This window comes from Pseudonaja textilis, chromosome 7 (assembly GCF_049901715.1).
Source record: "Pseudonaja textilis isolate UNSWEBS1 chromosome 7, rPseTex1.2, whole genome shotgun sequence".
NCBI lineage: Eukaryota > Metazoa > Chordata > Lepidosauria > Squamata > Elapidae > Pseudonaja > Pseudonaja textilis.
In genome coordinates, this window is record NC_141996.1 from 14,903,650 (window position 1) to 15,047,828 (window position 144,179).

Here is a 144,179-nt window from a genome sequence, read left to right on the forward strand (position 1 = left end):
ATTTCTCTACCTTTGCACTTCCTTTATAACTAATGGGAGCGGCAATAACCTCCCAGCCTTACTCCTGAGTCACCCCTTTTGTTTCAGCTGTTCTTGCCTTCTAGCAGCACTGCGCACATGCTCACTGGGAACAGACTCCCCTTGTTCCTCTGCCTCACTGCTGCCAGATTCTGGAGCTTCCAGAGTCAGCACCCCACCTCCAGATGGTCCTGGCCCCATCTCTGCATCAGATGCAGGATCCTCATCCAAGTCCTCCCCAGACTCTCAGACTGGTCCCTGTTCTTCCCCACTGTCCGATTCTGCTGCCGTCTCCACAGGCTGCTGGCGAACCACAACACCACGGACTGGAGGTTGGGGCCCCTGCTTTAGAGGTTGAAACATTCTCCATATTTGGAAGTTTTCTATTTACAACAATATAAACACAACTTATAGGACAGTACTTCACTGTTTCGGTGTTACTGACAGACATCCCTATGGGACTTGTTCTCAATGGATGATGTGCTTTTTCCCTGTACAAATGCATCGAGCAGTGTTTCTTCACTGTGGTAGCTTTAAGATAGGCGTGTGCATTTCAATCCTCGCAATTCCCCAGACAGCATGTTTGCTGGGAGTTGAAGTCCACATATTTTGAAGCTGCCAAAGTAAAGAAACACTGCTGCACAGAGCTTTCATCAGAGCGAAATGAAAGAAATCGAGTTAAGAATGGTGGGGAAAAAACATCCTTGGTTACAAAATCCCAAAAGGGAACATAAGAAAACAGAACAGGTTTTTCTCAAATCAAAGCTTAAATACTTGATAAGAAAGTTATGGACCTTCTTAATGCATAAGGCCCCTTTCTCCCCTTAAAGTGGTCTAGCATTCAGAGAAACCAAATGAATCGAAAGTCTGCTTCTCTCCTAAAACAAGGGCGGACAGACAGGCAGGGTTGTCCTCCTGCAGGAAGAAAACAAAATTCCTTTCTCATCAAAATGTCACACTAGTTTGCATATGCAAAGCTCATAGCAGAGGCCCCAAAGACATTCCAAGGGGAATGTTAAGCGCATGGTTGCTTACATTGCTAAATCGTTAAGTTTCCAAAACACAAAGTACGTTTTCAACAGAGGATCCAGTTTATTGTAAAGGGAACATTGAAGGAAGGCTACAAAGGAAATGCTGAAGTATGGGGAAGTTAAATAGAAAAAAGCAGTAATTTATCCAATTCAGAGCTGGGTCACCTTTCTTGGCCTCTGGGCATATCCTCAAATTAATATGACTGTGGAGCTTATCAGACAAAGGCTGGCATTACGGTAACATCATCAAAGCCATCGCTTCAGACTTCTGCTCCTGTTTTGGGCTTTGGGAAAGGTTAAAGAGTAACTTTTGTTTCTTAAATCAAGCGTTTCCCAACCTTGGCAATTTTAAAATGTGTGGATTTCCAACTTCAGGAATTCCCCAACATTCCCCAAATCATTCCAAAAGCCTCCAAAAAGGGGAAAAAATGCTATTACTCTCATCTTTGAAAGGTCACCCTCAGGGCAGAAAGGTTGAATTGAACCAATGACAAACCATCACATTGTGGTTTATTTTGGTTTACTTCAGTGTGTGCTTTGTAAACAACAGCAAAAGCACTTAGACTTATATACCCAGGGGTGGGCTTCAAAAATTGTAGCAAAGGGTTCTCTGCCTGGTTGCTGGTGGCCGTGGCATGGTGGCCGTGGCCTAGTCATCATCCTGCACCAAACCCACCCTTGGCTCAGGAAGCTTTCCTCGGGCCTCAGGAAAATGGCCTCCCTGGGCTCCAGAGGCCGGACTTCCGGGAGGCCCATTTTTCGCCTTCCCCAAACCTCCGTGCGAGCCCTGCACTTAACCTGCATCCAAAACGGGCCACGTGGGGACTCGTGAGAGGGGCAGGGTGAGCCAGGAGTGGGATTTTGGGGTTCTCCGAACTGCAGAATCTTAGCGAGGGGCATTCCCAAACCTCTGCAAACCCCCAGCAGCCCAACCTCTTTAAGCAGTTTAATGTCAGCATATTGCCCCCAACAATCTGGGTCCTCATTTTACCAACCTCGGAAGGATGATTTATGGCTGAGCATGTGTGTGCATGAAGTAAGTTTTGGTTACTGAAAATACCAGTAAGGAAAACCATGATTTACTGTGATGACAACTGAATAGAGTTAGAAAATTAAATGACTTTTCCCCCCACAAACAACACAAATTTTAACAAGTATTTTATTTATTTATAAGTCATATTTACATAGCCACCCATCTCCCAATCAAGTGATTCTGGATGGCGTACAGTATGTTTCTTAAAGAAAAGCTGCCTTATGGATTTTTTTTTGGGGGGGGAGCATGCTAGTTATTATAATATAACCTTCTGCATTTTAGAGTTAAGTTTCACAAGATAGGTTTCCTTTTGATATTTTCTTCTTAATTACTGTATACCAACCTTTAATTATATAAACTATAGCTGTTTTACAAAGAAGGGTGAAGCTAACACAACCTTCCCTCCCCAAAAATACAACACCAGGTTGTAACAATACTCCAACATTTATTCTGCCATGTAAGATAAGGTATCTCTCTAAAAATCAGCCACATATTCTCTCCTTACTACACATGCTTGACCTTCATATGAAAACCAAAGTGTCTGACTGCTGAGCTCAACTTTGGCACACTTTTTCAAATGCTATGTTATTTATAATTTGCAGATATTTTATCTAGTGAAAATATCTAGAAATAAAACTGCACTGCAGCAAAGGTTTACTAAACAAAGCCAGACAAAGAAATAGCCAGCAGTGTGATTTTATTCTTTAATAGGTTAAGTTGCATAAAAAAGTTCCATTGAACTACACAAGAAAGGGATATTGTAATATATACGTAATCAATTTCCACCTAGAACAGTCTGAAACACTATGAAAAACCCACTGTGACTAAAATACTTATTCATTCATTGTCATAACATTCCAGGAAGTGAGAGAATCGTGAATGTACTTTTTATTGTCATTTATAGAAACACATGCAATCAGATACCTGATGAGGAAGACTATGCCTTGTTGAAGACCATGGTAAGAGATCAAAGCTTCATTAAAAATAAGCTATAAGCTAATAAGCTAAATCAAGAACCTTGGTAGCCTTATTCTCAAAAGATTCCTGTTAGCAAGTCTGTCATGCAGCTGATTGGCTGTGCCATATGACACATACAGGAAACAATTCAAGGACTGGAATTCCCCTTTTAAAATGTGCTTATGCAAAATGGAACTATTTCTACCGGGATTCCCCTGGACAGAAAGCCCCTAATGTTCTTGAACTCTCTGTACCTAAATCAAATTGAACTTTTCGTTTCAAAGTCTTAACTCTACAAAACCAGATTTAAAATGAATGGTGTTTACACAGAAATAAACACCAATACTGATTTTATGCATGACTAGTGGTAGTTTTCCCATCTTATGATAACCCTAAGATAGTAAAAAAAAAATTTTCCTTTTAATTTACTCTGGGGCATTTTGTCCAAAATGAAAGCTTGCTTTGACCTGGAATTCCCTAGAGGAAAAAAAATTCATGTTTACTTATTTCAAAATAATCCTATCAACTCATTAAGCAGCCATATGCTAATCTTTCAGCTCGACTCCTACTGAAATGATGAATGTAATACTGCCAGCTATCCATCTATGTGCTTTTGAGCACTGAGAAAAATCACCAGGATACAATTACTATTTTCCTAACCATCCACCTCATGCCAATAAGCATTTAAGTCCTACTAGTGGCCCACACAGAGATCAGGTTTCAGTTATTTAAGGCATGCTTGTAAGTATAGATGGGATACATACATACACACACAGCTGACACCAACCATGTTTAACCCTTGGAAAAACTGAAGTTAAGGAGGACCACCTCCCCTTAATACAGTGCCCCAAATGTGGCAAAATTCATAGTAGTACCTTAAAACTTTGGCTTGAATGACTTATATATAGTAACTCAAGCCAGAACAATAAGGAATTCAGCAATGCAGAACGTTTGGAGCCACACCACATTTTGACCCAATTTCTGAATCTAAGCATGTCTAGGCAGAGCAAGGTAAAAAAAGAGAGGACCAATGTGTAAATGCCATTGTGTGGGACTTCAAACTGAAGCTGGTAGTATACAGAGCCCAGATCAAGAGGAAGCTAAGGCGGTGGTAGAAAACAGCTCTGAAATAATTGCTCCAGAATGACCCATCATTCTATGAGAAGGAAGCTGGTATCTCCTTAGGGTCACTGGACACATTATGAGGCACAGTGAGTGCAGAACTGCAGGCTATTTCTGCTGACTGCTAGAAATTTGGCAGTTCTAATCTCACCAGGCTCAAGGTTGAATTCATCCTTCCAAGAAGGGTAAAATGAGGACCCAGATTGTTGGGGGCAATAGATGGACTCTGTAAACACTGTAAGCGGGTATATAAGTCTTAAGTGCCATTGCTATTATAGTCTGCTGCTCTCTTGGGTCCAAATCAAGAGGTCAAGCTGTGAAGTCACTCCAGCAGAAAGTATTCAAACACTGGCCCACCGAATTGAGCTCGAGAGCATTGCAACCTACCAAAATCCGTTTTGCAATGCATGCCTTTAGATTTTCTCATTCCAACGTTTAAGACACATGCAAAACGTGGGCAATGGGACGAATTCCCTCCTGCCTATTTCCAAAAAAAAGCTGGTTATTTCCCCATCCCCACCACCTCTAAGTCTCGATGCCATCCATGGCTTATCTGTCCATGGGCACACTGCCTGCCCCACAGTCCTGCAGCCTGAAATCGGTGGTCCTCGACGGTGGGTCTCTTAGCAGAATTGATGATGATGATGATGATGATGATGATGATAAGAGAATGGAAAGCGAAGTCCCTCCAGGACTCGGAGACGTCACGGTTCTTACTCCCGCCCCCAGCATACTAAGGAGATTCGTGTTTTTTCCCCATCTCGGTTCAGAAATTACTCTTTTCGAAGTTCCCACGACCCACGGGACTCTTTCCAAAAAGTCAACTAAAAAAAAAAAAAAACTCTGCAAAGAGGTACGCTCGGAGGTCATCCTATTAGGAAAATTCTGGATTCATTTGCAATTCAGATCAGGCTCCTTTTCCCGAACCTGCGGGAATTGGAATTACTTGAAAAATAAACCACAACGCCACAAATGAAGCCACCCCGCCCTGCCAGCGCAGTCGGCGCATGCGCACCCAGAAGAAGCCACACGTCCTCTGTTATGCACCGTCAGGCCGTCACGGAACTTAAAAGGCTCCTCCTTCTGTTCTTTCCCTTCCAATGGGACACGCGGCGGAGCCGTGTTTCGAGCTTCCGTTTTTCTTGGCCCGCCCCCCCAAACCGGGGGCGGAGCTTCGACTCAACGGCTTAATGGTTTGAAGTCCTTCCTGATACTCCTCTTCCCCCGCCCCCCCTCCCCACCACGTCCCACTTCGCTACGCTATATATAAAAAGTTTGCGCTCGCCCTTCGCTTGAAGACTAACCGTCGGCTGCGGCGGTAAGTGGGGGCGGCGCACGCGTGGGGCGGCGTGGGAGGGGTTTGCTGGGGCGGTGTCTCTGGAAACGTCTCGCGAGGGAGGGGGCGGGGCCCTGGGATATTGGGGTGTTCTTTGTGTATATTTAGTGTACATTTATAGTGTATATGTGTGTATATGTATGTATGTATATATGTATATATATATGTCATCCGTTGCTACAACTTTAAAAGCACAACTATAATGACGTGGGTATATAATACCCGAACAAAGCTGAATACCATACATATATGTATATGTATATACATATACATACATACACACACACACACACACACACACACACACACACACACACACATATATATGTTAAGTTTTCACGGGTACTTGTATGATATTCAGCTTTGTTCTGGTATTTCGGGAATGCTGACTCACAGACAAACACAATAACAGAAGCCTATGATGGCAGGTGAGATTCTGCCGAAACGTTGCTACAACTTTAAAAGCACAACTACAATGACATGGGAAAATACCCGAACAAAGCTGAATGCCATACATGTAAGTACCCACGAAAACTTAAGAAAATATATAGATAGAGATAGAGATAGAGATAGAGATAGAGATACACATACATACATATACACACACACACACATACATATATGTACACACACACACACACAAACATACACACACATATACACATGACACATCTGGAAATGTCTCAGGAGGGGGTGGGGGGGCTGAGATTGGGGTGCTCTATATCTTTAGTGTATATCTAGTGTATATATATGTGTGTGTGTGTGTGTGTGTATATAATACACAGACACACACGAGACATCTGGAAACTGCGAGGGAGGGGGCGAGATATTGGAGTGCTCTGCATGTGTGTGTGTGTGTGTGTGTGAGAGAGAGAGAGAGTATTTCTATAGTGTATATCTATAATGTGTTGGAAGAATTATCCTTCTGGGTCCAGTTCCAAGTGGGGAAAAAGACACTAGAAACATGGAGGCTGTTTGGAAAGATGGTTTAATGGTAAACAGGACCACATGCCTTGGAGCTCTTGGGCAAAGAAAAGAGAAGAGATGCCGAGAGTCCCTTGGTTGGGATTTGAATTGGAGTTTGTATTCTGATTGGTTGCTAGACTCCCATGGGGCCATGCAGGGGCAACTCTGTGGGCTGTCGTGAGTCCCAGGCTTGGTTGAGCCTTGCTGGATTATGATGTAATGAAAGGGATTTGGGATTCCTATTATGGGCCTGCCTGAAGGAGGTAGATCATTGTTAGGTAAGATAGATTGTTCCAGGCCTTAATAACAAAGGTGGGGTGGGGGGCTGAATTTCTGCCTCTCTGAATTTCTACTTCTCTTTTAAGTCTGCCTTTTTAGTGTATCCTAAAATATTTCGTTTTTCTAGGAGAGGGGGTGGGTTATAACTTCCAACAAGTGTATACATATATATATAGTGTGTACACACATATATACATATTGTGTGTGCGTATTCCAACTTGCTGATTAGCCATTTTCTGGTTGCATATAAAGCCTTGAGCTTTAACTGAGTAAGAGTTGTATAAGTGCAGCTGCTTAATAAGCACAAGTTGTGAACCCCGCCTCTGAGACTTGGGGCTCCCTCTGCTTTTGAGGTGGGGCCTTGCTGATCCCCCTATGCTAAGTGAGGTTGGAGCATTTGAGCATTGGGAAAGAAGACCACCAGGAAATCTCAAGACTACATCCTGAAGAAGACAATTGTTGTTCTTTCGCTCCCCAGCCCCCAAATAAGAGGGGTGCATCTGTGCCTGGGTAGCATAGAATGGCAGCTTTCATCAGTATATCCAGTGTTAACAATCCTAAAAAAGCTGCACTCTACCACATCTGGAGGATTATATGTTTTAAGATAAGCACTTAGACTTGTATACCATTTTTCAGTGCTTTACAACCCTCTAAGCTGTTTACAGAGTCAGCCTATTGCCCCTGACAATTTGGGTCCTCATAATGAATACTGGATGTGAAGATAATTGTAGTGAATTGACCAAAACCAATCTAATGATTTCTAGTTGCATCAGGTTGGGTCTTCCACAGTTCCCAGATGCCTGGGAATAGATTATTAGGGGTATACTCTGATACATTTGGAGAGGTTCATGTTGGAATGTTGTCTAAGGATGTTGAAGTCTGTGTATCTTTCTAGAAACAAGTCTGTCCTTACTGATAAGCTTCTTAGGAGCTTTCAGGGTTTCCCTGAATACAATTTCAAAATGTTTTTTATGAAGTTGGCTATAATTATTAGGACAAGGATATAGCATATATTTTTCTATAAAGATAGAAAAGTGAGATTCAAATGTCATCTTCAGAGATAGGATATCCTGATCCTTTAGAAGATGAAATTTCTGATAATGAATAACCAGTGGGTAATTTTCAGTGCCCAGAGTTACTGGATTTAGATGGGTATAGGAATTAAATAAAATTGATTAAAGATGCAGAAACATTACTGCTTTTGATCATGTATTTTGATCATGATCATGTAAGACTACTACTGTAATTTTAACAAAAAATCGGCTGGATATGATTATGATATAGCAAATAGCTTCACTTGATGGTAATCTGTCTCTTTTTATACAATCACACTAGTCCTACTGATCTGCTCAGTTAAGATTTCTATAATTATATTTGTTTCCTAGCAATCACTCCACACATAATATTGATAGAGTATTGGTAGCTTAGGGTTGAAATGAAGGAGTCCTTTGTGCTCTCTGAATTTGGTTGTTTTCTTCCAGATGTTTCATTACCCAAACTGGGTAACACCATTACTGTTACCTGGTTGGATAATGAAAAGTCTGCAAGAAACCAACCAAGCTCAGAAAGCACAAAGGATCCCTAATTACAACAAGTTTCCTCATAAGTTATTCTCTGTGCTTTTGATATTCATCTGATCGCCAGATGGATTTGTTATAATACAAATCTAATAATAGCTACTCTTCATCCTCTGCTTTCCATTGAGTATCTTGTTAAGTTTATATTAGATCAGGGGTCTTCAGACTTGACAGCTTTAAGACTTGTGGACTTCAACTCCCAGAATTCCTCCTCCAGTCATGTTAGCCCAGGAATTCTGGGAGTTGAAGTCCATAAGTCTTAAACTTGCCAAGTTTGAAGACCCTTGTATTAGACCATTACAGTTGTATACAATCTTAATTATGATTACTCACTGTCTATTAAAGAGGTAAGAGCTTGACAGAAGGTAGATCCATTCTTCATTTTCCAGTTCCAGTCTTTAATGTAGGACATAAGTAACACAACAAAGGTTACTTAATAGGTTTTCCATTTGTAAGTCTCTATACTTCTAAATGTTTTGCACTGCCAGTTCACCCTGAATTGCCAGTTTCTGTGTTGGGTTACACCTATTCTGGATCTTTATTATAATTATTTGTTGACAGTTGGCATAAAAGTTTAATAAATTATTAACTCCCCTGAACCTCATTTACTTTTGTATCCTAAAGTATATTTACCATTTTGGTTTGGCTTCACTCTATGAAACCATTCCTTTCCACCTCTTCTCTAAATAAGATATGCATATTCATTATTGCTTTTATAATTAGACAAAAGGGATCAAACACACGTGTGTTGTGTGCCAAATTAAAGCGATTCTTGCCATTACAGAGATCAAAAATTGGATTAGTCTAAACAGATTTCTGCAATTTCTTTTTGAGAAGTCAAGAATAGCCCATCTGATTCTAGATCTAAGTGTTTTTGACTGCAGTTCTATCAACTGGTATTAGCCACACTGACTGCCACAAAGGTGTACCAGTAGATGTTTAGAAAGCACTAGTTCAGGACTGGGCAACTATGACAACGGTAGACTCAGTAAATGTGGGAGTTGAAGTCCCACAGGTCTTGAAGTTGGCATAGTTGCCCATCCCTGCCCTAGATGATCTGACCCTGAGGTAGATCTTTTTTAGTTTACTATAGCAACTTTAAGGAGGCTGAAAATCCAGGGTTATTTTTGTAACATGGACAAAAACAGAAGACAGCTGTTGCCTTCAAGTGATACCTAAAATGCACAGTTGAGTTAAAATTATCTAGAGGAAATTGTAAGTATAAGTTTAAGATACTAAAAAGTGTTCAGAGCTATGTAGTCAACCTGAGTTTTAGAAGTTGAAGTTTGAAGATTTAAATTTGCAAAGTTTGAGTAACTCATCTGTACATTGATGATTTAATATAGATACAATAGGATTTTCTGCACTTCTAGTCTTTTGTGACTGATGATTCACAAGTTTTAAATTTTTAATCTAAACATGTTATAACCATGGAATAAAGCTTAAACTTTATTTCTAATATATGCATTATTTATAGCACTTTACATGCAAAGTTAATTGTTTAAAGGAGCTTATGTATTCTTCTTTTCATGCAGGTTTCAGTAACCCGAAAAAACATATTTTTCATTTTTTTTTGTAAAAATTTCTCCTTGTGAATACCATATTGCATTATGGCTGCTTAAGCCCTTTGAAAGGACTAGAGTCTGAAGTTTGGGAGATAATTTTGTGCATACATATTTAAATTGGTTTTTGCCAATATGCAGAACAGCTGCATCCACTTGTCAAACATCTGCAATGATATTTTGGTTAATAAATTTAAACTGCTGTTTTGGGTTCAACATCTCCATAAACTTATTAAATTCAGTAATCCTTTAATAATAATAATGCAGCCTGACTGAAAATTCACTACAGTCTTAAATGAGAATGTAAAAAAGGCAACAATCCAAGCCTGTTAAGAGCTTTTGGTGACCAAATTCAAATTTTACTGATATGTGTCAGGATAAAATTTTGAAGAATCTTTTGTGACGTATTCCTGAGTGAAATGGTATATTGATAAGAAAAAACGGTTCCTTATTGTAAGGAGAGGTATTCAAAGATATGCATTTGATTTAAGTTGGCTTTTCTGTAGTACCATACAGATACTCCCTCTTAGAACCATTATTTTGACCTTGCTCTTTCACAAATAAAAGTTTAAAAAATATTCCATTATTTTATTTGGAAAGAATTGAGATGCCCCATTTATACAGACTTATAATTAAAGCCTTAATTCTTTCTTCAAACTTCCTTTATTTTAAATATGCTCCTCCCTCAATTTAGTAAGACTTACATAATTATAGAAGAAAAAGGAACTATCATATTTTAAATAAGTCGATTGTGAACTGGGAACAAATTACCCTATCAAAAAGGAACTACTAAAGTGAAGTAATAAAAAAGATAAGCATTGCATGTAATGTTAACTTTCAGGTTTTTATTTTATGATGGCCTGGAAGTTGATAAGAATTGCACAAAATTATCTCCCAAACTTCAGACTCGTCCTTTGCTCCTCTCCTGTTTTATCTTCAACATGAATGTTATTGGCTCATTTCTGCCGAAACTGAAGAATGATGCAGAAGTGACAGAACTGAAGTATGACTTATCGTGTGAACTCTACAGGATGTCTACATATTCTACTTTTCCACCGAATGTGCCAATATCTGAAAGGAGTCTTGCTCGAGCTGGTTTCTATTACACTGGTGTGAAAGACAAAGTGAAATGTTACAATTGTGGCTTAATGTTGGATAACTGGAAAAAAGGTGACAGTGCCCTGGAGAAGCATAAACAACTCTACCCCAGTTGCAGTTTTGTTCAGAGTCTGACTTCAGTGACTAGCCTTGGATCCTCATTTCGTTCTGCCTTTTCACCTCCAGCTATCTCTGGACTTCACTTTTCACATTCTTCAATGCAAGCCTTAAGTTTGGGTCAAGTTGGGTATTACAGTGGAAGCTTTTCCAGTTTTCCTCATAATCTAGTTACATCTGGAGCAGTGGAAGATCTGTCGCATTTGAGACCAAAGGCTTTCAACCCTATGATGAGCACAGAAGAAAGCAGATTACTCACTTTCAAGACATGGCCCTTGACATTTTTGTCCCCATCTTCTTTAGCCAAAGCCGGGTTTTATTATGTAGGACCTTCAGACAAGGTGGCTTGTTTTGCCTGTGGTGGTCAGTTGAGTAATTGGGAACCAGAGGACAATGCTATATCAGAACATCAAAGGCATTTCCCAAACTGTCCTTTTGTGGAACAAATTCAGAACAGTTCAAGTTTGGCTGGCTTTAATTTGGGCATGCAAAGCTACGTAGGCCGTTTCAGAACCTTCAAAAATTGGCCAGTTACAGTTCCGGTTCACCCACAGCAACTGGCAGATGCTGGCTTCTATTACGTGGGTAAGCACCTGTTCTTTCATGTTTTGGATTTAATCCGATTTTTCAACAGTTGAAATTTAGTGTTTGTCTTTCTGTCTGATTACTTCATGAAATGTTTGTTGTTAAGGTCGCAGTGATGATGTCAAATGCTTCTGTTGCGACGGTGGACTCAGGTGTTGGGAGACCGGGGATGATCCATGGGTGGAGCATGCTAAATGGTTTCCAAGGTATCCTTCATTTTTTTTTAATGTAATAAAAAAAGAGGTTATTGTAATACTTTTGTCCTATTGAAAGTAGAACTGTTTCTCTGAAAAGGTTTCCTCAGTGAGATCTATTTTAACGTTACCATGAAGGTACATGGAAAGCTTCTGTATTAATATGAAGCACCTTCACCATGTATGCTTTTATTACTCCCTTAGCTTGAAAATGATTTGTGAGGGAACATTGCTATTCAAGAAAGGAATCTAAAATTTTGGGAGAACACATGGAATTATTAGCTGTCATAACTTGTGTAGAATTAAACTTTAAAACTGCTCAGAATTATCTGAAAATGGCTTGAAAAGAATTGTATTTTTCTGGAGATACTGAGTATCTTTAAAACAGTTGTGCCTTTATCCATTGAGATCTGACTGCATATTATTCAACCAGTCACCTAGATAGAGCTGCCATATATTGCTGGAGAAAAATGTATGGTTGCTTTACTCATTTGAGAAGAGGTTGTTCGTACACAAATTTTTGCACAACCATAATGAAAACATGCTTTGGGAGAAATTTTGCCTGCTTGCCTGGAGCATATTCTTAGCTGCTGTGAAAAGCAAGATATTGAATATTGATTCAAGAATGAAAGCATTCTTACTGTAGCTATTTTGAAAGCTATTTTCAAAAGTTATGTTGGGTTAAGTTAAACAATACTTATATTTTTAAAGAACACTAGATGCTGAAGTATTTAACAAAGCTGTTTTACCTAAGTTCTAATCATGTATTGTAGTGATTGGGTTGCATTCTGAACAACTGATGTTAGATATTTTTTAAAAAAATAATCCAGAGAATGGCCAAAAAACTTTAGGAATGAATAAAATTTTGGCTCACCATTCTAAGGCTCTGGGCCAAACAGCTCTTAAGATAGGGCTTATACAAAATTTCAGTTCTTGATTTCTAATACATTGCATCTAATAAAGATTCCATTTGTAGTGAAGATGTTTGGCAGTAATAATTTTGGGATTATTTTGAGATGTAATAAACAGGATATAAACTGAATATAAAATAAAGACTATATATTTAACTGCCATCTCCCTCATAGAGGAGATTAATTAGTTTTGGTTCTCTCTGTTGATTGGATAATATTTTTCACATCTAAATTCCATTTTTGACAGCTTGACTATATTTAATGCTTCAGTGTATTGTCCTGGGTAGGTTTTAATAAATAGATTTTTGGCCCACTAAACAGATCACAATGTCTAATAAATATTCTTAGAAGAGCAGATATCCTCCTGCATATTAAAACTTAAGCTTGGTATACTTTTCTTCTAGTTGTGAATACCTGATTTATAGGAAGGGTCAAGAGTTTGTCCATCAAGTTCAAGCAAGGTATCCTCATCTTCTTCAACAGGTATGCAAGTACTGTTGCATTTTCAGTAATAGCATGATGTGCTTTTTCTTTTGCAGCATAGTATGCACATTTGTTGAGAGAATTAACCCGTTTTCAAAATTGTATTTGAACTTTATCTGTTCAATACTTTGAGGTAGGAGTGAAGGTTTAGACTTATAGCCCCTTTACTTATATTGTCTCTGGCAAGGACATCACACTGTGGTTTTGTAAAATAACAGTGCAATGCATTTATTTCAGGCTTTGACCAAGACCACAGAGGGTGTGAAATAAAGCATTATAATGTGAAAACCATCTGCTCCTAGACTGTTTTGATAGAGTTAAAAGATTGATGATAGAATTAAAAGATGATAAGAGTTAAAAGATTGAGTGATAAAGGCTATAAATATGCTGCCAAATCACAGCCTGTAAAAAAGTTATATAAAATTGGATAAATAACAGGCATGAGCTGTGTTGGCTGTTGTGGACAGGCAGTACAAGTAGCATTTGACTTGCAATTGGTTGCTTAGCAACTGTTTGAAGTTGTGATGGACCTTCCCAGGGTTATTACAATCCAGATTCAAAATTCTGGTGGATTCCTCCCACCCCCAGTCACATGATTGTACTTTGAGTGGTTGGCAACTCCTCTGCATTTACAGCTATTTGCAGCATCCTGTGGTCACATGACTGATTTATGGGTTTGTGGGGTTTTTTGCTGGAAACTGGTGTTTGTTTCTGGCTTCAGCAAAAAATGCCCATGGTGGACAATGATTCACTTAAAGTCCTCTGTGATTCACATAACAGCTGCAGTTGAAAAGATCTTAAAATCAGGTGCAGTCGCATGGTAACCTGCTTAATGACTAGCATGACATGACCATAATTCAGAGTTTAGTTATGATCATAACTATCTGTACCAGATTAATTTTGCACATTATTACACAAACGGCAACATTGTTTATAATGAGCGAGGATCAAGTACAATGTAGCATGGCATTTTAATCAAAGTACGTGCAGATATTTAGGGTGAAGATCGGGTGGGATTCATTTTTTTAACAACCGGTTCTGTGGGCATGGCTTAGTTGGTAGGCATGGCTTGGTGGTAATGTGACCAGCTGGGTGTGGCCAACTCAACATCACTCACATCAACTTTAAATGGTCACTCCACACAAGCAAAGTACCAACAAAGGAGGGGAAAAGAACTCCAGAGAAGTTCCTGAGACAGGAAGTCTAGTCCTGCCAAGAATGTAAAAAGGGTTAACAGAGAGGCAGTTTCTATAAGCAACACCAGAATTTTCCCTTCCTGCCTTCCTTACAGGATTAGGCCAATAATTTCTTCTAACAACCGGTTCTCCGAATTGCTTAGAATGTTAACAACCAGTTCTAGTGAATAGGTGCAAACCTGTAGAATCCCACCCCTGGTGAAGATTCACCAGTTCCTCCACTTAGTGGCACCCAGATAATTTGGGTCTACCACCTGTGGACAGTTCTCAAATGTTGCAGCTTCAATCTATCCGTGGAATTGTATTGAGAAAGATTGGCTAAATGTATTACTGTTAGCAAACTCTTTGTGAACAATGGATCTTTTCAAAAAGCAAACATTTCCCTCTAAAAATTTGTTATTTTCTGTGTGTTTCTGTTGTAGTTGTTATCCACTGCAGATATACCTGTAGATGAAAATACAGAAGTACCAAGTAAGTTTTTTTATTTGTTTGTTTTGTGCCTTTGGGGGTTAGAGTTGACTCTTGGTGATTACCTGTATAAGGTCCCTAGAGGTTTTCAGATAGTTTTCCATTGCCTCCTTCCTAAAGCTAAGAAAGAATGACTGACCCAGGGTTACACAGCTGGTTTTGTGGCCAAGGCAGGACTATAATGTCATATCTCCTGATTTTCTAGTCCACTCCTTGTAACAACAACGCCAAACTGGCTCATCAGAATTTTGATAGCATTTATAAAATTGGCATGAGAATGTAACACTAGGATGTTAACACATTTATCCTTGGTGGTCTGTAGCAGTTCGATTTTGTTATTCTTACTAACTTAGAAAGATACTTTGTTGTGGTTTTTAAGTCAAACATCCTGAAGCTGACCATTCAAATTTAAACTTAAACCAGAAACATACAATTTTGCAATAAAATCAAGTTGCACTATAAAACAAAAGTGAAAATGAACCTGTTTTAGCTGCTTGTTTAAAATCTCCATAGAGATCCAGAGCTTTTAATATCATCAAAGCCCTCTGGTGGTGAATATGATTATATTTTTTTTTCTAAATTACCATATCTATACTATCTGTTGAGGCTAAGTTTAAACCTAAAAGCAATTGGTATAATTCAGTAGTATATATAAAGCCTGAATTATGACTTTTCCAAGCAGTAGGACTAATGATGCTGACATGAATCTGCAAGAGAATAGGGAATAGCAAACTAAATTGACTCAGGGTATGGCATCTTCATATACTCACATTCTATATTTGAAGAATGTAGCTGGAGCATATGCCTTTTTTTTAGGAAACAGATCTTGGTTTTGCAGTATCTTAGATGTGAGATCCAGCACAGAAGTGATTCTTTTTCATTTGTCTGATGTTTAATTATTTTGAACCCAGTAAGATAGTGATATTTCAAGAAATAATGCTAGAATGTTTTTCTCTGAATAGTTATTCGTTTTGAACCTGGTGAAAATACTTCAGAAGATGCTGTCATAATGAAAACACCCATGGTTGAAGCTGTTTTGGAGATGGGATTCAGCAGAAAACTGGTCAAACAAACCATTCAGAGTAAAATCTTAACAACAGGAGAGAATTACAAAACAGTAAATGATCTTGTGTCTGACCTTATTAGTGCAGAAGATGAGAAGAAAGAGGAGGAAAAGGAGGATCCATCAGAAAAAATGACATCGGGTATATAAAAGTTTCATTGCTTCAGTTTGATGAATTCTGCTGCCTGAGTCAAATACCCCTTTATTCATCTTGGATGGGGCATTTTCAAAATCTAATGAACTCTGATAACTAGAGAGACCACAGCATTTTCATTCAAAGTTATTCACACTAGCCACAAATATTGGAGAGCCAGAGTAGATAGAAGACCCTCAAAATAGATTAAGCCAATTTTTTAGATCTAGAAAGAATGCAGAGAAGAGCAACAAAGATGATTAAGGGACTGGAGGTTAAAATATATGAAGAATGGTTGCAGGAACTGGATATGTCTAGTCTGATGAAAAGAAGGACTAGGGGTGACATGATAGCAGGGTTCCAATATCTCAGGGGTTGCCACAGAGAAGAAGGAGTCAAGCTATTCTCCAAAGCACCTGAGGGCAGGACAAGAAGTGATGATGGGTGGAAACTAATCAAGGAGAGAAGCAACTTAGAACTAAGGAGAAATTTCCTGACAGAACAATTAATCAGTGGGACAACTTGCCTCCAGAAGTTATAAATGCTCCCAAAACTGGAAGTTATAAATAAAACACTGGATAACAATTTGTCTGAAATGGAGTAGGGTTTCTTGCCTAAGCAGTGGGTTAGACTAAAAGACCTCCAAAGTCCCTTCCAGTAGTAGTATTCTATTCTAAATATTTAGATGAGCCTCAATGGAGATCAGGTCAGATTCCAAACTTTGCAGTGTGAATGCATCGTGGAGCATACGTAACAAGTTTTCTGAAGAATTTGATTTGCGTTATTTTCAAAGGGAACCTGTTACTATATTTACAAACCTTCATGCCATAACTAAAGTAGCTCAAGACTTTGTCCTGTAAGTCTTAATAGCTGCCTGGACATGTTTGTTACCATTGTGACTCATCAAAGTAGCATTTGTAAAACTTTCTACCTATATTCTGTCTGTTCTTTTTCCAAGATGTTAGGGCAGAGGGAAAAAAACACATAGAACTTTTAAAGGGCTTAGCCTGAATAATATAGATGCTGTCAGTTTTCTAACACATATGTGTATAGTAGAACCTCTTGACAACACAGTTGCTGTAGTTTTGTGATGATTGAATACAAGGCAGTTTCTCATATAACAAAGGGCAAAATAACTTCTCGTGCCAACTTAGGGTGTTACAAGAATGGCTGTATTGTTTACGTACATTGGAGCCAAAATAGACTTATTAGCTAATGGGAGAGGGTGGTGAAACTCTGCAGCTGACAAAACATGCAGTAATTAATTTGTATTATATATTTTTTTAAATAACTAGTACTGTCCAGTAGCTGGATATATTTATATAATATATCAATTCATGTCAATTGTATATGTCAGTTTCACCAGCATACTAAATGCTATGCTATTATGCTAATTTATGTGCCATTGTAGGATTCATATTTTTAAAGTAAATTGGAGTTTAAATTTAAAAACAGTGTTAAAAAGTTCCTTTCAACAAAGGTGGTAGATCTGTTGGATTTTGTGAATCTGGAAAACTATGGTTTTATGAGGTTAAAAAAAATAAATACTGCATTATATTCATGATATAATGAATTCATGATTCATTGTGCTCTTCCTCTGGATAAGTTCAGAACCTGGGAAATGTCCATTCTTCTGCTAAAAGCTGCTAATAAAAAGGTTTCTCTGTGTCATATTTTCATTTATTATATTTTAGATCTGGCCTTAATCAGAAAGAATCGAATGGCATTGTTTCAGCATTTGACATGTACGCTCCCTATCCTGGAAAGTTTATTAAGTTCCAAAGTAATAAGTGACCAGGAATATCAAGTTATTAAACAAAAAACCCAGACATCTTTGCAAGCTAGAGAACTGATTGATACCATCTTGGTGAAAGGAAATTCTGCAGCAGATATATTCAGAAATTGTTTGCAGGAGTGTGATCCTGCATTATACAAGGATTTGTTTGGTGAGTTTCTTAGATAAATGCTTTGAATTGTCATTTTCTTGAGGAGTGGTAACTTTGGTCAAGTGTAATGGATTTATTAATTTTTATAGGTAAGAGTTGCAAACAGTTTTATTCCTCTTAAATGAAACAGATAATGCAGAAGAAATTCTGTTGATTAGACTTCCCAAAAGTAATTCGCTGTTATGCTAATAATTGTTAAGCGGGGGTGGGGGTGGGGGTTAGAGTTTATCTGCATTCTAATGAATCTGAGGTAATTTGTTCCTTGATCTAACAATATTTAACTTACTTTCTTTAGTGGAGAAGAATATGACATACATTCCAACAGAAGATGTTTCAGGTAAACAATTTACTTAAGTAGACATGAGTGGCATTTGGAATATAAGGATTGCAGTGTTTTGTTTTTTTAAAAAAAAAACAGGTTATGATGAAATAGCTCATAATAGGAGTTACAAATGTTTATAAAATTGAGCTGGGTTAATATTTTGAGTATTTCAAAATTTAGTTTGATAAGAAGGATGCACATGGACTGGGATTCTTCCTTTCTTCAGTAGAGTGTCTCAACATAAGTTGGTGATAGGATCCAATCTGGGTCAGTGACATATTCTGGTGAGAGAGTAGTTCTCTGAGGATGGGCTCCAGCACGAGTCCAAATGCTCAGAAGACAAAAGCTCTGGTCCCGGGGAACGACCCAGATCGGATCTGGCAACATTATCCTGGCACATGTATATTTGCCTTCATTCATACATTTGATTGGATTTAGGAAGGGTTGCAAATGCAGGGAAGTGAGGAATGCCTTTCTTCTTTATTAAAATAAAAAGCATAGTTCAAAATGTTATTTTTGTATAGATAATAAAGAGTCTTTAATTGCAGGTTTACCTATGGAAGAACAACTGAGACGGTTGCAAGAGGAGAGAACTTGCAAAGTCTGCATGGACAAGGAAGTGTCCATTGTCTTCATCCCCTGTGGCCATTTGGTTGTTTGCAAGGAATGTGCCCCTTCCCTTAGGAAATGCCCTATATGCAGAGGAACCATCAAGGGTACAGTGCGGACATTTCTTTCGTGAAGACGACCAACTATGCTATTTCTTTTTCCAAGGAAACATTTTCATGCTTCCTGAACGACACTAAGCTAATTCACAACATCTTGATGCTTCAAGTATCTGCAAAATACAATCTAAGCTGCAGCTCAATGTTCTGATGAAGGACACAAAGTTGATGGTTTTTGAGGTCAATGATCTCTCAAGTGACTCTGTTTGGGGATCTGGATAAGCTGACACTTTTTAGGACATAATTTCATAATGGCTTGGAGTGACATAAAGTGAATGATGATTTGTGTGTTAATGTTTGCTATTGTTAAGTAAAAGAAGCCGTTGAGCCATGGTGGTGCAGTAGTTAGAATGCAGTACTGCAGGCTACTTCTGCTGACTGCTGGCTGACTGCAGTTTGGCAGTTCAGTTCTCACCAGACTCAAGGTTGACTCAGCCTTCCATCCTTCCGAGGTCGGTAAAATGAGGACCCAAATTGTTGGGGGCAATAGGCTGACTCTAAACTACTTAGAGCTGTAAAGCACTGTAAAGTGGTATCTAAATCTTAAGTGCTATTGCTATTTATGCTTTGAAAACTCTGGAAAGATTGCTTGGTGTAAGTTGTTGACTAGTTGAAAATATTTTATTTACAATAAATAAAACTTGGTTGTGGTTGAAACAAACATTCTGGGTCTGTTGTATCTCTATTGTAAAATAATTGAGTACGGAGGTAATTATTGTCATAATTCTTAAGCATTCTTGAAATAGCGTTAAATACCTTTGTGAAATTAAGCTATGTTGCCAAATATTACGCAGAACGTTTTTTAAACTTGATTTGCAAATTTTTATTATGTTCAGTAGATTTACAGGTAGTCCTCGATTTATGACTACAATTGAGCCCAACATTTCAGTTGCTAAGTGAGACATTTGTTAAGTGAATTTTGCCCCAATTTATGACCTTTCTTGCCACAGTTGTTAAGTGAACCACTGTAGTTGTTAAGTGAGTAGTAACATGTTAAGTGAATCTGGCCTCTCCACTGACTTTGCTTGACAAAGATTGCAAAAGGTGATCACATGATCCCAGGGTACTGCAACCGTCATAAATATGAGGCGGTTGCCAAGCATTTGAATTTTGATCACATGATCACAGGGATGCTGCAATGGTCGTAAGTGTGAAAAATTGTCATAAATCACTTTTTTCAATGCCATTGTAACTTCAAACGATCACTACATTAACTGTTGTAAGTCAAGGACTACCTGTGCACAAATGTAATCAGCAAATTAGGAAATACTCCTAAAAATTGTTCTTTGCCAGCCTTTTTAACCATCCATGCCTGAAGAAGAGATTGTTCTTTAGAGCAGCTGAATTTCAAGAATTCCTGCCTCCCTACATACCTATTTCTTGGTTCATATATTTAATAGTGCAACTTCAGATATTCAGTTTGGGCAGTTTGTATTATGCTTCTTATTGCATATATTTTCCCTTTATTCACACTATAAAGAATTAATATTGGGGTCCTGGTCCTTCATATTAAAAATAAGGTGGGCAAGTAATAAATTTAAATAAAAATTAATTTATGTCACTATTCTGCATGAAATTCCATTCTGAATGCTTTGTAAACCCTTATAACCTAATGGGGAAATTATAAACATTAGTTTATAACCAATTTTTCGTTAATTGAATTGCCATGGGATTTTTATTTAGAAAGTCAAAGCTCAGGATGAGCTGAGATTGGTGAAGAGGCCAAGAACATTCCAAAGTTTCATTTATGCCCCAAATAATCGTTTTTCAAAAAATCCTCTTCAGTGAATGTGCCAAAAATGTAACAGGTATCAAAAATAAAGGCAGAATTTCTCAACTATTTGCTTCTGGGTTCCCTGAATACATATGTATATTCTACTAGATCGGGTGGGGGGGTTTGATCTCAGGTGGGCCGGGGTGGGTGTGGCCAGAGTGGGCGTGGCCAGCTCAACATCACTTGTGTTGGCGTCTGTGGCAGCCCTAGAGCTCTGCCAGTGAAAACAGGCTCCCGAGCTCTGCTTTCAGATGTGACGGCCTTCTGCAATCCTCTGCCAGTAGAAACGGGCTCCTGGGCCCTGTTTTCAGATGCGATGGCCACCTGCAATCCTCTGCCAGTGAAAACCACCTGCAGTCCTCCCAAGCTCCATTTTCGCTGGAGAGGCACCGCGGACCAGTTCTTCGCTGTTTCGCTTGGGCGGTCCTGCGGCCAGATCTAAGCACCCCATGAACCAGATCAGGGTCTCGTGCCTTGAGTTTGACATCCCATACTAGATAGTTGTGATGAACTGGCTGAGTGAACAGAATTGTATTTCAGCTAAAAAGAAGCATCAAGGAATATTTGCTGATTTTGAAAGAAGTCTCAAGACCCAGATGATTGGCCTCCAAGGCTGAAGGTCCTTGCTGATGATCTAGTTGAACCCATATTCTGAGCCCCTATTCAAGGCTGAAGATCCTAGCTGATCAGATCCAGTTGAGCCCAAAGACTGGTTTGGGTAAGAAGTTGCTGGTTACTTTTTACCGGTCTACCATCGAGAGCATTTTGGCATACTGTGTAACAGTAATAGATAATACAAATAAGTACTACCCCGATAAGTAGTAGTAGTAGTAGTAGACGTAATGGTGTGGTATGCTGGATGCTCTGCAGTGGATAAGGAGAGAGTTATAAACACAGCACAAAAAATCATGGGTTGCTCTCTTCTTTGGAAGATATTGCGAAGACCAGACTCCTCCCTAGAACATGAGAAATCTCCACAGACCGTTCTCATCCTGCACATTCATATTTAGATCTGTTACCATCAGGGTGTCAGCTCCTATGGGAGGTCGCTGAAACTGGTTTAATAAAACACTTCACTCACTCTGCCTCTCAGTGCTGTTTATATTTCCCGTTCACCTCCCCATTAATTAGCTTACATCCGCCCTTAGCAAAACACCCAACATCCATCCACAGCAATCTCGCGCGCCACCCCCCAACCCCCCAAACAACATCTCCCTGAGTGTCGCCCCTCCACCCCGATCCATCTGACATCCCCCATGTGGAATGCTGACCAGCTGAAACCTGAATCATTTCCCGGCTGGCAAAAGAGAAGAGTGGGAGGCGTTGTGCTTAGGGCTTTGCAAAATGCCAAACAACTGATCAGGCATTTTCCCAGCCGGTTGCACCGAAGTAAGGAGGGGCGGTTGCACCTGGCTTCATCAGCTGTCATTCACATCGATTCGGGACCTTCAAGATAGGCAGTTCTCCCCCAACCACAGCAACATGTCGGGTTTCATTCCAATAGCAGTGTTGTTGAAGCTTGACACATGTGGCCCCCTCTACCATGTGACTCTCTAAAACAAAAAATAGGCAACAATTATCTTGTATATACAATTTCCCCCTCCCCGCCCACTTTCGTGGGGTATTTCCTATGGAACCGCTGCCGCAACTGGGGAGCGGACATATCTGTACACGGTATCCATGCTGCATCTGATAGTGGATACCCCTTCCAGCTAACTAGATATTGCAGGACACCCCGTCATTGACGTGAATCAAGTATCTTGTCAATTTCATAATGATCATCATGTACTGGTCCCAGCAGAATCACTCTCGGTTCTTGTCTGGCCATATTAGCCGGTTTTAATAGAGCAACGTGGAATATGGGGTGAATTCATTTAAAACGGGACAGCAGTTGAAGCTTCACTGTTACCGGATTTATGATTCATAATATTTGAAATGGTCCAATAAATTTTGGTCCTAATTTCTTCTTATTTAAACCCAGGTGTATGTATTTTGTGGATAAATAAACCCAATCTCCAATATTATATGGCTTTTGGTTTGATCGTTTCTTATTGCTTTGGATTCATTATGCTTCCTGGGCTTTTTTTTAATGCGATTTGCATTGATTCCCATTGTTTTGTTATATTGGTTGCCCATGTAGTGGTATTGGGAGTTTCTTGTGTCTGTGCAGCTTGCGGCCATTCCGGTATGGGTGTAAATTCTACCCGCTTAACTATTTGAAAAGGAGAATAACTGGTGCTACTATAAACCGTGTTGTTGTATGCGACTTCAGAGTATGGCAGTAAAGTTGTCCAATTACTTTGTTGATAATCAACATAACATTGGAGATATTGTTTGATGGCCGCGTTTGCTCGTTCGGCTGCACCATTGGTAGCCGGATGGTAGGCTGTACTTAACCCTTGCATCGATCCAATCGCATCAAGGAATTCACGCCAAAATTTGGATATAAACTGCACTCCTGTATCAGTTATAATCCGTTTGGGTACTCCATGTAATCGATATATTTGTTGCATGAATAATTGTTCTAGTTTTTTAGCCAATGGTATTCCTTTACACACTATAAAATGTGCCTGTTTCTAAAATAAATCGATAACAGTCCATATAACTGTGTACCCGTTATTTTCTGGTAAATCCACTATGAAATTCATTGTGATTTCTTGCCATGGTTTCGTTGGTTCCAATACAGACTGCAATAGACCCGTTGGTTTCCCTATTTTAGTTTTTATTCATCATGCAAGTTGGACAGGACTTCACATATGCTTCAATAACTGACTGCATGCCTGGCCACCAAAACTGTCGTTTTGCTAAATGTAAGGATTTCAGGAATCCATAGTGTCCTGCCTGCTTAACATCATGACATCTTTTCAGTACCACTGATCTCAATACATTTGGTACATAAATTTTGTTCTCACACCAGGCTATACCATCTTTCATTTTGATTTATGTTATGTGCCAACCAATCATCTTCTGCTAACAATACAGGCAGATTTGACTCTAGTATAATGGCTTTAGTTCCCGCAACTCAATCAATTATCGGTATAACCAGTTGGATTGTATCCTCGCGTTGGCTACGATACTGTGGAAGTCGGGATAAAGCATCCACCATAAAATTTTTCCCTGCTGGGACATGTTTCAATGTGAATCTAAACCTCTTAAAAAATAAAGTTCAACGAACCTGTTTTGGCAATAAACAACATGGATTTTGGAGGGCTTCCAAATTTTTATGGTCAGTTCACACCTTGAATGATTTTGGACTGCCCTCCAACAAATGTCTCCAGGTCAATAATGACCAACGAACCGCAAAAGCTTCCTCCCATATCACCCAATTACATTCAGTTGGGCTGAACTTACAAGAGTGTATGCACACGGGTGTAAAACCCCATCTGTACCCCTTTGCAGTAGCACCACTCCTCCTGCTACGTCACTGGCATCTGCCTGGATTACAAAAGGTAACTCAATATCTGGATGTTTTAATACTAGTTCCTTCGCAAATAATTCTTTTAAGTTGTTGAATGCCTGTTGACATACCTTTGTCCATGGCAGCTTAGTATTTACCTTTGTATCTTTAATTCCTAAAGGTTCTGTCTTTAATAAATCTGTCAGCAGTACAGCAACATCAGCAAAACAGGGAATGAACTGCCAATAAAAAATTGCAAACCCCAAGAAACTCTGTAGCTGTTTTCTAGTGGTTGGGGCTTGCCACTTTAACATGGTATCCACCTTCTTTGGGTCTATCTCAATACCTTGTTCAGAAATACGGTAACCAAGGTAATCCAGTTGTTTGGTATGAAACTCGCATTTTGAGAGCTTCATGTAAAGTTGAGCATCTAACAGTTTTTGAGCACCTGTCTGACTAATTGGATATGTTCTTGTTCAGACTTTGAATAAATTAAAATGTTGTCCAAATAAACCAAAACTCCTCTATGTAAATGTTCATACAACACGTCATTTATCAGCTGCATAAATACAGCTGGAGCCCCCTATGGACAATTAAAAGTCATCTTCCATTCATCTCCTTCCCTAATTCATACTCAATAATACGCTTCTCATAGATCAAGTTTTGTAAATATGCGACCTTGTGCTAAGGTGGTAAGTAAGTCTTTCATTAATGGCAATGGATATAATGGTTCTGCACATATGGCATTTAACCCTCGATAGTCTACACATAAACGTAAGCTGCCATCTTTTTTTTCATGGAATAACACAGGCACTGCCACATGTGATCTACTTGGAGTGATGAAACCCCTTTTTAATTTTTTTTTGATATATTTTTTTCATTTCTTCTAATTCTTTGTGGGTCATGGAGTACATTCGAGGCTTAGGTAAAGGTGCGCCTGGGATCAACTTGATGGCACAGTCTGTTAAGCGGTATGGTGGTAAACAATCAGTGCCATCTTCTTCAAACATCTTGGCCAAATCTTTATATTCATAAGGGTAGGGGTGTACAGTTGATAATTCCTTTATCAATGCATGTTCAGGAGCCCACTGTGCTCTATGATGACTAGGTGGATGAGGACCAATTGCTAGTGTTAATTTCCGATACCCTCCTTCCCATTTTATAGTTGGCTCCCACTTATCAAGCCAAGCTAAACCCAAGATTACTGCTTCACTCATATGAGGAACCACCACAAAAGAAATCCACTCCCAGTGTTCACCCATCACCATTTTAAGATATTCAGTTCACCTAATATGGACCCATCCACCTGTTCAAATTTAATGGGTACATCCAATTTGATGATGTTTAAACTTAGTTTGTCCACCACCCCTTTAGTTATCAAACATCTCGTGCACCCAGAATCAATTAGTGCCCTCACCTCGATTCCTTCTTCAGTCCACTTATTCCATAGAAAAACAGGCAAGATAAAAGGATGGATTGGTTTACTCACCATCAGATCATCGGGTATCCCACCTTCCAAATCACAGTCGGCTGGAACCGTGGTCGGTATACTGGAACTGTTATCCTCATCATGGTCCTCTGGTGATTTGCTTCGAACCCCCCTCACTTTCTCCTGTCCATGCCAATCGTTCCTGGTTGATCTGGTTCGGGCACTTTCTAGACCAACCTGAGGTATTCTAGTGTCAAAGGGGGTATAGGGCATGCTACAGCTCTATGCTCTGGTTTATTACATCAGAAACATTTCATTATTCCTCTACCACTTGGATTAATTGCCCCTTTAGTCTGGGGTTTTGTTACTGGAGCCATAGTTTTACGTGTTTGGACATCACTTTCAAGTTTAGGTTTCAAGCGTTGGAGTCCATCATCTAATTCTATTGACAACTGATAACATTCGGTGAGCCTAACATGCGAGCCCCTGTACAGACAGGCTTGATGCAACTTAGGGCCCAGACCTTCTTGAAATAGATGTATCAATAGACTTTTGGGTAATAATGGAAGTTTGCTAATCACTCTTCGAAATTCATTGACATATTCTCTGGCCGTTCTTCCTTTCTGTTTTATGGCCAGAAGATCTTCTTCGGCTCAATTATCAGCCGTTGTATCCTTGAATCTAGTTCATAAGGCGGCCAAAAATTGCCCTATATCTCCTAACTTCTCTGCCCTGTTACGAAACAAATTAGCTGCCCATTTGTATGCCTCCCCCACCAATACTCCAGTGATTGCAATGATCATTGACCAAGTGGAAGGATAACATTGATCATATAAGTCAAAATGATTCGATACCTGATGCAGAAATACAGTTACTTTTTGTGTAGACCCATCAAAAGTAGCAGTCAGGGGAGGTGGTCCCCATCTTCCTGGGGCCTGCCCTCCCCAATGAGGCCCATACTCCATCTCTCGTCTTTCTATAGAGCCAGATCTTATGGAATAACTTTTGGATCCCACACTCGTCTCATCTAATCCTCTAGTACGTAAATCTGACTGTTCCAAGCTTCTTCCTACATCAGATTCCTTGAATCCCATTGATTTTGGTGTGCCCAAAGAACTACTATCAGGAGTTAAGGCTTGTTTACGCCTCAAAGAGCCTCTATCCATGGGTCTTCGCAATGTCCTCTGTCTGAACTGCTGATGTAAAAGTCCCAACGTGTCACTAGGTGGAACCATCCACTGGCTGTCTTCTGCTCCAAGCCACTTTTTCACTTTCCAGTTCAATGTTCATTCCGTTTGGGGCAGCCCTTTTGGAGCGTAACTCTGTTCACTCAAACGCACTGTTGGCCGCACGGATGGCTGTGCTGCTGGTGGAACATCCTCTGTCTTCTCCCCTATATCCTCACGGTCCTGTCTCCGCTCACCCCTCTCTTCAACTGCCTCTCAAACCTCTTCCTCCAAAAAATCAGAGTCTTTACCTTCTGCCATGATGATCCACCAATGGAGAGTCAGTGCTGGCTTTCAGTCAGCTCCTACGGGAGGTCACTGAAACTGGTTTAATAAAACACTTCACTCACAGTCTTGATGTAGCAATATGTGTTTATTTTGGCTTCCTCCATCAGTAGCAACAAACAGAAAGTCCGAGTAAAGCCAGCGCTGAGACCGTCTGCCTCTCAGTGCTGTTTATATTTCCCATTCACCCCCCCCCCCATTAATTAGCTAACATCCGCCCTTAGCAAAACACCCAACATCCATCCACAGCAATCTCGCGCACCACCACCCAAACCCCCAAAGAACATCTTTCCCCTCCCCGAGTGTTGCCCCTCCACCCCGATCCATTTGACACCCCCCATGTGGAATGCTGACCAGCTGAAACAACATCCCGAAGCATTCCCGGCTGGCAAAAGAGAAGAGTGGGAGGCGTTGTGCTCAGAGTTTTGCAAAACGCCAAACTACTGATTAGGCATTTTCCCAGCCGGTTACACCGAAGTGGGGAGGGGCAGTTGTACCTGGCTTCATCAGTTGTCATCGACATCGACTCAGGACCTTCAAGGTAGGCAGCTCTCCCCCAACCACAGCGACGTGTCGGGCTTCATTCCGTCAGCAGCGTTGTTGAACCCCGACACAGGGGCTTAAAATGAGAACTAATAGATTGAGGAACAGTTTCTTTTCCAAGGCAGTAATTGTCTTGAATCAAACAGTGCATTTGTGATTTTTTATTATTATTATTATTATTATTATTATTATTATTATTATTATTATTACAATTTGAATTTTTAAAACTCTGTAGTGTGATTGTGACGTGGTGTTTGGGGCACTGTGCTGGAGTAGCTTTCAAATTTCATTGTATTTGTGGAATGCAATGACAATAAAAGTATTCTATTCTATAAAGGTATTTTATATTCATACTTTTGAAAAATACTGGCAAAGGATTAGAGGAAATGGCCCTTCCTTTGGGCCAGTCACCCATTGAATGTTCTTGTTAGTAATATATACAATGAACTGAGATTTCCGTGTAAGATAACATGAGAGGGAAGATAGGATATAAATCTCAACAATCATGTTTCAAGGACTTAAAGGAAAGTTTGACAGGAAGGTCAAGGTTTTTTGAACTAGCAGCATGGGCAGTAGTGCATAGTGGGATGTGGGTTGAGGGAAAAAAAACCCAAGTATTGGGGGGCAAATCCCTTCCAGCTGACATTGTTGTAGTTCCTGTTTGATGTGGAATTTGTGACTGTGCGCTGTAGAATATTTTCCCCAGACTATCAAAAGATTAGAAAAGCAAATGTGGCAAAAAAATTATTAATAATCTTGCTTATATTTAACCATCCTCTGAGGAGTTCAGTCTTGTGGCCAGGACAGAAATGGGTAAAACTCAAAGTGAAACTCAAGTTTAATTTAGATGAAATATAACTAATGATGTTCTCTGAATGCCAAAAATCCCAGTGGGTTCATACATGGCCTTCCAGATGGGGTAAACATACATGAATCCCAACAGGTAGCTTCCAACTTCCAGGACCAAAAGGTTTTGTTGCTGTGTGTGACTTAGGAGATGGGGTAGAATGATTTCATATGTAGCCGAGTGTTTTCCTGTCTTATAGTTTCAGTTGGATAGGAGACAAGGACTTTCTTCTAGCGAAGGCAGTCACCCTTGGTGCAGTATTCAAATAAGACATGACACAATGTATGGGTTTGATGTGTTGCTTACTTTAATTAACTTGCCCCCACACCCTCAAAACCGAGAAATTCTGTCTCTCCATTGTAGCTTCAACCCATATGGATTTAAAATGTGCACAGCAGAGAATGTTCTCCTAACATCTCACCGTCATTTTTTGCATTGCAAATATTGTCAGCTTGGAAACGGTTCCCTCATTCTGTCTTACACAAGTACTGTTCCAGCCTCTTCAGCACAGAAATCTCTCACAAGTTGTCACTATGCACATAACCCATCCCTGAATAAAGTTGTTTTTCCTTAGGAACTTTATTCAGAATGGAGTACAAGTGATCTTCAACTTGCAACCACAACTGATCCCAAAACTTACGTTATTGAGACATTTCTTGAGTTTTGTCCCATTTTGCGACCTTTCTTGCCTCAGTTGTTAAGTGAATCACTGCAGTTGATAACTCTCAGCTGCCTCTAGTCTCTTGGTCTCCCATCTGGAAAAAGCAGCCAGGACTTAGTTTGGAGTAATCTTTGCTTTATTCCAGCAACCAAAACAATGCAACAGCGAGTAAGGATATTTCCAAATAAAGCCAGTGCTGAGCCACTGCCACTCAGTGCTTTAAATACCCTCGTTCTGCCCCTCCCACTCATCCAAGTTGCCTAACATCTGGTCCTTCATTATACTAACATCTGCCTATCTGCAGCTCCCTTCGCCCATGTGCTTACAATCCTTCCTTATTATCCCGTGATTGTGCCCAGATTACCCACCACCATGGCCATTCTTCTCTGAACATCAGCCACTGCTTGTCTCTCCTTCAGTCCTGGATTCAGTAACTGCCACCCATTCCCAGCCTGCTGCCATTTCCCTGTCGCCTCCTGATGACATCATCCTCGTCTCTCCATAGGGGCGGCGACGAGGTAAATAGCAGTTCCTCTCGTTGTTGAGCTCCGGCGCATGTTGCAGCATGTCCGGAGCCTGACAATAACTTAGTAACCTGGTTGTGAAGTGAATCTGGTTTCCCTATTGATTTTGCTTGTCAGAAGGTCGCAAAAGAAGATCACATGACCTCAGGACACTGCAAGTGTCATAAATGAGTCAGTTGCCAAGCGTTTGAATTCTGATCACATGACCACGGGGATACTGCAAAGGACATGACTGAAAAACGGTCATGAGCAGGGGTGGGATTCAAATTTTGTAACAACCGGTTCTGTGGGCATGGCTAGGTGGGTGTGGCCATGTGACTAGGTGGGTGTGGCTCCCCTTTTTCTGGCACCAGCCCCCTCCTTTTTTTTTGCCTTCCTGGGCCTCAGAATGTTGCATTCCTTGACAGAAGCCATTGAGAGCCTCTTTGAGAATCAAATCAACCAGATGGGGAATTGCACATAGCACATTTATGCTTTAAGTGCCCAAGGCCTGATCGATGTCAAATTTGTTTCATTTCAGAAATACACTCTAGATGTTGGACAGCACGGAGTAATTAGTTTATCATTGATGCTTGCTACATAGCACACACAATTGCCAAAGTTATTAAATAATGATCGGTGCAAATGTTCTGGATGTTTATTCCTTAATCAGTTTCTCTATGAAAGTGTAAACACAAGACAATGAGTAATTACACAATTATTTGCATTTAACAGATAAGTCACACAGCCTCATGACCTAACTCATATGACCTGGTGAATTTTTGACATGGGGACCTCAAATAAACAGATCTCACTAGATGAAGGGGTGTTAAACTCGCATTGTCATGGTGCCATCGCATGACTTCCCCCCCTTCGCTAAACTGGGCGTGGGTGTGGCCAATGCGTGACAGTTTGATAGCCCTGCACTAGATGAACCTCAAATGAATGATTTCAGAATGCCTTCAAATTGGAAGAAATTGGCCTTCCTTTCCAAGAAAAAATCTGAAGACACCAATTATATATGAATCTTCTTCAGAACAGTCTTATTCATCTATCATGTTTTCAAATGTTTCTTATGTTTAAACAAAAAACATAACAAAAGCCCTCCACCTCAAAAGCGTCAAATTAGTTTTTGCACTCCTATCTGTTGTATTTCTTTTTTTGGAACCACAAAATAAAATAAAAAAATCTTTGCCCAGCAATGTCTGATTTGTTTTCCTGAATGAAAAAAAACTGGAGAGTAAAACGAAAAGATTCAGGTTCCAACACTTGAAGTCGTATTCTGTTGTGAACTTATCATCTCCAATCTTCTGTAGAAAAGAGGTAAGAAGCAACAATGCTTACTTTAAAGGTTTTTAAAAGAGAGTGATTAAAACCAGATATAATTTCAATCCCTTGAAATGCTTTATTGAAGATACTCTGAATATGCAAAGCCCTTATGGAGTTCTCCAGATTTGCAGATCATTGTATAATCATTGTCAAAAGAGACAAAACAGTCATTATCAGATCAGATAATATTTTCCCAGAGAGAAAGTGTTCCTAAAAGCAGGAGTAACAGGCGTGGATGTTTGTCTTCTGTCTTTTTGGCACAGACTTTAAATAATGGCATCATGTTCATCACTGGAGGACAAAGAAAAGAAAAGGAACTATGTTATACACTTCACTGGGAGCTACAGAATTGTTGATTTGTTAATGAGATTAACAAACAGGCAAAGCTTTCTGGACTATCTTTTGAGCTGGGGAAAAAAAAAATCTTTAGACCTTCACAAACAAGCCGGGTTCTACTATCAAAACATGTAATTCCTCATAACAAATCTGTTGGTGAGGATTTCATTCTCTGGTGCCCCCCAACACATGATCAATGGGACAAAATATTAGACTGTGCAAACCACTGTATTTGATGGTGCTTGTTCCTAAATTTAAGCACAAAAATGTCCGTGAAATACAACGAGGAATGAACTTGGTGATTTGAAAGAACACACACAGGTCTCATTTAGCAACTACATTGCTTAACAACTTCAGAGTTATATTTGCTTATTTATGTCCCACCTTTATTATTTTTATTCTAGGCAGCAAACATATCTAACACACCTTCCTCCTCCTGTTTTCCCCACAGCAACCACCTGTGAGTGGGCCGGGCTGAGAGAGAATGACTAGTCCAAAACCATGGCTATCCCAAAATCATGGTTTCCGTGGCTAGGACTGGACTTGCACTCCAATCTCCTGCTTTCTAGCCTGGTGTTTTAATCACTTGAGCAGGGGGTGTGAAACTCACGGTTGGTGGGCCGGATGTGTCACGTGCTGGCCATGCTCACCCCCTTTTAGGGAAGGGGGAAATAGTCCTGATACGTCATGTGATGACATGATGATGTGCGTTTGACACACCTGCACTAGAGCAAACTGATGATGAAAGGTGGTGAAAAAATAACTCTGCAATCAATCCTTGCATTTATGAGTTTCATAGTCCTTTCAAGCAAAGAAAAGCTGAAGGAAGTTCCTAAGCAGTCATGATTTTACTTAGTGACTGCCTCACTCAACAACCAAGATGCCAATCCTAATTGTGCTCAGTAAATGAGGAGTACCTGTAATATATGCTCTCTAATATGAGCCATGGTGGTGCAGTGGTTAGAGTGCAGTACTGCAGGCTATTTCTGTTGCCTGCCGGCTGCCTGCAATTTGGCAGTTCAAATCTCACCAGGCTCAAAGTTGACTCAGCCTTCCATCCTTCCGAGGGTAAAATGAGGAGCCAGATTGTTGGGAGCAATATGCTGATTCTGTAAACAGCTTAGAGTGGGCTGTAAAGCACTGTGAAGCGGTATATAAGTCTAAGTTGCTATTGCTATTATGCATGTATGCTTTGTCCATTAATTCCAATGGGATGCAATTAAATATACAAGTAGAAGTTGAGGTGGGGGAAATTATTTCAATAGTAAAAACGATGAAGGTGGAGATGAGTATCTGGGCAAGGAACAAGCACCTTGTGGTTTCTTTACTAATACAGCTTACTATAACTGAAAAGAGAATCTCCTGAAGTTAAAAATAATTGAACTGTAAAGTTGTCCTGCATTTGGCAGTACATTCTTCCCATGAATAGGAATCTTCAATTATGTCAGATGATGGGAATGGCCTTGGGAAACAGGAAGAAAAGCCACAGAGTGGACAACTGCTATGTAAAGGTTATCTCAACCTATAGAAGGGAAGCCCGTCCATATGTGTGTGTGTGTGTGTGTGTGTGTGTGTGTGTGTGTGTTAAGCAGAGCAAATGGCTGAGCAAATACAAACATACTTTTCAACTAGACAGCTATTTGAAGTTACAACTGTCAAAACATCTTAGGGAGATATTTATGCAAGTGAGGTTCGAACAGCTCAACACAATGGTCAGATATAGGAGATTCCATTCTATACAGTGGAACTTAGGGTCACAACCGTAATCCGTTCAAGGAAACAAGACTGACTGCGTATGTGCAGACAAAAAAAATATGGCACAGTAGGGGAAATCACCATAGCTGTATTTGATCAGGACCCGAGGATCTGTTCCTGACCAGAAGCAACAATTTTCTGAAATTTTTGGTCGTCACCCGATTTGGTCGTGAACCCGAGGTTCCACTGTACCCTACAATGGACGCCTCTGCATTTGCGGAGTGACAGAGGTAGAAGGCCTGGCTCATATCCTATTTGATTGTTGACTGTATAAAAGGGTGAGGGACAGGTTCCTTGGTCTATATACCAAATGAATGACCCATTGGGATCTCCATATCAAAACAACTTACCTTATGTGCAGCCAGAATCTGGAAATAACATTTAACACAGCACAGTACTTAAGCAAAATGGTTCGGCTGAGATCAGCATATATGGAACTGATTGGGGTAGATTGTAGGGGTGATCCTAAAATATAATTTGATCATATTTTATTTATCTATATATTATATTATTGTATTTTATTCCATTTTCATTTTAAATTGTATTTTATTCCAATTCCATTTTATATCGTATTTTATTCCAATTCCATTTTAAATTATTTTTATTAGATTTTACTAATAATTTGGGTCTGGAACTCTGCAGTTTGATATGACCCCAGGGCTAATCAATAAAGTGAAGTGAAGTGATAAGGATTTCAGAAGGGAGACAGACACCCTAGCTTTCTGGAGATTAAAAGGAAAAGAGGTGAGAGTTACTTTCAGTCTTACGAGATTTTGTTAATGGAACCTTACAATAAAGATTTTGCTTGGGCTTCCTGTCTGGACAACCACCAAGAGCCAGCACTATCTGGGAACCACAACCACCACAAAGCAAAAATAGTGTCTGATCTTACTGGAAAGAAAGAAAATACCTCCTTTTTTTACTGGATGATTAAAAATAAACCAAAGCAGTTTGGTGAGCAAAATTCTGGAATTAGAGTTGGGTGACAAGGCAAGCATAAAATGAAAGAGTGCAGCTTCCTTCAAACAAAGAAAAAGTTATTCTATCTTAGGATCAGCTATGTGCTCCAGTATATGGCCCCATAGTTTTGTGAACAACAGCTGGAGGCAAGAGAGTTTGCTTTCTGCCGTAACAGAAAAAGGTAGGGTCCAACCAGGGGCTGAAATGGTTCAACAGACAGGATGTTGCAGAGCTCCTGGCCTCTGCTCATGTTGAGCCCACGAAAGGAAGTAATCACCAAGTAAACAAAAGAACTCTCATTGTTGGAAAGGGTTGCAAAGGGTTTAGTACTATGACATTTCCTCTTGGGCAAGAGAGGCTAGTCTCGCCTTACAGAGGAATAAAAACTTAAAAGGGCTAAGATGAAAGGAACCAGACAAATTACTAACACCCCGTTCTTAAATATTGCTATTTCATTAGGATGATGAGCCCAATCTTAGAGTTCACTGAGTCTATTTGATCGCCACAATGTAAAAAAGATGTTGAGACTCTAGAAAGAGTGTAGAGAAGAGCAACAAAGATGATCAAAGGACTTGAGTTAAAACATATAAAGAATAGTTGCTGGAATTGAGTATGTCTAGTTTGATGAAAAGAAAGATAAGGGAGTGACATGATAGCAGAGTTCCAATATCTCAGGGGCTGCCGCAAAGAAGAAAGGGAGTCACCTTATTCTCCAAAGCACCTGATGGCAGGACAAGAAGCAATGGGTGGAAACTAATCAAGGAGAGAAGCAACCTTAAACTTAAGGAGAAATTTCCTGAGTGCTTGAAATAATTAATCAATAGAATGACTTGATTCCAGAAATTATGAATGCTCCAACACTAGAAGTTTTTAAGAATAAACTGGTTAACTATTTGTCTGAAATGGTATAGGGTTTCCTGTCTAAGCAGGGGGTTGGACTAGAAGACCCCCAAGGTCCCAACTTTGTTATCCTATCCTATCCTATCCTATCCTATCCTAATTATTATTAGAGGGGAAATCAAGATTCCATGCAGTTAGCAGCAGGGTGTAATATTGTGCCTGAGTTTGCATTAAAATGTTGGAGAAGTATACCTGGATGAGAATGGCAGAATATACATTATTTTGGTAACCATCTGACCTGCAAAAAAGAGTAGAAGAACTCCTTCTATCAGGTGAGACCATTGATCAATTTAGTTTAAGATTTGGCTCAGTCTTCAGCATTATTTATCTGCCGACTTCAAGCAATTCAATCAATGAGTTTTATGGTTGAATGATGCTGACAGCCTGTATTTGAGAAGGGTTCTGGTTTCTTGGTCTGCTCTATCTTGTTGGGCTAACATAGGGGTCCTCAAACTTGGCAACTTTAAGACATGTGGACTTCAACTCCCAGAATAGCTGGCTGGAGAATTCTGGGAGTTGAAGCCCACAAGTCTTAAAGTTGTCAAGTTTGGAGTCCTCTGGGTTAACATGTCTGAACTTATAGCCTCCATCATCCTACCATTGGTTTCATTATTATATTAGAAAAACATGGATGACAGTCCTGCCAACTCTGTATTGTGTCATATTCTCTAGTGCTGATTACATTCTTCCTCAAGCAGATTACATTGTTCCTCAAAGCTTGTCCAGTATTACTGTGTTTCTCACAAAATAAGGCCAGGCCTTATTTTTTTTTTGAGCCCCTAAAAAATGGCTAGGATGTCTTTTGGGGGGTGAATTAATTCCCCACCCCCACCCCGCAGTATCCAACAACAGCGTCTGAGTCGCTCCCGCTTTCCCCCCGTCCCAGTAACAACAGGAAAAAAAAGATTTTGAGGTACCTGGGAGCGCCGCACGCTGTGTTTTGGTTTAATCTTGAGCGGCTGGATGGGCATGAGAAGAGTCGAGCGAGCGTCTCTGCTGCTGCTACCTTTGATGCTCCAGCCTCGGGCTCTGCAAGTTTGTAAAAGTTCCGGTGCGCAGCCCGTTCCTGCATTCCAAGCGCTCAGGCCGAGCTGCAGCTGTCCCTCTCTCGCCAGCGACATCTGCAATAAGAGCGGCAGCAGCGGCGGGAACCATGGAAGCATTTTAGCTGCTTCTCAGGTGGGGGAGCCGCCTCCGTAACTTCCACAATTCCTGCTGCTGCTGCCGCTGTTATTGGAGACGGTGCTGGTGAGAGAGGGACAGCTGCAGCTCAGCTGGGTGCTTGGAATGCAGGAACGAGCTGTGCACCGGGACTTTTCCAAACTTGCAGAGCCCAAGGCTGGAGCACCAAGGATAGCAGCAGCAGAGACACTCGCTCGGCTCTTCTCACACCCACCCAGTCACTCGGGATTAAACCAAAAGGCAGCGCACAGCGCTCCCAGGTACCTCAAAAGGTTTCTTTTTCCTGTTGTTATGGTGACGGGGGGAAAGCGGGAGCAACTCAGATGCTGTTGCTGGAGATGGTGCTGGCGAGAGAGGCGCCAGCACCGGTGGGAACCGTGGAAGCTACGGAGGCCTGAGAAGCGGCTGAAATGCTGCTGGACATCCACGCCGACGATGCCCGCCTGCTGACCCGGTTAAGGGAGGGGTAAGGGAGCCGTCCGTGCTCCACCATGGGGTTAGGAGCGGCTGATGGTGAGGCATAGCTGCCCGTGGGGCACTCCTAATGGCAAGTTCCCCCCCACCTTCCCCCCAATTTTGCATGTTTTAAACTAGGCCTAAATTTGGGGGGAGGGGCTTAATTTCATTTTATGCCTAGAAAACATGCTGGGTCTTCCTATGGGGGGGGGGCGTATTGTTAGAGAAACACGGTATACCTAGAGAAAGATCAAAAGTATTCAATCCAACGTACATAGTTCGATACTGAACACCTCTTTTTGTGTGGTAGAATCTGCATCCAATATAGCCAAGAGCGAGAAGTCCCAGAGTCAACACAATGCCACCAATGAAGCTGCCAGCGCTGAACCCCGATGGGTTGCCTCGAATTGCTGAAACTTCTGTAATGGTTTAAAAAAAAAAAAAGAAGATGACAAAAATGTTCATACACTTTGGCTGAAGTATTAATTTTTCATTTTTTTTTCTAAGTGTGCATATTGGATAGCTCTTGCTTGCCAGTTCTAGTTTTTTTCATTCTCATCATGTTTTACCATATTTCTTTTTAAGGACAGGTAGCTGACATTGGCTGATCTTGAAAAACTAAGTAGGTTGGCTATGGTTACTACTTACTTGGTCAGGAGTTTACCAGGAAATACATTCTGTGGAAGAGAGTAGGAAGCTTAAAAAGAAAAGAAAAAACCCCCAACCAACTTCCTGGAAGAAACTACTGACAAATGCTTCTGAAATGTTACCAAGAAAACTGTATCTATGGAAGAACCAGATGAGCTCAAAATAATCTTTATTCTACTTTAGAAGTGGTGACTTATCCTTTAACACAGGGCTCTCTAAACTTGGCAATTTTAAGACTTGTGGACTTGAATTCTGGGAGTTGAAGTCCACCAGTCTTAAAGTTACCAAGTTTGGCGACCACTGCTTTAACAGTCAAATAAAATGAATTCTGTTGGGTTGTAGGAACCTATCTCAAGAGTCTATTCTTTACCATAGCTCAGACCGAGTTGGATTTCTCTTGGCTGACTTTTACAGCAGGAGTGGACAATTGAGAACCTCTTTTCAGTAGCCCTAGAGCACCTTCACCCCACTGCTAAAGACTTGGGAGTCATCATTTCCGATGATTCTAAAATGGGAATAACAACTGTGTGAATGCTCTAGAATATTCAGTAAGAATCAGCCAGCTCCAAAAAAAAAAAAAAAAAAGCAGAAAACAGAAATGCTTGCTTGGTCTTGCCTATGTTGCTCTTTTGTTCATCCCGTCCTATACACCAGTCGGAAGATATTTATGTTAACATGTTTTGGAGGATAATTCCTATCATGTCATATGTCAGTGGAATCATTGGGAAATTCTTCCTAATTTGAAGTAAAAATCCTTTCCTTGTAATTGGAGCCGACTGGCTTTAATTATTTGGAGGATGTCACGCTACCTCTTAACCTTGTGCTCTCCATTCTACATGGGTTCACCTTAAATGTTCCCACAAAGAAATTTGATCTCTGGGCTTCACTCCATCTATGTTGTTCCCTTCTGAACATATATTGTCAGCTTTCCCGCTCCACATGCCTGAATTTTGTATCTTCCAGTGGTTTTGGACTTCAACTGCCTTTAAGCCAGTGGTGGGATGCTGCCGGTTTAACAACCGATTCGATGAGCATGTGTTTGCCTAAGGTCCTTGTGCGCAGTGCTGAAAATGGAGCATTTAAGAGCTCAGCTGCTTACCTTCCAAATCAGCAACAGTAAGTAGAACAGCGTGTGTGTGTGTGAAATCAGCTGAGATGCGCAACTGAGATGAGCTACAAATCAGGAAATAAAGGACAGGATAAGGCGGGGCTACCGGTTCAGTGAACCAGTCCAAACTGGCAGCATCCCAACACTGCATTAAGCCATGACAGCATAGCCAAAGGTAAGAGTTAATGGCTGTCATACTCCAAGACATATGAAAAACACCACATTGCTTAACCCTGTTCTATGAACATGTAATCCAACTTGCAGTCAAAAGCTATTAGAAAAGGGCTTCCTTTTTATTAATGGTGTCCTTTGTAGAATCTGCTTTTGGGAGGGACAGGATAGGTTTGTTCCTTTCTGAAGTTCAGGTAACAAACTTTCTTAGTTAGGTAACCTTCTATGTCTTTGCTATATTTCGGAACTGTAATTGTTAAAGAACAGTTTTATTCCTGGGAAGTAGCTGGACTGTCCTCTATTGGATGCTGGCTTAGAATTCTGGGACTTTTCATCCCAATACTTCTGAAGTACATCTGGTTGGAAAAGTTACAGCATTTTGTTTGTTTACAACATAGTTTCTCTTCAGTTGATGTTAAAGCCGTACGTGAGAAACAAAGCAAATGCTCATGAATGTAATAAATTACCCATAATATTCTGATTTTTCAGAGTAATCTAAGAAGAGATGTGCTCACTTCGATAAATTCAGACAAAGTTTTTTAAAAGCAAAGACAATAATGATGAATTGAATGAAGTGAGCTGCAGATGCTATCTAGACAACAATCAAGTAGGAAATGAAATGTGGGTACGTACCTGTGACCAAAGCAGATGATGGCTTAGTTACAGGAACTGCAGTGGTCTTGTGTGTCCCAGATTCAGTTGGTGAATGCTTTGTACTGGCAGGTTGTATAGGTTTATCTGTTTTGGAGGCAATGGTAGATTGTGCAGCAGGGATGGTCTTGTTGGTGATTGCTGGGATCTTAGAAGTCACTTCAGGATGAGCCGTGGTTTTCACTGATTTTTGGGTGGTATTGGTAATGGTCACGGTCTTTGCTGGTTTAGAAAGACATGTAAGCTTTGTAAAATAATGCTTGTATTACAGGATAGATTTATTAATATATTAAAAGGTATTGTAACAAAGATGTGTGTTTCTTATCATTTTTGGAACACAGAGACATTATAAGAAACTGCCAGTCCAGCCATTTTGGAGATGTTCTTAGAGTAGGGGTGTCAATCTCAAGGATCTGAGGGTTGGATCTGGCCCATGAGGTGCTTAGATTTGATCTGTGGGACCGCCCTGGAAACAGCAAAGGATTGGTCTGCGGTGCCTCTGCCAGCAAAAATGGAGCTTGTGTCCCCCAAACTCCATTTTGCTGGGAGAAGGCTGCAGGAGGCCATTGCAGTCAAAAACAGGGCCCAGGCGCATCGCATGTAGCCTACCTGGACTCCGTTTTCGCTGGCAGAGGGCTAGCAAAACAAACTAAAAACAAAACAAAAAAGGAGAAATGTTTCCTCTTTTGCATTTGAGCATCAAGAAGGGACAGGAAAGGAGATAGGGAAAAAGGAAAAACAAAGAAAAAGGAGAAAAGATGGGAAGAGAGCAAGGAAGGAAAAAGAAGGAAGGAAGGTTATAATGAGAGTGAGTGAGGGTCTGAGGGAAGTTCTGCCTTAGCACTTGGCCACCACAGGTGATGTCAAGCTGGCCACGCCAACACTGGCCATGCCCCCCAAGGTCAAACACAACCCTGATGTGGCCCTCAATGAAATCGAGTTTGACATCCCTGTCCTAGAGTTTTCCAGAAGTAAAAATGTTGAAAGAGGGAATGCAGAGGTGGTATTCAGCAGGTTCTGACCAGTTCTGGAGAATCGGTAGTAGAAATTTTGAGTAGTTCGGAGAACCGGCAAATACCACCTCTGACTGGCCCCACCCCCATCTGTTCTTGGCCTCCCGAGTCCCAGCTGATTGGCTGGGTCTTCTTTTGTTGCCCTACACAGGAGAATGGAGCTGAAAAGCAGGTTAGTGGAGTGGGGAGGGAATGGGGATTTTGCAGTAACCTTCCCCGAGGAGTGGGGAGGGAATGGAGATTTTACAATATCCTTCCCCTGCCACGCCCATCAAGTCATGCGCACAAAACCAGTAGTAAACCATTTTGAATCCCACCACTGAGGGAATGGTATACACTATTCTGGAGAAGTAATGGTCACTGCTCAAATGGCCAGATCTTTAAGATTCCAAAGAAATCGAGAATGTTCTTTCATTATGATTAGAATAATAGGTTTTGAACTTCTCTAAGCCAGAAAATGAGAGGTAATTTGGTGCAGTGGGTTGAGACACCAGGCTAAAAACCAGGGGACTGGGAGTTCTAGTCACACCTCGGGCACAACAGCAGCTGGATGACCTTGAGCCAATCTATTTTCTCTCAGCCTAACAAAGAGGCAATGGCAAAACTACTTCTGAAAAACCTTGCCAACAAAACCACATGGACTTGTCCAGGCAGTTTCTTAATTGGACATGTCTGAACAGAAGGGGGAAAAACTCCATAACATTCAACTTTAATTAAATAGCAACAGCACTAATAAGGATAATGTAGCTTAAATACATCTTACCTTACCCAACAACAAATTACTTTGCTACGAAGATGAGATGTTACTCATTCCTTGATGTGGCTGGTTTATTCTATACTTTTACTTCCCTAGCAATGAATAGCCAAATTCTTTCTGATACAAATCATCAGGCCAGTTCGTAGCCTAGTCATGAGAAAATACCCTTTCTTCCAGAACTTGTGAAACTACATTCCATTATTTCTTTTCATCTTGACAAACCAAGCATGCTATGGAGATGAGAGATACACAAGTTCCTTCCTATTCAATTTTTACTGCAGTTACATTTTCACCATTGAGGGGACAGATAGCATTCACCAGGGCACGACACACCAAAAAATACACAATTCCTCAACCATATACGGTATTTTGGAGAACAGAAAGGAAATATGAGCTACTACTACATCCTGAATGGGAAACTGTGTCGTGTATTTCATTTACGAACTGATTTATTGATTGATATTTTTCCTATTCAACTGATTTCTACGCGGATTAATTTATTGATTTTTATATCCTTGTATGATTTGATTGCTTATTGTACTCTATGACTATCATTAAGTGTCGTACCTTATGATTCTCGACTCTTGACCAATGTATCTTTTCTTTTATGTATACTGAGAGTATTTACACCAAGGCAAGTTCCTTGTGTGTTCAATCACACTTGGCCAATAAAGAATTCTATTCTATTCTATTCTATTCTATTCTATTCTATTCTATTCTATTCTATTCTATTCTATTCTATTCTATTCTATTGGGAAATTCCTGGAATTTGGAATTTTAAAATCTCTTTAGGATAGCCTTTGACTTATGACAATTGAGCCCAAAATTTGCAATTAAGTGCATTTTGATTCATTTTATGATCTATCTTGCCACAGTTGTTAATTGAATCACTGAAGATGTTAAATTAGTAACATGGAAAAAGCGATCGCATGACCATGGGACACTGGAATCATCGTAAATATGAATCAGTTGCCAAAGATCCGAATTTTGATCATGTGATTATGGGGATGTTGCAATGGTCGTAAATGTGAAAAATGGTCATAAGTCACATTTTCAGTACCGTTGTAACTTTGAATGGTCACTAAATAAATGGTTGTAAATTGAGGACTGCCTGTAATCCATTTTTTCTTTCTGCTTCCATGATTAATTACCATCAAAGGCTGCATTTAACTTTAAAAAAACATTTAAACATTATCCACCCTAAATTGACTGCAGAAAATTGCTATATACCAAGTTAAATGCAGTTTACCAGCAATATTAGAGTGGGACAAATCAGATATATATTCTTTTATTGCTATTCCTCATTTAGTGACTCAAATATTGAGGAACTAGTACTCCAGCTATATCCTATGTTATGGCTTCAAAATGGTCAGTGGCTTTGCAGAGTTGTGTGTTTCTGAATTCTGTCATCTAACAGCAGAGCAACACAATAAATTTATTATTTATTATTAGCTGTGGTGGTGCGGTGGTTAAAATGCAATATTGCAGGCTACTTCTGCTGACTGCCAGTTGTTTGCCAGTTTGATTCTTATCAGCTCAAGGTTGACTCAGCCTTCCATCCTTCTGAGGTCAGTAAAATGAGGACCCAGATTGTTAGGGGTAATATGCTGACTCTAATTCTGCTTAGAGAAGGCAGTAAAGCACTGTAAAGCACCCTGAAGCAGTATATATGTCTAAGTGCTATTGCTATTACACTTTAGAAATGTTGAATCCTAAAGACCAAGACAAATAAAGGCTCTACTAGGTTGGATTATCCATTTCATTTATTTTCACTTGAATCAATTATCCAGCCTCCCTACCCCCACTCACTAAGCAATTTTAGGTAGCTAACAACAGTTTTAAAACAATAATAACAAAAAAGAAACCCCTACTAATATCCCAAAAGGAAATGGATGAAATAATAAACATATGGTAATAAAACAAACTTTGTCAGGGACCAGATCTATGACGCCTCCTCTACAGCACAGTGATGATATTCTACCGGTTCAGCCCAGTTCGGGTGAACCGGTTGTAAAAAATGCTACAGTTTGGTGGAACTGGTAGTAAAAAACCAGCTTTCGGTTCAGCTGAACCGGTATTCCCCCCAATGATCAGTTGTTCCAACAATCAGCTGTGTTGGGATCCCCTTGCTGTCTTACTGCTTCGCCCAGGAGGCTTCCCCAAGGCCCAGGAGACAAAAAGGGGCACGCAGGGGTGTGTGTGTGTGTGTGTGTGCTGTGCAGCCACCTGCACTCCATTTTTTTTGCTGTCCTGGCCTCAGGAAAGCCTCCTGGAAGCAAAAAGGCCCCTCCCAGGAGGTTTCTCTGAGGCCCAGAAGGCCAAAAAACATAACCTGTGTGAGTGTGTGCTGCGCAACATTCTCCATGCTCCATTTTTTGCTGTCCTGGCCTCAGGAAAGCCTCCTGGGAGCAAAAATACCCACCCAGGAGGCTTCCCTAAGGCCCAAGATGTCAAAAAACGGAGTGCGGGGGCGGTTGCTGTACCAAAAAAAAAGAACTCATGCCTACCCAGTCACATAGCCGAGCCCACCTAGCCACGCCCACAGACCTGGTAGTAAAAATATTTGCATCTCACCCCGCTACAGCAGGTTCGTCATCTCTTTTCCTGATTCCTATATCAATTTCAAGGTCTTCTAAGTGGTCAGTGGGACTGACTTAAACATTCAAATTTGGAGTTAGTTCTTCTAAACTAAAATACGTGAAAACCCTCTACCATTCTAAATATTATTTTCTCTTTTCTGTTCTCTTTAGACTTGTACTTTAACATGGCCCAATGTCCTTGTATGACTGATCGTATTGTTCTTTTTCTTTTGCCCTTTTGAATAGAACTGATCATAAGCGGGTCTCTATAGGATGACTGAGTGATTCCTGTGTAAGGATGTTGAGTCAGGACTTTGCTTCCCTAGAATAATTTGTACTTTTTAATATGCAGAATTGAAATAAGTCAACAAAAAGTGACGGGCAAACAAGGCCCATTCGTGAACGCTCCTGGTCAAAGGACTCAGAAGCTCATTTCTCTTCAGAATGGAAGAGAAAACATTTTGTTGCAGATGCAGTAAGAACAAAAACAAAACACTTCATGATTGGGAAGAAAAAGGAAATTTGTGCTTTCGAGTGAAGGATGCCTGCCTGGAAAAGTCTCTGCCGTTTTCTTGACAAACATTTCAAAAGTGGCTCCAGAGGTGGTATTCAGCAGGTTCTGACCAGTTCTGGAGAACCGGTAGCGGAAATTTTGAGTAGTTCGGAGGACCAGCAAATACCACCTCTGACTGGCCCCGCCCCCATCAATTTCTGCCTCCCGAGTCCCAGCTGATTGGTTGGGCGTTCTTTTTGTTGTCCTGCACAGGAGAACGGAGCTGGAAAGCAGGCTAGTGGAGTGGAGAGGATATGGAGATTTTACAGTATCCTTCCCCTGCCATGCCCACCAAGCCACACCTACAGGACCAGTAGTAAAAAAATTTAAATCCCACACTGAGTGGCTCACTTCGTTCTTTATTTCTAGGAATGAGAAGGACTGGCTGAAACTCACCTAGGTGGTTTTGTGCCCCAGGTGGAATCAGTACTCTGAGTTTTGTGGGGTTTTAGCTTGATGCTTTACCCTTTACACCAAACTGGCTCTCACACCTAGGTTGAAATTCCTATTAAATTGCAAAGCAAATTGGACAATGCTGAGCCAGTTGCTACCACTCAGACTAGAGTGGCACCCACTGAGATCTTGGGACAAAAAAAACGGGTAGGAGGGAATGAACCTTCTTGGACAGGAAAGGCAGCATGTGTTATGTGCCAATTGAAAATAAATAGCTCTTATTCCTTAACGAGTCAGAGCACTGACAGGCAGGCCCAGGATAAGCTGTGGAATATCTGTAACATCTTCTGCAGGAGAGTCTATGAGCCATCCAGAAACCCAATGAAAAAAAAAAAGGAATACAAATATTTATATCCAGTCACCATGATATTGCAGTTCATGTTTTGGTTTATAGCTGCTATAGAACAGAAGGGATAAAACCGTCTGTATCATTTTGGCTTGCAAATCCAGAGGTGTGTTTTCAAAAGGAAGCAGAAGGCCTCTCTGTAGAAAGTCAACACATTGGAAACGAGTGGCCCAACCCAGGCTCAGCTTTTCATCTCTGTCATGTTTAATTATAATCACAAGGTTGGAGATAATGTAGACCAAGGGTGTCAAACTTGATTTCATTGAAGGTTGCATCAGGACTGTGTTTGACCTCGGGGGGGCAGGGTGGGTGTGGCCAGCTCGACATCACTCATGTCGGGAGTGCCTGTGGTGGCCCGAGTGCTCTGCCAGCAAAAACGGGCTCCCGAGCTTGTTTTCAGCTGCAATGGCCTCCTGCTCCAGGGGAAACGGATCTTGGGAGGGCTGCACGCAATCCTCCCAAGCTCCATTTTTACTGACAGGGGCAATGTGGGCTGATCCTTTTCTATTTCCAGGATGGCCCTGCAGGCCAGATCTAAGCACCGTGAGCCGCATCTGGCCCCCAGGCCTTGAGTTTGACACCCCTGTTGTAGACCAAGGGGTACCCAACCTGTGGGCCACAGCCCACTACTGGGCTGTGGCCTATTGGCCACTGGGCCACATGAATATCTGATCAGTGCATATGTACACACATGCATCGCGGGCGCTCATGACCCCATTTGTGTGAGCACTAGTAGATCCACTCGCATGAGTGTCGCAGCCCCACTAGCACAAGTGTCATTACGGGCGCTCACAGTCCCACTCATGTGAGCTTTGTCGTGGGTGCTCACGGCCCCTCTCGCATGAGCCCTCACAACCCACTTGCGCAAGCAATGGGTGTCCACACTGTGCACATGTACCTGCCCCTCCCACAAAACCATCCCCTCTTTTCTCCCTCCCCCCACTCTGGGGCGCCAACCTGGAAAGTTTGGAGAACTCTTGAGATAGATGATTTACAACTCCAAGAAGGGCAAATCCATCACTCTTTTAAGTAACGGCTTCAGTATCAAACTTTCTTTCCCCGCAGAATTTAAATTTAAATTATCATTAAATAAAATCTCTCTCCCCCTTCCCCCACCAATTCAAGAGCAGACCCTTTTCAGAATTCTGCAAGCATTTTGCATGTACATCTAGGCATGGCTGACACGGGACAATTCACAAAACAGCTGATCCGTAGCCAGAAATGATAGGAAATAAATGAGAAATTTTCTTCATGCAAATAATTGGTTCTGAGTGTCTTTTCTTCAATACCTTTTATGCATGAAGTATTCAACCACCGTTTTCTTTCATGAATTATATTTTAATTTGAAATTTGAAAAAAAAAGCACCAATGCTTAGGTCGGAATTGTTATTTGCATCAGGGAAAAGAGGGGCGGGACAAAACATTTCACTCATTTGCAGAACCACTCTGGGGATTTTGCAGCAGCCTTAATAAAACGGAAGTTGTGGAGAATGGTTTTATCTTTAGCACATTGCAAAGAAATCAGCTATGGTTTCAAAGATTAAACTGAAACTTCCTGAAACGATCCTAAACGCGACTGTTTATCTTGTCATTTGACAGTCAATGTCCCCCTGCCTCAAATATCATGTAAAGACAACATTAATCATGGGCAAAAGGATCAGGACATTTGCTTGGTGAAATACTTACCTCATGACATGATCTTTTTGAGGAGCATGTATGAAATACAGGAACAGGTACAATAAATGTGCAGATCACTTTTTGAAATGTTGGTAAACAAGGTATGATGCCACTTGTTTTTCCTTTTATAGCATGTGATTTTTGAAAATAAGCCAATCACCTTATTTTTTTGCCTACTACTACATTATAGAACTAGCTGAACTTAACATTTTCATCACTTTTACTATAAATACAAGGTCCTATTTTTGATTAGGGTGACTGAAAGTGATTTGGAGAAGCTGGTGGAGATTCTCCTCTCCTGCCCTCCCCCATAATACACAGATTCCATCTGAAGTATGGAAGAAACAGAAACTGAAGGGCAACTCTTAGACAGAATGGAAACAGAAACATCTGATGGTTAATGACAGATTAATGGGGTGGGGCGGGAATAGGATTTTGCAGTAACCTTCTCCTGGAGTGGGGAGGGAATGGGGATTTTACAGTATCTTTCCTGCCACGCTCACCAAACAACACCATGCCCAACAAGCCATGCCCACAGAACTGGTAGTAATTTTTTTTTTAATCCAACCGCTGCCCAGGTGGCTTTCATACCTAATGTAGGACTAAAATCATAGTCTCTCTCTATACTATTCTTAGCCTAGTTCCTTAACTATTAATCCAAGTACATTTAACATTCTCTCTCTCTCTCATTCTGAATTGGTGTAGGCCAGTGGTGGCTAGCCTTTTCGGGCTCCTGTGCCAAAAATTGTGTGCGCCCTTGCATGCTCGCGCTCGTGTGCCAGCACCCAGAAGGCAATGCTCCCCCCCACGCCCCCTACGCATCCGCACGCAATCCCCACCCACCCACCCCCGCTGCCCCCTTATCTGCACTGCGCCTCACAGCTGATTTTTGGCCAGTTTGAGGCTTCAGGAAGGCTTCTCCAAGCTTTTCAGACCGAAAATTAGGCCCATTTTATCAATTCCAGTATTTCCGGAAAAACAGGAAGTGATGAAATGGGCCTAGTTTTCAACCTAAAAAGCCTGCAGAAACCTTCCTGAAGCCTCTGGGAGGCCAAAAAAGGCCTCAAACCAGCCAAAAATCAACTGTGAGGCATGTGCATGTGCAGTGAGGTAAGTTTGCCTGCACTCGTTTGCTAGCATAAATTGCTCTATGTGTCACTCGTGGCATGTGTGCCACAGGTTCACCATCACGGGTGTAGACAAAAAGTTAGGAAGCTATAATAAAGTCCTATTTTCTTCATCCGAGCCCAATATTTACTTGCTAAACAACACAGTTGTTCAATGAGGTTTGCTCCATTTTACATTTTTGCCACAGTTGCTAAGTGCGTCATTGCGGTTGTTAGTAACTCAGTTGTTAAGTGAATCTGGCTCTCCCCATTGACTTCGCTTGTCAGAAGGCCACAAAAAAACACAAAAAAACAACCATGACCCCAGGACACTGCAACTGTCATAAATATGAACCGGTTGCCAAGCATCCGAATTTTGATCATACGACCATGGAGATGCTGCAACGGTCATAAGTGTGAAAAAAGGTGATAAGTCACTTTTTTTCACTTCCGTTATAGCTTTGAACGGCATCTACAGGGAAGATCTATGCTTGCTATGCTGCCCTTTCATGGCTCTTATAAATACTTATTTGGAGGAACATGATTGTTACTTGACAGATAGGTCTAATTACGCCTGCAGAAAACAAGAACAATTTCTCTCAAATGCCATCATTTTGCTCCAGGAAATAAAAGCCAGAAAAGAACAGAAAGTGCCTGTATTAAGTTACAAGTCCAGGCTTTTGTCTCTTTCTCTGATAGCTTGTAAGCAAACCTCCATCCAAGGCAGGTAACAAGAGCAACCTGTACCTCCAGTTCTGTACCTTGCGTACAGATCCTAGCAAGTATACAATAGTCAAGCATGATTACAGTGTCACTGGTAGCATTAGGACTTTGCAACTTCTTCCCTTAAAGGTGTAGCACTACCCAGAGCAGAGGTTCTCAACCTTGATGACTTTAACACATGTGGACTTCAACTCCCAGCTTCCCCCACTGCTTGGGGCAATTCTGAAAGTTGAAGCCTACCCATCTTAAAAGTTTCTGAGATCAAGAAATGTGCTTCTAGTAATTAGTACTCAACTCCCATTATTCTTTTCCAGGAATTATTCTCCACTCTGAAAGAACAGTAATCAGTCACAGGATTCCCTTTCTCTTAGCTCTTGAAAGCCAGTGCAATAAATCCCCTTGGTTGACAGGGATTTGCCCATACATCTAAGATAAAAACCACAGATTTGATCTCATTCAATTGAAAAAAAAAAGACAAGAGAGAACATAATATTCTGTTACATGATCTGTCCTAAAGAAGAAGAAGAAAAAAATGAAATTGCCCTGAAATGGTGGCGGCTCTAACACAACTGTTTCCAAACTTGGCAACTTCAAGACTTGTGGACTTCAACTCCCTGAGCCAGCCATTGCTGGCTAGGGAATTCTGGGAATCGAAGTCCACAAGTCGTAAAGTTGCCAAGTTTGGAGACCCCTACTCTAGCATCTCTTTTCCAGGAGTGATTATTCATAACATATTTTATAGAATTTAAATACGTTTTGAAGTGGGTTGAAGGACAAAGAGATGAAAGTAGAAGGAAGTTTACCTGTTGTTGAAGAATTACTTATTGATGATGAGCTTAAATGGGCAGCAGTGGTATTGGTGTCAGTTCCCTGTATGGACCCTGAAATAAAACAGATACATATCAATGTAATATTTGCAATATTTACAAACCTAGGTTCCCATATTTGTAATACTTTTAGCTATCCAAAATCTACATTTGTTCCAGTGGTGGTATTCTACCGGTATGGCCCGGTTCTACCAAGCCGGTAGTGCCAACGAACAGTGGAGACCAAACTGGTTCTTTCCTACGCTCTGCTGTTGGGCCCACCTGGGCTCCCATACTAACTTTTATTCCCTGCTTTTGAAGTGCAGCTGCTTTATGCGGCACATTCAGTGGCTGACATGCCGCATGTCAGCCACTGAAGTGACAGGGAGAGTGCAGGATTGCAGGAGGCGAGTCGGAACGCCTCTGCGCCTGCGCAAAGTGCGCCCAAGCCACGCCCACCGAACCGGTCAGGGGTGGGATCCGACAGGGTTAACTACCGGTTCGATGATTTACGAGGTTTGGTGATTTATGATGTGCTTCCTTGCACGCTGCGCGCGCGCCTGTAAATCGTCATCAGCACGCTGTGTGCAGAGAAGCAGCTTTTGAAACAGCCTTCTTTTCCTGCTTTTTTAACTGCAGCTGTGCCTTGCACGGCAGCTGAAGTTGAAAAAATCAGGAAAGAAAGGTCAGGTAAGAGCCCGGGTGGGCAGGTGGGCAAAAACACCAGCAGACATAGAACTGGTTCTATGTCTGCTGCTCTTCAGAGCTACTGATTCTACAGAGATGGACAGAACCGGTAGAAACCCACCCCTGGAACAGGTGGTAAAATTTTTTGCAACGCACCACTGATTTGTTCAAAAAAAGATAACAATTTATTATTATACAACACTCTTACACAACTGCAGCTGCAGTTGACATCTTCCTGAAGATGTTTTCCCTGGATTCAGTAGTATCAGACAACCATTGTCCTGTCTCCAATCTTTGCTTTTTGTAAGCAATAACTAGAGAGTACCCCACGTAAGTGGATTATTTGAATCGTTTTCAATGGAACAGATATCATCCTTGTTATCTGGCTGATTATGAATGTCCTGTATTAGTTACCAGTAGGTTTTGGGGTAGAAATTAAAATATTGGTTTTAATTTATAAAATAGGACTGACTTCTTCAACTAGAATTGACCAATATGATACACATGTAATGATAACAATTACTTCCTACTCTGAAATCAGAGGTCTGGAGATGTTCTTCTGTCATGGCCTCCATGAGGAATAGCTCTCCCCTGGAAATTAGTGTTGACCTAAACCTGTTGAGCAAGCGGTAAGAAAATAAAATAGAAATAACCTACTTTCTAAATTTGTTAGACAGTATCTAACTAGTTTATATATTGATAATAATATTTAGATAATAGGGTTGTTCATTTCATATTTTTGGGCTGCATTTTTTGAATTTTTTATTGATTTTATTATTGTATTCACAATGCTATAATGTACCTATTGTAAATGTTTTATGGTTTTATGCCGCACAGAGTGAAAGGACTACAGTGAAAAAAATCTAATCAATAAATATGAGAATGACGAAGAGAATTCTCTCAAATGAAAAAAAAAAGTGCAGGTTGACCTAAAATATTTTGCACCCTGTTGAATGCTACATATATATTTGAAAGTTTTCAAACCCCTCAAGGGGCATCCTTTCATATCCCCTCTAGAGTGAAAAAAATAGCATAAATGACAATTATTTCAAAAAATCCTCACTCTACTATGGAATATATAGTCAGAAACCACCCACTTCTTTTCTTTAACTGTTAAGAGATTCCTGGGTAAAAATGGAAGAGAAGCCAAAGAGAGAAAGGGTGGAGAGAGATTTTTTGAATGCAATATATATTACCAGAGACACCTGGAAAAGGGTGGTTAGAAATTAAGCTTAATTTCTATGTAGCCTAAAGCAGTGAGACATTAATAGGTTGCTATGTTTCCAGAATAATGTTTCAGAATTAAGAAGTATGTGTATATGAGGCAAGATGGAAAAAAAACCTTCTTAGTCTATGTAGAATGAGGAATTTAAGAACCTAATTTTTTTTAAAAAACCCAATAAACACTGGAAGCAATGAATAAAACTCTATAGAAGAGCAGAGAACAAGCCAAATCCAACTTAGCTAATGATTCTGTTGCAGTTTTCTGACTGCTTACTGGTGGTCCTCAACATACGGCCGTAATGGAACTTGCCCAATATGGGTCATACATTGGATCAATCCAATTTTACGACCTGCTTTGCAGTGATCACTAAATGAATGCCACGATTGTTAAGCGAATCCATTGCTCACCATGGCGTGGTTTTGCAGACAACAGAAAGTAACTTGCAGTTAAAATGGTTGCTAAACAACTTATCATAAATTGAGGACCATCTGTACTAGTGAAGTTGGTGTATTTGCTGCCTTAAAGTGCATCCCCTTGTAGAAAGTTAGCACCATCCCTCCTAGAAGAATGAAATGTTTTAGGAAAGATTAAAAAAGGCAGAATATTATATTTCCCCTACAAGAGAAATAGAAGTCTTAAGGGAAACATAAATTCAGAGACATGACCCTCCAGGACATTATAGGACAGTGGTGGCTAACCTTTTTGGGCTCCTGCGCCAAAAATTGTGCGCACGGTTGCATGCTTGCACTTGTGTGCCAGCACCCAGAAGGCAATGCGTGCCCCCCATGCCCCCTACGCATCCGCACGCAATCCCCACCTCCGCCTCCCCTTACCTGCACTGTGCCTCACAGCTGATTTTCACCAGTTTGAGGCCTTTTTCAGCCTCCCAAAGGCTTGAGGAAGGCTTCTGCAGGCGGAAAACTAGACCCGTTTTGTCACTTCTGGAATTTTCGGAAAAACAGGAAGTGACGAAACAGGGCTAGTTTTCAGAAGCCTGCAGAAGCCTTCCTGAAGCCTCTGGGGGGGCCGAAAAAGGCCTCAAACCAGCCGAAAGTCAACTGTGAGGCACGCACATGCCCATTGAGGTAAGTTTGCCTGCAGCTTGCGTGCCGGTACAAATGGCTCTGTGTGCCACCTGTGGCACGCGTGCCATAGGTTCACCATCATGTTTATAGGATTATCTAGCAGCAGGGCTCACTCCATGACAAAATCACCTGGGGACATTGAATCACCAGGCTTCAACCAAACTTGATTCAGACAAACATGACCCCACATGAGAATCTGACTACATCCAATAGAATACATTTCTGTCACAGGAACAGGAAGCTCAAAGGCAAGGCCCAAGAGAAGGTATAAATAACCCTCATTCTCCATTCCATGTGGTCAACTGCCCAGGACCTCAACCTGTTCATCAATACACCGTCTTTCCAATCAGCCTCCATGTTTCCAGTATCTTTCTCCCCGCTTGGAACTGAAAACCAGATGGACATTTCTTCCAACAACCTCCTTTTTGTATATTACCCTTTAAATATTTGTTGTATTCTTTAATTCAGTGTTTCTCAACCGTGGCCACTTTACAGTGTCTGGACTTTGACTCCCAGAATTCGATAGTCAGCAGCACGCTGTAGTTGCAGAAATCTTCAGCTACAGGGAGCACAGTGGTTCAAATGTTGTGATTAATGTTTATTTTAAACAATGCTAGCCGACAAGCCTCTCTTGTCACTGCGAATCTCTACATTTTCCCCATGGCTGATATAAAAGCATGGGCTTCTCTCACACATGCATGTTCTAAAAAGCTGCAAGGCAGAATTGTTAGTGATGGTGAGAACTTAGGTTGTTATTTAAAATCATTTTCAACAAAAGTCTGCATATCATGAGTGCAATTTTGGAAATCTACCAAGAGATTTGTGGTTCAGATACAACGATCAAACCAATGAACCTTAATTTACTAGACCAAATACAACCTTGTGTCTAGTCTCTGTTGAGTTTTTAAACCACGATTTCTGCTGTTGTTTGAACTAGAAATTACTCCCAAACTATAATCCATTTCCTTCAGATCTATGAGGTACACCAGATCAAGAAACCCATGCCACAGGAAGACTATATCTCATTTAAACTGAGATAGGCTATAGTAACGAATCTTGAAACTCTGTTTGTGTTTTATCTTCCTTTTTTTCTTATATTCCAATTAAGTCAGGGTAGAGCCAGCTTGATGCCTGATACCATCGCTTTTCCCAAAGTTTAATAATGTTTCTGCCTTCATTGTTTTTGAATATTCCCTTCACATGTCGTCTTATACAGATACAGATTAAGAGAGTTGAAAGGGACCTTGTAGGTCATCTAGTCCAACCCCCAACCACCCAAGCAGGAGACCCTATACCATTTCTGACAAATGGCAGCCCAATCCCTTCTTGAAAGCCTCCATTGATGAAGCTCCCACAACTTCCAAAGGAAAACTGTTCCATCTAGTTGATTGTTCTCCTCACTGTCACTCTTGTTCTCACTCTTGATGGCTCTCTACTATTATATAGTTCAGATACTGTCCAAAATGAAGTCTGTAAATTGTTGTTATGACTTTGGACTATCGTAAATTTTCGCAAGCCCAATTGTGCAATTGGAAATATTAATTGTGCAAACACATTGCCCAACGGGAGAGGGAAGTGAGACAGCAAAAAACAATTTTAAAAAACCCCACAGCTTCTGGAATCTTCTACACAGAAACCCCTCTAATATCTGCCATCAACTATCACATTTCAATATTTAAGGTGACAGAAGAGAACAATCTTAACTGCCTGATGTTTCCACCCAATATTTGACATGTGATTTTCAGCATGGCACTCGAAGGAGAGATGCAATCCTCGGACCACAACAGATTGTGTGTTTGCATCCTACAATCTATATAAATAAAAGCAAAATACCACTCACGCATCATCACCATCATCTCCAGAACCGTAAAGCCTACAAACTTGAAATTTGGCACGTATGTTTCTCTTGGCTTCTAGATGCTCACTAAGAAAGGATTTTTTTGAAATTACCATCAGAGCATTAGCATTTTGTATATTATTATTAACACGTTCTGATGCTAAGGAGTTCTACTCCCCGTCCCCACCTGAAAAGAAATCTCTTCCAAATGCAAAACGCAAGCAGAGGAGTTTTAGTTTCATAGAAGCAACCAGCTTTAGTACAGAACAGTTGAGCTAAGCCATGCTCAGGCTCCTTGTTGTCTCCTTCTTGCTCACACAGCAAATACTGCTTCAGTTTCCAAACAGCCCTCAACTTTCTCACACGTTGACAGGACACTAGCCAGATGAATACCGATGGATGCTGGTAGGCAGAGGTACAATTTTTTCCCCTTATTTTCCTCCCCAAAAACTAAGCCCGACCACAGTTTCGTAGCGAAGCACGGGTATCGAGCTAGTATTTTCCTAAAGCAAAAGACAGTCTGCCCATTCTGTGAGTTAATTTCCATTAGGCTCAGCTGATCAGGTCGTCTGTATGGAAAGAACAACAACGCAACATTCATCTAGTTTGTGTCAATGGCAGTTATATAATTTAAATATCAAATTGCAAGAGTAAGAGAGAAACTTCCTTGCCAGATAGTAAAAAGAGAGGTTCCTTCTTTTTTCTTAAAGAAACACTGGCTTAGTTCATGTTTATTTTGTGCCATCCTATATAAGTCTACTCAAGATGCTGGTCCCAAGGCATAAGCAACTACCAGCTTCAAGAACTGTATATTTATAATGATGTTACCAACCAATTTATAACGATGCTACCAACCACTATGGAGTTCAATATTTCCATTGCTAAATGAGACAGTTGTTAAGTGAGTTTTGCCCCATTTTACAAACTTGCTTGCCATGGTCGTTAAGTGAATCACTCCACTCGTTAAATCAGTAACATGGCTGTAAATGAGGCTTCCCCACTGGACTGAAAGAAGGTTACAAAAGGTGATCACATGACTGCAGGAAACAGCGACTGTCATAAACCTGAGCCAGTTGTCAAGCGTTCTGACTTTTGATCGCATGATCATGGGGATGTTGCAACGGTCGTAAGAGTGAAAAATAGTCGCAAGTTACTTTTCTTAGTGCTGCTCTAACACTGGATGGTCACTAAACGAATTGTTGTAAGTCAATACCTGTATAAAGTCTTTGTTAAAATACAACAATCCACTTCTTGAAGATTTATGTCAGGGATGTCAACCTCGATTTCATTTTGCATCAGCGTTGTATTTGACGTTGGTGTGTGTGTGTGTGTGGCCAGGGGGGTATGGCCAGCTCAACATCACTCGTGTCGGGGGCACCTGTTATGGCCTGGGCGGGCGAGATCTGTTTTTGGCTATGATGGATTCCTGCCATGATGACCCCCCCGCCACAAGCTCCGTTTGCACTGGTGGAGGGCTACAGGAGGCTATCAAGGCTCAATTTTCACTAGCAGAGGCACCGTGGATCGGTCCTCCCCAGTTTCCAGAGTGGCCCCATCGGCCAGATCTAAGCAACCCATGGGCTGGATCTGGCCCACAGGCTTTGAGTTATACCCCTCTTTGAGTTACACCCTCCTTGCTCTTTTTCCAGAATATTAAAAATAGTACTTTTTCCCATCAGGTTGAGGGTCATCAAAAAAGCAAAACGAATCTTTTTTACTCTTATTGTCTTCATTTATCATTTCATACATGCTACTTTCCTTTTGGGCTTTATTCTGCCTTGAATGATCCCACCTGGCCAACAGGCAGATAGCAAGTATGGTTAGTCCTTGACTTATGATTTCAGTGGAGCCTGCCCATTGCCATCCTAAGTTAGGATGTTGTAAGCAGATAACTGACCCGATCTTAATTACCTTTTTATGGTAATCATTAAGTGATCACAGTGATAGTTAAGCAAACTCATTGTTTGCTACGGGGTACTTTTGCCAAAAAAACCCAGAGTAAATGGCAAAAACAATGTAAATCATGGTTCCACGGCCGCAGGATTCTGCAAACAGGTATATATACGGGCCAGTAGCCGAGCCCCCAAAATGCTAAGCAACAAGTTGTAAGTCGAAGACTACCTGTATCACTAATTAAATGCATAATATTATGGAATAAATTGGACAATATGCTAATATTATAGAGGTCTGACAAAACCCATTGTTCATTATACTGTGTATAGCAGTTATCCTAGTTAATCAGAGATCATGAACCTATTATCATTGAAGGTAAAGGAAATTCACAAGGTCAGTTCTGTTTACTAAATAGGAAAACTTTGCCTTTAAAAAACGAACTCTTGGGGTAGGAGGAAACTACCAAAATATATCCTTTATAATGCTCTGGAACAGAGGTGTCAAACTCGATTTCACTGAGGGCCGCATAGGGTTGTGTTTGACCTTGGGGGGTGACCGTGTCCAAGTTGGGCGTGTTCAGTTCAACATCACTCGTGTTCGGGGTGCCTGTGGTGGCTTGAGAGCTCTGCCAGCAAAAACAGGCTCCGTTTTCAGTTGGGACAGCCTCCTGCAGGGCTCTGCCAGCGAGAACGGGTGCACTCACCGACCTCCATTTTCACTGGCAGAGGTACTGTAGGCCGGTCCTTCAGTTTCCAGGGTGGCCCCGTGGGCCAGATCTAAGCACCCCACAGGCCCCATCCGGCCTGCGGGCCTTGAGTTTGACACTCCTGTTCTAGAACAATTTCTCTCAACCTTGGCAACTTTAAGATGGCTGGACTTCAACTCCCAGAATTCCCCAGCCCACCTAGGGAATTCTGGGAGTTGAAGTCCAGTCATCTTAAAGTTGCCAGGGTGGAAAAACACTGCACTAGAGTGATCAATGTGCATATGATGCATTATACAAAACCATCTCCTAAACCAGCTTGAGCTCAATAGGACTTACTACTGAGAAACTAGGCACCTCGTTGCCCAAACTCACTTTTTCAAGTTATATTTTCTTTCATCTTAAAAATGAGACTGCTCTTGGAAGAAATCTGCCTGTGTGACTTTCTGCATTGCCTTGCCTGTCATGAATGCTCTGTTAAGGTAAAGGTTCCCCTCACACATACCTGCTAGTCATTCCCAACTCTAGGGGGCGGTGCTCATCTCTGTTACAAAGCTGAAGAGTCAGCGCTATCTGAAGACATCTCCATGGTCATGTAGTCGGCATGACTAAACGCTGAAGGCGCACGGAACGCTGTTCCCTTCCCATCAAAGTGGTCCCTATTTTTCTACTTGCATTTTTTACATGCTTTCAAACTGCAGAACCTGGGACAAGCAGTGGGAGCTCACCCCATTACGTGGCGCTAGGGACTCGAACCGCTGAACTGCTGACCTTTCTGATTAACAAGCTCAGCGTCTTAGCCACTGAGCCACCACGCCCCCATACTCTTTTAAAGATGTGTTAATAACAATCTTTTAAAGTATTGGTCAAGTTATTCTGGGACTGGATTCAGCTCACAGACATTTAGTTTGTTTATTTATTAAATTTATATGCTGCGGCTTCAGAAATTGTGTTGAAATGACTTGCTTTTTCACTTGGAGCCTTCAGCCAAAGTTCTTTGATTTGCAGCCCATTTGAGATCCTGTAAAGAATGGCTCGGGACCTGTACACAAGAGCAGTAAAAACTCTAAACCATTCTCCCACCTCTCTGATTCATGCCTTTCAAATGACAATGGTTCCCTTTCAAACATTTGTGGCAAACTCATCAAATTAACCACAAGGATGCTTGCCAATATGTCCACTCAACACACATAACAAGAATTGTGACTTCCCGCCTGCTTTTCCCAAACTGTTATCATGAATGTCAGCTTGACCAGGGGACTCCAAACTTGGCAACTTTAAGACTTGTGGACTTCAACTCCCAGAATTTACCAACCAGCATTCCTCAGCATGGCAGGCTGAGGAATTCTGGGAGTTGAAGTCTCCAAATCTTAAAGCTGCCAAGTTTGGAGACACCTGAGTTTGACCATGCTGTTGATAAGGCCTGGTTCATGCTTCTGATCCTTTGCTGCCCTCTAAGACTTCCTTCCTTCCTTCTTTTCATAGGAGAAATTCAGCAACTACCCAGAAGCTTAAAAAAAATAACCAAAGAAGCTGACAAGGAGCATCAGAATCAATCAATCCTCCCTCCCTCCCTTTCTTCATGCTTTCCTTTCTCCTCCTTCCTTGCTTTCTTTCCTTCCATGTTTTTTTTTTCTTCCTTCCTTCCTTCCTTCCTTCCTTCCTTCCTTTCTTCCATGCATGCTTTCTTTCCTTTCCTCCCTCCCACCCTTCCCCAATCCTCCCCCCTTTTATTGTCTAATGTCCATTTGGAGAAAATACACTAAGTATCAGAGAGAACAGGATATATTTGTTTGTATATATGCCACCATGTTTACTTCATACTGTCACAGATAAGTACAGCTTCTGGCTTGCTTGCAGGATATGCTTCCCACTGTGCAAAAAAGTTTGTTCAAATTTGAGCACGGCTGATTGGATTAGCAGCCAGGCTTAAGATTTGTCGCCTTACTTGGAAGAAGCAAGTTGTCTAGCAATTGATGAGACTGGCTTCCTTATCTGTGTTTTGACTCAATATGGCAAGCTCTGTTCATGGCTTGCTTTGGATTTTAGGAAAGAGTGCCCTCCACTGCCGTCTTAGAAAAGGCAAAATATTGCTGTGTGTTCTAATGCCTTTCAAATTATGCTGCAGTAATTATGAGGCATAAACCCTGTTACCAAACAAACAGTGCAAATACCCTAGCATTTGAAAAAATGATCATGAAGAGTACAGCATTGCTGAACTATGAGCATTTACAAGAGAAAATGAGAGTTTCAGAACAAAATTAGGTTATCGGTACAATGAGAAAACAGAACAGTCTCTTTTGATAAATGGAGCTTGAAAGAAAAATTTACAATGTGGTAGGTACATTTTTTCCCCCTGCTCCAATCAACCAACCATATATCCCTCCTTCCTGTTCCATCCCCCATTCCTACCTTTCTTTCCAGGTTTTTTTTTTCAAACAAGCCATCATCATCAATCCTAGGTCAATATTCATGAAATCCACAAGTCTTCAAACTTGGCAACTTTAAGACTTGTGGACTTCAACTCCCAGAATTCTCCAGCCAGAAGTTCGGAGACCCCGGAAATTGTAATCCCTGGATGCCTCCTCAGTCAGCCTTTGCCCCCAACCCCACCTTATAACTTTTGCAAACTTCAGGACACTTCGACCTAGAGTTTTTTCATGCTTGGCAACTTGAAGATGTGAAGATTTCAAACTCCCAGCAACTTCAGCCTGCTGGCTGGGGAATTGTGGGAGTTGAAGTTCCCATACCTTCAAATTGCCAAGTTTGAATTCAAAACGCTAGGGATAAAATTTTGCATTTTGTTTCTTTTTTCTTCTGTTATTACTTTAAAAAGCAGTAAATAAAAAGTTGTGGGAAAAATAGGTTTAAACGAAGGACAGACAATCCGATGGGTTCTGCCTTCCCTTTAAATAAAAAAGAAACCATCTGTCCATAACATGCCTTACACCTATCCATGGTTCTAACATTTATTTTAGTTAGATCTCATTTTAAACCAGGAATTCAAAGCAATAGACACCGAAGGGAAGAGCGGGGGTGGAGTGGGGGGTGGGGGTGGCTTGTTAACCGCACAACAAAACCCCGATAGGGCGACAGGCTGAGAGCGAGTAGATGGCCTCAAGTCGCCTACCGAGCTTCCGTGGTTCAGGCTGGACTGGCTTTCGGATCACCCCAGACCGGATCCCAACACCTTCCCCTTCCACCAGCCTGTATCCAGAAAGAGGAGAACCGCTGGCCTCTTTTCCAGCGCAGGCATGTTTGGACTCGGAATTGAAAGTAGTTTTGGGCTACGTCCGCGGAGGAGCGAAGGGCTCGCCAGCCACACGGCTCTCCCAGCCTCCGAAAACAACAACAACTTCAACAACCCGCTTTGAATCCGACGATCCCACCCCTCTCTGTTTCCCCAAAACCTGGCGGCGGAAGGGGAGGTGGGGGGGGGTGGGTGCGGGAAACTTTGGGGAGCACCGTCCTCGGAGAGCCACGAGTTCGGAGAAACGTGGGAGGAGGAGAAAGTCGAAGAGAGAAAGTGGGTTTTTTTTTTTTTTGCGGGGTGGTGGCGGCGGTAAGAACCGCTTGTCGCTTACTTCCCAGGGATGGGGTGGGGTGGGGGGTATTATTTCCCGGGATCACCTACCCGAAAGGCAGAAGGGGGCAAGGAGCACCAGCCACGGCAGCAACCTCGGGTTCATGGTGGCCTCGATGGGGAATTAAGGGGGGAGGGAAGAAAACAAACAAACAAAAAAGTTCTTCTCAACAGCTGGAATCCGGAGCCAAGCCGTTTAGCGCCAGCGAAGACCTAGACACGGGTTTGACTCCCCAACGCGCGCACCACTTCCCCTCCAAGGCGCGGCTGCTCCGGTTAGGACCCCGGGGCGAGCTTCCCACGTGGTGCAAGCAGAGGAGGCGGGACGGCACGGCAGGTCCCGTTTTGGGCAAAGGCGGCGGCGGGGGGAGGTGGAGGGGAGGCTGTAGGTTTTGCAAAATGCAAAATTCTGCGGGGTTAGGAAGCCCTCCTTCCCCACCCACCCCCTCGACTGCCCCCCCGCCCCCCGGCTGGGCTGGCTAGGTTTCCTTTGCTTCCTCCCCCCCCCCTTTTTTTGCAGGGGAGACCCTCTCTCCCCTCCCCCCTCTTCCCCGTCGCGCTGGATCCTTGGCATCCTGAAGTGGGTGCCCCAATCCACCAGCCATTTCCCCGAAGGCTGGGCAAGCCTCCACGTACAAAAAAACAAAAACAAAAAAAACCAAGCCTGCTCCAGCACCCTCGATCCTTTTTGGCTGGCGGGGAGGCGCGTCTGGCAAGCGGTGTCTGGGCATGTTTTCACTTGTCCCCCAAAACAAGCCCCGGACTTCCCTTTTCGTTTTCCGACCCCTGCGCGTGTGTGCTGTGGGGTCAGAATAGCGAAGAGTTGGAAGGCACCTTGGAGGTCTTCTAGTCCAGCCCCACCCCCGCTTGCTCAAGCAGGAGAACCCTATGCCGTTTCAAGCAAAAGGCTTCAAATCCAGCAAGGATCCCATTTTGAAGCGGAGATTCTTCTCTTTCCCTGAACGTCTATGGAGATTCTCAAGTCATCCAGGTCATGGTTGACCCAAAGCAGCGGTGGGGATTCCATTTTTTTTGCTACCGGTTCTGTGGGCGTGGCTTGGTGGGGCGTGGCAGGGGAAGGAGCCTGCAAAATCCCCATTCCCTCCCCACCCCACTAACCTGCTTTCCAGCTCCGTTCTCCTGTGCAGGGCAACAAAAGAAGATCCAGCTGATCATCTGGGACTCAGGAGACGAGAATAGATGGGGGCAGGGCCAGTCACAGGTGGTATTTGCCGGTTCTCCGAAATACTCAAAATTTCCGCTACCAGTTCTGCAGAACCGGTCAGAACCTGCTGAATACCACCTCTGACCCGAAGGTGCTTTTTCAGGAGGCAGCTGGACTTTCTTGTTTTTTTCTGTTGAAGGTTCATATCATTATGAAGAAGCAAAAAGTTGTGATTTGATGCCAATGCCTTATTTTACTGCAGCAGAGAGAGTTGAAAGTTCATGTTTCTTTTTCTTTTTTTCTTCCCCCTCATTTTCCTCCCTACTGCTTTTCTATTTACTTTTGTATTTTATAATCTATATAAAAAAGCAAAATACCAGTTATGCATCATCACAAAACCTCCAGAACCATAAAGCCTACAAACTTGAAATTTGGCACGTATGTTCCTCTTGGCTTCTAGGTGCTCACTAAGAAAGGATTTTTCAAAATTACCATCAGAGCATTAATATTTTGTATATTATTATTAACACACTCTGATGCCAAGGAGTTCTAATCCTCCTCCCCACCTGAAAAGAAATCTCTTCCAAATGTAAAACACAAGCAGAGGAGTTTCAGTTTCAGTTTCAGTTTTACTTTAACAGCACCAAGCAGCTTTAGTACAGAACAGTTGAGCTAAGCCACGCCCAGGCTCCTTCTTGCTCACACAGCAAATACTGTTTCAGTTTCCAAACAGCCCTGAACTCTCACACACTGACTGGACGCTAGCCAGATGAATACTGATGGATGCTGGTACACAGAGGTACAATTTTTTCTCCTTATTTTCCTCCCCCAAAACTAAGCCCGATCACATAGTTTCGTAGTGAAGCACGGGTATAGAGCTAGTATTTTATAACTCAATAAAAATGTTAAACTGGAAGTAGTTTCGCTTCACATCCAAAAAGCTTCTTCAGCTCTGATTGGATGGTGGATCCTTCCATTCCCCACAGAGCTGAAGAAGTTTCTTGGATGAGAAGCAAAATGTCTTCAAAGAAAATATAACAAAAGTCCAGTTGCCTCCTGAAAAAGCACCGTTGGGACTTCTCTGCTTTCTCTTTTTTTTACTTTTTCACTTTTTAAAAACCCTACAGTGATTGAACAGTGTGGCTTGTTTCTACTGTTTACCCTTATGCCTAATTCTAACCCACGATGTGTTGAATCGTGTCTTCTAGGTTCCTAGGACACACAGAAACTCAAATTAACCACGTGGGCTGGATTCCCACCACGTGGTAGGCAAGGGATAAGCAATTGTGTTCTGACCCAAACCTGGTTCCAAGAAAGCAAAGACAAGACAAAGGCAGCAGTATAACCTTTTTATGTTTCAGCTAAGAATCCTGTTTCTTCACAGATAAAAGGCTGCTTCCAGCTAATTAGCTCCAACAAGAAAGAGCCTTGCCCAGTTTTTGCAAGTCTGCCAAAACAGAACAGATAAGAAATAGTTTACAACACAAGAGTCTTCAAATACCAACTGTAACGTCCATGAGGCTGAGTTCAGAATGTGTTTGCCTTCTGCAAAGTATGTTCGTTGACAGCTGGCTTTTATCTTCTTGAAGGAGGGGCTATTATCTTGCAGTCTTACTCCCGAGTCTCCTGTGCTGTTGTAACTGTTCTTTCCTCCGAGAAATCCTCCGAGTACGTGCACGTGCACTTGGCACAGGCTCCTCGGGAATCTCCTCATCACTGCTGCCAGCCCCCACAATCTCTGAAGGCAGGAGTCCAGGGGTGGGATTCTACCAGTTTGCACCTATTCACTAGAACTGGTTGTTAACATTCTAAGCAGTTCAGAGAACTGGTTGTAAGAAGAAATTACTGGCCTAATCCTATAAGGAAGGCAGGAAGGAAACATTCTGGTGTTGCTTACCGAAACTGCCTCTCCATTAACCTTTATTACATTCTTGGCAGGACTAGACTTCCTGTCTCAGGAACTTCTCTGGAGTTTTTTTCCCCTCCTTTGCTGGTACTTTGCTTGTGTGGAGTGACCTTTCAAAGTTACAATGGCACTGAAAAAAGTGACTTATGACCATTTTTCACACTTACGACTATTGCAGCATCCCCACAGTCATGAGAGGCCCAGGTGAGGAGATGCGTGCCTCGATGTGAGCCAATAACATGACCATCAAGCCATGTCCACCCAGTCACATGACCACCAAGCCACGCCTACCACCTGAGCCACGCTCACAGAACGAATTGTTAAAAAATTTGAATCCCACCTCTGCAGCAGTCCACTCCCTAATGGTCCTGGCCCCTCATCTTTGTCCTTGCTCTCCTCAGCCATCTGCACCTGCTGCCGGCTAACACATTCTGGGATTCCCGCATACTATGAGCTACAACTTTGCTTCACCCCAGCCAGTAGAGTGAAGGGGGAAAACTACCCCAGACTCATTGGACAACGGAGACCAACACAATCTGTTTGAGCCAAGTTTATTGATCTGACACAGGTCCATTTAGTGACCATTTAAAGTTACAACATCATTGAAAAAACTTAGGAGCATTTTTCACATTTGCAACCATTGCAGCATCCCCGTGCATCAAAATTCAGAGAGGCTTGGCAACTGACTCATATTTATGACCATTGCAGTGTCCTGAGGTCATGTGATTATCTTTTGCAACCTTCTGACAAGCAAAGTCAATGGGGAAGCCAGATTCACTTAACAACCAGGTTACTAGTTTTAACAACTGCAGTGATTCCCTTAACAAATGTGGCGAGAAAGGTTGTAAAATGGGACAAAACTTGTTTAACTGTCTCACTTTAGCAACATAAATGTTGGGCTCAGTTTTGGTCATACAGTGAGGACTACCTAGTTTTCTTTTTCTTACAGAAAAGGCAGAATGACTCCCATTCAAACCCATGACCAAAACAACCCAAGTATGCTTAGCCTTTGATTTGTGTGCTCAGCAAGCCTTGAGTAGCAGTCATGACCCTAGAAGGGATCTTACAGAAAAGGCAGAATGACTCCCATTCAAACCCATGACCAAAACAACCCAAGTATGCTTAGCCTCTGATTTGTGTGCTCAGCAAGCCTTGAGTAGCAGTCATGACCCTAGAAGGGATCAACATCTCCAGGACATAAGCCCTGAGTTTGCAGTTTCAACCTCTTAGAAAGCTATTTATATGTCATATGATCAAAGAGCCAGTATGGTTTTAGTGTTTAAAGAAAGGGTCTAGCTTACCCATGGGCTTCATCCCTAAAGCAGCAGCCTCCCAAGTTCTCCGATGTTCAAGGCAGGCACCTTAAGCCAGGGGGGTCTTCAAACTTGGCAACTTGAAGACGTGTGGACTTCAACTCCCAGAATTCCTGAGCTAACGGTACTGGAGGAGGAATTCTGGGAGTTGAAGTCCACACGTCTTCAAGTTGTCAAAGCTTTAGGGATGAAGCCCATGGGTTACCTAGAGCCAGTCATTCTCTCTCGGTCCTAGAAATCCAGCCAAAAGACCTTGCAGGACTGGTCCAGGCAGTTATTAGGAATTAACACTGATCCCAAGGCACGCCCTACCTCCCAAAAAGGTACCAATACCCAGTGGTGGGATTCAATTTTTTTTATTACCGGTTCTGTAGGCGGGGCTTGGTGGACGTGGCAGGGGAAGGATATCCTGTAAAATCTCCATTCCCTCCCCACCCCACTAACCTGCTTTCCAGCTCCATTCTCCTGTGTAGGGCAACAAAAGAAGACCCAGCCAATCAGCTGAGACTCAGGAGGCAGAGAATAGATGGGGGTGGGGCCAGTCAGAGGTGGTATTCTGAACTGCTCAAAATTTCCACTACTGGTTCTCCTGCTGAATAACCACCTCTGCTGATACCTCTCTGCAGCCATTTTGTTCGGCCAAACTTTCTAAATTAATTATTTATTAATAAAATAATTTATTAAATATTTTCTCCTTCAATAGCCATCAATGAAAAAAAAATAGGATTTGTGGTCAGCGAATCTGGGTGCTCTTGATTCCTTAATCTTTCACAAAGTTGAACTATGTGGTTTGTGTCTCATGGACACAAAGTCCCCGAGGAACGACCTCTTGTTCCCTTGGCCTCTGGTAGAAAACAGGGAAATGACATTAAGGGAGCTATGTGGTCTTTAACTGTGGACAAATATACTTTCCCCAAATGGTGAGCATTGTCTTCGGAACATGTTATTAGAAAAAAGTTTGGGAATCAAAAGAAGGTGTTGAGAGTAAGTTTGGAGGATCCAACTTCATCCTCAAGCATGGAAATGTACTCAAGGAAAGGTCTCTCTCTGGTTGTATCTGTTGCCCTGTTATATCTGTCAGGAGATGCATGCTCTGAGTCCTGTCAATCAAGGAGTGTCATCTATCTGAACCCAGGAAGAAAGCTTTTTTTGTCATGGCATCTACTCTCTGGAACATGAATCCTCTGGAGATCAGAATTGCCCCAAACCTGCTGACCTTCCATAAGGCCTTGAAGATCTGGGTTGTTGTCTACCTTGGGGTCCTTAAGAGCCTATTTTATGGATATATTAATTAGCGTGAGTTGTTTTCCCCTAAGTTGCCATTTATGTTATTTATAGTGTTGTTATTTTGCTTTTATTATGTTTTAAGCATTGTTAGCCACCACAAGTCATGTAATTAAGAAGGCTATACATTCAACAAGCAAGCAAACAAGCAAACAAACAAACGAACGAACTCAGAGCTTATGCACTGGAGATAAATTCCTTGTGTGTCTAATCACACTTGGCCAATAAAGAATATTTGTTCTGTTCTGTTCTGTTCTGTTCTGTTCTGTTCTGTTCTGACCTGCCCTGCCCAACCCTACCCTACCCTACCCTACCCTACCCTACCCTACCCTACCCTACCCTACCCTACCCTACTCTACTCTACTCTACTCTACTCTACTCTACTCTATTCTCACTGGATGGCTTTGTATTGTTCAGTCACAGCACAACCTATTTTATAGGGCTCCTTTTGTATGAATCAAATAAAAGGAAAAATATCTGCAGAAAAGGATGGATGGATGGGTGGGTGGATGGAATTGGTTGTAATGAATACATTATATATTTGTCCTGATGCGCAGGCATGTTTTCTGAATTCCACTTGCTAAAAAAGTAGACATTAAAAAAAAACCCTATTAAGATAATTGATTTGGATTGTGGCAAGATACTAAATACAACTAATTAAAAAAAATCTGTAGGATGAGAAAGAGTAGCTTCAGGAGTGCACATGACTCTAAAAATTCCTCTTTTTTCACTCACTGGAGCCTCTTCTGAAAACTTGGGAAAATCTCTGTTTATCTATTTCTGAATTGCTTTACCCACTAGATGGCAGGAAGAGATTTGAGAAGAATCTAAGGCTTCCAGGCTGTGGAATTCAGTCCTGTGTTTTGCTTTTAGAAGAGCAGCCAAGATTTTCTTCTCTTTTATCAGCCCAATATACCTCCCTCCCTCTCTCCCTCTCTCTCTCTCTCCCTCCCTCCCTCCCTCCCTCTCTCTCAAATTATATGTAGCTTCAATCATAGCTAGGCAAGAGGTAATGCAAACATTGCTATTCTACTAATATGTAGTTAGGTAAAATTTGCTGATAATTACTATAAATAAATATTCTACTTTGTATTTATTTTACAGCCACTAATGAAGACATAGAAATGCTTGTCAAAGAATCATTCTGATAACTTCAGTTCATGAAAAGAATGTTTGCAATATTCAAGATATAGACAAGAGGAAATGAGTTATGGCTATACTGATTGGAAGGAAAAGTCTCTAGAAATAATCCAGCCTAGTTTGATATCTGGATCCAGAGTAATATTCAGAAAAACAGAGCTCCAATGAGGAAAACACAAAAAATAGATAATAGGTGAGCGATAGATAGATAGATAGATAGATAGATAGATAGATAGATAGATAGATAGGTAGATAGATAGATAGATAGATAGATAGATAGAGATAATAGATAATGTTTGAGAAGATAAGCTAGATTTTAGGTGATATATTTCTTTATAGTCTGTTATTTCATAACTTTGTTTTGTTGTTTTGAGACAGGATATAACATTTTCAGCAACATCAGCTACATTGTGGAAATTTGAAGATTGCTTTGTACAAACGGGAAGAGGTGTTTGTATGGAGTAATGCCCATTTTGTAGACTTAATAGTTTGGCGTTGAGAAAAAATAGATGGAGTAGCTCAGTGGTTCCCAAACTTTTTCAGTTCACCGCCCCCTTAGTGCTACAAACTCATCCTCAGTGCCCCCCACCCAGGGGCGGGATTCAAATTTCTTAACAACTGGTTCTATGGGCGTGGCCTAATTTGTGGGCATGGCTTGGTTGTCATGTGACTGGGTGGGCATGGCTTGCTGGGTGGGCATGGCTTGGTGGTCAAGTGACTGGATGGGAGTGGTTTGGTGGTCATGTGAACGGGTGGGCATGGTTTGGTGGTCATGTGACTGGGTGGTCATGTGGCCAGGTTGCCATGTGACTGGCAAACCAAATATAAGTGGTCCTCGCTTAATGGCCAGTTGCTTAGTAAGTGTTCTAATTTATGACTGACCTCCCTAGAGCTACTTGACCTGTTTTTGGAGTTTTGACAGCCATGCGTGCGCGCGCGCGCGCGCACACACACACACACCCTTCTAACTCTGCTGGAGCAGGTGGTTGGACTAGATATCTCATTCCCTTTCTCCAGCCTTTCTTTCTTTCTTTCTTTCTTTCTTTCTTTCTTTCTTTCTTTCTTTCTTTCTTTCTTTCTTTCTTTCTTTTTCTTTCTGTCCCTTCCTTCTATCCCCCCTCTTTCTTTGTCTATCCTTTTTTTCCTTTCTCTCTCCCTTTTTCTTTCCCTTTTCTCTTTCTTTTCTTTCTTGTCTCTTCCTTCTCTCTCTCTCTTTCTTTCTCTCTTTCCCCCCTCTCTCTTCCTTTCTTTCCCTTCCTTCCATCCCTCCTTTCTTTGTCTATCCATTTTCTTCCTTCCTCTTCCTTTCTCTCTCCCTTTTTCTTTCTTTACTTTCTTGTCTGTTTGTTCTCTCTTTACCTTTCTCTCTTTCTTTTTCTCTCTTTCTCTCTTTCTTTTTCTCTCTCTTTGTCTCTTTTCCTCTCTCTCTTTCCCTCCTTTTCTTTTCTCTCTCTTTCCCTGTCTCTTCCCCCCTCTATCCCTTCCTTAACCTATCTACCTATTTTATGCCCATATAGGCATGGCCTAATCTGTCAAAGGTCTGGGTTAATCCTGCTTCACCCCAGTCCTTAATTTCCTCATTTCGTCCCCCATGACCGCCTCTTTCGTCATCCCACAGCCGTGACTTTACCTTCCTCCCATGGCTGAGTGCCAGGGAAGCAAGCCAGGGCTGAGCCATTGTTGTCGCTGGGCTCCCTGCCAGCCCATGTCACCCTCGTCATGAATGCCTGTAGCCACCACGTGTTTTTTTCGGTGCGGCTGGACTGGAGCCGCACGGAAAAAAACACACAGCAGCTGGAGGTTTTTTGCAGTGAAAATTACCGACCTCCGGCTTTGCTCTGCTTCTCCAATGTGCCACGGCAGCTGCATTCTAGGTGCCCCGCAGGTCCATCCCATTGAGCCCGCTGCACCGGAGGGACTTGCCCAAGCAAGTCTGAGTGGACTGGTGCAGCAGTCAATGGGGTGAGCCTGTATGGCCGGTGCCTAGAACGCGGTGGTGGTGGTGCGTTGGAGAAGTGGAGCAAAGTAATTTTCAGTCAGTAATTTTCGCTGCAAAAAGCCTTCAGACGCCGTGTGTTTTTCACCTAATGCACAATAAGAACTGACTGGGCAGGGAACAGAGGAGCAGGGCCAGCCAGGGGCTCATTTTACCGGTTCTCTGAACTACTGGGAACGGTAATAAACCAGTAGAATCCCACTCCTGAATTGCACTCTGTGAGGCCCCCACCTTCAGCACCCCCCTTGCCCCCTTAAGGCATCCCACTGCCCCCCAGGGGGCAGTAGCACCCACTTTGGGAATCACTGGAGTAGCTCACTGTTTTTCTCCTAATAAAATAAATTAGCCATTGAAACAGGTCAGCTATCTAATGCGGTTGACAAAACATGACATACAATCAATGTTGAGGGTAAAAGATGGGTAACGACAGTGGTGGGATTCAGTTTTTTTTTTTTTTACTACCGGTTCTGTGGGCATGGCTTGGTGGGCCTGACAGGGGAAGGATACTGTAAAATCTCCAGTCAGAGGTGGTATTTGCTGGTTCTCTGAACTACTCAAAACTGAACTACTCAAAATTTCCACTACCGGTTCTCCAGAACTGGTCAGAACCTGCTGAATACCACCTCTGGGTAACAATAAGATGAAACAAATGGCACAATTAAGTAACCATTGTCCAGAATAGTATAAGATCTGCTGCCTTGAGTAAAGGTTGGACTAGAAGACCTCCAAGGTCCCTTTTAGTCCTATCATACTATGATCTTATCCCTGACAAAGCCCATGTGTGGGTAATTTGAAGTATATTGTCCACGTTCTCATGATCTCCCTTCCTACCTAGAGAAAACTTATCTGAAGAAAACATGGAATGCTGGAATCTTTTGATACAATCTCAGCACCCTTGTTTAGCGCATATATATATATATATATTTGTTTTCTGAGGTTCTCGCGGGTATTTGTATGTGGATCTTTGGTTGTTCGGGTTTTCTCCCGCGTAAGATTCGAAGTATCTAGGCAACGTTTTGATGAAGTCTCATTCATCATCTTCAGGCTTCTGTCTCCGGCTCTGTGCTTCTCCCAAAGACAAAATCGAATTAGAAAACCAAGGAGTATACGAAATCCCCTGCACTGCCTGCCCTACCACATACATTGGACAAACTAACAGAAGAATAAGTGCACGCATTGAAGAACATAAGAACTCAATCAAAAAAGAAGAAATGACCTCTTCCCTGGTCCAACACCTCAAAGCCACAGGACATGAAATTGATTTTAAAAATGCCAGAACTATCGCCAAAACCGAACACTTCAACAGCAGAATAATCAGAGAAGCCATAGAGATAGAAAAACACCCACACAGCATGAACAAACGAGATGACACCTCCCGCCTTCCAGCCATTTGGAAACCCGCCCTCATGAACAGACGAGTACCTAACATGAAGAAGGACACCAGACCCACACCCATGAGAGCCACACAAGATGCCACCATCACACTTCCATGCAGAAAACAGACTCACACCCACTATGAAGATGCAGCACGACCACGAACTCGAAGCCAAACAGCAAGATCACAGCTCACCAACTCAAATCCCCCAGCAACTAAGACTAACCTGAGCACAACCAAGCCCCCACCTGAACAGAACACGCCTCCCACCAATCAGAACACGGCCAACCCCCCAACCAATCAGAACACAGCCAAACCCCCTACAAATGAGAACACACCCCCACCCAATCAAGTCCCACCCCCACTAGCAGTTAAAAGGAAGAAGCAGCTGCAATCTCACATCACTCTGAGAAGCACAGAGCCGGAGACAGAAGCCTGAAGATGATGAATGAGACTTCATCGAAACATTGCCTAGATACTTGAATCTTACGCGGGAGAAAACCCGAACAACCAAAGATCCATATATATATATATATATATATATATATATATATATATATATATATATATATATATATATAATTATTCACCAAGTGTATCTAGAAATGGGTAAAGTCCATGAAATGAAATCTATTATGGAAGTTATGTGTTGGAGTTTCAAATTAGAATCTCTTTTGTCCTCAGGATGGAGCAAAGTAGAGGGTTTTTTTAAAGTAGGAGGCTGAACGGGAGCTTCTAAGGATATCAATCTTCTAGACAAAGGAAAGGAAAGTAAGACAAAGGAGAGACAAATAGGATGTCCTTTATTTCCTCTCTCCACATCTGAAGACCCAAACATTCAGAAAGATGAACAGTTTCAGGGTTGAAGCTTCTGTAGCTCCTTCTCCAACAACCGTGATGAGAAAGATCAGCGGTAGTCTGATCACAAAAGTGTTTTGTTGATCACAGAGATCCCATTCCTCCCTGCCCTCCTGTGGTTTAAATTTTTTTAACAGTTCATTTGTATATTTTCACATTACATACATAGCAGAGGTGGTATTCAGCAGATTCTGACCAATTCTGGAGAACCGGTAGCATGGGATTTTGCAGTAACCTTCCCTAGGAATGGGGTGGAAATGGAGATTTTCCAGTATCCTTCCCCTGCCACTCCCACCAAGCCACACCACACCCACCAAGCCACACCACTCCCACCAAGCCACACCACTCCCACCAAGCCACGCCTAGAGAACCGGTAGTAAAAAATTTGAATCCCATCACTGATACATAGATGCTTAATGAACAGCTCATTGTCTGGGTCATTTTATTTATATATATAATAATACTTTTCCCAATTCTAATTTCTACCTCTACTATCCAACCATTTGTAAAACAAGTCCCATGTTTGAAAATACTCTTCTTTTTTCTTTTATTTTTAGGATCAATCTATCCATTTCTGTTCAATCTAATTTTTTTTAAATTATGTCTTCTTCTATAGGTGCTCCCTCATTTTTCCAGTACTGTGCAATGTTATATATTGCTGTCAAGACATTCAATATTAAATATAGATTCCCTTTATCATACCTTTCCAGTATTATGCTTAACAAAAATATTTCTGGCTTATAATCTATGTGTTGTTTTAACAGTTTTTCTAACCATGTATGTATTTTTATCCAATGTTTCTTTGCTTTGAACATGTCCACCACATGTGGTACATACGTACCTGGAGTCTGGTAACATTTTCCAACATCTGTTGGACATGTTTTTAAGCATCTTCGCTAACCTGGCCAGTGGTAGATGCCACCTATAAAACATTTTATATAGATTTTTCTTGTACATAGTTGCCATTGTCAACTTACAATTTCTTTCTCCAAGTTTTTGCCATTTATCTAATTTTTAAGTTTTTGAGAGCCCATGTTGAGGTAATTCCCCATTAGGAGAATGAGTGCATACAGGGAGAAGTATTTGAGAGTAGTGTTTGAATAATACACACACAGCACATAGATACACTGTACAGTAAATGTAGGTTTTTACTTCCAGAAACGTTTAAGCAAAGTTCAAGATAAGCAGTCCAAAGTCATTCACAGGTAAATCAGTCAGTTTTCAATCCAGGGATAATCCAATAACAAAGTCCAGTGTCAAAAACAGTTCAGTATCAGACTTACATCAAATCCAGGAATAGCAGTCAATTAGAGGAATGGCAAAACTCTCCAACAGAAGGAAAAAGAGACTCACTGAGACACACTCTCTTCTGAGACTAAGACTAAACAACCCAGGTTTCTGGCTCCATCTTATGGCCGTTTGAGAAACCACACCCAATTACATTTCTTTTTGCATTCTTAAAGATACAGTATTAAAATGTCTATCCTGGTTTATATATTTCCAACCCAAATAGCTGTTAGGTGACTTATATTCCTAACAGCCCATTTGGTCAAATGGTTAATGCAACAGGCTTGAAACCAAGAGACTATGAATTTTAGTTCCACCTTAGGCATGAAAGCCAGCTGGGTGATTTTGGACCAGTCTGTTGTGACCCGCTGGTGGCTGGTGGAGCTGGCAGCAGAGTCGGACAGTAGTGAGGAGGTTGCCAGGGAATCTAGGCCATTCCTGGAGGCTGAGGAAGGCTCGGATGAGGGCTCTGCATCAGAGGCAGAGATGGGGCTGGCAGTCAACAGCTGCCTTTGGACTCTGACAGCAGTGAGGCGGGGGAGCTTCTGGAACCAGTTCCCAGCCTGTGCATGTGCAGAGCTGCCAAAAGGAAGGCACAATTAAGAACTCAAGGTTGAGATGGGATGGTGAATGGCCCCTCCCATCAGGATTAAAAGAGGAGCAAAAGGGGAGGGTGCTTTTGCAGGAAACAACTCGCTTGTTTGGTCGTTTGTTCCAGCCTTGTGGAGATTTGTCTGTATAACCCAGCCCTTCCCTGCCAGCACTGAGTGTAGAACTATTTACCGGGCAGCATTCCAGGATTGATAAAGGTCTGAGCTCATTAGTATACCTTCGTAAGACTGTTTGCCAAGCTGTTGGCTGACTGTGAATGAAATAAATTCACATTAATGTAATAAAAGAGTTTTTTTTGTCGGGACTCAGAATTGACTTAGTGCTTTTTGGGGGAGGCCTAGGACAGAACACAGTCAATTTCTCTCAGTTCAACCCACCTCACAGGGTTGTTGCTGTGGGGAAAATAGGAGGAGAAAGTAGAACTGTGGGCGTTCATCTCTTTGAGTTATTTATTAAAGTAATAAAGCTGGAATATAAATCAGAAAGCAATTTCCAATGTCATTGTGTCTCAATCAATTTTTATTATGGACTCAGACCAGCATTACATGTCCTTGTGTCTGTGTGTTGTTGTCAAGGTGTCGCTGCTCACAGCGTGCGAAGGTCCAACAAGAGGTTGGGAATTGAATTTTACTGAGGCTCAGAAATGGAATAAGAATTGATTTCAACTCGTTAAACTTGGATAAAGAAAATCTGCCCCCAATCCTGGTTTAGCAAAAATGTTTACTGGTTCCACTGTTCCTTTTATGTATTCTTTTTGTTGTTGTTCTTTTAACCTGATATTTACTTATTTATTAAAGTTTATGTTCATTATAGATTTCAGGACAGGATGTCAGGATATAAAACAATAAAAGTTTTGAAACTGAATAATGATTTCATCATCAGGAAACAGGGAAATTGGTAATCCCTTTGTAAACCAAAATATTTCAACAAGTCCCAAAACAATTGCAAAGTTGGCACTGCTTTTATTAATCAGTGTCAATCTAACACTAATCCTTTTCAATACTTGATATTGAAATATTAGAAGAATAAATATTACAAAAAATAGAGAAAAATTTACTGAGGGCATTGCTACTAAAATCTGTAAAGTTGTCTTTCCATCACTTGTCTATGGGGAAAAAAAAAACTAAGGCCAAATCAAGATTTTTGACATCCAGATCAGCTATAAACTGCAGCCATAGGCTATTCCTAAGGTTTGGGAATGACAGAAAACTGAAAATATTCAATTTAACTCACAGAAAACTGGTATCTAAATAAACTTGAAGGAAATTCTATAACTCAGAACGTTTTCTTGCTCAGCAACACTTCTGAATGTATTTATTTGTTTAAAAAAATACACGCTTTTTAAACACATGGAAAAGTAAGTTGCTTTGAAAACATAGTTAGAATCATTCATTCAATCTTTATTATTGCAGCACACAATACTGTTGTTCACAATGCCTGCTTGAATCCTTGTGAGTTTGTATAGGTAAAATCTTGGAATCACAGAGTTGGAAGGTACCCTCAAGGTCATCCAGTTCAACCCCCACGTCAGTGCAGGGATCAGAAGAGAATTTCAGACAGACAGACAGACAGCTGTTCAATCTCAGACCTCCATAGAAGGAGAACTAGATGGGTTTCAATACAAAATACAGCTGTTCTATTTTTTCTTTCCTGGATGAATGAAATAGGAACAAAAAGGAAGTAAGAACTCATTCAAACCTCAGAAATGGAACAAAATAGGAAGGAAGGCGTTACAACACAAGGACATTCTGAATGAATCCTATTTAGACTGATGTTACCCCATTCATATCATCCTCTTACTGATAGCCATCCAAGTTTCAACTGTATGACTATGGGCAAGCATCAGAATCCTATAGTAGCCAAGGCACAATTTTCTACACATTTTTTCCCCTGCGAGGAGAGCTGTACTTTCACAGTCAAGCAGGTGTAGGATTGCAGCTCCAAGTATTTTCCTCTGAAATATACAACAATTGAATCATTGCTGGTTTTGAAAAAAGTGTGTGTGTGAACATGCTATGCTGCTTAATCGGTTGTCTATTTTTCTTGGCTAGTTGTTCAATCAGTCCCTTCTCAAACTTTTTCAAATTAGGATTTTATATATTTGCTCGTGTTCTTCCTTATTTATATTTCATCCCTTCTCCTTCTATGATTGATATAATCTCAGTTTAATAGGTTGCCTGGCAGGAAAGACAGCTTGTTACAATAGACGTTACGTTGTTTTTTGTTTTTTTAAAAATAGACTTTATCACCATTTAACATATTCTTGCCTATTAAATTAGTATTAGAATTGGAAGACTACAAGGATCATCTAATTCATCTATCTGTAATATGCCGGCAAACAATTTGAGATAGCTAACCAGACCTTTCTTAAAAACTTCTAGAAACAGAGAACCTACAATGTCAGAGATAAATCCATACCTGGTGTACTCTATCGTTTTAAAATGAAATAAAATCCAAAGCCACTGGTCATGCTTTAAATCAATTTTCACATCTGGCCAATATCTTTTCAGGAAATCCAGAATTCAGTCTGGTATTTCCAATACAATGATATTTCTATAGTATCAGGGTGATTTATACTATGCTATCACCATTGTTCATTTTAGTGCTATGATGGTTTACGTTATAACTCCTAATGATTTTCTTCCTGTCAAATAACACATCCCATAAGTTTTCCTGACATGATTAATTGCTGAACCGATAGAAATATCTCTAAAGAAAGAGCTAAATCTCACCGTGACCCAATTTTGATATATGCTACTGGTTTTGTAGATTGTAGATAAAACTATTTTTGATTTTTGATTGTTTTGGTTTTTACTGGACACTGATTTTTTTAAGCAGAAGCATTAGCTATGCATCTCTGTCGCATAATTTTAAATAGGGAAAAGATTTTTCCCAGTGAAGTTACCCAGAGGTAGTATTCAGCAGGTTCTGACCAGTTCTGGAGAACTGGTAGCAGAAATTTGGAGAACCTGCAAATACTGCTTCTGACTGGAGATTTTACAGTATTATTGAATTTTAAATGAAACTTCCTCCACTGGGTTCGAATTTCCAAACAGAACAGCTGCTGCAAGCAAGGTCTTCTTTATTGTTACAGGAAGGGAGTATAAGCAGCACAAGCGGCAGCATTCCTGGGCTAGCACCTGAACTGTGAGTGGCTGGATGATTTTATACCCTTTTCCTCTTCGAATTCTGATTTCCATAGCTTTGTGCTGTTCATGTTAATGTCTCTGGCTTTGTGTGATTCCTGCGCTGAATGGCTTCATTCCTGTTCTGCTCTTTGTGATTCTCCTGTGGAGAGGGCTGGCAAGGAAGTGCTTGCTAGCGTTTAATTGTGTTCATAATTTAATCTTCTATTTGTCCCATGTGTATATCAAAAACTGATATTGGGATCGATCTTTAGCGCCTTCCTGTTTGCTTTCCCCTTTTTTCATTGTGGCCTGTTTCTTCCTCTATCTACATTTCCTGCTTTTCCTTTTACTATATTGGAATGTTTTAATTACTCTATTTTGTTTTTTCTTTTGGGCTATCTGTTTCTATAGGGGTTTTCTAATGATACTCTATTCTAATGTGTTTTGGTGCTGACTCTTGAATAGCTTTCTATTTTAATACGTTTGGTACTCACTTTTGAAATAGTTTCTCATTCTCAATATGTTTGGAGCTGTAGTTTCCCGTAAATTAAGTAGTACTTAGCTGTAATATATGTTTTCCTAGAAACTTCTAATGATTCTATTTCTCAGTTTAAGGTTTTTCTTATGGTCGGAGTAACTTCTCCATGTTTCCTTCCCACAGTATCCTTCCCCTGCCATGCCCACCAAGCCACGCCCACAGAACCGGTAGTAAAAAAATTTAAATCCCACCACCGATATATATACCGGTATATACCATATAGACTCTGAATTCCTCGCCGATCATCCTCTGGAAGACGAAAAGTGTTTGGATTCACGTAGGAGTAAGTAGGAAACATCAAGGCTCCAGGGACATCAGAATGAGCTAGTCCCAGGGAATGTCCAAATTCATGGGCAGCAACAAGGAAGAGATTTATTTCTAAAAAAACAGAAAATAGGTAGGTGAATTGTAACTATTAATTTTTCAGAGATGTGCATTTACAGCCAGTTATGTCAAGAAAGCTGCAAGAAGTTGCAGGAGTTTGACTTTAAGGAATATGGAAGAGTAAATAAAAGTACAGTTATGGTCATAGGACACATGTTCATGTAATATGACAAAATGTATTAAAACTACAAAGCTAGTGTCTCAAAGGTGCTTTTTCAAGAGGCAACTGGACTTCATTGTTTTTCTTTGAAGATGTTTGACTGCTCATCCAAGAAGTTTCTTCAGCTCTGACTGGATGATGGGGAATGGAAGGATTTATACACCTTGCAGACAGATGGTCATTTGCATTTTTTGAAATGTCTTCAAAGAAAAACAAGAAATTCCAGTTGCCTCTTGAAAAAAGCACCTTTGGAACAACCATCGCTTGGATGGCTGAGAATCTCCATAGATATAAAGCTAGTGGCCTTCCATTGTGAAAACAATCAATCACATTCCATTTAAAACTTGAGTTTCCTTACATGAAGAGAATATATTTCATCTTTTTAAACAACGGGTTCTTTAACATTTGGCAGCACTGAGCTCCATGAATTTGTCATTTATAAAACAATGCAATGCCAGTAGTCCTTGTTGAATGACTACTCACTTTTTGTGATCATTTGAAGTTATGGTGCTGAATGCAGGAGGCTTATAGCAGTTCCTCTGAATTGCGGTCATTGTAGCATCCCTACAATTCTAATTGCAATTCAGGCACTTGGTAACCGGCTTCAAATTAGATCATTGCCACATCCTAGCAGATACATACAGGGGTGGGCTGCTGGGGGTTTGCAGGGGTTCGAGAGAGCCGCTAGCTAAGATTCTGTGTAGTTTGGAGAAATCCCACTCTTGACTGGCCCCACCTACCCTGCCCAGGTATCCCCACATGGCCCGTTTTGGATGCAGGTAAGTGCAGGGCGCGCATGGAGGCTTTGGGAGAGCGAAAAATGGGCCTCCCGGAAGTTTGGGAAGGCCAGTTATGGGCCCATTTCTGGCTTCCAGAGCACCTCTGAAGCCCAGGGAGGCCATTTTTGCCCTCCTGGAGGCTCGAAGAAAGCCTCCGGAGCCCGGAGGGGGCAAAACACCCCCCCCCCACCATGGTGCAGGAGGCTGACTAGGCCATGCCCACCATGGCCACGCCCACCCAGCTACTGGGGAGAGAACTCTTTGCTAAAAATTTTGAAGCCTGGAAACCTAAGTCCCATTTGTGATCCTCACTACTGGCTTTTGACAAGCAGAGTCAATGGTGAAGCCAGCAGGAATTCATAAACGTTGACCAAATGACTGCAGGGTACTGTAATGTTGTAACAGGACACTACAGGTCTTGCTGAGTGACAGTAACTGGTACCCTGAAAAGTTGGCATCCTAGCAACCATGTCACTTGGCAAAACAGGTCACAGTCCCAATTAAATGAGAACCACCTATAATTTGGGATGTGTTCTTTTTTATTTCCATGCAACACTTGATGTGGCCAATGAAAGTGAGGTAGGTGTATACATTGCATAGCAGAGTTCTGGTGCACATATTCTTATAGCAAACCTTTATTGATTTCTGACCAGGCCTCATCTTCATCAAAGTGAGTATCGCCCCCTAGACCTGGCCCAGGAGCAAAAGCGTGTGCCAGGACTCTACCTCTTCCATCAAAAGGAAACTTGTCACCATGTTCTAAATGGAAAACAATCAAAGTGTTTTCATTAGCAATACTAAGGATTCATAGTTATTTAAAACAATGTGCAAATTCTCAGTAGGAACCACTTGTTAATTCTTTTCACTATTATTACCTTTGCTTTTGCTCTTTTCTTCCTTTTCAATTTTGTTATTAATTAAAAAGCAATTAAACAAATATCTAACTATCTAGGACAGAGAAGCTATTGCCAGAAAGACAAACATTAATTGATTAACTGACCCTCCTGCATTATGAGGATGCTAAAAAGTGCTTTCTTTGCCCGGAAAATTACATGGAGAACTAAGAATTCTTTGCCTAATTCCTGGGTTTTTATTTGATTTTAAAAGTTCTATTAGGTACCAAAAGATAGGCCAATTGAAGCATATTTTCCAAATTATCTGTACAAATGGCTATGGAAACCCAGGAAATACACAGCTTGATTCATTTTACGCACATACAACAAACAGTAGCCACAATTACATTTTCCTGGCTAATGGCCTGAAAATTTGCTCACTTCCTAACGCAGCTCGTCCTTGTATATAACATGAAGCTTTAAAGTTTAATAGTAACATAAGCAAAAAGAGTATATACGCTTAAATTCATGAAGTCTTTTCAGAAAATAGACTAGTCTTTTATGGCCTGAATATCTCAAGACCATTGTGTATAATACATAATCCATACCTTTGCATTTGCCGAATGTCAACATACAACATTCACAAAACCCATGCATTTTAATTTCCATAATGCATTTTTTTAAAAAAATGCAAGTACACTTATTGAACAAGTAGTCCAGATTCTTCTGAATAATTCGCATGAATACACCATTTACCTACAAACATTTCAATCTGTATGACTGAGGTGATTTAAGTTTGTTGTTTTAACCAGCATCTCCTTCTAAATGTGCTTCCACTTTTCAATCAGCCTCATTTACTTTTATCCTTACTTCATCTTGGCCAATTATGGAACTAACCCATGATGAAACTAACTCATAAAAAATTGGAAAAAAAACCCTAAGCCAAATGCATCTTATAAAAAGAACTAGCCAAATTTTGAACTTAAGACTCTTGAAATGTTCAAAGCAATCTATTTGAAATGGCCCTGTTTTATCTTACATTTGGAGCAAAACATATGAATTTTGAAATATTTAGAAATCTTTGGCTTTGTATCTTTTAAGAGTATGTGCTTATGCTTAATGGTGTATGCAGGACCCAGTTTTAATTAAATAAAACAATGGACTATACTTTGATGTTATTTGAACTGTTAAGCTTAGCAAAAGTCAATTAATTATATTTATTTATATATCATATTTAGAAACTGCCCATCTCTCTCATAGAGAAACTCTGTGTGGTATACAAATTAATTCCTCTTATAAGAAAAATGTTTTTTCCTAGTTTTATTTATTTATGTTAAAACATATACTGCCCTTCAAAATACAGTTTGTTCCTGAGAAGCTGAAGAAATGAGTTAAACCTCTCGTGAAATCAGCGGCTATGTAGATTTAATAAATCTATCACAAATCATCACAAAATCTCCAGAACTGTAAAGCCTACAAACTTGAAATTTATCATGTAAGTTCCTCTTGGCTTCTAGGTGCTCACTAAGAAAGGATTTTTCAAAATGACCATTAGAGCATTAGTATTTTGTATATTATTATTAACACACTCTGATGCTAAGGAGTTCTACTCCCCCTCCCCACCTGAAAGGAAATATGTTCCAAATGGGAAACACAAGCAGAGGAGAGGAGTTTCAGTTTTAGTTTTACTTTCACAACACCATGCAGCTTTAGTACAGAACAGTTGAGCTAAGCCATGCCCAAGCTCCTTGCTGTCTCCTCCTTGCTCACACAGCACATTCTGTTTCAGTTTCTAAACAGCTCTCAACTCTCTCAGACACTGACAGGACGATAGCCAGATGAATACTGATGGATGCTGGCAGGCAGAGGCACATGTCCCCCCTCCCCTTATTTTCTTCCCCCAAAACTAAGCCCGACCACGTAGTTTCATAGCGAAGCACTGGTATCGAGCTAGTACATACATACATAAATAATGGTTACCACCTAGTTCAATTCATTTTACCTTCCCTAAGTAATTCTTTTCAGCTTTAAAACTATTTCCACTTTTTAAAATGTCTCTTCTAATGATTTCACCCCTTTCACGACTAAAGTAACCCAATGGATCTGATTGGGTAGAAGCTATGATCAAGTTTCATCATTGTACTGGTAACAGCTAAGTCATCCTCAGATGGTCCTTATGTCAGCATGGTAGAAACCACTTCTTCCAAGGATCTAGTTATGGAGAAGGAACAGAATCAAGGACCAGACAGTTTTCCACTGGAATAAGATGGGAAAGTTTGGGAATATTTTTCGTAGTAAATGAAATAACAGTCAGATGATATTTTCTGTGTTGTATTGCTAAAATGGAATTTGGAGCTGACCCTGGGGATAGGAAAGGAATGAGCACACTATGAAAGGCAAGTCCAAAAATGAAGAAGTGGTGAGAAAGAAACTCTAAAGAATCCTGTCTTGATGTTGTTTAATATAAAATAGGACCGAGAGAAAGTCTGATAGACTTTCAAGATTTGGTTATTCTACCTTCCTACAATAAATAACATTAACAACAGCAAACATTGGGTCTGTTTCTTGAACTAGCCTACTGTAATGGGAGTGTCAACACCCATGCATTGGCAGATGCGTGAGATATAAACTGTAAATAAAAATGAATATATAAGAATAAACAAGCTGTGCTTACCTCTACGTGCAAAAAGAATTTCAATATCAGCAGGTCGGGTGATTTTTTTAAACTGTAGGGGAGTCACATCACTCCATACTTTTAGAGCATTTGCTATGGCTCTGTCCACCTGGTGTTTTGGCATGTCAGGGGTATAGTTGTTAATCCTTTGAGTAATGGAGGAAAACACAATACATACTGTATCATTAGGAAGTAGATTTTTCCTTGTTTTCTTCTGCTTCTTAGAAATCAAATGGAAATATAACTTACCTGTAAGTCAATATCTTTTTATCCCATTTTGGTGCTCCTGGAAATCTGGTATATTCCAAGACATCTGCTACTCCACACCTGGGCTGTTCCATTACTTTAATGGTTTCAGTATCCACCTTCCCAGTTACAGTCAAATGAAAGAACCTTTGCATAATTTTGATCCGTTCTTCTAAGGTTTGCTTTACTGCTTGATCAATCAGTGGGAAAAAATGATCAAGGTAAGCCTGCATATTAACCAAGAATGGGAGGAATTAGAACATTTATTGTACTACTAAATATCTCAAATAATAATAGAATAGAATAGAATTCTGGTCAAGTGTGGTCGGACACACAAGGAATTTGTCTTGGTGCAAATGCTCTCAGTGTACATAAGAAAACATAAAATACATTCGTCAAGAATCATAAGGTACAACACTTAATAATAGTCTTAGGGTACAGTAAGCAATCAAATCATACTAGGAAACAGTCAATAAAATCATTATGATGACAAGCAACAAAGTTACAGTCATACAGTCATAAGTGGGAGGGGATGGGTGAAAGGAAGGATGGAAAGATTAATAGTAATAGTAATGCAGAATTAGTAAATAGTTTAACAGTGTTGAGGGAATTATTTGTTTAGCAGAGTGATGGTGCAGAAATAACATTCTTCATTGTTCTTTTTTTATGACTTTTTGATGTTAGGTGTCCATTTTAGATTTTGAGATATGATAGAACCTAGAAAGAATTATATAAATACATACATATATTGGTGGCCATACTTTTTGTTTCTTTGCCTATCCGTTAATTCTTCAATCCACTTTTGAACATTCTTCTTCTTATTGGTAGTTTAGGACTGCAATCAGAGATTATGGCATCACTAAAGTAGATAGAGCCAGGCTTTCTTAAGTGACAATCAGTGCTGTGAACAGTTATGATCTTCCTTCCTTGTTTGTTTGCTTGATAAATGGGTACACTTCATTATCTCTCCCTTCCCAACACACGTTGAAACTTGCCAGAAAATGGCATTATGGTTGCTTGATACATTCTTGTTCAAATGTGATGACATGCTTTCTGGGCTTCTTCAGGACAAAAACAAATAATTCAGCATTGCAGCTTCCCTAATTTGTTTTTGAAGTTAGAGTTTGATTGTGAGCAGGTTCATTTGGGAAGAGGTTTTCCTGGATTCAAAATTGTTTAGGCTTTTAAAGGTGAGCAAGATGACTTCATATGTATTTGAGGGTTAAAAGGGGAGAGAAGGAGGAGGAGAAGACTATTAAGAATAGAATTAGCAGATAGTAGATTTTGATTACTCCTAGTTAAGTGACAGGATTCAATTTTTTTTTTACTACCGGTTCTGTGGGTGTGGCTGGGTGGCCATGTGACTGGGTGGTCATGGCTGGGTGGTCATGTGACTGTGTGGGCATGGCCAACTCCACATCACTCACGTCAAAGGGCGCCTTGCCTCGCCCCACTTGCCTGGCCTCCTGAGCTCTTCTGGTATTTGTCTATTAATTTGTCTACTACTACATTGTCTGGTTGATTAACTAATTCCTGTCTGTCCTTCTGGATCCAGAACTCCCACAGATTCTTAGCTCTATTGTTCTCCACAATCTTCTGTGGAAACTTCTTGATGGCTGGCTGGAGAATTCTGGGAGTTAGTTGGTTGAAAAAAGTGATTGATTTCCATGCACTGCAGTAACAGAAGGATCCCTCTTCAGTTGGCATCATAAAACTGAAATGAAGCTAGAGATAGAGGATAATTTGTCTTCTTGTAGGAACAACCTGTGAGTCACAGTCATTTCTGCATTTGAAACACATTTCTGGACCCAGAATTGCACGTATCCAGTGCACAGTTTTCTTGAGGAAGTAACAAACTAATTCAGGGGAGATCAGAATGAACAATTATGTGGCATGGTTGCATGTTAAATAAAGAAAGTGTTTGAGCACAGTTTATTTTATTTATGTTCCTTATCCATTTGCAGAAACAAAGAAAGCAGAAAGAAAAATTGCAACCAGCCTGCCTTCCATAGAAGACCTGTATATTGTGTGGGTCAGAAGGAGGGCTGATAAGATATCTGCAGACCCCTCACATCCTGGACGCAAACTTTTTCAATTCTTCCCCTCAGGATGGCACTATAGGGCATTGCATGCCAAAACAACTAGGCATAGGGACAGTTTTTTTCCCTGTATGCCATCACTCTGCAGAACACCTAATTCTCACAGTGCTATCTAATGTCTATGTGTATTTACCCACGTAGTCTGGTGTAGTAGTATTTATTTATACTTCTTATTATCTTCTTTACTCCCCAATCTTATTATTATAATTGTTATGATTACCATGTTTCCCTGAAAATAAGACCCTGTCTTATATTTTTTTGCCACCAAAAAAAGGCACCAGGTCTTATTTTGAGGGGATGTCATCCACTAACTAACTTCATTTGCGTGCGTCACCCCGGCCTCCTTTTCATGTCAGAGGCCTTCAGGAACTTCTTCTGTGGCTGGCACGACTTTCCTGAAGGCCTCTGCAGCAGATAACAGAGCTCCAAATCAATCCAGAGCTTTGTTATCAGCTACAGAGGCCTTCAGGAAATCCTTGCCAGCTGCAGAAGAAATGGGCTGGGCAAGGCAGGTGTCGCGGTGTGCAAGGCCTGGCTACAACTGTCCAAAGGTAAGTAGTAGGGCAGCTCCATCCCCCCCATGCCCCCCAGCCAAATTTTTACTCGTGCACTCTGGAGTAGGTGGAATCTTAATTAGGTCTTATTTTGGGGATAGTGCTTATATTGGGTGCACATGTAAAAATCAAGCTAGGACTTACTTTAAGGGTAGGTCATATTTTTTGGGAAACATATTATTCTGTTTCTTTGCATGTATACTGAGAGCTTCTGCACCAAAGACAAATTCCTTGTGTGCCTAATTACTTTGCCAAAATAAAGCATACATACATACATACATACATACATACATACATACATACACACATTCATTCATTCATTCATTCATTCATTCATTCATTCAAGCAGAGCTGTGGGAAACTCAATCAAGTAGGCACTTCAGCAGTACTGTAGTCTCCAGGCAGCTAAAAAATCCCCACAATTTTTGGAACCTCAAGACCTCTGAGAATCTGAGTTGAAAGACACGGAGGAAAAAAAAGAAAAAAACAAGCAAGCTCAGTTCCTATAGAGTTTTACAAACCAGCTTCTAACCAGAGAGTTAGAAGTAGACAGACGAGGGGGTAAAAGGGGGAGGGAGAAGAAGAGAGAGAAGAAGGCAAGGAAAAGAAGTTGTAAAAGACAGAAGCAAGAAATGGAGAAACAGGGAAAAGATATAAGGATTGTAACCATAATTAGTTTAGAGATAATGGGTGAAAATTTAATTGTAAAAGGGATTCTGCAAAGGTATATAAGATAGCTTTGTTATATTACAAGTAGAAATAACTTTAGAAAATATGATGATGGATAAAATATTTATTGTAATACAGTGGGATGTTTGTTAATAAATAAATGAATTAAAATGATTGAGAGAATTAAAAGGGAACATTTTTAATTATTAGTAATGATTTATAAAAATATAAGTGAGAAATATGGGGGGAAAAAGAATTAACTATGGAAAGTTTATAAGTGTTCCCAAGGAAGTATGATATTCAATTGAAAAGAAATTTTAAAGATGTTAAGATTTTAATGCATATTAATGATAGAATTGAATTGGAATGGCATGTGTTTTATTTACATATATATATAATTTTTTCTTTTTAAGAATATAGTGTCTATTTTAAGAATGTACCAAGCAGAATTCGATTGGAAGTTATGTATTATATTGAATGCTATAATCTTAAAGCTATACACTGAAGCTTAAATAAGAGCTTGAATGGATAAAATTAAAGGATATAAAGGTGTCATACTCTAATTGGTAACTACAGGGAAAAAATTGTTTAATAAGAAAAGATAATGTGAAATTGTAACAGGACAGACAAAAGTATAAATATAATGATTTGAACTGAGATAATCAAAACAAAGTTGAGAAAATTAGAAGAGGGGAAAAACTATGTAGAAAATATAAAATGGCAATAAGATATGGAATAGAATATAAAAATGAGCATGAAATTGAATTTTGTGTCTGTATGAAGAAGTGGTAACCTGGGACCATGCTATTTTCAAAAAAGATGTTTTATTTGTATTTTGTTTTTGTGAAAACCCAAATAAAATTTTCAAAAAAAAAAAAGAGTGGTCTGGGTGAGAAGTTGCTGGCTACTTTTTATTCTTCTACTATTGAGACCATTTTGGCATACTGTGTAATGCTGTGGTATGTTGGATGCTCTGTAGTGGATAAGAAGATGCTCCAGAGAGTTATAAACACAGCACAAAAAATCATCAGTTGATCTCTTTCTTCTTTGGAAGAGATTGCAAAGACCAGACTCCTCTCTAGAGCACTAAAAATCTCTGCAGACCATTCTCTTCCTGGTCATTCATCTTTTGAACTGTTACCATCAGGGAGACGCTATAGGTGTCTTAAAACGAGGACTAATAGACTGAGAAACAGTTTCTTTTCCAAGGCAAAAATTGTCTTGAATCAAACAATACATATGTGATTTAGCCCTATGTATAAAGTAGCATTTTAAAACTATCTAACTTATTATATGTTTTAGATAGGTTTTAGATTAGGTTGTTGTTGTTGTTGTTGTTGTTGTTGTTATTATTATTATTATTATTATTATTATTATTATTATTATTATTATTATTATTTTAAATACTCTGTAGTGTGATTGTGATGTGATGTTTGGGGTACTGTGCTGGAGTAGCTTTCAAATTTCATTGTATTTGTAGAATGCAATGACAATAAAGGTATTCTATTCTATTCTATTCTATTCTATTCTATATGGATTAAAAAATAGAAATAGAATAGTTGTAGACTTGGATTATGAGGAAGAAAGTAGAAGAAGTTAATTTAATTTTGTACAATAAAATAGTTTCGCATGGGAAAAACAAATAAGAGTCTTTGTGTCGGTATTAAGAAAAACCCTAACAATAGGCAAGGTGTGAAAGAAGAATTTTTAGCTCATTGCACAGCCTGTTAAAGCCTCAGTACAGATGTAGTTTAGAATATATTTTTCTTTTTCTTACATAGTTCTTGAATATATTGACTATTGAATATATTGACTGCACCTGTAAAAAGATAATGCACTCTTAACAAACAGCACTTATCCCATGATATATTCTCAACATGGAAACCTTTCTCAGAAGTCAGCAGCAGAGCAACTCTGCATTTCTATGGCATCAAAGATAAGACCCCGGTGGTTACATACCTGTATGAATTTCAGGTCCTTGGTGTAGGATAGTGCAGAGTGAGGATTGGATAGTGGTTTGGCAAGGCTGCATGGCCACAGCATCAAAGCACCCAAGAAGATCATCAAGTGATTCATGATAGAGCTTCCAAACTAGCTTTAAAGAAGCAAGTTCTTTAGTCCTCAATGCCTTGTAGTCCAAGAACAGTGGCTTTTATAAGACTGAGTGAACATGTTGTAAAATTCCAGGTGAGTCACTTTGTGGCATTCGTCTCCTTTTTTTCTGCCTGTTTCTGAAATAATTTTCTTCAAGTGTCAGAATTTCAAAATATTATCAGGAAGCACAGCTTGATATCTTCCCCCCCTTCCTTGTTGACATTTCCACTGATGTATACGTGCAGGAGGTACGTTATTTTTCCCACCCCCTTTCCATTTTTTTTCTTTAATCCCCTAAACCACAGGCTAAAGGGAAGTTGACTTTTGAAAATTCAGTCCAACATAGTTGGGAATGACCCAATATTGTTTAACTTGCCCAATCTTTTTTTTTTTTGCTTGCCATTAAGACTCCGGATTTTGATATGTTTATTTTATGTATTTTTGGAATTATTCTCTTTTCCTCATTTTGGTTTTGTGGGTGTTATTTAATTTTAGGATGAGATTGTTAGCTGCCCAGAGTTTTTGGGATTAAACACAGAGGTGGTATTCAGCAGATTCTGAATAGTTCTGGAGAACCGGTAGCGGAAATTTTGAGTAGTTTGGAGAGCCGGCAAATACCACCTCTGACTGGCCCTGTCCCCATCTATTCTTGGCCTCCCGAGTCCCAGCTGATTGGCTGGGTCTTCTTTTGTTGCTCTGCACAGGAGAACGGAGCTGGAAAGCAGGTTAGTGGGATGGGGAAGGAATGGAATTTTGCAGTTACCTTCACCCAGGAGTGGGGTGGAAATGGAGATTTTGCAGTATCTTTCCCCTGCCACGCCCATCAAGCCACGCCATGCCCACCAAGCTAGGCCCACAGAACCAATAGTAAAAAGAAATTGAATCCCACCACGGATTAAACAGCATGCAAGTGTAAACAATGAAACAAGCATTATTTTCTATGAAGAGTTACAGGGAGCTTATATGCAAAGAAATGAAAAGTGGAAGAGCCTTTCACATATTATATTTCTGATTTAAGAGTTATAGTTTGTAAAAGTAGTCATGGCAGATGATCTCTAACATTGTGGAAAACTGTCAGAATTTTCTGTTGAAAACTGAATTTTCTGTTGAACATAATTTTCTGTTGAAAAGTGGTCAGAAGCCTATCTCCTTAGCTGTATTCATATTTCCACTTTTTAAAACTATATGACTTCAATTGCTTTCTTTGCTAGTGTATGAAACTTTAGGTACCTGGAGGCAGGGGTACGATTCAAATTTTTTAACAACCGGTTCTGAGGGATTGGCTTAGGTGGTGGGCGTGGCTTGGTGGTCATGTTACTGGGTGGACATGGCTTGGTGGTCATGCTGGGTGTGGCCAACTCAATAACACTCACATCGAGGCCCGGATCTCCTCACCTGGCCTCTCAAGACTGTGAGGATGCTGTAACAGTCGTAAGTGTGAAAAATGGTCATAAGTCATTTTTTTTAGTGCCACTGTAATTGTGAATGGTCACTCCACACAAGCAAAGTACCAGGAGGGGGAAAAAAAAACTCCAGAGACCTTCCTGAGACAGAAAGTCTAGTCCTGCCAAGAATGTAATAAGGGTTAACAGAGAGGCAGTTTTGGTAAGCAACACCAGAATGTTTCCTTCCTGCCTTCCTTACAGGATTAGGCCAGTCATTTCTTCTAACTACCAGTTCTCCGAACTGCTTAGAATGTTAACAACCAGTTCTAGTGAATAGTTGCGAACTGGTAGAATCCCAACCCTGCCTGGAGAGTCTTCAGCCGTTTCATCATTTGTATGCATACTGGAGTTGGAGGACCTCAACTGAAGAAAGAATAGGACCCAAGCCAACAGTCCTGCAGCCTCTGTGCCATACTGTCAAGCATTCCGCTGTTCTCTCATCTACCGGTTGTGGGACTTTGCAAAGTTGGCAGTCAACCAGGTTACATAGAGTGATGTGTAGCCATTTGTGGAATATTACCATGTTATGCATCCTTTTCAGACATCCCAGAGTGAACAATCTTCAACCTCAAACTACCAAAACTTTATCTCTTTCGTGAGTCAACCACATCCAGTTATAGTGGAATCCATCAAGGATGCTAACTTCCCCTGTTCTTTTTCTTTGTTTTCTTTCTTATAAGCATTCTAGAATTTTTAACTGGATATTCATTGAGTGTTTTTATTTGTTCTGGTCTTTTGAGTGTAATAAACTTGATTTGATTTGGTTTGCTAACAAGACAATTGTTCAGTGAATTTTGTCACAGTGGTTAAGGGAATTACTGCAAGTTGTTAAGTTAGTCACACAGTTGTTACATGACGCTGGCTTCCTCATTGACTTTGCTTCTCAAAAGGTCACAAAAGGGGACCACGCAACCCTCAGACCAGTGGTGGGATTCAAATTTTTTTACAACCGGTTCTGTGGGTGTGGCTTAGTGGGTGTGATAGGGGAGGGATACTGTGAAATCCCCATTCCCTCCCCACCCCACTAACCTGCTTTCCAGCTTTGTTCTCCTGTGCAGGCAACAAAAGAAGACCCAGCTGATAAGATGGGACTCAGGAGGCAGAGAATAGATGGGGGCAGGGCCAGTCAGAGGTGGTATTTGCCGGTTCTCCAAACTACTCAAAATTTCTGCGACCGGTTCTCCAGAACTGGTCAGAACCCGCTGAATACTACCTCTGCCTCAGACCCTGCAATTGTTATAAATATAAACCAATTAGCCAAGTGTCCAAATTTTGATCATGTACCATGATGCTGCTGCGAAGGTCGTAAGTGTGAAAAATGGTCGTAAGTCACTTTTTTTCAGTGCCTTTGTAACATTGAACGGTAACTAAATGGACTCCTGTAAATTGAGGACTACACATTGACATGTAGTGATTTATATTGTTATCTAGTGAAAGGATAATTAACCAGTGGGACAGCTTGCTTTCAGAAGTTGTGGGTGCTCCATCAATGGAGGTTTTTAAGAAGAGCCTGGACAGCCACTTGTCTGAAGTGGTATAAGGTCTCCCCTTTGAGCAGGGGGGTGGACTAGCAGATCTCCAAGGTCCCTTTCAGCTCTACTCTGATTGATTGGTTACACAGCAAACACTTACCATGCCATCACATGATAGCTTGATTCCACAACCTGCTAACCAGAGCTGGATCCTCCCCATGTGTTGAATCATAAGTGATTCTATCATGCTTTAATCTAGCATGGTGTGCAAAACTGGTCAATGAGATAAAAAGGAGAAACAATAAGATAAAAAAAGAGAAAGATTAAAAAAAAGAGAAAGAGAATCATATAAAAGTAACTTTTAGATTGCTTGGCTGACATAAAGAAGTGAAAGTTAGATACGAATCAAGACAAGGCTTTGTTTCGTCAGTTTCTCAGACCCACCCGTGTTTCAGAAGAAGCTAATGATGATTGAGATAAAGCCAAAGAGTGAGTCTACCTTTGTTGCAGAAATGGTCTTGTGAGAACCAGACTATTTTATCTGGTCACAGTCTCATAGAATGTGTGCAAGAACTTGGAAAATCCCTTTGTTTATGACTAAGTTTTGGTGGATAAGGTGACTTAAAAAATGATTAACAAATTGCCATTCAGCAAACCCTGATTTTAAAAGGAAAACATTAACCATTCAAGCTGAAAATATTAAACATTGCAGACTGTCACTGACATACCATTAAACATCTTAAAGAGGGTGCTGGATTCAGGCAGGATGAAATTTGGTGCAGGTCTTTCAAGTGGACAAATTACAGATACAGATTAACAGAGTTGGAAGGTAGGTCATCTAGTCCAACCCCCTGCCCAAGTGGGAGACCCATTTCTGACAGATGGCAGTCCAGTCTCTTCTTGAAAGCCTCCAGTGAAGGAGCTCCCACAACTTCTGAAGGCAAGCTGTTCCATTGGTTGATTGTTCTCACTGTCAGAACATTTCTTATTTCCAGATTCTCTCCTTGTTCAGTTTCCATCCATTATTCTCTGTCTGGCCTGAAGGTGCTTTGGAAAATAGATTGACCCACTTCCTCTTTGTGGCAGCCCCTCAAATACTGGAACACTGCTCTCATGTCTTCCCTGGTTCTTCTCTTCACTAAACTAGCCATGCCCAGTTCCTGCAACCATTCTTCTTATGTTTTAGCCTCCAGTTCCCTAATCATGTTGGTTGCTCTTCTCTGCACTTTTTCTAGAGTCTCAACATCTTTTTTATAGCGCGATGAGCAAAACTGAATGCAGTATTACTAAGTCTTTAGTCTCTGTTAATGCAATTTAGGATTGTGTTTGCTTTTTTGGCTGCCGCTGCACACTGCTGGCTCCTATTTAACTGGTTGTCCACTAAGACTCCAAGATCCCTCTCACAGTTACTGCTATTCATCCTGGTTTCACCCAGTTGGTTTTTCTTGCCTAAGTGTAAGATTTTACTTTTCTTTACATTGAATTTCATTTTGTTAGATCGGGCCCAGTGTTCAAGTCTGTCAAGATCCATCTGGATCTTGAGCCTAAAACAACCCCTCACATTGATGCTCAGACTTCTCCAATTCAATGGTTCCTTGGATATGTTGTCTGATATATTTGAAGAGGACCAGTTTGGTGAGCCTTAGATTACTTTATGTCTGGATCTAAAACTTGGATGCCTTAACACAGCCATGATATTGAATTAAGCTGTTTTCTGAACTCATACAGTACTCCTCGACTTACAACAGTTTGTTTAATGACTGTTCAAAATTACGATGGCACTGCAAAAAAATGACTTATGATTGTTTTTCACACTTAAGACCATTGTGCAGTCCCCATGGTCATGTGATCAAAATTCAGATGCTTGACAACTGGTGTCATGCCCCTGTCAGACTCTGAGGAGGAAGATGAACAGCTGACAGGGATTGGGAGAGTGGCTCCGTTGGCTACGGAGGAAACTGGAGAAGGGCAAAGTCAGGCTGGGCAGAGTAGGGAAGAGGTAGAACAAAGGAGAGGGGGCTCAGAGAAAGACCAAGGCTCACCCCTTCTAAATCCTAGGACACACAGGGAAGAATGGAGAAGAGAGCAATGTGGGTTATGAGGGAGGAAAGGGCCCTGATTCCTTTCACAAGGACAGGCAGATGGGAGGGGCAATTGTCAGGAACAAAAGCTGAGTTTATCTAGAGTTGCCCGCTGTTATCTGAGTTCCTGGCATCCTCCCAACTGGTTTGATTTACTGCCATGTTACTTCACTTCTGGTACTCCTTATCTTGCCCTGCTGGATTTATTACCTTATCATGCCTTGTTGGATTTATAGTTTAAAGTTTTCTGTTTTCAGCATTTGGACTGGAATATCTGCAGCCAAAGGCTGTTGCAGGCTTGTGGAAGAGTTTTTCTCCAAACTGGAGAGTAACTGGAACATTGGGAGCAAAGTTGGAGCTAATAAAGGGACTCATACTTATTCTCTATCTGTGTTGCCTTTGTGCCACACCCGGGATCATGACAACTAGTTCATATTTACCATGGTTGCAGTGTCCCAGGAGGTCACATGATCATCTTTTGTGACCTTCGGATAAGCCAAGTCAGTGGGGTCATATGATCAACTTGTGCAAACTTCTGACAAGGAAAGTCAATGGGAAAGCCAGATTCACTTAACAACTATGTTACTAACTTAACTGCAGTGATTCACTTAACAACTGGGACAAGAAAAGTAATAAGATGGGATAAAACTCACTTAGCAACATTAATGTTGGCCTCAGTTGTGGTCATAAGTTGAGGACAACTTATATTGCCCCCCAAATAAATCAGAGGGGAATAACACCAGTTGAACATACAACCCCAAACCACTTAAGTATAAAATTTATTTATGTTGTGTTGTGCATGTTGTAATGGTAGGTCAAAAAGATCTTGACAAATGGGGGAAAGAGATACTGCATAGGAAGTGATCAGAAGAGAAGAGAAGAGAAGAGAAGAGAAGAGAAGAGAAGAGAAGAGAAGAGAAGAGAAGAGAAGAGAAGAGAAGAGAAGAGAAGAGAATAGCAGAGTTGGAAGGGACCTTGGAGGTCTTCTAGTCCAACCCCCTGCCTAGGCAGGAAAACCTACACCACTTCAGACAAATGGTTATCCAACATCTTTTTAAAAACTTCCAGTGTTGGATCATTTACAACTTATGGAGGCTGCTTAATTGTTCTAACTGTCAGGAAATTTCTCCTTAGTTCTAAGTTGCTTCTCTCCTGGATTAGTTTCCACCCATTGCTTCTTGTCCTGCTTGCAGATGCTTTGGAAAATAAGTTGACCCCCTCTTCTTTGTGGCAGCCCCTGAGATATTGGAACCCTGCTATCATGTCTCCCCTAGTCCTTCTTTTCATCAAACTAAACATACCCAGTTCCAGCAGTTGTTCTTTATATGTTTTAGCCTCCAGTTCCCTAATCATCTTTGTTGCTCTTCTCTGCACTCTTTCTAGAGTCTCCACATCTTTTTTACATCGTGGCGACCAAAACTTAATGCAGTATTCCAGGTATGGGTTTACCAAGGCATTATAAAATGGTATCAACCCTTCACATCATCTTGATTCTATCCCTCTGTTTATGCAGCCTAGGACTGTGTTGCCTTTTTTGGCAGCTGCTGCACACGGTTGGCTCATATTTAAATGGTTGTCCACTAGGACTCCGAGATCCCTCTCACAGTTACTGTTATTGAGCAAGGTACCACATATACTGATCAGATAAGAGTGGGTTCAACCTGCAGCTGCATAACGGATAGAGAAAGAGGTTTGGAAGGGATCCTCCCTAACTTCCCACGCTATAACAGAATCTGGAAGATTTGTACTTTCAGGCTTGCAACATGCTGTTAGTGTAGCCTCAAATAGAAGTAGCTCATATAGTGTGTTTCCTGTATAATATATGTGGGAAGGCTGATATGCTGTGTCAACCTTTAGTTTGTATTAGACAAATTTAGCACAGTGTTTACTTACTGTGTACAAATCTATTTTTTAAATACTGTAGTAATGATTCTGTGACAACCATAATCTTGCTTCTCCACTGAAGAGGTCAGAGCTCATGCTACAGGTTTCACTGACAGACTGCCATCTGTCAGAAATGGTGTAGGATCTCCTGCTTGGGTGAGGGGTTGGACTAGATGTCCTACGGGGTCCCTTCCAACTCTGTTATTCTGTTATTACCTATCGCATCATCCACATGCGTGACTTTCACCAAGCGTGCCATTGAAATTATTTTAAAGTGCAGTGCCTTTAAAGTAAAGTGCAATCATTCATTTCAAACCTGATGCTCCATCTCTTTCACAAACTGTATTGAGGTAACTTAGAAATAGAGCATTAAAACTTTATAAAAATATCAAAACAGGCACCATATATCTGATATGAGAACATATAGGCTGTTGAATGTTCAGGCTTATCTGTGAAGCTGTGTTAGGTGGATAGAATCAGCAATGCTTGGAGCTTTGAACTTGCCAAAGAGAGTTTGAGTCCTCCTCCTCCTCTTTCTGATTATGGGTTGTCACAGAGTCATCCAGATGTTTAGACTGGATTCGGCATTTTTGTCCATCTATCAAGTTCTTCCCAAGGACCTGCGATAGGCAGATGTTGTTCTTTGATGGTGATAAAGGTATCATTTCAGGAAGCAAGTTGTTCTGAGTAAAGCTGCCTTCTGCAATTGACCTATTATGATTTTGTCAATGCCAATTTTTCTGTCTCCAGGTATTGCCACATCCATTGTCCACACTTTTTTGTCATTCTTATCAAAAATTGTTAAGTCTGGGCTATTATGTGGCAGGTACCTGTCTCTTTGAATTCTAAGATCCCAGGGCAATTTAGCTTCTTGGTTTTCTATGAATTTTTCTATTTTCTATTTTATGGTTCCACCAGTTCTTGCTTGTGGTCTTTCTTGTGGATCTTCCAATGCACCATTGTTGCTATTTTGCCATGACATTGTTTGTAGTTAGTCTGTGTGAGCTTCTTGTAGCAGCTACCCAGGTGACCTGCTGTTTCTTCAGCTTCTTTGCTGAGGCAGCATTTGCTATTTGTTGCAGTCATCTCACTTCTTTGTATAAATTTGTTCTTAAGGCTTCGTCTTTTGCAGCCAGAATTAGCCTCTCTGTCTCTTTCTTCAGTATTCCTGCTCTTAACCATTGACATGTGTTATTGTTATTGATTTGCCTCCTATTTTTTTCTTTAAATTACTGGCAACGTAATGCTTTGCTTTGCCATGTCTCTTTTCTATTCTTCATTTGGTCTTTTTTGCATGCAAGTTTTGTCTCTCTAGTCTCAGTAAGCTTTCCTGGTATACTAGCTTCAGTGCATCTTCTTCACTAACCTTCAAATGCCCTTTTTCCTTCTTTGACTGACTGGTGCGCTTGCAACATTCCACACCCACCTATTTTCCTTGGTAAATGGAGTCTGTCAACATCACGATGTGGATGCAGTTAATGATTCATTGTCATTATTTTTCTGGTCTTCCTATCCAGGGCCTTTTGCTATTATTCTCTCTCTCTCTCCCTCCCTCCCTCTCCCTCCCTCTTTCTTCCTGTCTCTGTCTCTCTCCATTCATCCACTCATCCACCCACCCATCCTGCCCAATGTGATGAGAAATATTTAATATGAGGGCCACAACTGAGTAGGATAAGGAAGTGAGGTTGTTAGTTATCTATTTCAATTCATTTTACCTTCCCAAGGAATTATGTTCAACTTTGCAGCACAGTTTCCATTCTTTTAAGTGTTTGTTCTAATGATTTCACCCCTTTCGTGACTAAACCAATGGATCTAATTGCGTGGACGTTGTCATCAGGTTTCACCACTTTACTGGTGATATCTAAGTCATCGTCAGATGGTCCTTATGTCAGATGGTAGAGACATCTTCTTACAATGATCTAGTAATGGAGAAGGAGGAACAACATGAACAGAATCAAGGACAGTATAGCTTTTCACAGGAATAATTTGGGAAAGGTTAGGAATATTTTTCATAGCAATAAAATAACGACCAGATGATTATTTTCTATGTAGTAGTGCATAAAACAATTAGAGAAGATCTTGGAGATGAGAATGAGGAAACTGAGGAAGAAATTGCAGAAAAGGTGACAGATAGTTCAAAGATGGAAGGAACGGTGTGAAAGGAACCCTAGGGGACCCTGTCTTGATATTGTTTAGTCTAAGACAGAACATAGAGAAACTTTGACCCAGCTTTCAAGATTCTGTTATTCCCCCTTCCTACATTATCAAGACAACTCAGTTGCCAAGCATCTTAATTTTGATCTACGTGACCACAGGGATGCTGCAACAGTTGGAGGTGTGAAAAATGCTCACAAGTCAGTTTTTCAGTGCCGCTGTAATTTTGAATGGTCACAAAATGGACTGTTGTAAGTTGAAGGCTACTTGTAGAGCAAGGGTGTCAAACTAGATTTCATTGAGAGCCGCATCAGGGGTGTGTTGAACCTTAAGAGGCCAGGGTGGGCATGGGAGGGTGGGCATGGCCAGGTCGATGTCACTCATGTTGGGGGCACCTGTGGTGACCCAACAGTCTGCCAGCAAAAACGGGTTCCTGAGGCTGTGCCGGTTTTCTGCAATCTTCTGCCAATGAAAAGGGAGCTCGGGGGTGGGGGGGTGGGGGGTGGTGCTGCCTGTGGCCCTCCTGAGCTTTGTTTTCACTGGCAGAGGTACCAAGGGCTGGTCCTTTGCTATTTCCAGATCGGTCTCGTGGCCAGATCTAAGCACCCCATGGGCCAGATACAGCCTACGGGCCTTGAGTTTGACACCCTTGTTGAAGAGTATTACTAAACATCTCAAATGATTATATAAATCCACGTGGGTATTGGTGGCATACTCTTTGTGTGTTTGCTCATCCGTTCATTCTTCCATTCATGCTTAAACACTATTTTTCTTAAGTATTATTATTGGTAATGTAGAGCTGCAATCAACAGAGCAAAGACTTTATGGCATCACTGAATTAAATAGAGGCAGAATTTTTAAAGTGAAGATCAGTGCTGTGAATAAATACGATCTCCTTGTCAACTCGTAAAATATTTCTATAGTCCTTTTAGAGACGCCAACAGAAAGGGAGGTGGGGAGCAGTGCAGCAAAACTGCATCCCATAAATGTTTTCAAAGATAGTAACTAGGTTACTGAAATTTCTGCCGCGCAAAATTCTAACGGGAGAGCATGATTGATGACTCTTGGCTATGGAGGTGTCCCATTGGAGAATATGAATTACGATACACCCAGGGGGTGGGGGGAAATCAGGGTCAAGGGTGACAATGAATTATGTGTCTCAGAATCGGCTACACCCAGGCAGTGCCAGACATGTTAACTCCCAATAAATCCTTTTTAAGTTTTGGAAGTTTGGCTTGAGACTCATGATTTAAATGGGGGTAACTGCCAGAATCCTGACACTCCTTTCTTGCTTGTTTGCCTGATAAATGAATACACTTCATAATCGCCCACTCCCCAAACAGGTCTATAAACAAGATTTTCCACATGCAAGTGTGAAAAGGGTTTTCACATGCAAGTGCAGTGAGATTGGCTTCAAAACCCAAGTGTAAAGGAAAGTTTTAAAGAAGAAAAAGTTAAGATAAGAAAAGATAGTGCTAATGTCAGAATAGGAACATAGAAAGAGAACACCAGGACAGAAATGCAGATTAAAAAGTAGTAAGAAAATTGTTGTAGACTTAGAGCATTAAAAAGATAATGGAATGAAATTAGAATTTAATTTTGTATAATTACATGCCTATCTTATTCAAACAGGCTGAAAAACCCTAAAACAGGCAAGATATGAAAGAAGAATTTTCCAGCTCATTGAACACCCAGTTAATTCCTGCACACAGGTGTAGTTTAGGATATAATTTGCTGCTTTCTTTTTCTTATACCAGGGGTGAGTTCTCCTATGTTCTCAATAAATATTTACTTTTATTGTTAATATGATCCCCAAAATAATAAATCATTTTCCCTTTTTCCTAGTCATGAACTTAATCATAATTTGGGACAAATTTGGTAGGAAATAAAGATGTGAGGAATGTGGTGGCTCAGTGGCTAAGATGCTGAGCTTGTCAATCAGAAGGCCGGCAGTTCAGTGGTTCGAATCCCTAGTGCCGCATACCGGAGTGAGCTCTCATTACTTGTCCCAGCTTCTGCCAACCTAGCATTTGAAAGCATGTAAAAAAAAATGCAAGTAGAGAAATAGGGGCCACTTTGGTGGGAAGGTAACAGTGTTCCATGCACCTTCGGCATTTAATCATGCCAGCCACGTGGCCACGGAGACATCTTTGGACAGTGCTGGCTCTTCTTCGGCTTTGTAACAGAGATGAACACTGCCCCCTAGAGCCCCTATTCATGAGCGGGCAAACCTTTATCTTTACCTTAAAGATGTGAGGCACACAGCTTCCCAATCTTATTATTTTTTGATCATGTTAACAGTAAAAGGAAATATTTACTAGGAACATGGAAGCAGGTGTGTTGCAATTCCCCTTGGCTGAACCAAGCTAACAGAATTTACACAAGAAAATTAGCAAAAGCAGAAAGTATTTGAATGCTTTTTTTGATAGACAAATCAGTGGAAAACCTCAGGCCCAGGAATAAGAATTTGAAAGGAAATAAAAGTTCAGATAAACTGATATATTACATATATATAAGAGAAGGAAACAGTAAAAGAGAGATGTCCTTTGTAACATTCTATACTATGTTAATTCTTATTAATTCATATAGAAAATATGGATTAAATGCAAACAACATATTTTCTATAAGATACTGAAGATCAGAAGAAACAAATGTGATCAGAATTTCCAGGAAGTTTCCCTAAAAAATGCTTCCCCCCCCCCCCAAAAAAAGCAACTGGACTTTTGTTTTCCTTGAAGACATTTTGCTTCTCACTCCAAGAAGTGGACAGAACTGAAGAAGCTTAGAATAGAATAGAATAGAATAGAATAGAATAGAATAGAATGGAATGGAATGGAATGGAATGGAATGGAATGGAATGGAATGGAATGGAATGGAACGGAACGGAACGGAATGGAATAGAATAGAATAGAATAGAATAGAATTCTTTATTGGCCAAGTATGATTGGACACAAATAATTTGTCTTGGTGTAAATACTCTCAGTATACATAAAAGAAAAGATACATTCGTCAAGAGTCAAGAATCATAAGGTACAACACTTAATAATAGTCATAGGGTACAATAAGCAATCAAATCATACTAGGAAACAATCAATATAAATCATAAGGATACAAGTGACAAAGTTACAGTCATACAGTAACAAGTGGGAGGTGGTGGATGATAAGGAATGATGAGAAGATTAATAGTAATAGTAGTGCAGACTTTGTAAATAGTTGGACAGTGTTGAGGCAATTATTTGTTTAGCAGAGTGATGGCGTTTGGGGGAAAAACTGTCTAGTTTTTCTGGTGTCTAGTTGTTCTGGTGTGCAATGCTCTATAGCATCATTTTGAGGGAAGGAGTTGAAACAGTTTATGACCAGGATGTGAGAGGTCTGTAAATAAAGCTTCTTGGATGAGAAGTGAAATGTCTTCAAGGAAAAACAAACTCCAGTTGCCTTTTGAAAAATAGCACCTTTGAGACAACCATGACCTGGATGACTGAGAATCTCCATAGACATTCAGCAAATTTCCAGTTTCTGGAAATTTCTATTTAATTTATCATTCAATAGGCCACTATACAAAATATTTATAAAAATAGTTTGGTGAGTGTACCATTGTAAAGTTTACCATGTTGTGTGAATACAGCTTAGTTATAGGCAGGGGTGGGATCCAACAGAGTTAACTACTGGTTTGGTGATTTGCGATGTGCTTCCCTGCATGCTGCGCGTGTGTGTAAATCCTCGTCAGCTTGCTGCCTAGACAGCTGAGCAGTGCTGCGCGTAGGGAAGCAGTGTTTGAAAAAGCACTTTTTTCCTGCTTTTTCAAATGCAGCTGTGCCTTACACAGCAGCTGAGGTTGAAACAGCAGGAAATAAAGATCAGGTAAGAAAACAGCAGCAGACATAGAATCAGTTCTATGATTGCTGCTCTTCAGAGCTACTGGTTCTACAGAGCTGGACAGAACCAAAAGAATCCCATCCCTGGTTATAGGTGAATGTTGGAAGTCAAGAATTAAAAAGTGCAATGCTGCCAGTTGTCTAAACTCAATGGTAGACTTCAAAATAATTGAAGGTTCATGGGAAACTAGATATAAGTCATCTGTTTCTTTTGTTAGTTTCAAGCTCACTCTAACACAAGACATAAATGTATTGCTTATATAGGTCAGATTACCCAAACAGTGAAGAACTGTCTAACCACAAAGTCTTCTGAGTTTGGGAAATTCTCTTTCTATCACATAAGAAGAGGAAGTAATTTTGCACCATTCTGCGATGTCATTTTTTGAAAGTGAAAGGCAAACAGATAACCATTAATTAATTGCCAAACTGTTTCATGAATTGACCCATATGCTTTTAAGTTTGTACAAACCCATTAAAATTCCATCATAGTGATGGTTAAAATTTCACAACGGTGAATTCTACTCTTGTTCCCTTTAACACAGTATTGTTGCCAAGTTCATATTTTCCCTTGAAAGGGAAAATATTGGAAAATATTGGCTCATGGATACAGGGCACTTCATAGTCAAATTCAGGCTCTTTTCCCTCAAAGGGTTTCAATTAGCTTCCTGCTGTGAGGTCTTCTGGTGCCACGGGGCTTTCAAAGGTCTTTGTCTTTAGTTAACTTCTGATTCAGAAAAATGCTAAGAAGAAAGTTTTATCCAATTTGGAACTCAGGCAGGTGGCTTCTGATGGATAGAAACACCTGTCTCATCACACCTCATGGTTCCTGAAATAACAATAGCACTTAGACTTATATACCACTTTATGGTGCTTTACAGCCTTCTCTAAGTGATTTTACAGAGTCAGCCTACTGCCCCCAACAATCTGGGTCCTCATTTTACCCACCTCAGAAGGATGGAAGGCAGAGTCAACCTTGAGCTTGTTGATATTAGAACTGCCAAATTGCAGGCAGCCGGCAGTCAGCAGAAGTAGTCTGCAATACTGCATTCTAACTACTGCACCACTGGGCTCATGAAGATGAAATACTTTCTTTTTCTCCTGAAGACAAGGCACTGTAGCATGTTAGTCCCATCTCACGTCTCTTTGGAACATGTGGCTGAGAGGCTTTCTTGTCACAGATAGTTTTGGAAATTCAAGGAAGAGGTAGCATACTTTCTCATAAATTAAGAAATTAAAAAAAATAACCAGAGTGCTGGTATGTTTTATGATGTCTATAAATTTTGGAAGGCAACGAGTAATCAACTGCAGATAGAAATCAGGGGTTGGCAACCTTAAGCACTCAAAGAGCCACAAAGGTCCTAACCTGAAGACTCCTCTTCAATTTTGGAGCTAACTGGAAGTCCAGTTCCCCCACCATAGAACCCCTTCCAAGTGCAGCCTCCTTTTTCCTTTTACTGATCAGTGACAGGGAGCCTCAGCAGAGAGATAAAAGAGCCACATGTGGCTCCAGAGCTGCTGGATGCTGACTCCTGGGTTAGATCCAAGGTTCTAAATAGCTGATTTATACAACATGGATCTATGAATGGAAGCATACATGAGAAGTGGGGGTATCTATCCCAGAGAGATCATGAGATGAAGTAAGTGGAAGAACCAGCAAAAAAAAAAAAAAAAAACCTTTCTCTTGCTCTGGTTTTTCAGCACAGAAGTCACTGAATCCATTCCCCCAATAATGATGAACTCTTCAGTTCATCAGGGATCAGTTCTGCATTGAACCAATGAAATAAATGTTACCTAATTAATTCCTTGTGGTCTCAAGCAGTGGTGTGTTTCAATTTTTTTTACCACCAGTCAGTGGGCATGGCTTGGAGGGCATGCTTTACATGCACACACACACCAAATGTGCACTATGTGCAAGTACAGAGGCATTCTGAGTCACTTCCTGCAATCCTGCACTCTCCCTGATGCTTCAGCAGCTGCCGCGCGGCAATTGCTGTACCACACAAAGCAGCTGCGCTTCAAATCAGGACATAATACGGGAGCCCAGGCGGGCAGGTGAGCCCAGCACAGAGTGTCAGACAGAACTGGTCTGGTCTCATTGCTGCTACTGGCTCAGCAGAACCAGGCTGAACTGATAGAATACCACCACTAGTCTCAAGGTTATTTCATTGAAGTCCTATAAAAATGCAAAAAACAAACAAACATCAGAACAAGGGCAGCAAAATGGAATCAGAAACAAGAGTTGGGAAAACAAAAAAGGGTGTTGATTATTATTAAATCCATAAAAAGGATTTTGAAAATAGGAATGTTAGTTCTGCCATTAGAATATAAAGTAGTTGTACTAGCATATAAGTAAGTCTATATAAGTAAGTTTTGCTTTCCCTAGGCTCCAGAAGTTTTCCTCAAGCTCTGGGAGTGTGAAAACAGCCTCCCTGGGCTCCAGAGGCTCTCTGGAAGCCAGAAGCGGCCCTGTTTACAGCCTTCCTGAACTTCCAGGAGGCCCATTTTCACCCTCCCACAAGCCTCCATTTGGGTCCTGCACTTACCTGCATCCAAAATGGGCCAGGTGGGGAGTCCTGGGAGGGGAGGGGCAGGGTGGGTGGGGCCAGCCAAGCGTGGGATTTGGGGGTTCTCCAAACTGTGGAGAATCTTAGCTAGGGGCTCTCCTGAACCCCTGAAAATCTACCGAGCTTTTTCTCTGGTAATATCACACTACTAACTAGAGCATACAAAACATTTGCTAGACCAATACTTGAATACAGCTCATCAGTCTGGAACCCACATTACGTATCTGATATTAACACAGTTGAGAAAGTCCAGAAATATTTCACAAGAAGAGTTCTCCACTCCTCTACTCGTTGCAGAATACCTCATGCCACCAGACTTGAAATTCTAGACCTAGAAAACCTACTATGCTACCTTTGGTCTGATCTAAGTATAGTATATAAAATCATACATTGCAATGTCCTACCAGTCAATGAATATTTCAGCTTCAACCATAACAACAAAAGAACAAACAATTAATCGCACCAAACTTGATTACAGGAAATATGACTTCAGCAACAGAGTGGTCAACGTCTGGAATACTCTACCTGACTCTGTGGTTTATTCCCCAAACCCCAAAAACTTTAACCTTAGACTGTCTACTATTGACCTCACCCCTTTCCTAAGAGGTCTGTAGGGAGCATGCAAAAGCGCATCAATGTGCCTACGGTCCCTGTCCTATTGTTTCTTTTATTATTCTTATATGTATCCATTTCATGTATTCACAATTATGTTTTTACTTATACCTATTATCTTGTAAGCAATTGCTAAATAAAATAAAATAAAATTCCCAGAAGCCCACCCCGATTCTAACCATTTTACCAACATGGCTCTTTCATATGCATGAGAAAATGATAAGGCTTCTATCATTGATAAGGCCACTAACTTGACTTTCTTTTTTTTAACCCTTCTGGTGTTAAATAAGCTCCAGCATGGAAGCGATTGACTCAGACAACAAAAAAGAAGGAAATAGAAATTGATATGTCTGCCTTATATCGACGTAAGAAGAGCATAAAAGAACCCAGTTCCTTGTTGCTCATGAATTGCGAGAAGCTTGCTTCAATCCTGAGTGGCTTGCTTACATCATTAAGATAGAACTGAGTCATTGGGTGTGGAAGGTGCACCAACTCACGCACACAAAAGAAGACACAATTACCTAGTGCAGAGTGCTTTGGGTATATTGACATGCCCCATCTTATCCTGGTCAGCTTCCATGACATATGAAATACTTCAGAGTTAGTCAATTCTACTTACTCCTGAACATGAAATCATGTTTCAGAGATGAAAAGCAGCATAATGCAAAACTGCATTATGGGAAAGAAATAAGAAAAGGGAAAATTCCCCCCATTTAATCCAATAGTGTATATATTTTTCAATATATTCAGTATATATTTCCCAAAAGGAAAAGATTAAAAGAAAAAGGCAGGGACATCTCCAGCTAACTTGGAGATGATTAGAAGATAACCTTCCTGCATTGTGTGGGACTGGCACACAAAAGTGAATAAATTCTCCGTAAATCAATTGTACCATGCTATTTATTTTTATTTTATTTGGTTTGTCAATTGCTTACAAGATAATAGGTATAAGTAAAAACATAGTTATGAATACATGGATACATATAAGAAAAATAAAGAAACAATAGGACAGGGACGGTAGGCACATTGGTGCGCTTATGCATGCCCCCTACAGACCTCTTAGGAAAGGGGTGAGGTCAATAGTAGACAGTCTAAGGTTAAAGTTTTTGGGGTTTGGGGAAGAAACCACAAAATCAGGTAGAGTATTCCAGACGTTGACCACTCTGTTGCTGAAGTCGTATTTCCTGCAATCAAGTTTGGTGCAATTAACCTTGAGTTTGTATCTATTGTTTGCTCTTGTGTTGTTATGGCTGAAGCTGAAGTATTCATTGACTGGTAGGACATTGCAATGTATGATTTTATATACTATACTTAGATCGGACCAAAGGTAGCACAGTTCTAGGTTTTCTAGGTCTAGAATTTCAAGTCTGGTGGCATAAGGTATTCTACAACGAATAGAGGAGTGGAGAACTCTTGTGAAATATTTCTGGACTTTCTCTACTGTGTTAATATCAGGTACATAATGTGGGTTCCAGACTGATGAGCTGTATTCAAGTATTGGTCTAGCAAATGTTTTGTATGCTCTAGTTAGTAGTGTGATATTACCAGAGAAAAAGCTCGGTAGATTTTCAGGGGTTCAGGAGAGCCCCTAGCTAAGATTCTGCACAGTTTGGAGAACCCCCAAATCCCACTCTTGGCTGGCCCCACCCACCCTGCCCCGCCCCTCCCAGGACTCCCCACCTGGCCCATTTTGGATGCAGGTAAGTGCAGGACCCGCATGGAGGCTTGTGGGAGGGTGAAAATGGGCCTCCCGGAAGTTCAGGAAGGCTGTAAACAGGCCCGCTTCTGGCTTTCAGAGAGCCTCTGGAGCCGAGGGAGGCTGTTTTCGCACTCCCAGAGCTTGAGGAAAACCTCTGGAGCCCAAGGAAAGCAAAAACGACCCCCCTGCCATGGGGCAAGAGGCTGACTAGGCTATGCCCACCATGGCTACACCCACCCAGCAACCAGGCAGAGAACCCATTGCTAAAATTTTTGAAGCCCACCTTTGGTTAGAATGTAGTATTGAGGCTAACTCTGCTGACTGCCAGCAGATCAAATCCCACCAGGCTCAAGGTTGACTCAGCCTTCCATCCTTCCGAGGTGGGTAAAATGAGGACCCAGATTGTTGGGGCAATATGCTGACTCTGTAAACCACTTAGAGAGGGCAGTAAAGCCCTGTGAAGCGGTATATAATTCTAAGTGCTATTGCTATACGATACATGCAATGCTATTAAAAAGTGTTGCTACTTTGAGGCCAGATATCTTGATTCTTTTGACTCTCCACAGAGTCCTTTTCTACACTGAAAAACAATTCCCCAAAACTGGTCTAGCACCTTTTGATTCTCACTTGGGAAATATTAATTCTTCCAAGTTTGCATTACTTTATCTTGATGTTAGTTCTGTTGGACCTGGTGCATATGTTAGGAGATGAAAGCATAATTGATAACTTGTCATGTATAAACCATCTTTTGCAGTAATGCATTCATGGAGACAGATATAAATGTAAAATAAAGGTCCATAATATGACAGGCAGGGGGCTAATTTTTTTCTTCTAGAAATAATGATTAGGAGAAGACATTAACCATCTTTTGAACAAATCCCCATAATATTACTACACTTTTTGTTTGAAAGCAATATTTGTATTATTTCTGTGCTTTGCTTCCATTAATTTCAAATTATTTTTTGACCTTTATGGATTTCTTTCTTCTTTCATGTTAAGATAATGCTAATCACATCCAAACCAACCAGTTAAAGCAACCAGGAAATTGGTTTAAGAAAAATAAAAATAAACTGAGTTGGAGGCTCCTTCAGCTAAACCTGGAGTGTATTTTAAACAGATGCATCCTGGTTCACATGTCATGCTAAATCAAAATACACCTGGTTTCTCAAACAGCAGGATTATCAAATAAACCAATATGTTACATGGATACATGGTCAAACTTCACAAGTCTCACAAGATCCTGAACATTTTACTCCTGAAATTTGTGAGACAAACATTGAGATCATTGTGAGATGAAAAAGGAAGACAAATAACAAAATGTGCCTAGTCATTAATCCTATGATTTTTCTACGTGCCTTTCATAGTGGCATGCAATTGCATATACTATGCAGTGTTTCTCAACCTCACCTACTTGAAGATGGGTGGACTTCAACTCCCAGAATACCTCAATTAGCCATGCTGGCTGCAGAATTCTGGGAATTGAAGTTTACGCATCTTAACATTTCTGAGAAATACTGGCATATAGCATTGGCAATGTTTGTTCATAATGCATGCCTCACAGTGTTCATGTGACTGCAGTAGTAAGCATCTATGAGTGACTCTCTTGAGTTTGGGTGATCTTGCAAAACTAATACTTTCTCTCTCTTTTTAAGGTGTGTCCCAGGCACAGCATTGCTTTGCTAATTTCCCCATTAAAAAGTAAAGAAAGTACTGGAAAAACAAGAGAACCATCATATACTGATGCTGTTACAAATAAAATTAGTACAATCAGTCTAGCTAAAATTATTACTTACTAGACAACTCATGCTCCACTGAGTCATCATTTCAGAGAGAGTTCCTTATCTAAGCAGAAAAACAGAATGACCAAGGGAGGGCAAAAATGCAGTGGGAACAGGATTTTTCTTGACAGCTTCCCTATTGAATTGCCTTGTGGGAGTCTGGCAAGAATCAAAAATCCCTTTCCCTTCCCTTCCCTTCCCTTCTCTCCCCAACCCATCCCATCCCTTCCCTTCCCTTCCCTTCCCTTCCCTTCCCTTCCCTTCCCTTCCCTTCCCTTCCTTTCCTTTCCTTTCCTTTCCTTTCCTTTCCTTTCCTTCCCTTCCCTTCCCTTCCCTTCCCATTCCATTCTAGCAGGCAAGAAACTGTCTGCTATGGATGGGGAAGGGAGTGAGGGATTGCAAGACTGGTTGGGAAACTATTAGGAGCCATGGTGGTGCAGTGGTTAGAGTGCAGTACTTGCTGACAGCCAGCTGCCTGCAGTTTGGCAGTTCAAATCTTACCAGGCTCAAGGTGGACTTGGCCTTCCATCCTTCTGAGGTGGGTAAAATGAGGACCCAGATTGTTGGGAGCAATATGCTGATTCTTGAAAACCACTTAGGGAGGGCTGTAAAAGCGCTGTGAAGTGGTATATAAGTCTAAGTGCTATTGCTATTATGAAATGTTGAAAATGAAAATTATGCTGACTGCAGCAATAACCTGGAAGTGCAGTAGAAGCTGGTAGTGCTGAAACAGTCACAGCTTTCCAAATTTCAGTCCCTCGGCAGTCCTGGGTACTAAATTTTGGACTAATTCTGTAAGTTAGTCCATACCAGGTCCCTTGGTTCAAAAATTGCTACCGTATGATACACCTTTTAGCCCAGTCAAAGCTCATAACAATGACATTTTAGTAGTATATAGATTATCTGCTTGCACACATTTTAAGGTTTTGACACATGCTCAGTGCAAAATAGAGATCATCTTGCTCTCCAATTTGGATGGGATTAGAGAAACCCCACCAGCTCTTCCTTCTTTCTTCTTATCCCTTTTCTGAGTGGTATTCTTAGTTTAATGGAATCAAGGAAAATAAGTTTGGAGTCATCTAGTCTAGCCCCCTAAATTGGAGGGTAGTTGAAAGTCAACCAGCCTGGAGAAACTGACAATTGCTTTGCTGAATTCATCCCCCGCTCCCGTGAACATGCCAGAAACTCACTTATGTCCTGGATTAAATGCACCCTGAACTTCCCAGTAGAGGTACAGACCCAACTGGAGGAGAAGGCAAAAAATGATTCACACACAAATTCACACACATGCATGCTAAGGCAACACCCATCTGTGTACTCATTAGACTGTCATAGACTTTCATTACACACAAGATAATACAAACTTTTCATAGGAGCACATGAAAGGGTTGGATTATTTATTAGCTATGTATAGGTACAAGAACGTTTCCCAAAACTGAAATGGTATAGGATCTTCTGTTTTTAGCAGGGGGTTGGACTAGAAGACCTCCAAGGTCCCTGCCATCTCGATTGATAGATTGATTGATCTCCAGTTGCTTACAAAAAAAATAGCAAGGAATAATTACAAGGAAAAGAAAATAACCAGACCCCACAAACTAATAACGGAGAGATAGAATCTGATATATATTAACCCCCAAAGGCTTTCTGGTACAGTCAGATCTTGGTGGGTTCCCTGAATGCCAACAACATTGGTGTTGGTTTGATGATGGATGACACACTGTTTCCAAGTGAAGGTATCTACAGAACATGCACACCTTGCAATTGGTAATCTGCATCTTGAATTGGACCAGGAAGCTGATCAACAATCAACGAAACTTCCATAACAAAGCACAATCCACTAGTCTTTCCCCATTATCAAGCAGGCAACCAAACTTTTGCTGCTTTTACTATGTTATAAACTGAGTTGAAATAGTGCTTTTGATCTGTGAAAAATATAAATTCTTCCATGCCATTTAAATATAATGGGTTCTGCAGCTGTTTCACTTCCTTGTTCCTGAGAAAGAAAAAGAAGGATATTGTTAAAGGGAGTGGAAATAAATAAATATACAAATAGGATTAAAATAGGTTGTTTTTCCAGAGCAGATTTGCTCAATAAAAAGAAGAGTTAACTGCTTTGTTCCACTACAATAGGCTGGTTAGGACAGAATCAGGAATCCATAAATCTATGGTGGGGTGTTGTCAAGAAAACCTGGTGCCAACCTCACTGTGGAGAGTCAGGGAGGTGATTTTGAAGAAACAGGCAAGGACTGCTATATAAACAAAAGGGGCTGAAGCATTCTTTAAATCTGGGAAACAAGATAATATCAGAAAAAACATGGCTCCTCCCTGAATCTTTGGGATATAAGAGGGAGAGGAGAGAGATGGAATGAGGATATTTGGAGCTGGCTGTGCAACATCCTACTATGATGGTGGAGCCACTAAGCTTTTGGTTTATGATTTTATAGCTATTGGGGTTTGTTGTTGTTGTGAGCTACCCAGAGTTTAAGATGGGTGTCCAGACAAATCTTTTAAATGAAAAAAAATTGGAAAGCCCATGTCCATTACGGTTTAAAAATGCCAGGAGTCATTTTAAATGACAGACTTGAACACTGGGCCCTATCTAACAAAATGAAATTCGATGTACAGAAAAGCAAGGTTTTACACTTAGGTAAGGAAAACAAAAAACAAAAAGGTACAGATTATGTGAAACTTGGCTCAATAGCAGTAACTGCAAGAGAGATCTTGGAGTCTAGTGGACAATCAGTTAAATATGATCCAGCATTGGGTGGCAGCAGCCAAAAAAGGCAGCACAATCCTACACTGAATTAATAGAGGGATAGAATCAAGATCATGTGAAGTATTAGTGCCGCTTTATAAAGGCTTAGTAAGAAGCATTAGATCAGGGGTTTCCAACCTTGACAATTTTAAGACTTGTGGACTTCAACTCCCAGAATTCCTCAGCCAGCTTTGCTGGGAGTTGAAGTCCACAAGTCTTAAAGTTGCCAAGGTTGGACACCCCTGCATTAGATGAAAACTAATCAAGAAGAGAACCAGCCCAGAATATTCCTAATGGTGAGAACAATTAACCAGTGGAATCCCATGCCTCCAGAAGGTATGGGTGCTCTAACACTGGAGGTTTTTTAAGAAGAGATTGGACAACTCTTTGTCTGAAATGGTATATAGGGTATGCTCCTTGAGCAAGGGGTTAGGCTAGAAGACCTCAAAGGTTACTTTCAAATCTGTTATTCTTTTACTTAGGCAAACAGCAGCTTCCTGATACTTCCAGATGCTACCTCAAAGACTGATAGCAACAGGAGAAATGAGAGGCCTCTGTTGTGAGACCCCTTCCTATGATTCCCCCCCCCCCCACACCTCAAATATCACTTAGTTGACAATGGTCATCTCATCACAGTATCTGAACTGGAACTTGCAACATAAAAATGGTTTGCCAGGTGGTTATTTGCTACTCTTTTTTGCTCATTTCTTATCCCTTATGGGATGTTCTTTTTCAATTGTAAGGCAACAAGCAGGGACAATTGATGTTTATAACTCTCTTTTGTTTCTTAGTGCTTTCCCTCCCTTATGGTATGGTGAAAATTAAATTCAGTGAAAAAAGCCAACCAATATATATCCAGAGTAAAGAGTGGCTAAACTGTTGGACTTTGACTGGAGAAGTCTAAATAAGTAAGTAAGTAAGTAAGTAAGTAAGTAAGTAAGTAAGTAAGTAAGTATTAAGTCAGTAAGTGCCAGACCAATACTTGAATACAGCTCATCAGTCTGGAATCCGCACTGCATATCAGACATTAATACAATCGAGCAAGTCCAGAAGTATTTCACGAGAAGAGTACTACACTCCTCTGCTCGCAACAGAATACCCTATATCACCAGACTTGAGATTTTGGGCTTGGATAACCTTGAACTACGCCGCCTATGGTTAGACTTAAGTGTAGCACCCAGAATTATCTGCTACAATGTCCTACCAGTCAATGACTACTTCATCTTCAACCACAATACAAGAGCACACAACAGATATAAACTCAGTGTAAGCCGCTTCAAACTTGATTGCAGAAAGCACGACTTCAGCAACAAACTAACCACTATTGACCTCACCCCATTCCTAAGAGGCGTGTTTAAGTGCACCATCGTGCCTACCGTCCCTGTCCTATTGTCCCCATTTATTTGTACCTATTTCCTGTATTCTTACTCATGTTTATACTTGTATCTATTATCTTGTAAGCAATTGACAAATCAAATAAATAAAATAAAGTCCCCTTTCATCCATAGATTTCAGTAGATGGTTTCAATCTGCTTATTTTCTCTTAGTCCTAATTATAAATTTCAAGAGTATTTTGGAGTTCAAATAAAATTAGGGGAAACTTCTCCTTGTAAGACACCTTGAGCTCCAAGAGAAAAAGCAGTCTATAATATTTTTTTTGTTGGGTACCAGTCAATAGTCCCCCCTAACTAACAACAGACCCATTACAAAGTGAGTACAGCCAAAGGTTGGGGAGTGATTAAAATGCACTTCACCATAAGAATTAGAAACTTCATACCGTACTTGGCTAACATATTAATAGAGTTAAAAGGAACCTTGTAGGTCATCTAGTCCAACCCCCCACCCTATCCAAGCAGGAGACTCTACAGTATTTCTGACAGATGGCAGTCCAGTCTCTTCTTGAAAGCCAGCTCCCACAACTTCCAAAGGCAAGCTGTTCCTTTGGTTGATTGCTGTCACTGTCAGAAAATTTCTTATTTCCAGGCTGAATCTCTTCTTTTTCAGTTTCCAACTATAATTCCTTGTCTGGCCTTCAGGTGCTTTGGAAAATAACTTGACCCCCTCTTCTCTGTGGCAGCCCCTCCAATATTAGAACACTGCTATCATGTCTCCTTTGGTCCTTTTCTTCACTAGATTAGTCATACCCTATTCTTGCAATTGTTCATTGTATGTCTTAGCCACCAGTCTCCTAATCATCTTGGTTGCTCTTCTCTGCACTCTTTTAGAGTCTCAACAACCTTTTTATAATGTGGCGACCAAAATTGGATGCAGTTTTGTAGGTGTAGTGTTACTAAAGCTTTATACAGTGGTATTAGTACTTCACTTGATCTTGATTGTATCCCTCTGTTAATGCAATTTTGGATTGCATTGGCTTTTTTGGCTACTGCTGCACACTATTGGCTCATATTTAATTGGTTGTACTTACCATAAAGTCTTTGAATTCTTTGTCTGTCATTATTTGGGAGACGGAAGAACTGTGGGTTACTGTAAGTATATGTTGGAAACATCAAAGAGCCAACAACGTTAGAATGTGAAAGTCCTAAAGCATGACCAAATTCATGTGCAGCAACAAGGAACAGGTTGACCTCTAAAACAAAAGAGAAGAAAAATGTGTCAATTAGCAGAAATCAATATATGGCCTCCTATATCCCAAGACTATACTTACTGCCTTTTAAATTATTTTTTTTATTTTTGTCAAGTGATTATAAGATAACAGGTATAAGTATAAACATAGTTATGAGTACAAGAAATGGATACATATAAGAAAAATGAAAAAGAAACAATAGGGCAGGGATGGTAGGCACATTGGTGCACTTATGCATGCCCCCCTACAGACCTCTTAGGAAAGGGGTGAGGTCAATAGTAGACAGTCTAAGGTAAAGTTTTTGGGGTTTGGGGAAGAAACCACAGAGTCAGGTAGTGTTTTTTTCATGACTAGAACTCCATTTGACTCTCATGACAGGGGCCAGGACAAAAATAAAATTAATCTGTATTTAATCTAAGTATAATATAAAATAAAATGTATATTCTCAGTTTTAGAAACATTACAATTCAGGAGCAAATATTTCAGAGGTCTTCAGGTATTACTTGGTTGCTAGGTTTGTTTATGACGTTAATGGTCTTGGCAGTAATTTTCATTCTAAAATAGATCAGCAATAACCTCAAATAGTTAATGAGTGACTTACCTCTGTTATACTCTGACCATTTCTCTGCTTCATCAAAATGTGTATCTCCCCCAATTCCTGGTCCAGGAAAGTAAGCATGAGCCAAAACCTTTCCTCGACCATCAAAAGAGTTACCATCACCATGTGCTAAATTTGAAATATAACATAAAAGCCATCAATGTATAGGTAGGTTAGGAGCATTATGCTGCATTTTCAACACCCTTAAGTAGATCTATCCCCTTTTTGAGATTTTCACTATACATATAATCACGTAATACAAATATGGGTGACAGTGATGTAGTGATAACCTCTGGGTTAAGTACAAGACCTTCTGAACTTCAATCATCTCTCAGGGTGTGAATGATGGTTCGAAAGGAGAGATAGGAAGATTGGAATGTTAGCCAAGCTAATTGTTTGGGAATCTGCCCCAAGCTACTTATTTGTTAATGAATACTGTATACTTTTGAAACAGAACAGTATCTCTAATTTATATTAACTACGAGCTATTCCTTGGTTAAAGATTTTCTCCTATGATTATTATTTAAGGAGGAAAGAAATCAAAAATTCTTAGGAACATTCTCATTCTTATCAGTAATTCTTAGGAACATCATATTCAGATGCAAGAATCCAAGCAGATGGCAGCAAAGACTTACATAAATGGTTACTCTCTGCTTCTATCTAGTGGTCATCTGAATTTTAAAACCCAACTATGATAGCTCTTGGACATTAGAACTATAGCCAGTGATTTGATCCAAACAGAGAGGAGCAAGCAGTCTGAATCTCACAGCCATCAATCATTTCATAGAATAAGAGATCATTGCAGTGATGTCAAAACAGCAATAATTTTTAAGCCTGGGCTAATAAATCTGTGAAAGGATCTGAAGAAGCAGTGAAAGAGGAAGCCAGCATAGAACTGGAAAGATTCTTCAGTCAATGAAACAATCTAGTTGAATGACTACATAATCTTTGCTTTAACACATGCAGTGAAAAGGGGGATCTTTCTCAAAATCTGCCTTCCTTCAACTTAGTGTGACATCCTTTCAGGTTTTTGAAAGATGTTCTCTTTCTTCTCAAGATTAAATATATCCAGTTCCATCAATATCTCCTTATAGGATATTTTTGTAAAAATTTTTAACATAATCTCGGCAATCTTTCTGTGAACCTATTCCAGTTAGCAAAAGCAAAGGCCTTTAGTCTTATATACCACCCCATTGTGCTTTACATCACCCTCTGGGATGTTTATAATGTAAGCATTATTTGCATATTGCTCCTAACAATCTGTGTCCTCATTTTACTGATCTTGGAAGGATGGAAGGCTGAGTTAACCTGGAGCCCTGTTAGGATCGAACTCCAGGCAGTGGGCAGAGTTTGCCTGCAATACTGCATTCTCACCACTGCACCACCAGGGCTCTTCAGTTATCTGAGGTTTTTTAAAAATGGAGTCTACAACTGGATGACCATTTGAGATGGGGTCTGGCCAATACAGATTAAAGTAGAACTACTATTTCCCATGAACAATTTCAATTTAAACATCAGCCCTTCTAGGGAGGAAAATACCCTCTGGATGATACTCTAGTCCACCTTGACTCTTTGAATGTGATCAGTGAAAGCAGGGAGAATTTAAATGATGCTTCAGAAAGGGATAGGTTCGTGTGAAAAATGCATATTTGAGAGCTAGTTGATTAAAAACAGGCAGACTTACCACCATGTGCAAAAAATATTTCAATATCAGCACGTCTGAAAACTTTCTGGAACCTCAGTGGAGTCACATCGCTCCAAACACGGAATGCCCTTGCTATGTTTCTATCTACCGTACTTCTTGGCAAATCCGGAGTGTAATTATTAATCCTTTAAGTAACGAAGAATGACAAAATATTACTATGCAAGAAATCATGTAACCAATGTTCTTTTTATTAAAAAAAATCTTTAAATGGTAATTAACCTGTATGTCAGCACTTGTTTATACCAGATTCCTATAGCTTTATGTCCTTCGGAAACATCTGAGACTCCACACCGTGGCTGTTTCATTACATTTAATGTATCTTTATCCATTTTCCCGGTGACAGCCAAATGGAAGTATTCCTGCATTTCTCTGAGACGTTCTTGCAGGCTGCGGCCATCTTTAAAATAGGTTGGGAAGAATTTGTCCAGATAAACCTAGATTACGAGAAATGAAAGTCATAAACATTTCATGCATCTTTTGTACCATGCTATTTTTCTTTCTTTCTTTTTTTAATGTTCATTTTTTTTTATTTTAACTAGGCCATGGAAGAAGTAATCAGCAAAGGAAAATCTTTTATCCAAGAAAAAAATGGATATGTCTATTTTCTTTGCGGATAAAAGGTCATTATCATTTGCATCCACCTCTAGAAATAATCAGACTTTCTTCATTAAAATGACTTTCTTCATTACACTTCTAAAAATGGATTGGCAACCAGAAAATATTACACACGATCTCACTCAGAAGTAATAGGATTAAAGACATGATATTTGTCTTCCACTTGAAACTATCAGTCTTAATTGTCTTGAAGTTTCCGAAGAAAGTATGAAATTAAAATGTGCAGTAACCCTTAGACTTCAAAAGATTTAAATTTTATACCTATGGTGTGAACATATTTCATTTTTATGTTTAATCTATATGGTGTACAGATAGCTTTGACTTACAACAATTAGTTTAGTGATTGTTCAACATTAAAACGGGACTGAAAAAAGTGACTTATGACCCTTTTTCATACTTACAACCATTGCAGCATGGTGAGGTCATGTGATAAAAAATCAGACACTTGGCAACTGGCATGTATTTATGTCTCTCTATCCTGCTATAGACTTGATACTAATAAATGGTGCTATATTTATTTACTCTGTGCATTATATTGTACAGTAATTGGTGATTTCCCACCATTTTCATCCTTTCCCAGCAAACACTGCCAGTTAGTTTTCATTTACTCCGATAGCTACTCCCTAAAGCAACAGCCAAACTTTAAATGATATCTTCAGGGAAGAGACAATACAGTTATCCAATAAGGATGCCAGCTGGGTAATTAATAGATCTGTAAACTAGACACATCATGTGAGCTGAGTGACCATATAAATTTGAAAAATAAATAAATACAAAATTATGGAAGCCTGCTGTAAAATTATTTCAGCAACTGGTGGGTAGACCACTCAATCTTTGAGATTTCTTCCAGGTTTAAAGTTCTGGTTATGTGGCCAATTATCATGATAACTAAACAAAAGAAGATTGTTTCTTTTTTCTGTTAAACTTGCCAATTTCTTAAATCACTTGATTGATTTTGCTTTTGATACCATAAAACTTGTGACATCATAAAAATAATTCTCTCTCTCTCTCTCTCTTTCTCTCTCTCTCTCTCTCTCTCTGTGTTTGAAAATGCTTATGTTAAGCTGAAATGTCCATCATAGTCTTTGCATACATATGGTATTATGTATTTCCTAAACAATAAAGGAAAGAAGTTAAACAATTACAAGAAGAGTCAGATCAGGATGGAAATACTTCATTAGAAAGCATGGGATAAGTCAGCACATAGATAGAATACCACCATAGAAACCAACACATATCAACTTGAATAGCACAATGGGAGAAAATAGGGCAATGTTATGGATGCAGAAATAACACACTAAGTATGCACAATACAGATTTATATTACCTAGGTAAATAATTAATTTAAAAATAATAAAATTCAGGATAGCAGAAGAATCTATCAAGCTATAGATGATGTGAAGTTTTGATGGAACTTACTTGTAGAAGTTTTGCATCTTCATCACTTGGTCCATCTGCAGAACCGGGTTCTATTGGGATAGCAAATAAAGAAGGCAGAAAAACTGTGGCACAGATCAAGATGTTCTTCATGATGACCCTAATTGCAAACTTAGTGCTACAGGAGAAGACTTTAGATCTGTGATGCTTGGCTCCAAGGATCACATACTGTATTTATAGAGGACCTGTAGGTTTTGCCGCTAGTTCTTTAGTGACTCATTCTATGGTACTGTCTGTGGTTTTGTGAATTTATGTAATATGTTAAACAGTTTGTGTAATATTTTAAACAATTCCACAATAGGTGAAAACCTCCCCTCCGCACTACTGTCAATCCTATCCAGGAAGCCATCTACATCATTCTTGTATTACTCTCTTTTGTAACACTAAAAACACAGAAAAACCGACTTCCTTAAATTGAGCTAGAGATATTTCTTTATTAGGAAGAACGGGTAAAATTTACTCAGTAAAAATACATTGAGCTCTCTCTGCCCAACCCACTTCACAAGAAAATTGTTGCAACGGTGGAAATACAAGACAGGAACATTCAAGAAACATTGGCAAGAAAGGAGGGGGCTGAAGTCATAAACAGAGCTGGGCTGCAACAATTTAGACAATCATAAGATGGCAGCTGTAACAATTAAGTTTTGATAGGTAAAGGTAAAGATTCCCCTTGCAAATATGTGTTAGTCATTTCCAGCTCTAGGGGTTGGTGCTCATCTCCGTCTCCGTGGTCATGTGGTCGGCATCACTAAATGCTGAAGGCACATGGAACACTGTTACCTTCCCAGCCAAGTGTTCCCTATGATGGATTACATCCCAAAGTTTTAAAGGAGATGGCAGAGGTCATTTCAAAACCACTGCACCATATTTTTCAAAAATCCTGGAGCACCAGGGTACTACCAGAGGACTGGAAAAGAGCTGATGTGGTTCCCATCTTCAAAAAAGGGAAAAAAACAGACCCAGGAAACTATAGACCAATCAGCCTAACATCAATACCCGGGAAGATACTGGAAAAGATAATTAAAAAAAACCAGATCTGCCAACCTCGAAAATAGTAAAATAATAACTAGCAGTCAGCGCGGGTTTGTTAAGAACAGATCATGCCAAACCAATCTTATTTCATTCTTCAACATAGTGACTAAATTAGTAGACCAGCGAAATACTGTGGACATGATATATTTAGATTTCAGCAAGGCATTCGACAAAGTAGACCATGACCTACTTCTTGGTAAGCTAGAAAAAAGTGGAATATATAGCCCCACCACTAGGTGGACTCACAACTGGCTGACAAACCGTACTCAATGAGTAGTCCTTTTTTTTTTTTTGTAAAAGTTTTATTGGGTTTTTACAAAACATAATAACAAATAAAACATTTTTTTTTGAGAACAGCATGATTCCAGGTTATCACATCTCCAAACAGTCATAATCTCAATTGCATATTCATCTTATATATTCAGTTTCATATCTTATCACCATTTTATAAATTTCTCAATAATTTTTCTCTTCCCTTACTTTCTTTAACCTTCTTTTATAATTATCTCAGTTCTTTCTAATTCAATTACATTTCTTTTCCTAAATTTCTATATCTTTCTATTCATTATTCTTGTATTTTTGTCTGTCCTGTTAACAATTTCATATATTCTTTTCCATCATCATCCCGAAAGAGAGAGGGAAAAAGATAATTCCCTCCCCTTCCAGGCATTAAAAAGCAAGATTCCCCCTATAATTGCCAAATAGAGTGTGGCACCTTTAACTCTTATAATTATTGTCATTTCAAATCTAATGAGTAATCCTTAATGGGTCTAACTCTACATGGAGGGAAGTAAGCAGTGGGGTGCCACAAGGTTCTGTCTTAAGCCCAGTACTCTTCAATATCTTCATTAATGACTTAGATGAGGGAATACAAGGGGAACTTACCAAATTTGCAGATGATACTGAGCTGGTAGGAATAGCCAACACTCAAGAAGATAGACTCAAGATTCAGATCAGAGGAGGTATTCAGCAGCTTTTGTCCAGTTCTGGAGAATCGGTAGTGGAAATTTTGAGTAGTTCGGATAACTGGCAAGTACCACCTCTGACTGAAGATTTTACAATATCCTTTCCCTGCCACACCCACCAAGCCATGCCCACAGAACGGGTAGTAAAAAAATTTGAATTCCACCACTGATCCAGATGGATCTTGACAGACTTGAACACTGGGCTGTATCTAACAAAATGAAATTCAATATAGAGAAAAGTAAAGTCCTACATTTAGGCAAGAAAAACCAAAAGTACACATATAGAATGGGTGAAACCTGGTTCAATAGCAGTAACTGTGACAGGGATATTGGAGTCTTAGTGGACAACCACTAAATATGAGCCAGCAGTGTGCAGCACCAGCCAAAAAAGCTAATGCAATCCTAAATTGCATTAACAGAGGGATACAATTGGGATCAAGTGAGGTACTAATACCACTCTATAAAGCCTTAGTAAGACCACACCTAGAGTATTGCATCCAGTTTTGGTCACCACATTATAAAAAAGATGTTGAGACTCTAGAAAAAGTGCAGAGAAGAGCAACCAGGGTGATTAGGGGACTGGAGACTAAAACATATGAAGAACAGTTACAGGTACTGTGCATGGCTAGTTTAGGAAGAACCAGAGGAGACATGATAGCAGTCTTCCAATATTTGAGGGGCTGCCACATAGAGGAAGGGGTCAGGCTATTTTTAAAGCACCTTCAGGCCAGACAAAGAATAATGGATGGAAACTGAACAAGGAGAGATTTAACCTGGAAATAAGGAGAAACTTTCTGACAGTGAGAACAATCAACCAATGGAACAGCTTGCCCTCGGAAGTTGTGGGAGCGCCATCACTTGAGACTTTCAAGAAGAGATTGGACTCCCATCTGTCATAAATGGTGTAGGGTCTCCTGCATGGTCGGAGGGTTGGACTACATGACCTACAAAGTCCTTCCAACTCTGATTATCTGTTATCTATTTTTCTACTTGCATTTTTACATGCTTTCGAACTGCTAGGTTGGCAGAAGCTGGGACAAATAACGGGAGCTCACTCTGCTATGTGACGCTAGGGATTTGAACCACCAAACTACCGACCTTTCTGATCAACAAGCTCAGCATCTTAGCTACTGAGCCACCGTGTCCCTAAGTTTTGATCGTCATAGGTAAAAATATTTCTTACGGTATAGGACTCAAGTTTGTGTGAGATAAAGAATCTGGTATAGAACCAGGACCCTGTTCGTTGGCTTATAGTGATTTTCTGCTTTGTATCTATAAACAAAGAAAATATTGCAAAGGTAATAAGTAATTTAATAGGATTATTCAGTTTCACTTTTTCCTCACATTCATTTTTTTAAAAAAATATCCATATCAATTCTACTCCTGAAGTATGATTTCACTGTTAAGCAGCTTAAAACTGCTGGAAAGTAAAAATGAATCCTTTAATTGAATGAAATAAAAACAATTCAAATTATTTTTGCCATTCTTCACTGGCATCCCTGATTAAAGCTGTTCCAAACATACAGAAATTTTTATCTGATTGCCACAGAACAGCTAATGGAAATCCACGGGGCAGGATAATAAAAGACAAGGTGCAGCTCGTGACCATCAAACTGTGACTCCCTCCTCTGTGTTTTACATGTATTGTTCTGCATGATCATGTTAGAAAATTAAGCCTTGGAAATCTTCAGAATCATGAACATAGCTAAATGCCTTGGATTGTTACAATAGCATATTAAGCTATGGTTAATTTAATAATGCTAATTAAGAATTGCTCAGAGGATCTTCAGAATTTCTTCTAATTATGTGGCTCTACATTTCTAAGAGAATAATACGTATCAAATATAATGTTGACAGCCAAATAACAATATTTTATAATTGACTATATAGTTTACCATTCCTTAAATACATGTTATTCAAATATGCTTGTTGGCTACCATAGCTTTAATGTCTGGTACATTTTTGAGTCTGAAGGAAGTTGGAGCAAGTAGGCAATTGTTCAGTTTCACTTTTTTTTGTGAATATTTCAAGTTTAGTTGGTTGAATCTGAGATATTTTTTTAAAAAAATTGCTGTAAAGATATTATGCATATTATGTTATGTCAATTTCTCCATGCTTATTTTTGTTTGCAATTTTGCAATTTTTTCTCAGCTGAATGTAATACATAGCTGGCTTTGAGAGAATTTGGAAGGCTACTCCAGTTAATATCTGGATTGCATTGCAATGCAATTGTGTTGGAGGCACCGAGAAATTTCTGAGTTGAAAGGGTTAACTGGTGACACCACGTTGCCCGGGGTACACCCAATATCTGGATAGGTGTACTTAGACAAGACTTGAAAGGAGTAATGGCCAAGGACTTGCATGTAGTGGCCAAGAATGCTACATAGAGATGTTTATAAAGTCACCAGAGATCCATTTCTACTTATTGTTGACAACAAACTTTGTTTGTATGTTATACTAATGAATAAATATGCATTTCATAGATTTTTTTTCTTAATGCACTTTGTTAATTGTAGCTGAACCTCAATGCACAATTTATGCACTATTTATTTCAAAGGCCAATCAATAAAATACTTACTACTTTCAGTTGTTGTTGTAGTGGTTTGAAAAATATAAAATAACTTTTATAAACTGACTGCGAACTAAACAAATATTTGTGTAATGTCTACTAGAATTTATTCTATTTTTTTGTTTATTTGATTTGTCAATCACTTACAAGATAATAGACACTAACAGTATACATCCAGTTTCTTAAGGACTTTCCTTTTTTAACACTAATCTCATTCATGAAATCAAGTGAGGTCATATGCTGAAGTAGGCATTCTAGCATTGCCTAAGAAAAGCACAGTTGGACAAAAGTTGCATGTCTGAATTGATCACATCTGGCACTTAATCATTAAAGAGTGAGTTGGCCAATATTAAATGTTGAAGATGGAATCTAAAAGAGGTCGACGATATGGGGATCATATTACTTGTAAGAGTTTCACTGCTTCACGTATATTGATTGTGAAAGACTGGAGGAAGCAGAAGCTGTCATTTGAAGAAATCAGGATGAGGAAACTGTGGCTGAGGGTGCCAATTTCTAAATGTTCATGTCATGTTTCCCATGTTTGCCACAAAGGACTGTGTGAAAACATCATCATTGTTCTTGATTGATGAACATATTTAATATTTTTTTTTATTTTTTTATTTTATTTGTCAATAGCTTACAGGATAATAGGTATAAGAATAAACTTGACTAAGAATGCAGGAAATAGGTACAAATAAATGGGAACAATAGGACAGGGACAGTAGACACGATAGTGCACTTATGCTCATCCCTTACAGACCTCTTAGAAATGAGGTGAGGTCATCCCTTACAGACCTCTTAGAAATGAGGTGAGGTCATCCCTTACAGACCTCTTAGGAATGAGGTGAGGTCAATAGTGGATAGTTTAAGGTTAAAGGAGTGGGGGTTAGAGGATGTAACAATAGAGTCACGTAAGGGCATTCCAGGCATTGACCACTCTGTTGCTAAAGTTGTACTTTCTACAATCAAGTTTGAAGCGGCTTACACTGAGTTTATATCTGTTGTGTGCTCTTGTATTGTTGCAGTTGAAGCTGAAGTAGTCATTGACTGGTAGGACATTGTAGCAGATAATTTTGTGTACTACACTTAGGTCCAATTGTAAGTGGTGTAGTTCTATGTTGTCCAAGCCCAAAATTTCAAGTCTGGTAGGGTATTCTGTTGCAAGCAGAGGAGTGTAGTAATCTTCTGGTGAAATACTTCTGGTATTCTATGTTTGTCTTATTTCCTAATTTCTTTAAAAAAGAAACCCCAAATCCACAATCTCAGAAAATTAGAATATTACATGCAATCAATAAAACAAGGATTGTACATAGAACAATATTGGACCTCTGAAAAGTATAAGCATGCATATGTACTCAGTACTTGGTTTGGGCCACTTTTGCAGCAATTACTGCCTCAATGTGGCATGGCATGGCATGGAGGCTATCAGCCTGTGGCACTGCTGAGGTGTTATGGAAGACCAGGATGCTTCAATAGCAGCCTTCAGCTCTTCTGCATTGTTCGGTCTCATGTCTCTCATCTTTCTCTTGGCAATGCCCCATAGATTCTCTATGGGGTTCAGATCAGGTGAGTTTGCTGGCCAATCAAGCACAGTAATCCCATGGTCATTGAACCAGGTTTTGGTGCTTTTGGCAGTGTGGGCAGGTGCCAAGTCCTGCTGGAAAATGAAGTCAGCATCCCCATAAAGCTCGTCTGTGGAAGGAAGCATAAAGTACTCCAAAATCTCCTGGTAGATGGCTGTGTTGACCCTGGACTTAATGAAGCACAGTGGACCAACACCAACAGATGACATGGCTCCCCAAATCAACACAGATTGTGGAAACTTCACACTGGACTTCAAGCATCTTGCAGTGTGTGCCTCTCCATTCTTCCTCCAGACTCTGGGTCCTTGGTTTCCAAATGAGATGCAAAAGTTGCTCTCATCAGAAAAGAGGGCTTTGAATCACTGATTCAAAGTTCTGTTTTTCTTTAGCCTAGGTAAGACGCTTCTGATGTTGTTTGTTGTTCAGGAGCGGCTTGACAAGAGGAATATGACATTTGAATCCCATGTCCAGGATCCGTCTCTGTGTGTGGTGGCTCTTGATGCACTGACTCCAGCCTCAGTACACTCCTTGTGAAAGACCCCAACACTTTTGAATGGCCTTTTCCTGACAATCCTCTCCAGGTTGCAGTCATCCCTGCTGCTTGTGCACCTTTTTCTTCCACACTTTCCCCTTCCACATAACTTTCTATTAATGTGTTTTGATACGCACTTTGGGAACATCCAATTTCTTTTGCAATTACCTTTTGAGGCTTTCCCTCCTTATGGAGGGTGTCAATGATGGTTTTCTGCACAACTGTTAGGTCAGCAGTCTTCCCCATGACTGTGATTCCTACTGAACCAGACTGGGAGACCATTTAAAGGCTCAGGAACCCTTTGCAGGTGTTATGGCTAAATTAGCTGATTAGAGTGGGACACTTTGAGCGTAGAATATTGAACATTTTCACAATATTCTAATTTTCTGAGATTGTGGATTTGGGGTTTTCATGAGCTGTAAGCTATAATCATCTCAATTATGACACATCATGGCACTGAATCAAGATGTAGGAGACTCAGGTGCATATTGACTCTCTGCCATAACTGAGATTACTATTTATTCTAGGAAAGATGTAAACAGATAATTGTAAAATCTGTGATATAAAATTTACGTAACTGGAATGATATCAAGTTATCAAGTCAGGGAGATTAACCAGAATTGTAAGGGATTCAGGTTCTGGTATATTTTGGGAGAAATATGAACAGGATAATCGATAGAAGAGGATATTTGGGGTTGAACTATGAGGATCTTGGTGCTCTCTGAGCGCCAGCTTGGTTGTTTGCTTACAGTTGTTTCATTACCAAGTTAGGTAACACCAGTGCAGGAGAACATGAGAATGCTTTGATGCTCACACTTTTCTGGTGGATATCAGAAAGGGGTGGAGCTTTAGTTATGCTACTGATGAGGGTGTTCTATCATTCTTTTTGCTTGAGAGGATGCTACATTGCTTGCTTCATTAATCAGTATGAAAGGATTACTTACTTATTTATTTAAGTGATTATAAGATAACAGGTATAACTATAAACATATTTATGAACACATGAAATGGATACATATAAGGAAAATAAAAAGAAACAGTAGGACAGGGACCGTAGGCACATTGATGCGCTTTTGCATGCCCCCTACAGACCCCTTAGGAAAGGGGTGAGGTCAATAGTAGACAGTCTAAGGTTAAAGTTTTTGGGGTTTGAGGAATAAACCACAGAGTCAGGTAGAGTATTCCAGACATTGACCACTTTGTTGCTGAAGTCATATTTCCTACGATCAAGTTTGGTGCGATTAATTGTTTGTTCTTGTGTTGTTATGGTTGAAGCTGAAGTATTCATTGACTGGTAGGACATTGCAATGTATGATTTTATATACTATGCTTAGATCAGACCAAAGGTAGCATAGTTCTAGGTTTTCTAGGTCTAGAATTTCAAGTCTGGTGGCATGAGGTATTCTGCAATGAGTAGAGGAGTGGAGAACTCTTCTTGTGAAATATTTCTGGACTTTCTCTACTGTGTTAATATCAGGTACATAATGTGGGTTCCAGACTGATGAGCTGTATTCAAGTATTGGTCTAGAAAATGTTTGTCTAGCAAACAATCAAGTTTGGTGCGGTTTACCTTGAGTTTGTATTTATTGTGTGCTCTTGTATTGTTATGGTTGAAGCTGAAGTATTCATTGACTGGTAGGACATTGCAATGTATGATTTTATGTACTATACGTAGATCAGATCGAAGGTGGCATAGTTCTAGGTTTTCTAGGTCTAGAGTTTTAAGTCTGGTGGCATAAGGTATTCTGTTGAAGATTTGCACAATTGGATGAGGTGTGCCCCAAGATATTCAAATCAAGGGCTGTAGGGAAAAGCAAAAATCAATGAAGCGCTTTCTGAAGACAGTCTTGCTTTAGGATAATTTCAAGTTCACCTTTTGGAAGGGGGAGAAAAGATGGCAGAAGAAGTTATCCATATGTCCTATAATGGAAAGCCAAAAATAAGCTGGGTCTGCAGATGTTTGGGGGGGAAAACCAACTCAACAAATCAATTTTGTAGCATCCAATCTTGGATGCTACACAGGGTCAATTCTATATAGTCCTTGTAAAGGAGACCATTTGGAAAATGATGGATAAACCAGAAAGACCCAATTCATATTAGAAACAAGGGATTTCCAGACTATTTCCAGAAAGTTGATGTAATAGGATGCCTGACAATAATTTTTACAATCAGTGAAAGTGAGTACACCATGTTTATAATAGTGCATGTTAACATACAGTACTTACCTCATTCCCTGCTCTTTTGAAGTTAAAATCTGAGGAACTTTTGGTAATGCCTACTCTGAATGAGAAGATGGATTATTATACCATATAATACTTCAGCTTCAACCATAACAATACAAGAGTACACAATAGATACAAACTCAAGGTAAACCGCACCAAACTTGATTGCAGGAAATACGACTTCAGCAATAGAGTGGTCAATGTCTGGAATACTCTACCTGACTCTGTTGTTTCTTCTCCAAACCCCAAAAACTTTAACCTTAAACTGTCTTCGATTCACCTCATCCCTTTCCTAAGAGGTCTGTAGGGGGCGTGCATAAGTGCACCAAGGTGCCTACCATCCCTGTCCTATTGTTTCTCTTTTTTTCTTATATGTATCCATTTCATGTATTCATAACTATGTTAATACTTATACCTGTTATCTTATAATTGCTTGACAAAGTAAATAAAATAAATAATAAATAAATAAATATAAGGAAATACAACTCAGTTCTTTGAAACCCAGATAGGCCTGAGTTGTTACTAATCCATTCTATTTCAGTTAACATTTCAAGAAAAACTAGCAAGATGCAAGCAAAAAGGATTAGTTGGAGAAAAATCACATCTTGACACAAAGATCAAAGTTTGAAGGTGAAAAAGTAAAGTAGAAAACAAAAAACAATTGCTTTGTGACAAAACAAATCAACAGTTCATAGTTGTTTAAATTTAAAATGTGCTATGTTTAAGGAAAACTTAATTATAACAAAATGTATAATGTACGTTTGTTGTACTTATTAATTCTTTATTTATTGGTTGGACTATTTGTAGCTTGCTCTAATACCAGCAGAACCTTAAAATTCTTCAAGTTTAAAGCAAAATACAGTGATACACTTCCTTCAAAGTTTCAACAAATGATTTAAAAAAAAAATCTTCACAGGTACCCTGCTAAGTAAATCAAGGGCCAACTGCTTTAGTTAGTTTGTGCAATGCCAAGGAGATAGGGCAATCTATATTTCCAGGGGAAGTACTGCATAATATAGTGGGGGGGCACTACTGAAAAGTGTGTTACATAGTCCATGTGTCTCATAAGAAAGGGCGACCAGGGAGCCACTAATAGGCCCCTTTCATGACCCAATTGGTTGGGAAGATTCAATTCTAGTTGGGCATTGACTGGTGAATCATAGTTACATTCTGATATAGTTATATGCTGATACAGCATTTTTCATGAGGTCCAAAAGCTGGCTTAGAACCAAAGCAGTGGACTTCAAAATACATATTATTCTGATCTGTTGCAGTTATTCTACTAGGAGTCTATCTGGTTTTTTTTTTTACATTTACTTATTCAATTTCTATAATTGCCCAACTTAACCAAGTGACTTATTTTGTATCAACTATAGCTTCTTGTCCACTTGATAAAAAGCATCCATGAAAGAGACTGAAAACAACACAGAGGTGGTATTCATCAGATTCTGACCAGTTCAGAATTCAGAACAATTGGCAAATCTCGATCAACAAATGCTCTGTTCTACACATTGGTAAAAAAAAAATAGTACACCAAATACAAGCTAGGTGGATATGACCTTGTTGACGACCCTTATTCTGTCAAGGACCTTGGATTACTCATATCTAATGACCGAAGCACCAGAGCTCACTGTAACAGTATTGCCAAAAAGGCATTAAGAGTTGTAAATCTAATCTTTTGAAGCTTCTTCTCCGAAAATATAGAATTGCTAACTAGGGCATACAAAACCTTTGCTAGACCAATACTCAAATACAGCTCATTTATCTGGAATCCGCAGTGTATATCAGACATCAATACAATTGAGCGAGCCCATAAGTATTTCATGAGAAGAGCACTACACTCTTCTGCTCACAACAGAATACCCTATATCACCAGGGTTGAAATTTTGGTCTTGGACAATCTTGAACTATGCCGCCTATGGTTGGACTTAAGCATAGCACACAAAATTATCTGCTACAATGTCCTACCAGTCAATGACTACTTCAGCATTAACCGCAACGATACAAGAGCATATAACAGATACAAACTCAATGTTTGTATCTCAAAACTTGATTGCAGAAAGTAAGACTTCAGCAACAGAGTGGTCAATGCCCAAATGCAGTATCTGACACTCTTGTTACATCCTCTAACCCCCACTCCTCTAACCTTAAACTATCCACTATTGACCTCACCCCATTCCTCATAGGTCTGTAAGGGGCATGCATAAGTGCACAATTGTGCCTACTGTCCTATTGTCCCCATTTAATTCGTACCTATTTCCTGTATTCTTACTCATGTTTATACTTATACCTATTATCTTGTAAGTGATTGACAAATCAAATAAATAAATAAATATAAATAAAAGTTCTGGAGAACTGGTAGCGGAAATTTCAAGTAGTTCAGAGAACCAGCAAATACCACCTCTGACTGGAGATTTTACAGTATCCTTTCCCTGCCAGACCCACTAAACCACGCCCACAGAACCTGCAGTAAAAAAAATTGAATCCCACCACTGGATCAACAATATCAGAAAGTATTGGAGGCAAAATAGGTGAAAGAAGCCTCAGGATCATTTTGGTTGGAAACATGCAGAAGAGGCCTATCATCCTGCAGTAGATAGACAATGGCTAAAATGACGACAATGGCGATTCTCTTGGCAATTGTGTGATAAATTAATTCTTGTTCAATGATACCTGAAACTATCTCAAATATTCCAGAGTGACTGCTCCCACAAAAAGAGGAGGTTCTGGTATGCCTGTGAAAATTCTGAACTGCTGAGTGAAATTTGAATAAAAGTATTAGGAATGAAGACGAACAAAGCCTTGAAACAAAATTCGCGTCAAGTTTCTTTATATCAAGTATTTTTTAAGCTTTGGGCTATTTCCATTTTTTATTATTTAGTAGATAATGTATTCATCTTACTGAAATTCATGACCTATACCCAATCATAATTAAGTAGTCTGGAGGTTGCCTATTCTTTAGTTGACCAGCATTGACATGGAGAGACCATCAATCTGAATTATATAAAACTGCTTCCAATATATTTGGTTTATTTATTCATCAAGACACTTTGCAGAAAGTTTCACAAAAATCACACCCCCAATATATTTATCTAAAATTCTGAAAAACCTATGGCCCTATCCCTAACCCTCCAAACTGCAGATGAACTACAGCTCCCAGCATTCTTTGCTAAGAGTTCCCATTCAACATTTGAAAGGTCTCATCTTTGATTTAGGTAATATTTAGATTGTGACATTATTGATGTCCCTGTTATGTAGTCATTGGCAACTCCGTGAATTGCAAATCGATAGCCTCAATGATACCTCAAAAGAATTTCTTTTAACAAAACATTCATTTCCTAAAAAAACATAGTAGTGATTATAAACTTATTTTGATGAGCAGCAGATTAGTGATAATGTAATTATTTGGAAGTAATTAAATAATGCTTTTGGATCCATCAATTAAACAACACAGTCTAGCAGATCCCAGGAAGCCTGTCTCTTCTTTGTGGTGCCCGCTGGAATATCTGGCTACCTGAGATTATTACAGTGGCTCCAGTTCTGCTGATGGCTGTTTGCCCAGACATGGGAGTGGGATAGTAAGGCATTAGTTTTAAAACTTTTAAGTTTCTTGGCTGTCTATTTAGTTTTTACAAATATTTTCATTGTTATTTTAATCTTGGATTCTGTTCACTTGTTACACTCACTTGTTTAAGTCAGTTTAACAAGAGGGGTGGTCATATAAAACGAACAAACAAAGGAGTAGTGTTGGGTATATGGATACACCAACTAAGTTTGGGTGAATAAATATATAAACCTAGGTTTAAGTGTTTGTAGCTTTAAGCACCAAACTGCAATGTAATTAGCTAATTAAGGGTGCGGTTGCAAGCAGCAATAAAAGGCAGCGAGAGAAACGTAACAGCCCTGGTCTGGCCTCTCTACTCTCTGCTCTGCCTGCTGCTTACTCCTGTTTGAGTCGTCTGCTTGATACTGTTTGTTGGCTACTGTGCTAGATACCGTTTCTGCTGAACAAAAGGACTATTCCCTTGGTGAGCTGATATCCTGTGAATACTCAGCGTTGTCTTCGAGAGAAAGGTATCGGAAGGAGAAGATTTACAAGCAGATAAGGACATAGTACTAACTAGTTAATGGACTAAGTTACTGGATGGATATACTTGTGAATGACATATGGACTGATTGACAATGCTTAAACTCTGAATGGATTAAACAACTATTTAAAACTACAAACAGTGTTTTGTCTCCAGTGTGTGTAAACTCTAGGGCCAAGCCTCTCTCATTTGGCTGCCTGGCTTGACTGCTGCTGCACACTCTGCTTGGGGGTTTGTCCCCAATCATTAACATTGGTTATGGGCCCAGTGAGCACAGTCTAACTAACCAGGATATAGCAGTGAGAGTTGGTGTGAGTTGCACATTACTGTAAGAACAAACTGTTTTTCATTAGTTTTTAAATAGTTTGTATATCTGAAGAGCAATGGCACAAGTAAATTTGCCAAATCTGTCCATGATATCCAGACTAGATGGAACAAACTATGTTTCATGGTCAATGAAATGTAGTTTACTTCTACGAAGAGAAGGGTGGACAGTGGTGCATCCCACTGCATCATGAGAGATAAGACAAAATTTATAAAAATGTCTACAAGCTCTCAACATATATCACTTGCCAATGGTTGGAACCTCAAGGCCAAGGGTGAAGGTATTGCATACTGTCCATGCTTAAACCAGAATATAAAAATGTTGTATGTACCACAGTTAAAAATGAACTTGCTTTCTGTGAGGGTATTAGACAAACTAGGTTATGTAATTACATTTAAGGATAATAATTGCATAATTGAGAAAGATAACAAAAGGGTAACTGCAGCTTTAAATGGAACATTGTATGTATTACATGATAGTAAGAAAGGGGAGGCACAGACTGTATTTAACAATATAAAGCCTCATAATGAATGTATCCATTTATTGCATATGCGTTTGGGGCATGTAAATTTTAAAATGCTAAAATGTACAGTAGAGTTATCTGATGGCATAAGGTTAAAACCTTGTGATAAATATTTGCGTTGTAATGTCTGCTGTGAAGATAAGAGTAAAATATTGCCTGCAAATAGGCTAAATGGTTTCAAAACTAAAGAACCTTTAGAAGTAGTATTTGCAGACATTATAGGTCCAAAGAAACCCAGTATGGGGGTGCTCGATATATACTGAGCATTATGGACCATTATTCTAGATATGGGTTTTGCTACCTAATGAAAAGCAAAACTGAAACATATCAACATTTCTTCAACTGGTTAAAGTTTGCAGAAAGAAAGACTAAACGGCAACTGATAACCCTGGTGACAGATAATGGTACGGAATTTGTTAACAGCAAATTCCAGAATAGATTAAAGGTAGCTGGAATAGAGCACAAGAAATCAGCACCATACAGACCACAACACAACGCATTTATTGAGAGAAGAGGCCAAACACTACAGGCAATGGTTAGAACAATGTTAACTGATTCTGGATTACCTGATTCTTTGTGGGGGGAGGCCACAATGTGTGCTAATAACATATTGAACAACGTTGTTAACACAACTACTGGTGAAATACCATTCACCATGTGGCATGGCAGGAAGCCTGATCTGAGTTACCTGCACACATTTGGTGCACCAGCATGGGTGCATATCCCTACACAACTCAGGCATAAAGGGCAACACAGAGCTAAACAATTATTCTTCGTTGGTTACCAAGCAAACCATAGGGCATATAGATTTTGGGAGAAAGGCACATCTAAGGTGTTATGTAGTGCCAATGCCCAATTTCTAGAGCACGTAGGATGGGATAAGTTAGAACAGGATAACAATAAAGAAGTAATTATTGAATCCTATAGAAATCCCATTAATTATCCCTGTAACTTTAAAAATAAAGTAAAGAGAGAAGTACAGGAAGAGATAGAGCCCATAAAGGAAGAAATAGCTGAGCAAGCTGAGGAACAGGAACAGGTAGTAATTCAAAAAAGTCCTCATACAAGCCCTGTAATTCCCAGAAAAACTACACGAATATCTAGACCGCCTGATAGATACCAGGCTAATACAGTGTGCCAGGAAAATAGAGTTCCATATACTGTGGATGAGATAAAAAAGTATCCTACTAAAGATAAGGAAAGTTGGTATGCAGCAATGAATAAGGAATTGAAATCCTTGAAGGATATGAAAGTTTATGAAAATGTGAGATTACCTGGTGATATAAAACCCATTGGCTGCAAATGGATTTTTAAGATAAAAACTGATAAGGATGGAAACATAATCCATAAGGCAAGATTAGTAGCCCAAGGTTTTAGACAAAGTGCCAATGACTATGATGAGGTATTTGCACCTAGTCTTAAAGCAGCAACATTAAGGGCAGCCTTAGTGTGGGCAGCAAGCAAGAAATATATAGTTAACCATCTAATGTAGAAACTGCTTACTTGCATGCTCCACTAAGACATACTGTATATATGAAAAAGCCTATTGGATTTAAAGGTGAAAATAATAATGATTGTTGGTTGTTAAAGAAGAGCCTCTATGGTCTTAAACAATCTGGCTATGAATGGAACCAGTATATTGTAAAGGAACTAAACAATATAGGGTTTAAAGCTGGTTTAGCCGATCCATGTCTGTTTAAAAGGGAGACAAATGGGAAAATATCATTATTATTATTGTTTACTGATGATATTGCTTTGATTACTGAGACTAATGATTAAGCCAATAAAATAATAGCATCATTAGCTAAGAAAATAAAAATCAAGCAATTAGGGGAGATAAAGAAATATCTAGGTTTGAATATACTGAAAACACAGAAAGGTTTTAAGATATCTCAGGAGGATAAGATATCTAAATTGCTAATAGATTATAAGATGGAACTTTGTAAGACTGCAAAGACTCCAATGAGTCAGGATATTTGCAAAATGGATGCTCAAAGTCCCAAATTTGATAAGGTATTATATCAATCTTTGATTGGTAGCTTATCATACATTAGCAATTGGTCAAGGCCAGATATAGCTTATAGTATTAATCAACTGGCACGACATAATAATGATCCACTTCAATGTCATTGGAATGCATTGAAGAGAATCTTAAGATATCTTAAAGGAACATTACACCATGCACTGTATCTAGAACCAAAAGGTGAACTAATACTGAGTGCTTATGCAGATGCTAGTTTTGCATCAGAAAGAGACACAAGAAAGTCGACTTCAGGAACAGCCATAATGCTGGGTAAGACATTAATAGGTTGGAAGTCAATAAGACAACAGCATATAAGTTTGTCTACTATGGAGGCAGAATTCTCCTGTTTATCGCTATTATGTACTGAATTAATTATGTATAAACAAATGATGAATGATATGGGTATAACTGTAAATTATCCTATAATTATACATGAAGATAATCAGGCAGCAATTCAAATGGCCACAAATATTGCAGTAAAAACTAGGAGCAAGCATACGGATTTAAGGTACCTAAACGTTAGACAATCTGTAAAGAGTAAAATGATACAGCTGGAGTACTGCATGTCAGAGGACAATATAGCTGATAATTTTACTAAAGCCCAAGGTGCCATTAAGCACCAAGAGAGTTGTGTAAAGTATGGGTTTAGATTGTAAGGGTATTATATATTTATATCACCCAAAAGGGGAGAATGTTGGGTATATGGATACACCAACTAAGTTTGGGTGAATAAATATATAAACCTAGGTTTAAGTGTTTGTAGCTTTAAGCACCAAACTGCAATGTAATTAGCTAATTAAGGGTGCGGTTGCAAGCAGCAATAAAAGGCAGCGAGAGAAACGTAACAGCCCTGGTCTGGCCTCTCTACTCTCTGTTCTGCCTGCTGCTTACTCCTGTTTGAGTCGTCTGCTTGATACTGTTTGTTGGCTACTGTGCTGAACAAAAGGACTATTCCCTTGGTGAGCTGATATCCTGTGAATACTCAGCGTTGTCTTCGAGAGAAAGGTATCGGAAGGAGAAGATTTACAAGCAGATAAGGACATAGTACTAACTAGTTAATGGACTAAGTTACTGGATGGATATACTTGTGAATGACATATGGACTGATTGACAATGCTTAAACTCTGAATGGATTAAACAACTATTTAAAACTACAAACAGTGTTTTGTCTCCAGTGTGTGTAAACTCTAGGGCCCAGCCTCTCTCATTTGGCTGCCTGGCTTGACTGCTGCTGCACACTCTGCTTGGGGGTTTGTCCCCAATCACTAACAAGTAGATATGATATCTGTGAATATTTTCAGGAATCCACATTGTGATTATCCCAAAAATGCTTTTTGAAGAAGCAACTGGACTTTCTGGGTTGTTTTTTTTTTTTTTTTTGAAGACGTTTCACTTCTCATCCAAGAAGCTTCTTCAGCTCTGACTGTATGATGGGGAATGGAAGGATTTGTACTTCTTGTAGACAGATGGTCATTTGCATTTTTAATGACTCACTAAAAGAATACAGCTGTCCAGCTGTCAGCAAGGAATATATATCCTTCCATTCCCCACCATCCAGTCAGAACTGAAGAAGCTTCTTGGATGAGAAGAAAAGCATCTTCAAAGAAAAACCAGAAAGTCCAGTTGCCTCTTGAAAAAAGCACCCTTTGGGAGTAAATATGATCTTTACACCAGGACAGGGTAAGATAGACAACCAAGATTTTGGGGGCAGCATCATCTAATAATTGCATGTGGGAGAAGAGCACATAGCATTGAAAGGATGATGCAGCAGTATCATGTATGTGAGCATCATGATGAGGCTGGTTTTCATCAAAATGAGGAACATGAATCATGCTGCCAGCTCCACTGGGTCTTGTGTGCAATGTTGCAAGCCGTATTGGAAAGGGTGGGCCTTGTGTTGCGATGCCATATTGTTGCTTTTGTCACTGATTCTCCTTTATTTCCCGTAAAGATACCCTTACATGTGAGGCTGGGATTTACAAGGTTATTTCGTTGGAGTTTTGGATGCCACAGTAGAATTATGCAATATTCAGTCCTTACAGTCTCAGGAGCCTGATTTGGCCACTGTTACTTCAATCTGTCAAGCCCAAAACACGAATATGTGTTGCCATTTTAGTTAGGCTTAGTATGTATTTTTTTTTTTACTTTCTCTGTGGCAGCCATGGGGGGAAGGGTTTTGGGCTTACCACATTCCAAAGCGGGGAGGAGTGGAGATAGAGAGAGTTGTTTAGGCTAGGTATTCTTCTTCCTGAGGGAAAACGAGCTATCCATGCTTAGTGTTGTAGTTGAGCAATGAGAGGCTAGACCAGGGCTTGGATGCAACAAGACTTTATTGTAGCAATAAAGGACTGAACGTGTTAGCCCTGCCTGGAGCAGGCTCACAGCGATCAGCGGCTGGCCGGACCCTGCAGCTGGCTTTTATAGCCGGCTGTCGAGGGAGGCCAGCCAATGAGGGGCAGCAAACGCCCCCGCAGCATGAACGGACCTGGGTGGGGACTTTGGCAAGTTCCAGGGACATAACACCCCTTCCCCCCAGATGCGAACACGCATAGTCACTTAAATAAGCGGGCGGTCTGTGCTGGCGCCCCGAGCGTCGTAACTCCAGTGAGTTACCAAGTGTCTCAGAGTTCAAGGAACCCGGTGGGATTGGTGATGGGGTGCAGCCTCGCTCAGAGGGTTGCACAGGCACCGGTGTGGTGCTTCTGGTTGGCGATGTCGTGGCCCCGTCTACTGGTGCCGGTGGCGGACCCATCGGGCAGTCCCGGTCTACTGCCAGCTCCCCTGGTCCGGGTGGTGGTGGTGCAGAGGCTCTGGCATGGTCTTCGATGGGAGCTTGGTGTGGCACCTGGGGGTCGACCTGAGCCCACGATCCGACACTGGCGAAGGTACCCTGTCGCTTCCTTAGCTGGTCCAGGTGTCTTCTCCAGATGCGGCCGTCTTCCAGCTGGACTCGGTACAACCGGGGGCCGGTGATGGCTACTATCACTCCTGGAATCCACAGTGGGTCTCCGGCATAGTTCCTCGCAAATACATGTTCCTGCAAGACAAAATCTCTGACCCCCGTCATTGAAGCGAGAGGGGTGTCAGGGCAATAGTGAGGGTGGAGCCTATCCAACACAGTTCTTAGGCATCTACCCATGAGAAGTTCAGCAGGGGATTTGTTGGTGACCATGCAAGGGGTCGAGTGTTGGCTAAGCAAGAAACGGGAGAGTCTGTGATGCCAATCTTCTTTGCTGAATCTGGCTAACGCTTCTTTTGTGGATCTAACGGCTCGCTCTGCCAGTCCGTTGCTGGCAGGATGGAAGGGAGCCGTGAAGATATGTCGGATGCCAAGATTTGTGGCAAAACGGCTAAATTCTGTTGAGGCAAACTGGGGGCCGTTATCCGAAACTATGGTATCTGGTAGCCCGTGTGTTACGAATAGGCGAGTTAGAGCCTTGGTAACTGCTAGCGTGGTGGTCGTGGATAGTTGGGCCACATCGATCCATTTTGAGTATGAATCTACGACCACCAAGAAGGTTTTGCCGTGTATAGGACCCGCTAAGTCAATGTGTAGCCTTGACCAAGGCGCGTTGGCGCTCTCCCACTTTGTGGGGGTGGTGACTGGAGGGGATGGTCTGGATTCCTGGCAGGGTTGGCATGAGCTTACCCACTTGACGATGTCGTCGTCCAAGCCAGGCCACCAGACGTAGCTCCGTGCCAACGCCTTCATCCGGACGATGCCCGGGTGGCCCTCGTGTAGTGCCTCTAAGACTGGTGTGCGAAGTGAGGCCGGAATAACAACCCGGGTGCCCCACAACAGGCAGCCCTGTATGCTAGACAGTTCCTGTTGACGGGTCTTAAAAGGTGTGAATTCAGCTGCGAGGTTAGAGCCCGGCCACCCCCTCCTCACCCAGTCCAGTACCTGATGTCGAGAGCGGTGACAGGAAGGTTGAGCTCGGTGACATCGAAGATGGCGTGGACCGGGGCCGGGTCTTCTGCTGGAGCTGGCAGGGGGTAGTGGCTGAGGGCGTCTGCGTGACTTAACGTTTTTCCTGGGCGGTGGATGAGCTTGTACGAATAAGCCACCAGGAACAAAGTCCACCTCGTCATTCTGGGAGACAACACTTGGGGAGTCTGCTTGTCTCCGGAAAGAAGACCCAGGAGAGGCTTGTGGTCCGTGATTAGCTCAAAGTTGTGGCCAAACAGGAATTCATGAAATTTCTTAACCGCGGCCACTGCGGCTAAAGCCTCCTTGTCGATCTGACTATAGTTACGCTCTGTTGCTGAGAGCGTTCTGGAAAAGAAGGTGATCGGTGCCTCAGAGCCGTTGGGTAGTCTATGGCTTAGTATGGCGCCAATCCCAAAAGGGGAAGCATCCGCAGCTAGTACCAGTGAAAGGTGTGGGTCAAATTGAATAAGGACTGCGTCAGATGTGAGCAGTGATTTGACTGCGCGAAAAGCGGTGTCTTCCTTGTGTCCCCAGTGCCAAGGTGATTTTTTATCTAAGAGCCTGTGTAGAGGCTCTGCTACTGATGCTTTGTGAGGTAGAAATGATGCATAAAAGTTCAATAATCCCAAAAAGGCTTGTAGCTCGGCTTTAGTGGTTGGCATGGGTGCCTCATGAATTGCCTTGACCTTGGACTCTAGGGGGTGGATGCCTGAGGCGTCAATTCTATAGTCCAGAAAGTCCACCTGTCTAGTGGCAATGGCACATTTTTCCTTTTTTAATTTGAGGCCATGCTGTCTGAACCTGTCTAACACTGCTCTGACTCTCTGGAAGAGTTGGGGTCTGTCCCTGGCCAAGACCAATATGTCATCGAAGTAGGGTACTATGCCAGGGAGGCCCTGTAGTATACGCTCCATGAGGGATTGGAAGATGCCCGGGGCAACACTTACGCCAAACTGGAGACGCTTGCACCAGAAGGCACCCCTGTGGGTCACAATGGTCTGCAGTTCGGCTGTTTGGTTGTCAACAGGGAACTGCTGATACGCTTGTGACATGTCCAATTTGGCAAAAATGTTGCCAGGCTCAAAAGTATGCAATAAATGTTGAATGACCGGGACTAGGTACGCGCTAACTTGTAGAAAGCGGTTGATTTTTGTTTTGTAATCTGAACAAATTCTCAGGCTGCCATCCTTTTTAAGGGGTGTGACAATTGGCGTCTCCCATTTGGCGAAGTCTGTCGGCTCAATGACCCCTTGCTTTAATAATTTATCGAGCTCTGCGTCCAGTTTAGGCCGAATGGCGAATGGGACTCTACGCGGTTTCAGTCGGACTGGAACCGCTTGGGGGTCAACTGCAAATGAGATGGGGGTACCATTATAACACCCTAACTCATTGCTGAATACGTCTGAGTAGTCAGTGAATAAGGAGTCAGTGTCAGAAGCTGAGACAGCATGGACTCCTGTTAACCCTAGGCCGAGGTAGGGGAACCAATCAAGCCCCAGAAGACTGGGGAGGTTGCCGTTAACTACCACTAGAGGCAGGTGGCCTTTAAAAGCTTTAAAATTAACAAGGAACTTGCCTTTGCCGAGCACTGGAATGTCTTTTCCCTGATAATCCCTCAAGGAGATCTGGCACTTCTGGAGCTGGTTTCTGGATAGTCTGGGCTGGATTTGCTTGAGGGTGCTCCAAGAGATGATTGAGAGCGCTGACCCCGTGTCAACCTCCATACGACAAGGTTTACCTTCTAATAAAATGGAAAGTGTTATTTTACTAATAGAGTGACAGGTGTGGTTAGCATGGTAGCAAGTGTGACAATTTAGTACTTGCCTTTGAGGCCCAGAATGGGAAAAGGAAGGAACCTTTTGTGCTGAGTTGTGCGCGGCCTGGCAGACTCTAGCGATGTGGCCTTTTCTGTGGCAATGGTTACAGATGGCACCCTTGAATTTGCACGTAGCTCTCGAGTGAGGTCCGCCACAGGATAGGCACAGGATGATGTGTTTGGGTGCGCTGTTGGTTTCTTGCCTGGCTCCTGCCTGTGGTTGTTTGGCATGGGTGAGGCGGTGGATGTCTGTTTGATCGTTAGGGTCGTCTTCGTTGACTACCTCTTCTGAATGAACGGTGGCGCAGCTTTGTTTGGGAACGGGACCTTGAATTTCAGTGGCTGACTGGGTTGCCAGCTCTGCTACCAAGGCTTCCTCGACGGCCTGGGATAAGTTGAGGTCCTTCCTGGCGAGTAGTCGCCTTTGGAGGTGAAGGTCTTTGACCCCGCAGATGAGCTGGTCGAGGAGCATGTCATCAAGATAGTTCCCGAACCCGCAGTGGAGGGCTGCAGTCCTCAAGGCGGCCATATATTGGTTGACGGTTTCTTTTTCCGCTTGCTTCCTCATCCGGAAGGTGAAACGCCTCGCGATTTGTGATGGTCTTGGGGAGTAATGATTGGTGAGAATCTCTAGCAATTCTGCCCAGGGAACATTCTTTAACTCATGTGGAGCGACGAGTGCTGTGGCTGTATCAAAAACGATGGCTCCGCAATAACTGAGGAAGAATGACTTTTTTCTGTGCTCCCCAGCATCAGCCAGACCGATAGCGTCGATGTAGTGGTTAAAACAATTCTTGTATGACTCCCATTTTTCTTCTTCCGGCTTGAACGGTGGGAAGGCTGGGTTGGAGTTCATGATGAGGACTCCTGCGCGTTATGCTGTTGAGAAATCTCTCTGGGACAACAAAATGGCACTTGTGCTCTTGTCAGGCTAGTGACTACAGCTCTGGAGAGGCTCCACAGAACCTCTCTGCTCTCTCTCTGGGCTGCAATTGTGGCTAAGCTGCAACGGCTGTTGGCAGCGTTTTGAATTTCGCGCTCCTGGAGAGCGTAGGCGGTGATGGCTTACCGCCTCTGATAGCGCTTTGAATTTCGCGCCTGCGTAAGTGTCAGTGACTCGGAATAACAGCACCGCGCTGTATTCCGGCTTGAAATCCAAACGACAGCTGTTTGAATTTCGCGCTCTTTTGTATTGAGCGGCTGCGGCTCGCAGCGCTTCACTTTCCCCTGTAGCTTGCTAACAAGTGGCTACAGACGCTTATTACTTTCGCTCTTGCTGACCGAGCTCTCCGGCGGCGCGGCTGCGGCTCAGCGGTTTTAGTGATTTCAGCTGTTGCGAATTGCCTCTGGTAGCCATCCCATCCTCGTCGCCAGTGTTGTAGTTGAGCAATGAGAGGCTAGACCAGGGCTTGGATGCAACAAGACTTTATTGTAGCAATAAAGGACTGAACGTGTTAGCCCTGCCTGGAGCAGGCTCACAGCGATCAGCGGCTGGCCGGACCCTGCAGCTGGCTTTTATAGCCGGCTGTCGAGGGAGGCCAGCCAATGAGGGGCAGCAAACGCCCCCGCAGCATGAACGGACCTGGGTGGGGACTTTGGCAAGTTCCAGGGACATAACACTTAGGCCCCTTGAGGTGGAGATTTATGACATCAAGCAATGTTGAATTACTTCTATTGGAGAATGTGACTTTTGGGGGTTGTTTCTAACTTCTAATATAGTGGGGTAATTCTGGGTTGTGTCAGATCCAGAATTACCACGGACTTTGCCAATTTGATGCTTTCCTAAATAAAATAATTTGTCTTGGAAGATGGACCTCGTTCTTTTCTTTTTAAACGGATTTAATCACTTGGAAACCTGCTACTTGGTTTCCTGCCAGGAAGAAACATTTCATCTCTAAAAAGCTGTTTTTTTAAGCTTACTTTAAGCTTACTCAGGTGAAGGAAGCAGACATGGGAATGTAACAAAAGAAAGAAACATTCCAGTAATATCAAATTGCATAGTAAGATGGTGTCTGAAAGAATTAGAATTATATAAGAACCAAACCATGAGCAATGCCTTAGAAATGGGAAGTGCCCAACAAAGCCCGTATATTCAGCGCAACACTGCCAACAACTAGAAGGAACTTGTGCGTCTGAAAGTGCCTCTTTCTTACAGCTGAACATCTCTTCTGTTTTATGAATTGTGCTGTGACTCAGCTCGCTGTCTTGAGAAAAATTATCTCAAACGCTTCTACTTGCTCAACAAATCAAAATTAAGAAAACATTTTTTCCCCTGCATCATGCTTGTACTAGGACACAGTGAACATTTTGCTGATTTATTATGTACAGGTACAGATTTTCCTTCAGGAGCTCCAGGTGACATATATGATGTGTTGGTTTTATGCTCCTCCTTAATTTTATTTTCACAGCACCTCTATAAAGGTAGATTGTGAGAAAGAGACTGGATCAAAATCATCAGAGATCTTCAGAGCTGGCTTTCTCTAGTTCTGTTCCATCACTTCAACCGTTAAATCACATGCCAGAAGAGCTCATGGCTTTTACTCTTACTGGGATTATGCAAGCTCTTGTAAAATCAGCACGTTTCCTCTTTAGAATTAGAGAAAATGCTCAATGAAAACTTATTAGATTTTGTGCATTTGAGTACACATGCAGATGAGAATATATTTTGTGCAAATGGAAGAGTAGCAAGAAAAGACAGTTTCTTGCATTGGTGATCATATTATAAAATTGCGGATGCACCATCAAAATCTCACTGGGGAAAAACATCAGTTCTTTTTATGACTTGTAAACAGATTGCATAGGAACAAAATATTAAAGAGGTATGATTATAGGAAGTAGCCTTAGTATTTGGTAGAGCACATTTGCCATGATTGGAGATTAGACTGGAAAATTAAGAAACCAACACAGAACTATGAAATAGCAAACTTCTTCTGTACTGAGAAACAACACGGATATGTCCATGAAACCATCTGGAGACACGCCAGCTCAAGCAAGGCTTATCTTTTTAGCAAGGTTTTTTTAAATTAAAATTTTCCTTTATTAAACAAACAGACAAACATAAACACAAACAAAAATTACAATTAAAATGTTGAACCTGGTGCAGTCTTCCTAACATCAATCTTTGTCATGATTTTGCTAAATCTAATAATAATATTACATAATTTCATTCCATATTCATTAACTATGCATATAATCATTTCTTATTTTCATGAATCTTTCTCATTTCTAGCCAACCATAAAATTTGTCCCATGATTTATAATAATCCGAATCTTCCTTATTTTTAAGTTCCTTTGTTAGTTTATCCATTTCTGCGCATCTCATGATTTTCCTCAATATATCAAATTCATTTGGGATATCTTTACTTTTCCAATTCTGTGCATACGCCAATCTTGCTGCAGTTATTACATGGATTATTAGATATATGTTTTCTTTATCATATTTCCTCGTATTGCTCCCTAGCAGAAAGAACTCTGGTCTATGGTCTATTTTCATTCCACACATTTCTTCTATCCAGTTGTGTAAATTTTGCCAATATTTTTGGGCCTCTTTACAACTATCACCATAAGTGATAGTACATTCCTTTTCCTTTATTACATTAGAAAGTTTTGATGAGGTGGAGAAAACAGAACTGGGTAAAACACGAAAGCTTGATATTTTAGTCTTTGCATTAATTCCAGCTTTACCCTTTGATAGAGTGAGATGAAGAATACTTTCAGTCTATGGGATCTATGACAACTTGTCACAGCCATGACCAACTCACCATGGCCAACTCACCATGGCCAACTTGCTGTAGCCAACTTGCCAGAGGACAATTAGCCATGGGACAACTTGCCACAGGAAAGAGTTAAACTAATATTGAAGAAATAAAGGAATAGAATAATTAAAGAAAGAATGCCAAAGGAGGGACAAAATGCAATGTGAATGACAAAAATTCAAATTATTTTTTAACTATTTTGATTAATTAAATTGAATTGTTGAATTGTCCCACAGTGAGTTGTCCTGTGGTGAGTTGACTGTGGTGAGTTGAGCAATGGCAAGTTGGTTGTGGTGAGTTGGCTGTGGCTGTCCCATTCCACAGTCTATGAGTATGTGCATTCTCAGTATCCTATTACTTTCAAGTAAGGTGAAGGTTCACCAAAGAGTGCAACATTCTCTTAGGGCAGGAGTCAGCAACCCACAGCTCTGGAGTCACATGTGACTCTTTCATTCCTCTGCTGCAGCTTCCTGTTGCCGGTCAGCTCCACAATTGATAGGGCTTTTGGTTAGGAGAGGTAGAGAAAAAAGGATGCTGCGCTAGGAGACTCTATGATGGGGGAACCAGATTTCAGGTCGGCTCCAGAATTGAAGGGGGGGAGGGGCTTCTGGTTAGGACTTCTGTGGCTCTTTCAGTGTTTAAGGTTGCCAACCCCTGTCTTAGGGACTAGGGTTGTGTGCAGTGTTGGGCTGCTGCCAGTTTGGACCGGTTCTAGTGATCTGGTAGTTCCGACCATCAGTTGGCCCCACCCACCCGTTCTATCCTGTCATATATTTCCGTCTTTCTAGCTCAGCTGATTTGCATGGCACAGCTGATTTCCACACCTCAGCTGTTCTACTTACCGGGGATGCCCTAAAACAGGGGTTCCCAACCTGGGGTGCTCGCACCCCCTGGGGGTACAAGACGATATTCCAGGGGGTGCGAGAAAAGTCCAGGTAAATAATAGGATCTTGGCTATATGTTGGCATTTTTTATTTATTATTTATTTCATGGGGTGTGAGGTTCGAGTGAAATTTCTTTAGGGGTGCGGGGTGAAAAAAAGGTTGGGAACCACTGCCCTAAAAGGTAAGCAGTTGAGCTTCAGATTGCTGTATTTTGAATGCAGAGAGCACACACTCACCAAATCAGTTGTCAAACTGGTTGCAGCCCACCACTCACTGGTTGTGTGTCCGTGTCTCTCTGTGTGTGTGATAGAGAGAGAGACAGAGACAGAGAAAGAAACACACACACACACACACACACACACACAGAGTTACAGCATCAGCAACAACCAGCTCAACAGAGTCAAACATTGGACTATATATTAAGCTAGTTAAGTGTGAAAGAACTAAGTCAGTAGCAGAGCTCTGGTGGGTGTCCATTTGGATTTTTATTGAGCTGTTGTATTTCCAAAAGAGCTCAAGTGACTGTTCAGTTTCCTTGGCAGTAAAAACAAAGTATCCTGCTGAGTCTTCTCTGATACTCAAGGAGTGTGAAAAACAAATACCACCAGGCATTTTCCTAAAGCTCTTCTTACTTAAATACTGTTTGTTTGTCTACTTTGGGAAGATGCAATGGAGAACCACCTGGGGGCTGAGTCCAAGATAAGAGTTTTACTGAATGTAAACATTCATGAAGGGATCTTTTAATGGCTAGGTTGAAAGATCTAGCTGAGAGGAAACTTTCTTTTAATAAAGTATGTTTTAATACTTAGCCTTGGGGTTCGAAACTTTCTGAACTTTGCATTCCTAGCACAGAATACCACAAGTCTATCATCTGTCTTCAATGTCAAGTTAAAATGGAACACATTTGAAAAAGAACTTTATTGCAGATTTGTAGTTAAATATGATGTTGCATTGACAAGCTAAAATCATGAGTTGGACTTTTGGTGAATAGAATAGAATAAACACAGTTGGAAGGGGCCTTGGATGTCTTCTAGTCCAACCCTCTCCTTGGGCAGGAAACCCTATACCACTTCAGACAAATAGTTGTCCAATCTCTTCTTTAAAAACTTCCAGTGTTGGAGCATTTACAACTTCTGGAGCAAAGGTGGTATTCAGCAGGTTCTAACCAGTTCCGGAGAACCGGTAGTGGAAATTTTGAGTAGTTTGGAGAATTGGCCAATACCACCTCTGACTGGAGATTTTACAGTATCCTTCCCCTGCCACACCCACC

At 40.6% G+C, this 144,179-nt stretch overlaps 4 protein-coding genes and 1 long non-coding RNA gene across 5 annotated transcripts; 1 reads left to right on the forward strand and 4 right to left on the reverse strand.

Moving 5' to 3' along the window:
• Nucleotides 1-2,194: 2,194 nt before the first annotated feature.
• On the reverse strand, nt 2,195-5,394 carry LOC148125248 (uncharacterized). Its single transcript, XR_015744264.1, has 2 exons — nt 5,177-5,394; nt 2,195-5,088 (listed from the first exon to the last, which is right to left on the reverse strand). It is a non-coding gene; the product is annotated as an uncharacterized LOC148125248 (long non-coding RNA).
• On the forward strand, nt 5,319-19,783 carry BIRC2 (baculoviral IAP repeat containing 2). The gene is made up of 9 exons (XM_087937079.1): nt 5,319-5,479; nt 9,855-11,681; nt 11,788-11,887; nt 13,191-13,269; nt 14,888-14,936; nt 15,896-16,138; nt 17,824-18,075; nt 18,371-18,412; nt 18,946-19,783. Exons 2-9 carry the CDS (start codon nt 10,709-10,711, stop codon nt 19,137-19,139), a joined length of 1,932 nt encoding a protein of 643 aa, XP_087793205.1. The 5' UTR covers nt 5,319-5,479; nt 9,855-10,708; the 3' UTR covers nt 19,140-19,783.
• A 10,647-nt stretch (nt 19,784-30,430) lies between these two features.
• On the reverse strand, nt 30,431-60,583 carry TMEM123 (transmembrane protein 123). The gene is made up of 5 exons (XM_026706893.2): nt 60,361-60,583; nt 49,294-49,371; nt 39,266-39,505; nt 36,980-37,124; nt 30,431-31,407 (listed from the first exon to the last, which is right to left on the reverse strand). Exons 1-5 carry the CDS (start codon nt 60,413-60,415, stop codon nt 31,383-31,385), a joined length of 543 nt encoding a protein of 180 aa, XP_026562678.1. The 5' UTR covers nt 60,416-60,583; the 3' UTR covers nt 30,431-31,382.
• Nucleotides 60,584-74,624: 14,041 nt separating this feature from the next.
• Nucleotides 74,625-87,633, reverse strand: LOC113440510 (macrophage metalloelastase-like). The gene is made up of 6 exons (XM_026706950.2): nt 87,269-87,633; nt 81,991-82,214; nt 81,742-81,887; nt 78,868-78,993; nt 77,128-77,289; nt 74,625-74,895 (listed from the first exon to the last, which is right to left on the reverse strand). Exons 1-6 carry the CDS (start codon nt 87,383-87,385, stop codon nt 74,882-74,884), a joined length of 789 nt encoding a protein of 262 aa, XP_026562735.1. The 5' UTR covers nt 87,386-87,633; the 3' UTR covers nt 74,625-74,881.
• Nucleotides 87,634-108,351: 20,718 nt separating this feature from the next.
• On the reverse strand, nt 108,352-116,875 carry LOC113440478 (macrophage metalloelastase-like). The gene is made up of 6 exons (XM_026706897.2): nt 116,644-116,875; nt 114,829-115,043; nt 114,589-114,734; nt 112,908-113,033; nt 112,148-112,309; nt 108,352-108,960 (listed from the first exon to the last, which is right to left on the reverse strand). The coding sequence occupies exons 1-6, from the start codon at nt 116,752-116,754 to the stop codon at nt 108,947-108,949; spliced, it is 774 nt and encodes a 257-aa protein (XP_026562682.1). The 5' UTR covers nt 116,755-116,875; the 3' UTR covers nt 108,352-108,946.
• Nucleotides 116,876-144,179: the final 27,304 nt, after the last annotated feature.

Bases quoted from the DNA above. Each gene is read 5' to 3' on its own strand.
- TMEM123 (XM_026706893.2), bottom strand. From the start codon at position 60,415: ATGAACCCGAGGTTGCTGCCGTGGCTGGTGCTCCTTGCCCCCTTCTGC. The intron at 39,506-49,293 runs GTAAACTTCCTT...TTTCTAAACCAG, and splicing joins AAGTAATTCTTCAACAACAG to CAAAGACCGTGACCATTACC. The intron at 37,125-39,265 runs GTACGTACCCAC...AAACCATTACAG, and splicing joins ATCATCTGCTTTGGTCACAG to AAGTTTCAGCAATTCGAGGC.
- LOC113440478 (XM_026706897.2), bottom strand. From the start codon at position 116,754: ATGAAGAACATCTTGATCTGTGCCACAGTTTTTCTGCCTTCTTTATTT. The intron at 114,735-114,828 runs GTTAATTACCAT...CGTTACTTAAAG, and splicing joins AAACAAGTGCTGACATACAG to GATTAATAATTACACTCCGG. The intron at 112,310-112,907 runs GTAAGTCACTCA...CTTTTGTTTTAG, and splicing joins ATGGTCAGAGTATAACAGAG to AGGTCAACCTGTTCCTTGTT.
- BIRC2 (XM_087937079.1), top strand. From the start codon at position 10,709: ATGTTAACTTTCAGGTTTTTATTTTATGATGGCCTGGAAGTTGATAAG. The intron at 13,270-14,887 runs GTATGCAAGTAC...TTTCTGTTGTAG, and splicing joins ATCCTCATCTTCTTCAACAG to TTGTTATCCACTGCAGATAT. The intron at 18,076-18,370 runs GTGAGTTTCTTA...TACTTTCTTTAG, and splicing joins ATTATACAAGGATTTGTTTG to TGGAGAAGAATATGACATAC.
- LOC113440510 (XM_026706950.2), bottom strand. From the start codon at position 87,385: ATGAATCACTTGATGATCTTCTTGGGTGCTTTGATGCTGTGGCCATGC. The intron at 81,888-81,990 runs GTAAGTTATATT...CATTACTCAAAG, and splicing joins AAAAAGATATTGACTTACAG to GATTAACAACTATACCCCTG. The intron at 77,290-78,867 runs GTTTGCTATAAG...CTGTTTTTTTAG, and splicing joins CTGGTCAGAAATCAATAAAG to AAATAAATCTCTTCCTTGTT.